This window comes from Sphaeramia orbicularis, chromosome 20 (genome assembly GCF_902148855.1).
Source record: "Sphaeramia orbicularis chromosome 20, fSphaOr1.1, whole genome shotgun sequence".
NCBI classification, from domain to species: Eukaryota; Metazoa; Chordata; class Actinopteri; order Kurtiformes; family Apogonidae; genus Sphaeramia; species Sphaeramia orbicularis.
This window is the reverse complement of record NC_043976.1, coordinates 22,723,248-22,867,426: the sequence shown is the minus strand read 5'-3', so window position 1 is coordinate 22,867,426 and position 144,179 is coordinate 22,723,248. Positions and strand designations below refer to the sequence as shown.

Sequence of the window (144,179 nt, the reverse complement as noted above, 5' to 3'; positions counted from 1 at the left end):
GAACTACCTACCTTCCTGATCCTCCTTCTCCTCTTTCGTACTCTTAACTCTCACTCCTTTCTTCTCTCCTTTCTTTTCTCCTTTACATCTAACCAGATGTCTTGTATCAGGAAGAGGCTACTCTCATTACTGAAGTCACTTCTCAACTCCCTCATCAGCTCATCTACATTTTGTTTGAGGAGTTCCTGAAGACACCTCCTGTCTCCTGGTTCCTCATTCAACAAGTACAACACTTCTTTGCCGTTTCAGAAATTTGTGTATCGGTCCGCGTGTGTGTGAGAAGTGGAGTTATCCTGTTAAACTGGAGCAGAATGGGAGGAGTTGGAAAATATCACGAGTGGTGACCCATGACCTCTCAGTGGGACCAAGGGGGCGTGACCTATCCATCATTTCCCTCTACCTCCTATACACACAGTAACAATTTTCAAAATCACACACACACAGACACACGTTGCCGTACCTGCTGGTGAGGCCTCGGACTGGGCGATGAGTGCAGCCATGGCTGAGTTGGGGTTGAGCCTGTTACCGAACATGTGGGAGGGAGCGAGGTTGAAGACGGACCCTGGCAGCCCACTCACCTGTGGATGGAGACAGATACAACTGAGAACCAGCACAAACACTCAACACAAAACACACAGGACACACTGATTTTTCAATGTGTTACAACCAGGAAAAACCACTTGATGCCTCAGGAGGCCAACAACTGCTAGGGAAACGTAAACAGACAAAAAATCATTCTAGTTACACAATATTCAAGATGACTTTTCATTGTTTATGTCACTTTTATAATACATTTAATTAAGGTTATTAATTGTTTAACGTATCAAACTTAAAATGCCAGTGATGATCTCTGAGAGCACAAAAGTACTGAATTTATCAAAATAGAAAGAGGATAAAAATATGATGATTATGAAGTCATACTTAAGTATTTTCTATTTAATACACAACTTTAATCACACTGAAATGCATATTTTTTTAGTCAAGTCAAACTTGAACTACAAGAAAAAAAAGAAACTTAAAAACTTTTTTTTTTTTTTAAATGTAGTGACTTATTTTGCACATTTCCAGACGCAGTGTCACTGAATTAAAAATTTCAACATAGGTTGGACTTTTAGAATTATATAATTGAAATTCAACAAATTGTGCTGCTCAAAAATATAGGTGAATTTCACTATAATTAACTTTTTTCCTATTTCTAATAACAAAGAAGAAAAATCTGTGAAAAATGGGAATTTTGTCAAATCAAACAGTGGTTGGACTCTAAATCTAGATTTAAATTTCTTTTTAGTCCCACTTTATTGTGCAGTCACTGGCCTTTTACTACATATGAACCTTTGGTCGGTTGCTGTCAATCGGTGTGGGTTCAGTATTTCAGTTTCTGCTGCATTAAATCCCTACATATGATTTCATACCAGTGAGACCTATTGGCTTGGACAAAAACTACATTTCAACGTGAAATCGACACTATTTTTCAGCGCTTTACACAGACAGAAAAAACAACTGTGCATTATTGGGTTACACACACGTACACATGGGGCTCAGAGCGCCTCGGCACCCCAACAGTATGCTGACATGCTGACAAAGTGTTTCTGATACATAGAGTTTAATCCAATTAAGGCATTTCCCAAATAAGGGCCGGGCAGCGAAGGGTGGGGTGGGAGGGAGGAGAACAAGGGTGGAGCATCAGGAGGGGAATCAGGTCTATCTAAAATAACAAAATGGCCGACTGTTTTAGCGTCTAAAGAGCAAAAACGCAAGGAAAAAAACTAAGCTTGTGACTTCAGAAAACAAAGGTGCTCTTGAGTTAAAAAGCTTAGAATAAAAAACATGATGATATTATTTTGCTGGTATTTTGTTTGTTCGTTCACTATGTTTTTGATCAAACATTCCATCCTTCACTTTGACTTATTACCTGTTTTGATCTGGACTCAAACAACATTTTTGAGTATTAAAAAAAACAAGCTTTTGGGAATAATCCATCTTTTTTACATTATTGAGGGTTTTGGGGGGAAAAAATGCACCACCATAATCTCTGATGACACATTTATGAAAACGGTATGGCTGCACCACTAAAATGTGGAAAACATTCCCCAAATTTCCAACTCTGTGAAATGTAGCATTAAAAAAAATGAACCTGCACCGTCCATCCATTTCTCCTTCACACTGAAATGACTTCAGATTTCTTTCTGGACCTCCCCCTTCCTCCCCCCTCCTCCTCCTCCCCTTAGTGCCATAATCCTGCCCCCTTCCCATCAACATTCATTTTTCATTTACATTCATTTTTCATTCAAAGTCTCTCTCACACTCCCATTCTCTGTCCTGGGCTGATAGCCAATAACAGTAGGCCAAGAGTCTGCTCGTGGACTGAAAATAGCAAACGGTCTCTGTCACTCAGGACACACACACACACACACACACACACACACACACTCTGAGGGAAGCCTGTTGTTGGCATCCTGTTGTAGTTGCATAATTTCTGCAGACTCAATTGGAAGTTTGCGTCTCCACTTGCCCAAAGGCATCACACTCCGCAAACAGACAACCTGGAATGATAATACGATGAGGGACAAACTCTCCCCTCGTGCTGCCGTCTTTGTTAATTTTTCTCTCACACATGTCTGCAGCCCAAACTTCCCTATACATCCTCCAAACAGGCGTGATATCCTGTGCTTCCCCGGGCCTCTCATCTGCTATAATATGTGTCGAACAGAGGGGGGGGGGGGGGGATGAAGGCCAGGCCAGCGAATTGAAGGCAAGAGTGCACACACACAAACACTCCTGTCCTCCAACCATCCCTCCATCCCTACTGTGGTGCTTGTCAGATGTCATTACATCACAGGACAACGGACGGAGAAAAGAGAATGGATGGAGACGGAAGAGAGGAGTGAGGTCGAGGGTGAGAGAAAGTGTATGTGTGGGGGAGAGGTGGTAATGGACAATGGAGGAAAAAGGAGATGAGTGAATGAAGACAGAACAGGGTTTTTGAGAGGGTGAGTGAGTCAGTGACTAAACGTACACAACACTTTTGGGTTTTTTTTAGGAGACACAAACACTATGATACTAGATGAAGACTAGATAAATCAACGTCCTCAGCTGTGAGGCTTGGTATCCTAGTGGTGACAAAACCTCAGGTATTAAAATTAGTTGATACCAGCAAAACAGTTTAGCTTGTGCTTTAAAGGTATTAAAGTCTTGTATCCTTTCCTTCTCATGTGTGATTTAATGCCATACTTTATTCTAAAAAAAGGGACATAATTCAGTTAAATGTGAATAAAATCTACACAAAAAAGGATAATGTTAACAATTTTCTAAATTATTACCTTCATAAATGCCAACTCATAAAATAATGTCAAGATTGGAGGGATTTCTATATATGACCATATATTGAGAGTATTTCTCCAGCTTTCCCTTGAAAACAGTTTTTCTTAAATAAGGGACGAAATGGAAATAATCTTTATGTCACAGTGCATCAGATTACTGATCACATCTAAAAACGTTTTTTCAAACATTTGCAGGAATGAAACACCTTGATGCGCCACTAATACAGAACAGCCATAACTGTTATTAAATTAGACTGCAGAATGATAAATACCTCAATGAAATGTTGTGCTCTAAATGAACCACAGAGCCCCTCTACAGGTGCACCATGTCAGTCAGCTACAGAAGCAGTTGCTGAGAAAACGCATTTCACTCAAGGTCAAGACCCACACATTTCACACATAATTAACATGCAGTGGATTAATAATAGTGTTCAGAGATTTGGTAGGGAAGATGTTTAATTAGCGTACTCTAGTTTATTTGTTCCCACACTTTATCTGCCTTTCACCTAAAAGATGCAAGAGATGTGGGTGAATTCACATATAGACAGAATTGCATGTGTGTGTTTTTGTGAGATGGGAAGAGTGAGTGTGTGTGTGTGTGTGTGTTATAAGTGTGTGTTTAATGTAGGCTCAAGTTTGTGTTTTTGGACTCACGTGTGTCGAGGCTGTGCTGGTTAGCGGAGCCGTGGCAGTGAATGGAGAGGGCGGGGCTAAGGAAGGTGTGGGCTGTTGTTGCTGTGACAACTCTGAGCCGGCTCCACCGACGGCAACAGCTCCTGCCCCTGACGATGACCCGTCCGCACCAGAGAAAACACCTGAACAGAATCACAGTTACAGTCGAAATCCATTTCATCATCAGGGCTGAGCCAAAATACTCTTTATTTTTTCTTGAACTCAATTCAAAATAGTTATATATATATATATATAAAAAAAAAAAAACTACACCATGCAGTATCAGTAAACAGCTATAATAATAAAAAGCAGCTCTTGTGGGGGTGTTCACATAAATAATTTCTAAAAAAAAAAAAAAAAAAAAATTAAATGATGGAACACTGATGGGCAATAACTGGAGAAACATTTACTGAATATATCACAAGAAACAAACAAGCTGCAACAAAAGGTCTAATTTATAACTTTCTCACAATTTTCAAACACCATAAACTATATTCATCTAATTATCTTTGCTGTGGTGCTCAGATCTATTGTCCATTACAAAAATTTTAAAGGTATAGATATTTATTCTTCATGATCTACCTGAGTCAGTGTAAATAATAGAATTCTAATTATTTTAAAAGTACAGAAACAGATGCACAAAACACCTTTGGGACCACGAATCAAAGAAATGCAATATAATATAGATTTTCATTTACTTTAACAAACTGGAGGCATAAACTTGGGAAGACAAAACTATCACACCCCCTGACTTCATGTTTGCTCATGGTTCTTTGTAATGAAAATAAATAAATATTATATATATATATATATATATATATATATATAGTTCTGCTTGCCAAAAATCATGAATATTACACATTGTTAATTTTTCACACACATATGCACACTCGACACTCTTATCTTTTCTCTCTCTCAACCCCCCACCCCCCACCCCCCCTCCACACACCCCGGTGCTCGCCCACTAACCAGGGATAAGCCCTGCCCCTGCCCCCCTTTGACCCCAGCCGTGGAGGGGGGAGAGAGGGCCCCTCAGTCCCACAAAAGCCTGAATGGCTCAGGGCAGCACACATCACTGGGGAACAAGAGATCTTTGTTCCAGGAGGGGAGGGGTCGGAGGGAGAGAGAGGGCGAGCAGGAGAGAACGAGAGAGAGAGAGAGAGAGAGAGAGAGGAGAGAGAGAGAGAGAGAGAGAGAGAGAGAGAGAGAGAGAGAGAGAGAGAGGACCGAGCAGGAGAGAACGAGAGAGAGAGAGAGATACAAATGCTACATGGGCCTACATACTATTTATAACGCTTTGTAATATGCACCAGAAAAACTGATACCCAAAGCAGGGCTGCCGTGGCTCAGGGGGCATGTGCTCCTGCAAGAGTTTCAGCAGCTGGATTAGAGGCCAAAAAAACAGTTAGCGCAGTTTAGCTCACACAACTGATGAAATGGGTCACATGAAAAGGGGTGGCACAATAAAAGTCCTAATAACACAGCAAAATGTGAAATATTAAAGAAATAATATGGATTTTAATTTAACAAATCTTAAATGAAATGCCAGTGGTACAGTATGCTGAACAGAAAATACATTTTAAATTTAAACTATAAAAGGTGTGGCTGATTTTAAACACTCAGTTTAGACTTATATTTAGGCTGGTTTTCTGGAATAAAATGGCTAATCTAAACCATAAAATATTATTTGTATGCATGTATTTTTAAGCATTGTGAAAATTAAAAAGGTACAGATAAATTTTGAGAGGTGCAATTTTTTCACAATTGCTACAACTCAAGCAGAGAGAATCGTCAAATTAAATTAATATGTGCCTTTTCTAATTGAAAACTAAAACAACAAACAAAGACAGAGCAGAACCAGTTTCCCTACATGCATCTGTAAAACACACATGCCTACGCTTGTAAAACTTAGAAACTATGTGTATGATCAATAAGTGTATAAGCCCCTCAAGCACAACTTCCTCCATCGGTCGTCTATTTTTTTTTTTTTCTCCTTGTCCCAGTCAGTACGTCTGTAAGCTTCAAAAATATCCACCTTGATTAGTTCAAGATGGTCTTATCTTGAATCGGAAAACTATGATGTCAATTTAAAGGGGGTTAAGTGGACGGTAACAGACTCTGTTATTAAACAGCTGAATCAGTGTTTGGACCTGGAACTTGCTCCAAATTCTGTTTTAAAGGAAATTTCCATGTTAGTAGCAGGTCAATGCTGAATACCAGGACCTTATAGGTTGTTGTTGAAATAGTGTCGACAGTCATTTAATCATGGCTTAAAAAAGGAATGTGGAGACAAACACTGAAGACTGTGTGGACACATTTGTTATTCCAGGAAATTTCTACCAGCAAACATAAATGTATTTAAACATCACGGCAATGTGTAGAGGGAACAGCGCTACAAACACACACCATCAATCTCTGTGTGTGTGTGTGTGTGTGTGTGTAAACACGTCTGAATTATTGCGAAATGTCATAAAATAAAATAAAATAAAATAAAATAAATACAATTCCGAACAGGATGAACCAAAACACACCAAATGCAGGTAAGGCGTCAATTAGGAGGGATCTATTTATTTTAATTAAATATGTTTTATTTCATCAAACATTTTAAAATTGTAAAGAATTTTATAATAAAACACACACACACATAAAAGACAGGTTTTCTTAATTTTAGATATTGTGTGTTCTTTTTGCCAGTGAGTGTGTGTTGTTTTTCCTCAACTTCATTCTTTAATAGTGAGCTTGGAATTGTTTCATCGACTACAAAACACACAAAACACATAGCTCATATCAATTTAATTTTGTATGACGCAAATTTGTGAATTGTAAATGTAAAAAACTATGACATTTCAAAAACCGAAAAAAATCTCATTTAAAAATTCTTAAAAGTGAATAATTATAGAGTGAGAATTGACATGACAAAATACACATTTCTCTATATTCACATCTAATTTACAAGCAGGTTTTTATTCATAAACTATTTATTCAATGAATTTATTAGGACCTTTTGGAGACTTTACCCATGCTGACTTCTTATTTTAACAATGAGCTTCATTTGGTTTTTAAATGATATGCTGCTGAATTAATATTTCCCTGGTTTTCACAACTTCTGCTCTTCGTGTGTGTTTGGTGAAACGAGAAGGCACAGCAGATAATTACGGAGGAAAGGGTGGAGGAAAAAAATCAAATAACATAAAATCATAATTAGACAAAAATTAAATATTTTATGTGCATGTTCTTTCTCATTCTAATTCACACTAATGCACACCTCTTGGAGGCTGAATAAATTCACGTCCACCCAATGTCTCTTCCTCCCCCACACACACACAAACCCACTGTGATCTACTAGCTGGTTCATCCCATCAGTGACCCCCCTGCTGTCAAACATTAACCTAGCCAAAATCTAACCTCCTGCCTTTCCCCACCCACCAACACACATCTATCAGGCTAACTATCCATCAGCACAGTGGAGTCAGCAGACAGGACTGAATAAGGGGGTGTGGTGGGGGGTAAACGCCAAGATCCTCCCCATTACTGCCCTGCATTAACCCTCAACCAATATTTACAGTAGGAACATGAACACATGATTCTCTCTCTCATGCACACACACACACACACACACACACACACACACACACTAAATGCACAGCCATACATAGCAGCCACTGTTTTTCCTATCTTCTTTTACCAGATGTGGTCAGAAATGCCAGCATCACTTTAAGAAAAGGCACAAAAACCAAAAACTGAGATGGCTCGGGAATTGCAAACAAAATTATTCTCAACCACCACTGCTGCAAAAGATTAAATTCAGAAAAGAACTAAAGCCTGTCCTCAAGTCAGTGAGCAACTCATGGTCAAAGCAGCTGAAATAAAGACGATCTGCTAAATACACCTCAGAAAAAAAAACACTTTCACATGTGCCACTGGGAACCAACAATTCTTTTAGGCTATGCTATGATATAATCATTATAATTTAGACACCATCAAATTAAAACAAACAACTGCTGTAAGCCTTTTATAAGATGGGGATATTTTCTGTTCCTACAAATTAACCCAATTAAAATTAGTCAATGAAAGCATTTATCAAAAGGCCCACCATGCAGACAAAGTCTGTATTTTGATTAAGTATATTATTCTGTTACAGCATATCAACAGAGTCAACAAAGTTAAAATCTACGAAACAAAAACTAAATGAAGAAATGTTTTAATCTGTGTCAAGGTTTTGCACCCCTACTAAGCAAACACATCAGTTTTTATACTTCAAGAATTACACAGCTAAAAACACAAAAACAGCTTAATTAGGCCTACTACCTGGTGCTGACATATTGGTCACTAACAATTATATATTTTAATTACAATTAACAAGAAGTTAAATCAGTCATTCATCAAATACATTAAAAATCTTATAGAACGAAACAAGATCTAAAAATAGCCAAAGCATCAGACAAAGAGACACGAGGTAGTCATATACAAAGCTTCATGTAAAATATTTAAAAATGAGAAAATCCAACTCAGCTTTCTGATCAATTGATCACAATTATCAAGAATTAATATCTACCAAATATAACATATCTACTGTTTTCATTTGTGTCTGATTGTATTACAATTCAACAGATATGTGCGCAGTTGGTATCGAACAAGCACATGCAGACCTTCAACTGCAAAATGCATCAACCAGGTTTGGATTTGAGAAATGAGCAGAATGCAGGTAAGAGAGAGCTGTTGAGAGGCGAGAGGGAGAAACAAAAGGGTAATTCTGGAAGAAAGGGGAGATGTGGGATGTGTGGTTGTACCAAGCCATTTCCATCAGCAGAGGGGAACTCCAAAGCATAAAGACAGTTGCCAAGCAACTGAACACCATGAAAAAAAAAAAAAAAAAAAAAAACACATACAGACCACTTCCACGTGTGTGAGTGACTATCACATAGACCTGCACTCTGACACGTGCGCTCACACATACACACACTCATGCACGCACGCCGGCAGCCAGTTAAAAAGGTGTGTCAAATCCTGCCATTTGTGATAGGCAATGTTAATACCTCACTGCAGAAAGGCAGTCCATATCCATTTATGTTTAATTCATCACCAGTTAGTGGCAACACAAGTCCAGGGATGGACTTGAGTCAGACAAAAAAAAAAAGCTTCAATAATGCCGCTTAATGTCATTTCCCCTTTCCTAAAATCCCTTTTGATTAAATACTGGTGAGAAAAAGAGGGCAGAATTTGCCTGGATTGCATGAGTGGCTGATATATCTGGAATCCTACCTCACTGATGGGATGTGAACTTCTTGTATAATTTATTGTTTTATTTGGGGTGCTTGCTACACTGTGTCATCACCACTGTGTTTTCTGTGCAGCAAGTTGCCTGCATCTACAATATCTCACCTGGAATGGTGGTTGTAGAGCTGCTCCCACTCTGGAGACTTCCATTCCTGAGGAGTGACGGGACTTCTGAATCCCACCGCTGACACCCATGACCCCCAGCCCATCTCTCCTCCTCCCCCCACTCCCACTCCCACTCCTAATCCGCTGCTGGACGCTAAGCCTGGCCGGCCTGAGAGCGACGAGGACGAAGAAGACGAAGGGGAGGCGGTGGAGGAGGAGGTGTTGGCTGTGGACGAAGTGGGCAGAGTCAGGGAGGGAGCCGGTTCGGAAGGCTTCACATCTGTGGTGAAGCATGGTCCAAATCTGTTTCGCCAGTTGCCTTTCTTTTTCTTCTTCACCCCATCCTCCCCTCCTCCCGCTGCTGTTCCTCCGATCCCTGGTCCTGAGCTGGAGGGTTGGGGCCGTTTGTAGCCAGTGGAGCCACCCAGGCTTGCTGTCTGCTGGCTGTGTGACTGTGGGAATTCTCATACAGCTTCCCGCCACTGAAATAATCAAAAGCAGAACTGAATAGTATAATGCATGCAGTTTTGTTGGTGTTTGTTGCAAGAGAGACAAAGAAAACTATCAAGTAGCAAAGAACATCCTCTGTCATATGGGTTTTGAATAAATTAGACCAAACAACTGATAAATATTGCAAAAGTGAGTCCTTGCAGACAGTGCTCTCAATTAATTGAAAAATGGTCTTCAAAAGTCATAAAATTCCAAATAAAGTTTCAAGAAGTTGAGTTATTTATTTATTTATTTATATTTATATTTATTTAAAGTAGTTGCAGACCAGCTAGATGTTTTGTTCACTATCATGGCAGGATAAGAAAAAACAACTATTATACGTATACCAGCCCAAACAAAATTACTTCAATCATTTCAAAATCAAATCAAATTCATTGATAAATGTATTTATTTATTCAAACATCATTTTCTTGAGGTCATTATGGTTGAATAATTGTTATTCTGTTTCATTGTTCATTGTGTATCATATGTGTTTTATATACTTTTGACTTTGTATAGCTGTTACCTCTCTCTTGCAAAAGAGATTTCTAATCTCAGTGGGACTTCCTGGTTAAAAAAAACATTAAATAAATAATAAATAACTAAATAAATAAATAATATGGATGGTTAGTTAGTTAGTTATGTCATGACACTTTACAATTAGAGCTGGTCTAAACCAGACTCTTAAGCCAATTTACAGCAACCCAACAGAATCCTCCAGAAGCAAAGACCTGGTGACAGTGGCGAGGAATAACTCCCTCATTTGGTCAATTACTGTTTCCGGTGATTTGCTCCTTCATTATCAATTAATTTCTTTATGAAAACTTTGCTCGCATTAATATTGCAGTATCACTTTAAACAATCGCTTGAAGTCGACTTTCAACAACTCCAGGAACTGAATGTGAGCGAAGCTAAAACTAATGAACATATGGCACCTGCAGAAGCTGTAGTAGCAGACATTAGTGAACCAAGAGTGTTGCTGTTCCCTCTGAGACTCCACCCTCTGAGCTTGGCTTCACGAGGCAGCTGCTGAAAGACGGGGGGAAGAGAAGTTTGTCCCCAGCCCGGGACGCAATGATGAATCAGTGAAACTTAGGAAGCAGAGGAGGGAAGAAGCAGAAGGTGCTTTGCTGGCGCTGGTCAGCAGGAGGCCTGAGAGAGAGGTGGACAGGTGAAAGATGGACAGAGTAAAAGTGAGAATGGCCGATGAGTAAAACAGAATGAAAGACAACACAAAAGACACATAGTGCAGCTGGAACGTATCCATACTCTACTGTCTATCATCATGGGAGCAGCACAAACACGATAACCAAAATAAGCATTTATCTGTCCTTTATCTGCTCTAGAGTCAGGCCTCCCTCATCATGCAGTCCTCCCATGCAACAGAGGAATCGCCTTGAAAAAGCACAAATGGCTGGACACACACACACACACACAAGCACACAATATCTCTGCTAGACCCACACAAATACACATGACAAGGTCTCCAAGGTTCTGATAGGACAAAACACAGGAGTTCACTGTAAGTACTGACTCCTTTCGGGTCCTGACCTCACCGCATGTTGTATCTTTCCATGTGTTTGTGTGTGCATATGTGTGTGTTGGTCTTTTCCCAGACAGCGCCCCAGATTACAGGAGCCAGAGGCCAGTCCAGACGAAACACTGTTATCACTGCCACACACTAACTCTAAGGCTTGGCTGAAATCCAGCAAATGACACAACGCACCACATATGAAACACACATGAGTCACACTCTTAAGTTTTAATAACACCACTATAATTTCATATGTTCTACACTTAATAGTTTTTTTATTTTGGTGGGTGGGCAGAGCAACACAAAATGATTTGTCATTGCTTTCCATTACTACAACAGCAGGGTTAAATCCCAGTTGCGGGAAATTAACATACAGGACCATTTATAGTCATTAATTCACCTTGGTGGAAAGGCCCGGTGGAAACAGCGGCAGATGTGGAGGAAGTTGCCATGGTGACCACGGCAGAGGGGAGAGGTTTCCCTGAGGATGTGAGAGACTTGCGGCCACCCCTCTGTCCACCGCGTGACTTCCGCCGCTGTTCTTCTTGTTTTTCGCCTCAGCCGCCACCTTTCCCACGTCTGCAGCCAAGCTATCCTTGGAACTGCCGACGGAGTGAGTGGAGGACACTTCCTGAAAGTTGGCGTTGGTAAAACGGGCGGTGCCGTCGTCCAATCGCTTTTGTGCGGAGGCGGGCAGAGAGGCAACTCCTGGTCCTGGGCCACTGCTGTTGTAAGTCTGGAGGAGGAAGATGAGAAGGAGGATGATACAAAAGTAACGGTTGAAAGGAAAATGGGAGGACAGGAAGAATGACAAGGGTCGGAATAGGGACTGAGATTATCAGAGCGATGCCAGTCGAGAAAGGAAGCACCAAAAATTCAAGGCCACACACTTCTTTTTCAATATTTAACAGACCTATCACAGACAAAGGAGTGACTACTGTGGTAGTGCCCTCACCTTGTCTGGAACCATGATGTTAGGAAGCACGAGGGAGGGCGACATGTCCATGGAGCTCTTCTTATGTTTCGGTTTGTGTCTATCCCGCTCCTGTGTTTCTGAGCAGGGAAAGTAAAAAGGGAAAAAAAGGAGAAACAGATGGGTGAAGCTGCTCAAGACATGAGTGTAGTGAGGAGAGAAACAAAGAAAAGCAGACCTCCTACAACCTTTATCTTCTAGCCATCTGTGTGTTAGGAAACATCTGAAAACCGGTAATGTAACCGCAGGAAAATAAGACATAGTGGATATACATTCAAGATAACAGCCAAAATAAGAGAGGCTAAGGTGTGTGTTATTAGGATACTGCATAAAAGAAAAGGAAGTGTGTGAGTATGTCTGTTTTAGTGAAAGAGAGAGAGCGAGAGAAAGAGGGAGCGTTGCATTTCAAAGGGACTGTCTGAGATGAAAGCTTGGAGATCCACTAACACAAAGACAGTGACGAAAGAGAGATAAAAACAGGGCAGGAGGCAACAGGAATTCGGCGTGCCGCAGTTTACAGTGGAGTGAGTCTAAGTGCCTTGCGTGAAGCACACAAGGTCTCCTCGTTTCATCCAATCATATCCTCTTTTCTTGGACCATCACAGCTCAATTTACACCCTCGCTAACACACACACCGCACGCTGCCACCCTCCTCTCGCACCCCTGAGGTGGCTACTGGGTGCCAGCGCATTTACACCTCACGCACACCACCCCCCCCGCTCCCTCACACCTCCTGCATGTGTATGTGTGTTGGAGGCGGGGGGGTGTAGGGTGTGTGGGGGGGGGCAGACAGGTGCATGTAGACTCACAGACACTTTTATATGGGACGCTCACACGCACGCTGTAACAGACAGGCGGTGAAAATATGCAGCGATCCTGAGAAACGACATGAGACTCAACATGCTTGTGATGCTCAGTGTCATGACAATTCTGAGACACCAGAACCTGCTCCTCCTCCCCCCTCGTCTCCCCTCGGGGTCTCATTGAGGAATGATTGCATGGAGGCCGGTGACAGTTTAGCCAGACTTCCTCTAAGAGTGGCAGTTAACAGACATCGCCAGTTTATTCTGGGGATGGAAGCTCCACTGTACCCTCTCTGCATGTTGACTTCCTCTCAACTGAACACTTGGAGCTCTGGAGGGGAACAAGTAAACTGCCCCTACAACTAAAATATTTGTCAGTGAATAATAACTGAAAAAAAAAAACCCAAAAAACACATGGATTAAAAATGTGTGTGGAAAAATGTCTGGTAAGCTAATAATGCTGACTGTCCACTTTGGCCATGACGTGCTGACACAATCAGCAGCCACTCCTGTCTTAGAAGTTACCGATAGCTGAAACCGTGTGAAGCTATGCTTTAATTTAGGTGAAAACACAACATGGTTTATATGCCTCTGTCAATTTGTAAAATTTTTTTATATGCATATGCTATATAATGATGATTCTTAAACATCCTATACCATTAACTTGGTTGGGAACACTAGAGAGACTTCTGATATATCAAGCAACTGCTGTTTTAAGTTTGTCATAAATCGTCTGGTATTACACTTTGACAAAACGCTACTTCCTGTTTGTGCTTTCAGTACTTTTTTTACTGATGTAGTACTGATATTAGAGCTGCACAATACAGGGTTATTCCAAAAGAATGAACCGATTTCAGACGCATTGCTTCAGTTCTCAAGCATCGTCATGGAATGAGTCAGTGACTATTTGAAAAGAGGAGTTTTCTAAGTTTTGAATGGCTGCCTCGATGACCTTAAACATCAAATAACAACAGTGATCGACTCAGTGGATCGTGATATGCTGATAAGCATCAGGGAGGAATTCTCTTATCGCATTGATGTTGTCCGTGCTGCAGGTGGTGGCCACATTGAACACTTATAAGACAGGAAATAAAAGTCGATTGTGAGTAGAATACTTGTGACTTGGCTGGAGTTTTCTATTGCTTTTCCTTATTAAAGTATTGCGTAATGAAATCGGTTCATTCTTTTTGTTCTTTCTTTTGGGGCAATATATTGTAAATTATTCAATTATGCCATTTTTGCTTTATAATTGATATTAAAATAACTAAATGGAAAATGGACATTAATGCTTCATCTGGAGACCTGTATTGCTCAACAGAAATTAAAATATGCAACCTATTTACCTGTTATAATACATTTTAAACCTAAGTATAATCATATATTTTAAAATAACTAATGCACATTAACACGACTGTACGAGCTGTTTTGTTTGTTAATACTGCATATATATGGGTTTTAGAATTAATAAAGAAAACCAGTTTTGAGTGCTTTATTTCCAGCTCATGTGGACAGGAGTGAGACAATTTTCTATTTGTTCTAACTGATTTTGTATGAATTATTTAACTTTCAATAAAACCAAAAATGTACATGTTTATTTTGTCTGTTCACGACCTGGCGATAAAATAATTAAGATTTGTATCGCCATGGTGCAGCAGCTGAAATAGTTTCAAAAGTGACTGCTGGTTAATTTTAATATGTATTTGCAGAGATATACTTATTATTTCCTACTAGATGCCCCATCTGACATGACAAAACAGAAACGTATGTAAATGAGAACAGCAGTATTAAAACACTACTGTTTGTTTTGCTTAATCATTACTGTTCATTAAATATTCAAACAAACTTGAGGTTACTGTTATTCTTTTGTCAAGGAGTAATTATATCTGCATTGTAACATTGACTGTTTACTAAAACGTGACTAAACAGTCTGACATTTCTCTGGTAAATAAGCCATTTCCAGAAATTCCACTGGAAAAGAGAAAGTGGAATCCTGACTATGCTATTTAACATACACATACATGGATTTACCTGTAAATATGACATTTACCACTGAAATATGAATGCCAAGGCTCCATAAAGACTTAAATTAAGACTCACCAAAGGCTATTTGCTAATAGCTGTGTTTGTGACGCTGCCCTACTGATGACCCTTTTTAGTGGATTTCAGGGATCCCATGACAAATGAGACAAACTACTGTCTGTACAATTATTCCACATTTGTGCTCAGCTAATCTTTAGAATCACTTTCATCCACGGAGCCCTGGAAACACGAGACCAATGAGAAGACCGCGGCATTCACAGATTTCACAAACTGAGACAGTTTCTTAAAAAGCATCTACTGTGACAAAAAAGTAGAGGTGATACTGGAGAGAGGTCAATTCTTGGGGATTCCATTGTTGTTTTCATTAACATTCCAGAGGAAGGTGTTGATGGACACAGGTCGAGCAGCGAGGGTCGGATAACACACATACACACACCGACCCGACGCACTGGCCGTGGGAAACAAAACACACACACAATGTAACCCTGACCACCCTTATCAATCAGGTCAATTGATTATACAGGGAGAGACAAAGCCTTTTAGCGTGTCCTCTCCCTCTTTCTCTCCTGCTGACCATTAGCTGCCTGATCATTGACATGTCCAAGTGGTCTTTGAGACTGTGTGGGGTAAATTGAGTGAGGCAGAGGATGAGGGCTACGTCTATTTATCAACAAACGCTTGAACAATGAGCAATACAACAGCGGTTTGGAATCCTCTCTGTCTATGTCCAACGCAGACTGTGGGCCTCTGAACCGGGAAACGCACTCATCAGTTACATCCTTGCAACAGCCATCGCAGAATGTGTCCGGTGTTTTTTCTCTTCACTCGACCACTTCTTAAATAAAACACATATCAAATTAGGGCTGTAATATTTTTATAGCAATAATATACTATATGCTATGCTATACTTATTCTACAGTCAAAAGCTTCCATTTTGCAATTATACAGGGCCAAATTCTTCAGCAAAAAAACTAATTAATCATTTAAAACTATTCAACTCAATACAAATAGAGCTGCAACCTGGAATTTTTTTTATAGAAATTATTTCATTCATGACTGCCCATACTGATATGTACTATTTTCTATGAGGTTACTGGTTACTTCAGCAAAAGCTGCACAATTAATCCAATCACACTGTCAACCTGTACATTTATAGAATCACAAAAGGCTTCCGTTTCATGGCCAAATGTGTGTAAGGTGACATTTTACCAACATGTAAATGAAAGCAGCTACATGTATTGTTTTGATAAGCAATCTGTGCATTTTAATTGCTAAAGTGCCAAGATTATACATTAGGAAAATAGTAAATTCACACACAAATGAGTGCCGAGGAAGTGAAGGCGAGGGGAGGAGGGCTGAGGAGAAGTGGAGGAAGATGGGGAGAAACTGAGGAACAGGAAGTAAGGGGGAAAATCATCTCCCCGGCTGGCAGGAATTCCCCTGTGTGGTTTCCTGCAGGATTTCTGACCATCCATTGTGTGTGAGTGGGTACGGGTGTGTGAGTGTGTGCGTGTGTGTGTTTCCTGCAGGCTGTTTCTGAGTGGCCGGGGTGGGGGATCTTTAAGCCCCTGCTGGAGTTTGACTGCAGGGTCTAACATGAGGTGGGTATACATCTGAGCCTCCGATCCACGTAACAAATGCATGTACAGATGTACACACACATCTGTGCTACTGATCTCTGACCCTGGAATGTGGATATGGAGTGTGAGTGTGTGTGTCTGTGTGTGTCTGATTGAGTGAGTGAGACGTGGGGGTTACTCTAACTAATGCAAATCAGGCGGTATTACTAAAGGCCTGGGCAGTCGGGACTGAATAGTATGCAGGGCACATGCACTCAGACACACACGCTCTAAGACTAGCGTTGTGACACACACACACACACACACCACAACAACACACTAAACTCAAATACAACATGCCAAATGCTCAGCTCAGCTTCCACTAATTTATGAATGAACACAATAGCATATCCATCGCTTCCTTCATGCTTCCATATCACTCAGCAGAAAAAAACAACTGAAATAAATAGGAAAATGGGGATCTACAACGCATAAAAAATAAGATCTGTACTGAAAAAAACAAAAACAAAGATAGTCTGTATTTTATCAAGTAGATGAGGACAATTAGTTGTTATGTCTCTCAAGTGACAAACTTAATGGTTAATGGACGAGCAGATTTCACCCAGTTTCAGAGTTGTGGAGGTGACTCTGGGACCCACTAACACCTATAAAAATGCACCATAACAATTATCTCCAGACTCATTCTAACAGTATTTTGGATATAGGTCATCCAAATTAAGTGACTGAAGCATCAGTGTAATCTTTTCAGGTGGTAATTCTGTATATTTTGAATAAAGAGCGAAGATGGTGATCGTGGTTGGCAGCTGACAACAGGTCTGGCCAAGTTTCTACACACGTACTCGCACTGCATCCCTGAGCGTTTTTAAGAACTTGCATGAGCTTGTTTTATCGCTTAACTGCCATTTGTTTGCTGTAATGCACTTTGTGAGGATCCTGTTCATAATGAGTGCTTGATAGTCCCATCTCCATGCACCGACACCAACCCGTGGAGTCAAATCCACATTCTGAAAGGGGACAATGAAGATCTTCTGATCATTAAACTCAAAATGTGAGGGAGGATGGATGCATTTTTGAAACACTGTCCAAACTGGGGAACATTGTTGTAGAGTTTGGCCGATAATGATGACGTGTATTACTGCACTGAACGCTATGACTATCTATGCAGACTCACTAATACGGTTTTAGATTAAGTATCAACCATCAGAACTATTCGTGACTCCTGTTAGCACTGTACTTTTATCAGGCTCCATTTAACTGTGGGGGGGCAAATTCAGTTTGAGCTCCTCTGTTGTGACAAAGCTCGGTACACATGGAAAAAACTAAAGTGGAACCGATGACTTGACACCTCCTGTAAATTTAGATTTTACGCAGCCTGTGATTACATGTTCTGCTAACAGGCGTGACTGATTAACTCCACTAATGTAGCATCCATTAAAGGCTGCGATCACTAGTGGGTGTAGGTGCACTGCAGACATATGAGCAGCTAAAGTAATTCAAATGCATACCGAATCTATAATATTACATTTCAGCGCTGTTTCAAGGCCTTCTCTGTGAATTTTAAGCCTTACACTGTAAAACTGAAGGACACACAGACACTGAATATGTATATCATATGTACATACAGTATAACATCTATAGCAAAGATTTTTCTTCTGAATAAAAATTAATGGGGAGCCAGATTTTAATAAAAATTAATAAATAAAGAAACCTGCTTTAGCTCCATAGGGATCGACTCATTACAACCTTCAAGCTTCATTTTTCTCAAATCAGAGGATGTCAGGGAAGAGGATTTTGTGGTGGCTTTGGTAACTATCACCACGTAATATCACTGTCGTTAAATGCAATATCAAACCCTGGAAACTTAACCCTTTGGAAATAAAACAATCTGCTGAAGTGAAGTGAACTCAAGGCTTTAACATCATGATGACTGTAAAGTAAGATCATTATGTTTCTAGTGGCATCTCAAGGTGTGTTTCCATCCAGCTGTTATCATTCACATTTTTCATTTGCACTTAGAAACATCCCTATAAATAAATAAATAACCTAATAGTTAATAAAGAGTTCATGCTTGGAACAGTTGGTGTATTGATAAACTGTAATTGTAATAAGTGTAATGCGAACAGATTTAGCAAAGATTGTGGGTCCGAGTTCACACATTAGATAGAAACACCAATGAAACACCTTTATTTATGAAGAGTTTCAGAAGCACATCTGAGGCAAAGACTTTGAAACTCCCTTCTATGATCTACAGCACCAGTTTGGTTCGAGAAAAGAGAACGAACCAAGCTTAGTTTTTGTCAACCTTTACATCTTTCAACTCCTCATGGCTGTACTGTTCGAAACATTAGCCCCTTTTACACAGCACTTCAGTTGCGGGAATATTTCACCTTTATTCCGGAACAACGTCTGTGTAAACAAAATGGCGGGATCATTTGGTCTCATCTCTGTCACGGCTCTGTAACGCCTCTGGAGGTAGTAACAGAGCTGTGATAAAGGTGGAATCATGATTCCGGAACACTTTGAAAAAAAGAGTGCCTCTTGTTCCCAACCAAGGTGTCATTTCGATGACGTATTGTGTGTGTGACCCCCTCGCCTGGGGGGTTTAAAAATGAGCGCGGGCCATGTACAGTAAACAAACATATCAACGCAGCCAGAAAGATGTCAAAACTGGGGAGACAGCAAGATCATGGGCTGTTGTCACTTTGGGCGGAGGACTCTATCATGCTAACATTTGTGGAACAATGAAAGAGGGCCAAACTCTAGAGGGGTTAGCAACACCGCTATGCTCGGGGTATTTCCACCACAGAAGTTATACATCACCACTATTACCCTGCGCAAATGCCTCGCTGATTCCGGAACGTCAGGTCTGCTGTGTAAATCCAGCCTGTCTCACCTCTGTTACTCCTTTGGCTTGGCTGTGGAAATCTGTCCAGTAATGGAAAAAAGGTGGGATCACCATCTCACCTTTTTTTTCCGGGATCTCTGTGTAAAATGTGGCTAATATGTACACTGGCAAGTTTTTAACCCATAATGATGGTGATGATGATGATGATAATGGAAAACCCAACTCTTGACATTCTTACAACCATAAAATAAACTGGTGTTTTCTCTTGCTGATTTCCTGAAAATTCTGTGAAACACATTTGGATGGAAACCCATTTTGGTATGGGTGGGAGGCAAACAGAGGGTAAATCTGAGGGCTGTCTACCTTATTGTCCTGTTCTGGGGGGTCTATCATACACTGAGAGGAAGAAGAGTCACCTTAAGCTTGAGACCTACTACCACGGCCCCTGCTCCTTCGCTAAAAGGTAAAGAGGAACTCCAAGTTACTGGACTGAAGTCCATAGAAAAGAGGCTAAATTATAGACCCAAAAAAAAAACTCTTGATTAAAAAACTATCAAACAAACTGAAACTAAAAAAAAAGCTGACTGAACTCAAGAAAAACAAAAATTCAAAAACAGTCAAAAGACATTATCCATGAACATTGGTTACAAAAGTCTAATAAAAATAATCTTATTGGTCTCTATGAGCAACAAAAATGAATGTTTTCATTAACTATTTAACTGAAAGACATAATAGGGCCGTTACTTGTATAAAAATATCAAGGATCAGATAAAACCATTGATGACCTTATTCAAAAATAGAATCAGGATGGAGGGACAGTTAAAAATACTACATTGCAGTCTGCTTAAACTAGCCCTAAACCATCCCAGGATGATACTGAGGGGCTTTGCCCTTTCAATCTCACCCAACACCAGCTTGATCCTGCACATAGTGTGTGTTACCATGGTGATAAACAACTACATCATAAAATACAGGCATATTATCTCCAGCATAGATCGAGGACTGTGCACATCCAGCCTGTTTTCAAAGGGCAGGTCTTCAACAGTTGACTGCTACTTGTCAGACTGGCCTGAATAAGGCACCCACTGAATGTGTGTCTCCATCAGCTCTATGGCATGCAGGGTCACATAACAGTGCCTTCCCTTGAGAGAAGGCTAAATTTTTCAGCCAGCTGTTTAGAAGAGACATTAGGAGTTGAGGAACAAGCAACATTTACTGATCGCGACAAGAATCTGACTCAAGACTGCAGCTGATTGGAAAAGTTAAATACATGGATCAATGTGCTGATTTACCGTGTTTTGAAATGGAGGAAATGATTCATACGTACTATAGGTAAAACCTTGAGCCGATGAGAAACCTTTGCAACAGACTAAACAGCCTAATCTAAGTCTGAAATGTGATTTGGCTACTGACCTCAGGTCAAATACCTATGTTTCTAACATGGCATAAACATCCATCAAGTGGTATTTATGAAACCCCACTTGCTAACAACATCTGCTTTCTTCATCATTGATCCCCCTCTCGTGCATTCCTGTCATCCATACAATCCCGTTAATGGACATTACTGTCCCCACCATCCAAAGCCATTCGTACACGATCAATATGAACAGCATGAGTCCTTCCATCAGCGTTTGTTAACATTGCAAAATGTCATGTGGTGTGTGTTGTGTGTGTATATGTGTGTGTTTGTATGCTGGCATTATACAGCCTGTCCAGTCTTTCCATCCCACCACTGTTCCAGATATTATAACAGTTCTGTCACATTCTTGATTATATATTTGCTCTCCTCCCCCCAACCGATGTAGAGTGTGTTCACACATACATGTGAGATAGGTTGTTAACTTGTTGGAGAGGTGGAACTAAAACTGTGACGAAACAGCAGATTTCTTCAATGACTGACTGTGTGCACTGAAAACACATCTTCTTTCTACACAACAGCTTCTACCAAACCAGTTAAACTGACGAAAAAAGGAACCTACTGATAAGACAGTTCAGAAATAAATCACTCAGGTGCTATTTTATGTAGAATTTAAAGTATATAATCCACAATTTAGCCCTGCTTAGCCCTATTTCAGCTTGCGATGAAAGCCGACATCCACTACCTGTAAACCCGTAAGTCTGTAGCCAGTCTGGGCTTAAAACAATACATGAGGGAGTGTAGAACATGATGGGTCACTGATAGAGAGATTAGAGGAATCACAAAGCAAGGAAGTATAAGAGTAGATGGAAAGGAGTAAATGGAAGGTAAAGAGCAGGTGGGAGAGAGGCACGGAGTGATGGACCAATGAGCTGTGTATAAAAGAAGCAGATGTGCAATGAAGCTGGATTAAGAAATGGGTGAAGGAGGAATGAATGGGATAGAAATGTTGCAGGGAGGAAAAAGAAGTATGCTATTGAGTGCAAAGGCAGAGTTGAGATGAAAAGTATTCCTCGCTGTGTTACTGTAAAGCCAGTATGTACAATATGTGTGTTATGTCTAGAAAGTGATCCCGGCTCACAGTTAGGAGGACACGAAAAAAAAAACACATAAAACATCCTGCGAACAGACCACTTTGAAGACAGCCTCGGACATACAAGTCACATGCTAACCAACTCTGTGGCTGCCAAATGACCTCAACACACACAGCAGTCACAGTGACTTTCTCTAATCAAAACTGAGATCAGGGCTCAGTTCGTGGGAAAGATAGTGTATGCATGGGTCTAATAAAAACTTAGTGTTAGAGATTTGTCATGTGCTGGAGACAAAAGTAATATGGTATGGTTGTAATGTGTTAAAAACAACTGTCTGTTCTGTGATTAGTCAGCCTAACCTGTAGTCCATTAAACTGAGAATGAAACTCAAGGTGAAATTCTTCTCACTTTGCAGAGGTATGTTTACAAAAATGGTTCAACTGTGGTGAATTACATATAAATAACGCTATGTTATTAAGTTATGTGTTAAGTTGTTAAAGCTTTTAAGCATTACAAGCCATGCTTTAGAGTATAACATAACAAATATAACAAATACGAAGCAACACTTACCAATTTGCTGTGGTGGTATTTGCAATATCCACAATACTTGACATTGTCGGCATCTGATCCTTGTTCCTCACATAACAACCCTGCAAACTGGGCACTGCGATGACGAAAAAGACAAAAGAGTTGAAGGAAGCAAAAAAAACATTTTTTCGCACTTTTTGCACAGACAATAATACACCATAAAATATTTCCTCTTGTGTTGTTGAAATTAATATTCAGTGTTATTGTTGTATTTCGGTGGTTCCTAAACATAAGGTCAGGGTCCGGAATGGGTCACTCATTTTATTAATCAAGAGAAGAGTGATCTCTGGAGGTGTTTACGAAATGTTGACCCCAACAAAACAATGTGAAACACAGGAGAAACTTAGATGTGATTTAGAAGTAACTGGAAAGAAAACTACTTAAACAATGTAAAAGATGAAAAAAAAAAAGATTCTGGAAAAAGATGCAATGAGATAAAAACAATGTAAAAGAAGTAATTCACGACATAATTGTCAATGAATTGTAAATTTGGGCCCTGAGGAGATGCAACACTTGTCTTTTGGGTTTAAAGCTGAACAAGTTTATAAACCACTTGCTCTACTCATCAGTTACTTAACAGAAACCAGAATACAACACGTTATTATACTCATGTTCGCGTCTAACCTGAGTTTGCAAGAAGGAAACAAGAAAAAACTAATCATACTTTTGTTCGATGAGGTTAATGTGGTGTGAACGGTCTCACCATGTGACATGGAAGGCCTGTCTGCAGCCATGTTTGTTGCAGGTCATACAGGCACCGGTGGCTGCTTTACTTTCTCTGCCCTGGTCCTCGCAGATGTAACACGTCTACGCACACAAACAGAAACACAGTCAGGAAGGAGGACTTTACTTCTGTAACAAACCTATTATTTATATATTAACATTTATATATTTACAGTAGATGGTTTGAGACATGCTTCTTACCTGTTGTAGCGCTCATGTGGCCCAGACTGAAAGTACAATGGGCTCCATAGTTGAGACGTTTGCAAACTCCACTTCAGGTATGTAAAGGGACACAAACCACATGGGCCCAGCCTGCAGAGACACAAAGACAAGAACATTCAGCCTTCACACAAATCAGAGGAAAAAATCCATATGGTTTTCTGCCTTTATTCCCTTTCTAAATATAGAAGAAGAAGAAGAAAACTGCATCAATAGCTCAGGGACATTTTGTATGAACAGGTGAAAAGTCAGACTGCAATTAGTGTGACTGTTATTGCAACATTTAACTTAAGTCAACTTGGAAATGGAAGTTTCTCATTTAAAAAGCAGAACCATATGAACTTAAATTGCATGAAATTGCAAAAAACTACAGAAAAAAAATACAAAACTTAATAAAGAATGATATAGTAATTTCCATTATGCAAGATTTATACAGTGTTTCGTCTCTGTTCAGTGTCACTACATCCAAAATATTACCAGACAACGCTGGTTGTGATTATTCTTTCACACTTCTGCACTTTTGTCACGTTAAATCCTCCCAGTTCTGAACCTTTAAATTGCAAATTTTTTGTGGATTACATAATTGCACAGGCTGATATTGCAATTCTGAATTGATACATTCTGCAGCCCTGAGTTTATGGCTTATTAAACATACAAGAAAACTTACATTTTCTCAAGTACAGTCAGCCTTTGGTTAATATAAAATGTTTAATTCAAAAGGTTGCAAAAAAGAGTAAATTATTTTGTTATAAAGGCAGTCACTGTCAGTAAGAGAGGTGTGCACAGTTAATCGGTGACTTTTCTCAGTACAATAAGGACAATCATTCTAAAGCACCTCTTGATGCAAATAATATATATAACTTGCTGTTTTGTTGCCAGTATATCAAAAATTACACAGTAGGGAAAATTATAACTGGAATAGAGATTCATGTGGTGCACTGCCCTGCACTATTACACATATAGTTCAACTTTGAAACCTTGAGCCGTAAATGCCTTAATTTGTAGATTGGTAGTTAATCTTCCAAGTAGCCATTTATTGAGCCTTAACACACACACAGCTGCCTGTCAGTGAGACAAACTGGGGGCGGTAGAATGACAGCGGGGCATGGTGGAGTGGCAACAGAATTGACGACGAGCTGAGGAGGAGTTGAAGGAGGTGAACGGGAGGTCAATGGAGTGGGAGTCTCCTGCCATGCTGGAGGTGTCTGTTTTTTCCCCATAGCGGAAACAAAAACAGGCTTAAACTTACAGTTTGAACCCCTGAACCTGCCTTTGACCTGGTGAGCGGGACAGGGGAGGAGGGCAGAGGGCGGACGGAAGGGAGGGAGCGGGTGTGAAATGGGGGCATGTTGTTGTTTGAAGTCCCTCCAAGAATCTGGAAGAGGCCTATAAACAGGACTATAAAAGTGGCAAAGCCTTCCTCTCAAACTAAGCTCTGACACTGTTACCCCCCCAAATAAAAATGAAACATCTGATATGAACATCCCTTGTACTGTAAAGTTTTCGCAGCTTCAACAAACCTGAACTGCACTACAGATGGAAATAGATGCAACTTCACTAATGAAACCGTAAAATAAATAAAAATAAACAAGACTAGCATAGCAGGTAACAAACCCCGTGTACAGTGAAACCGCATCCATATAATCAAAAATAATCAAACAGCATCCAACACTAATTCAAACAATCCAGACCACCGTCAAATATTTGGATGTTCTTGGCACTAACCTCCAGAGCAGTTTTCATTTCCTTTGAATGTTGTCATCTTCAGTCTCTTGCTATAAGAAAACACCAACATCTGACTGATTATCCACACCCTAAGAATGGAAAAAAAGAGAAGACATGCAACCACGGCCCGGAGAGGACATCTGTAAACTTTCTGTGGGTCTCTTAACTGCCCGCTACATGTCGAGATTCTGGATCAAATGCCCATTTCAGAACTAAATCCCGTTGCTCTGCTTTATTACTGTCCCACCTGAAATCAACAGTCACTACCACACAGATCAACAAGTGAAGGAAACTGACAAGAGCGGAGAAACAGAGTGCAGGGGAAAGAGACGGTGAGAGAAAAATGGGAGGAAGAAGAAGAGAGGGAGAGAGGGGTCATGGGAAGGGTAAAATAAAAGAGAAAGTAGTAAAACGGTGTGTGTTAGTGTTGTCCTGATGCCTCCCTGCAGGCCTGGACACAATCCCACAGCTGTGCCTCTCTCTCTGACGGACTCAAACACACACACACACACACACACACACACACACACATATACACACAGAATATTTACAGTCTCCACCAAGCTGACCTCCCAATGAACCCTTAGAGGAGACTCCTCACAGGCCATGCACTATACCCATCCTGGCCCGCCCCCTCATAAACATACACACACACTCACACATACTCATAAAACATGGACTGGCAAGGACGGTACAGAGAGGCAGCGCACACAACAAACAGCAACATAACTCTCCCAGCACGCTCACACCCCCTTAAACTTGCCGGTGACATGCAATTAATGACAAAATACACAAGAGGCGAATGTGGGTGAGTAGGTGAGGAGGGATCCTACCTCCGTTGTCGGTCCTCTTGAGGGCTCCGTCTTTGTGGGGACACAGCTCACATCTCTGTGGGTAAAGAAGAAACACTGTGTGAGGAACAACAGGTCAACCTCAGTGGCTTAGGGTGAGGTTAACACACAAGTATGACAAATATGCCAGGGTTTGAGATAGGATGGCGAGTTACCCTGACTCGGCACAAAGCCAGCAAAGTCTGTGGGAAAAAAAGACCTCACAGTTAGCCACCTGAGGGTACTGGCAGTTATGATGTGATGATCCTCTCTGTTAACTTTATACCATTATTGTATAACGAGTAGAAATGAACTGAATATTACAGCATAGAATAGTAAATTGCAAAATATTAAAACATTTGACTAGCAGAGATTGACTGACGTGGGAAGATGTTGCACCTTGGGAACACTGGACTGTTCACTGTTTCACTGTGTATGGATGTGTGTATTTCATTACTTTGACTGTGCAGCCCTGGTTGGTATATTTGGGAATGGTTCAAGCAGGCATTTTTAACCCAAACTGACTCAGGGCTGCTACAACTAACTGCATTTAATGTATTTAATTATATTTATTGTATTGTATTTTAATCGTATTCTGTACTGTGAAGCACTTTGTGACTCCCTGTCTATGAAAAGCATTCTATAAATAAAATTTACTTACTTAATATAAGTGAAAGGGATCTGAACATTGTGAATCTGTGACTAAAACATCCAATATTTATAGTATGTTTTTCTTCTGTTTAGGTTTAATGTTTGCAGTTGCTCTGTCCAGTACCGAGTTAAGTCTTAATATGTGTCAGACCACAGGGCGAACTGTTGTAGCCTCACCAAAGCTAATGGGGATCTGAAGAAAAGTCTAATTGTAGTTTAAGAATAAACATACACCACAGGAACAAGAGACATCCATTAGCAAAGAATTTTGAAAAAAATAAAACTATTACTTTTATGTTTCATAATAGCTGAACAAATACAACATGATTTTAATATACAAAGCTCGTTATATGAGAAATATTGGTCAGAGAAACAAAATCAAAATAAAGCAACATGGTTTTAGTTCTCGGTAGAAGAACAAGGCCAAACAAGATGATGTCAAGAGAAGTGCACCGGTGTGTGTTTATTCTGATGAATGGACATAATTGTGTAAAAAATAGTTCAATAATGTCAAATATTCCAATATAGGCCAATGTGAGAGTGAATAGCTGTCTGTGTATGTCCCTGCGATGAACTGGCAACATGTCTTGGGTGTACCCCACCGTCGCCCAAGGGTGGCTGAAATAGGCTCCGACATCCCCGCGACCCTCTTGAGGATTCAGCGGTTCAGGAAATGGATAGAGATATTAAGCCTAGCTGTTGAATGTTTCTGCAAATGGATTCTTTGGGCAACTATTTTTGCTTCTCTAAGCCAGGCAGGAGGCTAGTCCTTCCTCCTCAACTCCATGCACATAGTTGCTATTATTCACATTTATGTGACATATGTTATTCTTCCACACATTTATTATCATTTTACAGTAGGTTTAATATTCTCACAATTTAAAAGCAGGGCAATATATTAACTATGGGCCTGGCCAAGCGAAAATGAACATCAGGGTCAATTTCTTTTTTCTCTAAAACAATATGTTTGATCACTCAGCATGAAAGACATTTATCTCTAGTTTCTAAAACTGGGTTTATTTAATTTGTCCCTAAATTACAACTGCATATACAAGAAAATAAATGAGAATACAGTGTAAATTAAGAACAGTAAAGGTTGTAAATTAATATATACAGCCTAAATTCAGAATGTAAATAGCAATGTGTAAATAAATATGTTCAAAATATATGCCTGTGTCTAATCTTATATTTCATAATAATCAAATACTATAATGATTTTGAATGTTATTGATAATAAAAACAGCAAAAAGATGTGTTTTAAATATAATAATAATAAAACACGTCGCCAACCACTGATAATTTGGTAAGTATCTTAATAAAATCTTTGATTTTTATTATGGTGCATCACACTGAACAAACACCTCACTCTGTTACTTTTTGGAGTCTCACTCTGTTACCATGAATTAATGTCTTTTAAAACTAAAATAAAAAATGATAGTTTGATTTTGGATATAATGTACTCTCATATTAAGAAAAGTGTGGTATGCTAAATATTTGCACTTTCCTTGAGGAACAGCACTTTTTGGTATTTTTTCCAAACCTTGAATAACTGCTGTATATTTTTCCTCTCTGTTACTTGGTCAGTGATGATAAATTCATGTTTTTATGAAATATTTGGTTATTATTCCTTAATGGCATGTTAAAGTACTTGCTTAGACCTACAATTTGAGTTATTATGGTTGCTGCTAAATTGATTTTAAAAACAGATATGGAATGATTAGTATTGCTACACAGTGCTTTCTCACTGTTACTCGCTTGGCCAGGCCCCTATGAAGGATACATTATCACATGGGATGTAACGAATGACTATGTCGATTATAAACATTATAACTTACAAGTTGTTCTGTACTTTTTTATTAAGCTGCTGGTGTGAGACTTGCTTTCACTTTGGATTTCACTTTTCTCATTCTCATCCATCACAGATTAAGTTCAAGGACAGAGAAAATACAATATTTTGCAAAGTTCACTACACCATCGGTCATTTGCCAAAATAATGTTACCTGGCTAGTATTTGGACAACCATTTAAATCTGTTCATATTCATTTTCAGTAGGTCAGAGCTAAAAGCGCTCACTTAGTAACTTTAACCTACAGTAGGTTGTGCAACCTGTGCGGCCATTGTGTTTCTGTGACATCTTGCACCACTTTGGCTCCCAACAAAACAGGAGGAAGACTACAGGCTATAGTGATTTAAGGTACTGACCTCAGGTAAGGTGAAAGATGCTTTGCTTGGCAAGCTGAACAAATATTACACGATGTGGGTCATGCTGGGGTCAGAGTTTGCTGATGCTCCCATTGTGAAAACAGAAAAATATTGGCTGCTGACAGGTATTTGCTGTTTTCTTAAGGCAGCTTCATGTTATTCTGATTTAACATGTTTTCTTGTACTTGCACAAGCTTCATTAGGCTCCATTTCCGTCCTAACCTCATTTTGTCAATGCTGATTTTCTGTTACATGGTTACTGAGACAGGAAAAATGCAATTAACCGATTCAATATTTCAGACTTTGCCCTGTGCACATATATTACTGTAACAAATAGGTAGTCTTATACCACACAGTAGAATAAAGTCAGTGCTGTACTGACAAATTCTGGATCTGGCCTCTGCCTTGTTCATATCAACCTGAAGCTCAGTTAAACATGAAGATTTTGCTTCTGGTTCTGTTCATTTGAACATTTTTGCAAAGAGTAAATGGTTTTATTTCCCAAAGCTTCCTGTCTGCAGACTGCATGGCTTACTGTTGCCAAAGCATGGAACACACAACAAACGCTATCTGCAGTTGGTAAATGCTCCACACTCACATGGCGTTAATGATAATCTTTTACAGAGCTTTTCAATCAGGATTAAAAAATGTTGAAATGTGATGGCAACTGGTATGAAATACAGACTGCAAGCTTGGGGCAAAAAGGAGAATAGTATATGGCACATGTGAACGAAAATCCTGCGGGTGTGGGCAGTTGCTCTGTGAAAATTGGCAGTGGTGCGTGTTTGACATGATTCCTCCAGTTACCATTCCTTTGATACTGCAGCTTCTGCCAGGCAGTATAGATATTTAAGATGAGATGACAAACGCGGTGGGATAATCCATATAAGCAACCAAGTGTAAATAATGGGTTAGACAATAACACTGTAACTGATACAGTAGTGTGCTGTAATAATTTCTTATTAGATATGTGTGAACACCATGTTTAGAGACATCAAAGAAAGCCCCATTATGGTCAATTCTGCACGGCTTCAAAGGCATCTGAACTATTAAACTTTGTTGAACCATATACCATACATAAACGACTCTGTTATATAAATGACACAGACAACACAATTCTGAAAACTCTAGTGTGATCATCGACAGGACAACCTGGTATAGCAGCAGTTGTCTTATGTCACCCAGGCTCAAACAAAGTATAGGACTCAGCATGTCTAATATTCTCCCTCCCTGCCCTGTGTCGCTTTGTATCATGACTAAATATTCACAATGAACAACTTAAAATTATGACACAATAGGCCAATAAAAGATATGTATTGCAATGTATTTTGGCAATGTGGTAATTTTGTTCAAGGTGAGTAAAAACCCAACACAAGCTGTCAAAAAACACAAATGTATAAGGTTGAGGTACATTACAATTAGAATACAGTTTAAAATCTTATGCAAATTAGAGAAAAAGGCAAACATAAAAATGCAAAAACAGCCAAAACTGTTGTTAAAATGTATATGAAAGTAGATATATGAAAAAGTCCCTGCCAACACTTATATAAAATGCTATGAAATAATTAAAGAAAACAGGAAAATAATGAGCTGTTTCATTGTCATGGCCTGCACTGACTTGACTAACAAGTTACTACAAAGCTACCTGGACCCATAACAACTAGGGCTGTGCCAATACATCGATTATTAGATTCATCGCGATTCGACACGTGACGATTCAATTACGATTCATTAATGTTCAAAAACGATTATTTTTCATTGTTACTAAATGACAAGAACACAACCACAGTGCATGGCAGGAAAAAAAAAGTGGTGCATGCCGCCCAGATGCCTTAAGGAACGGACCACGGTGAAAACAGTAAAACCAACTGTAACTGTTTGGCTACAGTTACAGAGCATCACATTCACCCAACAGGTTTAAAAGCTAGGGCTGTCGTTCTCTGATGCGGACGCTGGAGCCCAGAGACAAACATCCAAACCGAAAGTATTTTGCCCAGGAAGCAGTTCCTGACCTGTACAATGAGACCAAAACCGAAGTAGTGGAATCACTGAGGTAAGCATGTAGGATAACTCCGACATTTGATGCATGATTTGGTTGTGGATAGTGAAATCTTTAGTTTGTTGTAGGATTTATGCTGCTCATTGAGGATTTTGTTTGGATATCATTTATTATGACTGAATAAGCTAGCTTTTGTGTTCGTTTAGATTGAATTAGCTGTTTTCTACAGAAGCATGTGTGTGGGGAGGGTCTGGGAGTTTGAGTGGGTTCCTGGGGAGCTTTTGAGGGGCCACAAAAACTAAATAAGCAATTATTAGTATTATTATTTTAATTAGACTAGTACAGAAATCTGCAAAACCCACTTTTGATTGAAATAAGTCTTATTTCTAAAGATACTTTGTTATTCGTTTTCCTAAAAAAAAATGTGGACTTCATTCCACCGAAGTTTTTTTGTACTGTTAATAGAGAAATATATATTTTTTTGAAAAGCATTGCTTTTGTTACAGCAAATGTTTTACAGGTAACTGGAAATCTTTATTTGTGAATAAGAACACCTTTTGCTGCATATGCTACTGTTACCTTTTTCCTGTTGGCTCCCTGGTGGAAAATTTGTTGGATCATTCAGTGGATTGACACAAATAAAAGATAGTGGAGGCAAATTTGTTTGATTACTTGAATTTATAGATACTGACAACTATACCTCGTTTAAAAGTATGAAGTAGCCACAGAGGGAGAAAAAAATCCTAAACGGGGAAAAAAGATGCATCGAAATTGTTATAATCGTAATAATCGTTTCAATCCTTATCATATTCGTTGATTAATCAAATCATAGCACCCTGAACTGTAATCGAATCGAATTGTGAAGTGCCTTAGATGGCACACCCCTAATAACAACCCACATTTGTGATGAACTAGACATGTTGTGCTACAAAACACACAAGTGTCTATTACAAATACATTCAGTTTCCTTGACAAAACTGCAGCCAATCATTTCACTTTGAGAATCCTTCCAGTGTTTTGACTTCACCTTTCTTAGGTCATCTGTGATTTGTGTGATTTCTGCAGCGAAAACATTATGGCACAAACTGAGCCCCTCTTGTATCATGACTTCATAGGAGTAAACCCATTATTCAGACACAAGCAGGTTACAGTTGATTGGAACACTTTTCATGTTGACGAACTTTATGGAACAAACTAGCACGGCAACATTAATGCTACATTCCAATGCTGTGTTCAATACACATGTACGTCTGTGAGATAGACAGCACCACCTGAGAATGTGAGAAAGTAAATGATAATAATTTGTATTTAACATTGGGTTAGCGTGTCAATGGGTCAATGTGATCAACTAATATATGCAGGACAAGCCACAATACACTAAATATATTTGAGACATTGCCAAGTCCTGGGTTGTACAAGTATGACAAGCTCAAGTATAAGGTGAAAACTATTTTAAATACGTCTCCCATGTTTTTGAAACACCATACTGTCTCCAACCGAAAAACTGATGGCATCAAAGGTATCACAAAATTTGCAGTGGGGTATTGATTTATCAAATATACTTGATGTTTCATGGCTTGTTCTATGTGGAAAGTAGTACAAGACTCTTAGTACACAAACCAGAAGGTTGGTGTTCAATCATTGGCTCATCTACGTGATGAGGTGTCCTTGGACAAGACATTGAACCCCATGTTGCTGCCATTTGAGCAGCCACTGCAAGTGCATGAATGAGAATACTATATTACCACAGTTCATTTGCTATATTGCAATATCAAGTACCAAATGTCACGCAAATTGTTTAAGATGCTGGTTTAAACAATGGCTCTCTTCCTTTCAGACACACACATTTATTTTAAATGGGCTGACTACCAGTGTAATTTACAGAGAGCATTGCATTATGGGTCAGTGTTTCCCATTAAAGATATAGACTGTGGCGCCCCACAATAGCTTTGCTCTGCCACAGTTTTCGAATGCACTGAAAATACTGTGCAGAGTTGAGTCTTACTTAACCATGTTGTTAACAAAGTAAATTAATTTTCTCATGAATTTGAAGAGTTCATGCTCTTAATGTTATAATGCAAAATCAATAAAAATGAAACTAATCACACAAGCAACTTTTTCCAATATTACAAAGACGTACATGTGCACACCTGTATATGAAATACACCACCGGACCAGACCCTAAACCACCGGCCCCTGTAACCATGAAAGCCTCAGCAGCAATGGAGAAATAATCCCAACTCACTGAGATGAGATTAATATTAACGTTAACAGCAATGTTACTGTCATTGGTTGTGTTTGGCCGACCAATTATCATTAGCAAACCCAGTATCACTAATAATGTTGGTCTTTTGATAAACATATATATTATTTCCCCACAGAAATTTGATATCACAGGGCTCGTGACTGCGACTGAATTACGGTCGCATGCGCCTGAGAATTTCGGTAGTGCGACTGTTTTTTGAGATTACGATCGCACGGTGCGCCAATAAAAAAATGAGCGAAAATTAATACGTGCGCCTAGAATAATGGCTGCAGAAGTAACTCGTCAGCTGAAAATAAACAAGCTCCACGCCCCGCTGACTGAAGCGGAAAATCTAGTCCCCGCCCCTCGCGTGCGCAGACGGCATAAACAAAGGGATCAAATAACTCCACCGATGTTTGAAACAATCTCCTGACTTCAGGCGTGGTGTAGACCACAGTGACTAAGGGGCACCACCAGGTCAAGGAGACTTGACTTCAGGCGTGGTGTAGACCACAGTGACTAGGTTTCCATGTTAACAGAAGGCTAATCCGCGATGAAATCTTCCCGGAGTCGACTGAAGCCGACGCCGTGTAAACGGCCCCTAAGGGCCTTTAGGCCATGAAATAAAAAAGTTGGTTGTTGCAAATAATGGTGTGATTCGTCTTTTTTCTCCAAGAACCAACTAAAGTATATACCACACATTGACAATTGTTTTGCACCTGTGTCAATGTAAGCTTTTTCTTTCATACTCTATTCAAATACTTTATTCTAGGTTGTTAACATTGCTTAAATACATATAGGAATATTACTTGGTATGGCCAAGAGTTTTGCTTGTTCTCCAAATTTTTTATTTAATAGTGGTGCGCCTAGATTTTAGCCTGTGCTCCTAACTTTTTAGGGTTAGGAGCACAGTGCTCCTAGGTCAAAAAGTTAATTTTGAGCCCTGTATCAGATAATTGGCAACTAAGGTATGATGCCAACAGGTCCTCTGTGTGTCACTGTGTGTTTCATGCAGAGACAGAAACTGCTCTGTGACAAAATATCCATATTACCATCTAAACAATCAGACTAAGTGGATTGGCTGCGGTATTGCAGTGAGTTTGCACTTTAGGATTGTGTTAAGGAAAATGTAAATTAGTGCTGGACAATTAATTGAATTGAAATCACGAGTCAGTCTGTAAAATTACATAATTGCAAAAGGCTACAATTTGAAGATCTGTGTGTGTGTGTGTGTGTGTGTGTGTGTGCATGTGTGTATGTGCGTATTTCATTTCAGATTTAGTGACACTAGGCAAAATATACAAATTGGTTAATCTTATAAGGCTTAGAATTTTCTAGATAATTAAGCAAGCTGACTCAAATTCCAATATTGTTAACAATCGCGACAATTTTTTCACCAAATGGTGCAGCTTTGATCTAATGCATGTATTGTAGATGTGCATCTAAAAGTGTAACATCTCACCAAGGCACAGTTTATCAGAAACCTTTGCAAGTAGTTAAAACAGCGTTCAGCTTGTAAGGGGCAGGTACATATTTAACTGTCAGTCATCGATTACACTTTGTATTTAACTTTCAAATACAGGACATTTTGAGAACAATTAGACCTAGATAGATGTTTTTTACGTTATGCATTTTGTTTCATTTCTCAACCTCTGGCACAAGTGCATTTTAAAAGCACTATGGTTAAGATACTGTTGATCTGCAAGTTATTTATGACACTGCACATGTATGTAATTTATTTCAATTCTCCCTCTTTTTCCTAATTAAGTAATCACAGATTTATCACATAGAGCCACTGACTTAATCTCTACTTTGCTGTATGCCAAAGACATGTGGATGTTTACTATACTGTCTGATGAAATGCATTTCACAATGCATGATGGTGGGCAAGTGAAATACAAATTCAGTTCAGGCTTTTTATTGAATTAGCTGTCTAAATGTTTTTTGTCAATAATCATTTCTCGAAGAAAAGACATTTTTCTTCTGATTACACTGCCAGCACAACACCACAGATTAACTGTACTATATTTCTCCCTTACATCCAGTGCAGTTTGATAATGTAACAAAACAAAGTTGTACAGTAGTAAACACTGCATGCATTTCCTTCCTTACTGAATCCCCATCCCAATAAGTCATTGCCCACCCCAATGTTTCACTGAAAACACCATCACATGCCCATTGAGTGGACATTGGGCAGCCTGAGATGACCTTGAACCCCTTTAACAACCTACTGATGACGTAACCTGTAACAGGATACCATTTTCTTGGCACACATATCTGTAAATGATAGCGCTGTTGAAAAGCATGAGGTTCACCATCTTCTGCCCGAGTACTGTTCTTCCAGGAGTTTACTCATAAATGATGGATGGATAGATGAACTGTGTGACTCACCACGCGAGCTGCTCTCTCCTGAGATTCACATTTTCTGCAGAACCATGGACCAGTGGGCACCTGCACAATGCCATAGCAAGCTGCAAAGAAAAAAAAAAACAAGGAGGGAGGATAAGTAGGTTAATGACACAGTCACCCATTACAACCACAACTGAACTTTATTGCCCAGAAGGCAGTAACACAATGATAATGAAACCACAGTGACACGCGGCAACACACGACAAACCTGATGACATCTGATAACAAATACCACACCCTCTTCACTTCACTATTTTACTACCGGCAGAAGGATAAACTAGCTCATGTGGTATGAAGGTAGAGCTGAGCAGTGTTGTGATCTGACAGACTGCTGCTGTTTTAGCAGCAGACACAGTTTGCCTGCACTAGAAAATATTTTAAGCTCCTGAGATGATGGTAGAATCACTGATTATGCATTGTTAATTAATGCTAGCTTGCACAGGAATGAGTAACATGTTTGAGTATGTGTGAATTCTGATTGTCTGTATTGGGTAACAAGCTAGGCAACATTAACTAATATCTACTTACCTTCACCCAGGAATATATGTGGGAAAAAAATTAAAAAACAGCTACATTTCAGGCTGATTTTATTAACACAGCCGCAGTAATCGACAGAATTTGCTTGGTGGCCAAAAGTAGATCAGACAGGACACAATCATCTAAATTTCACCCAAATTCAGTTCTTCATGTGCTGTCATGTTACAACCTGATTTGACTGATGTTAACACATCTCAGACTTAAAGTTGCAGCCCAGTCGGCACTACCCTAAACAGCCTACCTCTACACATTTTCAGATTATCTCTGATCTGACCAGAGCTCATAATCCAATGGAATAAACAGCCATAATCCAGATTCCTGAGAAAACCCAGTCCAAACCCCCCCTAAGGTTATTGAGTTCAAATGAAGAAACGGCAAACACACGTGCAAACACAACATTAAATGCCAGTTAGTTTATATACACTGAAAACATAATACACATTTGAACATAGTAGTTGTCCACAAAATCTCATCTCATTGGTTTCAATGATAACTGCTGCCACAATCACTATGCAATAAAAACACTGTTATTTTAAGTTCTTCACAGTTATTCAAAGAAGAGCTAATGCACACAAGAGACATGTTTTTACTCAGCATTAATTAGTTAACATATGCCAGGGATTGTGCTCAGTAGTTTAATTATATTGCATTCTAAGTCTTAGTGGGCTTTATTTCACTATACATTATTGATTGATCAATTGAAATCTTTATTTTGAACATGCAGACAGTGAAATCAAAACAAAATCAACCCACAAAATATCAGTAATGATACATAAAAGGTTGATAAGACCTTTACATCTAGGCCATTACATCTAAATATGTTGTGAGTATGAACAATACTGTTAATGTTGGAATTTTGTTATTACTGAATGTATATTATTTTTTTTCTGTTATGATCTAATGTTTGTGCTCCATACTATGTATTTGGTGATGAGCAAAATGAAATAAAATGAAAATGAAAAACAAACAACTTATCTTTAAACAAGAGGTTTCACAGTAGAAAATTGCTGTATACTGTTTACACGTCCTCCTCAGCTAAACATGGAAGTAAAAGCTGCACAGCTGGAAAACTGAACTCATGTAGGACATATTGGATAATGAAAAACAATTTAATGATGAAAGTATAGCAAAGCTAAGTGTTCCACTGACAATTTTATTATGTATGTTTTCCAGTGTTATACATATCATGAATATTGGAGACTTGTCCAGCCTTGGTGAGATTTGCAAACCTCCATAAATCCCTTTATAAATTCTGTCACAAAATAATCACAAATACTAACATATATTCAGACTGTAAGCATTATTACAGACTAATGTCTTTTGCTCCCTCAAAAGAAAAATCAATCAGTTGCTGTTTTACAAAGTAAATAAGAGAATTAAAACATCTGATTTATATCATACTTGGTGAAGACACTGTAGTGATGCTTCAAAACATCCATAATATGGTACAGTAATATAATAATACTAATGGCACAGTTATGATACTGTAAGATCCCAAGAAGCTATACTAACTGACTAAATACTTTAAATACATTTAATACTGCACAATACTGCAATGTTAATGGTCCAAAATAAATACTATGTAGACTATATCATGACAAATTTCAACACCAATCTGGCCTTCTTTGAACTTTGCAGTATCAATCAAAACTTGAAGATTTTTAATGTCTGTTATATTTAGCTGCAGAATATACCAGTCTTATTTGATAAAGGAATTCTGCACACATTCTGAGCTATGTAATTACTCTTAAAAAGTAACTATAGATGTAATTACACTGACATGCATTGGCATGGTTTGACATTAGCGTGCTATGTGTTGTGTTGTCTCCACTGTTTGCTTAATATGCACATGGCTGACTGTTTGAATGACACTGTCAGGGGTGAACTTAGGTAACCGAGGAAGTGGTTGACAGGTCTGCATCCTAGCCAGAGTGCTGGAAGCCAACAAAATTATCACCAGAAACACATTTGTCTGCTGATGCCATGCCACATTTCCTATCCCTGCTGTGAAATTACAACTCCTGAATAAGTTGTCATCTCAGTTCAATGATGTTTTGAGCGTTAGTATGTGATCTAGGGGCTACACCTATTATCACAAGCCTACAAGTTGCAGATATTAGATTTACAAGTATCTTAGCACATTTTCACAAGAATCCCTTTCTCTGCATATGGCAACACAGTTTCTGAAGGCGATAGGTTGTAAAACATGGTAAAGTGTGCATAAAGCAGCTCCTTTTCACCACCCCCAGCCTACCAAACAGGCTAGGCGAATACAAAGCATACGTTGTGGCCTGTCCGGCTGCATGACTTGAGTCTGACCTCAGCCTGGCCTTGGTGAGGGCAGGCGGAGGAGGAGGCTCCACACACGGCTCCATAACCTTGCAACAAGACTACGCTAACTAGCCCGTAGGCTAACTGCTAGCTCGCAGCTCTGCTAACAGCTTACCTTGATGCACGGCTACGTTGCAGCCATGTCCGTCGCAGTAGACTAACGGATTTTCTGCCCAGCCTCTCTCGTCTGAGCAAACACAACAACCCCCGATCATCTCCTTCATATTATTCGTCGAGAACTCGTCGTCCGCCGCCAGACAACGCTCGCCGGAGACCATCTACGAAGAAAGCGGACATGCGGAGGAATACGACATAAAGATGAACCGAAAGCTTGGCTGAAGACACCCCTCTTTCCACTGCTACGCCGCTTTATGTCCCACTCTGTCGAAATGTCATGTTTTAAATGTGTTTACGTCCCTTTTCGACACAGTATTTTTTTCACCAAAACATCCACTTCACAGCGCTACGGTGAGGAGAAGAGGGGGGACGTCGTAGAGAACAGGAAGTGCGTAACGACGTAAGGCGCGTATGTGCGCGTGCCCCCTGACAGGAAGTAAAAGACAGATGTGATTGGTCCGCTGGAGTGCAACGTTCCATTTTGGTTCCACATGGCCGAGTTGCTTTGAAACTTTGTAGTTCACTGTCAACACTGGAGTACTATGGAGGCAGACAGAGATGTGGCGTGATCCGATTTATTTAATGAGAGCTGCCAAGTTCTGCTGACTGGCAAAGCGGGCCTCTCACAAAACAGATGTGTTTGAATTGATTTCTCCTTTAGCAACTATTTAATGTTACATAGACATAAAATTATATAGTATTCAGAAAATGTAAGCTGACACATCTTACATAGACGTAACACGAGGATAAAATATAAACACATGCATTTATATTTTCTCTACAGCCTGTTTTGGTATGTCTTGTTTTTGACAAGTAACAATGAGGAGCAATTTCACATTAAAAAAAAAAAAACTAAAAATTAAAAAACAGGTGCTTGGCAGTAAGTCTCCCACGGCTAATCTTTCAACACTAAAAACCATCTAAAGAAATTGGAAACAATGCAGTGATGTGACAGGTTACATACATCATCCTGTTAATGATTTATGGTATGTTTATGGTGCAAGATACAGCAGTTATGACAGAAATGTTTGGCATACTTTTACTCCTCATATTTTAGTCCTGTCTAAGAAACAGAGCATGCATAGTTGGAATTGTACTGGAGACTTAACATAACTATGAAGCTGAAGGTTTTTACCAAAGGACTTTTTTTTTTAAACGTACGTCAGGTGTGTGGATGTTTTATTTTTTGTTATTACTTTCCTTCAAAAGAAATAACAAAAATTCACTTTTTTTGGGCTTTAATATAAACTACACATTTTAGAAAATGGGAAGCATTTGTTTGTAATTCACTTGAAGTTATGTGTATGCACACCCAAGGTCCCCTGAGCAGTGGATTTGTCATTTTCAGTTTTGTTTGTTAACATATTTTTGACTCTACAGGTTTGGATCCTGTGGTTTAGTGTCAATACAAGTGACATAACATTTTTGAAAAGCTTTCCATTGTAAGAAAGAGTTTTTAAACTATTAAATGGACTGAGGATTCTCTATCGAACCTCCATCAGACCTGTCAATATACAGTTTTGTTTTGACAGCATCCTCATGCTGTTGCCAAGGATGCTTCAGAACACACACACACACAACACACAACACACACACACACACACACACACACACACATACACACACACACACACACATACACATGCTATTCCAAGCACTCAGCTGCTGTTTGCATCACCGATTCCTCTGAGCAAGCTCCCGCTCTCGGTTTCCAGAGAAACGTAATGACTTGCCAATAATGTGCAAGAGCACACGAGCGTCCTCCGTGTAATATGGTGAGCGAGAGGTCCCTGGGAGTGCCTGCCCATTGTTTGCTTTAATTTCAAATTGCTCAAATGCTGCAGTCGACACTGGGCACTGCACTAAAAGGGGGGTATAAGGGGGATGGGGAGCTGGGGAAAAGGAAAAAAAGTGAATTGTGTGTGGCAGGGGAAAACCTATTAGAGCTGGAGAGAACAAAGGGAGGCGAAGGAGGGGGCAGTGGTTCTGGAGGGGCCCATATAGCTACTGAATCACTGAAAATGGCAAATGATTTTTACAACTTGCACTTGATTAAGTCAAAGTCTGCACGAATCATGTATGCGGCTCCTCAGGTTGTCAGAGAAGAGCTTTTTCAGAGACAGAAAATTGCAGCAACATTGTCTGACTATTGGTGACCTCAAAGCACATATAGCACTCAGAGCTTTTATATAATTTAAGGCATTCTGTGATTATAGTAGTCCTCTTAGATGCTATATGTTAGACCTTTGTTGCTCACACATCCATCAAGTTGATGGTTTATCTTTAAGTCCAGTACTGCAACATTTCTTCTGCCTGGATTTGTTTGAAACAAAAATCTGTCCTGTTCCTGTTGCAACTATAACTCACAGAATACACCTCACACTCATTTTGTATTTTATATTTATTGCATAAATGTACCCCATAAAGCTGCATTGTGAGCTGCAGAATTTTCACTGTTTTAGAACATTGTATAGTTCAGAATAGCCTGTTTGAGCCAGTCACTTGTGATGTACATTTGCAAAGTTGGTCCTGAGTGTGAGGGAACAGAAGTAAACAAGACTGAGGCCACATCCTTGAATTCTAAGTCTGATTGTGATCTGTCCTTCGTTCATTGATTTTACAGTGTGCACAGATTAATGGAACAACTGTAGAAATGCATAAAAGGGATTTAAGTGTCTTTCAAGCAATAGCTTTGTCACATGTTCCTTAATGTTTCCTGATGTCCTTGTCTGTTCCAAGCTCAATTTAATTGTCATAAATAGTGGCTTCACAGCACTTGTAATTTAAAAAGTCCAAGTACTCTTGTCATTGAGTACTGAGTATGTTTGTATAGGCTGAATGAAGTTTTGTGGTTTCAGTGCAGAATAAGGGATTCGTAAAAGCTCAGAGAGTAGGAAAGATAACCCTGGGAAAGGCATAGGAAAAGACCCACACAGCCACAAACTCTGCATCTGAAATGAAACTGGGTGAAGGCGATGTAAGCACAAATATTGGGTTTACTTAATTACCTGCCAGTTATTTATTTCATCTCACATGTACATTTGTCCAAGGACTGCCTACCTGACTTTCTGAGGCAAACAAATTAAATACCATAAAATTCTATAGGGAAATGCAATTTAAAATGAAAACATCACATATTGAAAACTTGATTTTTTTCTAGAGAGCATTTCATCCCAAATGTACACTGCAGGGAAAATTAAGCAGAAGAAGTATTGGAGGAATGTTTTCATAGACTGACCTCATCAGGTCTTGTAACTTAAAACAAGCTTTTTAATTTTCAAAGCAATTTTGTTCAGAAATAGATTCTGTATAAGCTTGTTTTCAGAATCAATCTGTCAATGAATAATGTATATATCGGCTTTCAGATACTGTTTAAAAATTCAGACTGTATATGGCTTGTAAACCTCAGTGAGCAAATGAGCTACTAATTAATAAATAGCCTTGAATTGTCCAAGAAAATCAGTGATGTGTGTCGTATCTGATCTATGTATTAGCATTTTTTTATTGGCCTATAATTTAAAACAATGAAATCAGTATTTTTCATGGGACACAGTGGAATCCACACACATAGCTGTAGGAATCACCCCTTTTGTGTGTGTGTGTGTGTGTGTGTGTGTGTGTGTGTGTGTGTGTGTGTGTGTGTGTGTGTGTGTGTGTGTGTGTGTGTGTACATGAAATAAAGCCTGTAAAAGCTATACACCTGCAACAAAATGGATCCACTTAGCTGTGATTGATTAAATTGGTAATTAACAATACCAGAAGATCTTACAGTGATAAAGGGTATTTCTGTCTCTGGTTGAGACTTAAAGTGTTTTTGCATGTGTGTATTTTATGGTTTATTGCAGTTTATGGTCAATTTAATATCTAAAGGCTGTAATGGTTGTGACAGACCATGTGCATTCCCATCTGTATCATATGATTTTTTTTCTCTCTCTAAAGACCACGTTTTTCTGGGTGTAAGGGAAAGAAAAGATCACTATACATGAATTATTTAACTGAACACACACCATTGGTTTGATCACTTCTTATGTGCTTATTTCCAACAAGGCTGAACAACTGAAATTACACCTAAACAGCTAAACGAACACGACGCACCCTGGTTTTAATCTGTCTTTCATGGTCCCATCACGCTCAGACTCATCAGTATTTACCAATGGTCTCCACTTTGGTTAGCGACTACAGAGGCCCAGTAAAAAATACAAACAGTCCCAACACGGAGGGGTGAAAGGTGAAGAGAGCCCTCCCCCCACCACTGTCCGCACACACTTCAGGCTCGGATTGCATGTAAAAAAAAAAATCACACCCGGGGTGGTGGGGGGTGGAGAGGAATTCATTGTTTTGGCATGGGGCAGTGGGTTTGTGTCATAAAAACTCTATGCTCTTACAAGTGCTTGCGCCTCCTTGACCAAGTGTCTCCATAAAACTCAATGCAAAACAAATGAGGTGCAGCAGCAGCAGCAGCAGTACGTTTGGTGGAAATGTATCAGAAACATCCAAGAGTTTGTTAATGTGCCTATATCACACCAAAAAAACATGTTTTATGGTTGTTAAACTTACAGACCTAAAATGGAGTTTATCATTACGCACAAGACGTTTCCACGCCCATGTAATGAAGAGTGTGTGGACTTAAAATGTCTCGAGCCTGTTAAAGTCAAATCCCAAGTTTGTATTTATATCTTCGATTCTATAGATGGCCTTGCAGAATACATTTCAGCTGCATGTCTGAACTGATCTTTAAAATTTCTCATGTCCAAATGTTGGCTCAGTGCGCTGTAGCACCGTGTTTGCGCACTGGTAGTGTGTGCGTGTATGTATGTGTGTGTGTGAGTGAGTGTGTTTTGTTTGTGTCCTCACCGTAATCCGTGTATCTCCAGCATTTAAGCCTCAATTTTCAGCAGTGATGTAGTGGAAAACAAAAAAGTATAATCCAGCAGTCATTGAGTTTTTACATGTACTCATTTATGTTTAACTTTGGTTCTCATGTTTCTTAATTTGTTGGCACTGCTTCTCAGGAGTCTAAACATAACCACACTGACTTGAAAGATGCAGGTTTAACCATCTAAACACGGGCTGCAACATGATTAAGATGAGCTCCTGTACCCTATGTACCCTCAGGCATGCTATAGAAAATGTATGAATAATATAGATGGTTCTACCTGAGGTCTACCGCTGGGACTGAAGTGTGTGGATTTGGCTGTGAGGGTTTCCCCCTTTGTGTTTCCAGTACAGAACGGTCTGTTGCAAAGAACTTCTACCGTGCCTGAGGTCTCTCTCTCGGCCACTTGGTCTCATCTCCTCTCTCCTGCTCCCGGCCCACATCCACGCACAGTAAAGGGGTTAATCAGACGGCTCTGTGGCATCTGGCGCATCGCAAATCTGCATAACAATGAGTTCCACTTCTTAATAGGAAATAATCGTGTATATACCCATAGGGTTCTTATGGGTCTATTCATTTATTAGACAGTGTAATAGTAGACTATTGTTTTAGGAAGTTTTAAGAGCTCCGCAATTCAGACACTAGTGATGGTGAGAGCTGTGATTCAACACAAGGATCCTGAAGTTAGCCCGAGCCAAGTATCGATCTATCAATTTATTTATTTATTCACGTAATTATTTATTTTATTAATACCGTCGACCATATAATTTACTATCATTTTCCGTTTAACTATACTAATAATACAAATACTACTACTACTACTAATAATAATAACAGGGTTTTTACAGCTCTATTTAATTAAGAATCGAGTGACAACAGTGCGCAAAATAAATTTTATTTTAATGCATTTAATTGTGTTACACTAGTTTCACAGACAAAACTCGCTGACACATCATTTTATCAATAGTATGCATATATTTGTATTTTAGAACATTCACATTCAAAGCCAACGTAAAAATAGTCCTTAAAAATGCTGAATAATCACTGGGCTTCAGGAAAAAGTAATTAACAACTTATGCGTAAACTAAGACGCCTTGGCAGTAACAAAAGAAAGGCAGAAAAAATAAATGAGGGGCACTAACAGAAAAGCCAGTCAGGTATCTGCAGGGTGATGCATGCAGTGTCAGGTCGTGGGATGACACAAGCCTTGGCTGAGAGTTTCTCCCTGGTTCTCCCAGGCCGGGGCTCGGTGCACCGTGGCACTGGGATCAAGTTATTCCCCCAGGGATCCGGACCTCAACAAGCTGCCCCTCCTCTCACTTCCCTCTGCTACATCTACGAAAGTCTGCAAGCTCCACGTATCAATGCTCCTACACAGAACCAGCACGTGAAACGCGAGTTCTGCTCCAACCAGGACGGCAGCTCAACGTGCAGATCCTTGTGGGTTTGAGGGTTTTTCCCCTTTGTGTGTAGGTCCTACCCGTAGAGCTGCACGGGAGTTACAAAGAAGTTGAGTTTTTTTTAGTGGGGAGTGATGGATTAGGCTATAAGACAAAGGGATATACTGATAGAGGTGCAACACAACACAAACATGAGCCTATAACCCTCAGTGTATAGAAGTCTTGTGCTGCGTAACAGTCTGGATTAACGGGAGGCGAATACCAGAGCCTCCTATAACACTACACAACTTCATGGATTTCTTGGAACATCTTACATTAGAAGCAAACCCGTCTACGATTAAAAGGGGCCAGTTACATTTACAACATACAAAGTGCACATGGCTGACAAATAAGCGTAACACTGTAAAACCTGACAACTCCAAAATATGCTTGAGGAAGCGAGTGTATACAGAGTATATATCTACAGATATGTGACCATGTAGCTTAATAATAATAAAGAATGTTATTTTTATTTGATCTTATGTTGAGTTACTGTGTAACGATGCTGTCTATAAGGATTTGGCCAATAATAGACCCTATATAAACAAATATTGCGTGGCCATCGTGAAGATTATCCAATTATGTTCTTTTAACAGAAATCTATAATAGTAACGCCTACATAGGAAACATGCAGTTTGACGTAACACCGAGGAAACACAGATGCCATTCAACATACAGTGAAGAGCATGTAAATTAATAAACAGGCTTAAAATCCTGGAGATGAGCATGGACAGTCTGGAGTTTGGCCCCATTGCGCACAGCGCTGCCGTTGACGAACGGGCCACAAGGGATTCACGTGTTTTATAGATAACAAGGACAGAAACTAACGCATGAAAAAATATGGCTCAGTGGCAAAACACAATAGAGTCAAAGTGTCTTTGTAGGTCCACGGCAATTCAGACAATTAGCATATAATACTATACAGTCACATTATTAGGACAGCGTTGTGGGTGGTGGCTTCAGACTACATTTCCGCTTCTTTCTGGATTATATGCGCATCTGTTAGTGCGTGAATGTGTGAGCGCATCTGTCTGTGTATGTGTGTGTGTCGATAAGATTGGAGCGAGCGTCAAGATCGTGTCTTCTTTGTGTGTGTGTGCGTGCACATGCATGCTATGGTAAAAATCACGAGTCGTGTGCAGAATGTGCACATGCGCACAGAAAAAGGTTGTAGGCTAAAAAAATATATTGGCTATGCATGACATCAGCCATATACACAACAAATGTCTAAAATAAATCTATAACACGTTCAGTAATAATTCTGTTCCCTTATTGTGGTCGGGACTTGTTGATATATATCATACAAATACAAATCAGTTCATCAATGTATTGTAAAATCATTATATTTAAAATATATATATATTTTAAACTCTCTCCAAAATACCCCATTAAGATTCATATAAAACAGGAGATTCATATATTTTTTCCAAATATATTCACACTGAATAAAGGTTTAATCTAAAGCGAAACCCTAAATGAAATGGTGTGGGAAAAGCAGCCCTGACTCTGCATTTTTTGCCTGTCCAATCACTGTTCCTATTGTTTTACCGGGGTGAAAAGAAGGCTAAATTTCAACAGGGATTTTCCAAATGAGCATGACGTTACACATGAATACGAGTTCTAGTATGAGGGTAGAAGGTATTTTAATATTTTAATAAACTCTAGCAATCGCGTGCGTAAGTACATATTAATAGTGGTACAGCCCGCATACCTCAGTTTACACACACACACACACACACACACACACACACACACACACACACACACACACACACACACACACAGCAAATGAAAATCAAAGAAAAGAAAAAATATAAAAATGCCAATGGATGTATCATGGTTTATCCAGACAACTGTGTACAGAGCAACATGCAGTGTGACCAAATATTGTACGATAAGTAGGTCAGGTCTATAGGCTACCAGCGAGGAAAAAATCATATGGAGGAAAAGCTAGAGCCAACAAAAGCAGATGAGTTGAGCCTTGGTCAGGGCAGGAGCCTAAACGTGGAAAAGCAGCTCCCCAAGTGTAAAAGAAAAAAAAACCCAAATGTTTTTGTTTAAGCTGCAGCGCCATCACAAAAAAATGAAACCGTCTAAAAAGCCGGAATGTGGAATCATTTTACCAGCATCCAATCGATTGCAAAGAAACCGCATGCATTTTGATGTGGACTGAAAGGGAATAGCACAATACATTCCAGTCTTATCATGACACTTTGCAGATTTCAGCAACCTACGATGATAATACACGTACTGTGGGCTGAGTGGCTTTATTTGGCTTCTGAAATATGAACTTGTCATAAATGCGTTATTTACTCAAACAGCGGAGATGTGGGCACAATTGTTAACTATTGAAATGGTAGGGTGGGGAGGGGGTGGGGATGGAATATCCATTTTTATTGCATCACCTGTCAGCGGCGTCCAATGGGCGTCGTCTCTCAGGGCATTAATTGATGAAGGTGTCTCCAGACTGGCGCACCTCCCCCTCTCTGTCATTTTATTTGTGGCTCAACCAGCAGCCAGAATAGCAGCTGCATTTTAGCTCTTATTCTGTTTCTCTCTCTCTCTCCCTCTCTCTCTCTCTCCCTCCCCTCCACCCTCACAACTCCCTCTCCTTCTCTCTCTCTTCTCGTTATTTTATCCCTCTGGCTGAAGCAGTGGTGTACACCTACCCCTCGTCCTGCTGCCGTCCAGAGGGGAGTGGAGCCGGCAGAGGCAGGTAGCAGCAGCCCCGGCTTGGTGGACGCATCCGTCGCATTCCTCCACCATGCCGGACCGGGGCAAGAGGCGACGAGTGGATGCTGTCGGCTCATTCAACCTAATAGACACCGGCAGCTCCATTTAACTCTGCATGTCAAAGTTTGCAGTTTCATGACGCAGCAGCAGCAGCGTGGATGGCTTAAAGGTACGAGCAGGATGTCTTAAGCTGCAACCCCATGCCAGTAAATGGTATATCCACAATATACTGAGTGGCTTCATGGATTAATACATTATTAAATATATAAACCATGGGAGACCTGGAGTGTGGCTTTGAGGAAATGCAAGGAGTGAGACTGGGATACCTGCTCATCAAAGGCAAGCAAATGTTTGCTTTGTCTCAGGTCTTCACCGACCTTCTGAAGAACATTCCTCGGACCACCGTGCATAAGCGCATGGACCACCTGAAGGTGAAAAAGCACCACTGCGACCTGGAGGAGCTGAGGAAGCTCAAAGCAATAAACTCTATAGCTTTCCACGCAGCTAAATGCACACTCATATCGAGGGAGGACGTGGAGGCTCTGTATATCTCCTGCAAAACCGAGCGGGTGTTGAAGTCCAACAAAAGGAAAGCGAAAGCGGTGTGTTCCACCGAGGGTGAGGATGCGTCCTCGGGGCTCCTCCATGCCGACACCGAGCTGTGGAAGGAAAAAGTTTGGTTTAGTTTGCACGGTGTCCCGGAAACGCTCACACTTCACAACAAACCGGGCAGGAGGAAAGAGCTGACTCCTTGCCTTACCGACTCCAAACTACCTCAATTTTACCACAAATCCAACGGGCGGGATTACCGTTCAGCGGCTAAGTCCAGTCACAAACACTTCAAAAACTATGAAACAGCTAAAATAACAGGGAACCGTGTTACTTTGAGCCAAAGGCACTCGTTTTTCCGGAGCGCGGTGAGCCGGCAAGCCGGTGGTGCTCCCAGTCCGCCATAGCTGCTCAGTCCAGGCTCTCGCGCTCAGCCGGCGACCTACTTCACAAAAGGAAGAGGAGGCGCTGAGGGGGGCGGCGGCAGAGACAGCGCGAGGCACTCCTGGAGCAGAAGCAGACACGCGCACCACCACTTACCACCGGTGCTGCTCGTGCAAACCCAAATCATCCGGTACTCACGGAACTTCTTTCGGTGCTTTTCATCTCAGTCCGGATTTCTACCTTGACCCGAGACCCTCACCATCATCACCAGCATCACCCATCATCATCATCACACCACCCACCACGAGCCCACTTTCCCGGAGAGCTACAGCAGCGACACCGAGTCCAGCACCTACTCGGACCGAGCGTACCCGGACTCGGACTTCGGCTCGGGGTCTATCCACTACCAGCAACTCTGGGAGCTCCGAGGAGGAAGAGGAGGGAGAGGATGAAGATGACACTCAGTCGGAGAGTTCAGAGGTCAGCTCGGATGAGGAGGAGAGTTCGACTCAGTCCGACTCCAGCTCGGTTTCGAGCCGCGTGTCCGTCAGAGCATCCGGTTCAGACGGGCCCGGGTCGGTTCTCTGGCCAAACTCTGAGCAGCACTTCGAAGCACCTTTAGTCCTGCAGCCCACCTTCCACTACAACAACCCACAGCAGCAAGACCAACCACCCAGGACTCTGTGCCATGTTGTCGCCCGCACAGGACAGGAGACAGCCGGCAGGACAAACGTCCGAAATGTGAATTTACATGCAGTGGATCTAGAAGGGACTTGGGGCCCTTACAGCCCCCCAAATTCAACCCGAGTGTCGTGGGGGAGAGTTTTTTCACTGAGTCAAAAGGGGAGAAGGTGTCTGAGGCTGATCCAACACTGCTGACCCCGTGGATGATCCGGGCCCTTATTCAAACCACACTAAGGCCTTCCACTCTCCAAGCAGGGCCCCGGGACATCCCACTAAGTACCCCCAGGACTGAGTGTGCAGTGCGATCCAGGACAAGACGCAAAGATCCCCAAAAACAACGACAAAAAGGGAGGTGAAAGTCACTAGTGTACAAGTGCCCAGTCCGCTGAAAAAATCAAGGACTGAAGCTGAGGAGCCCTGTGCTGTGACCGCTGGCCCCCACCCGGACATCATCAGCAGCAGGACAACCAAGACCCCCCCATTCAACCTCCACAATGTGAAAATTAAAGTGGAGGAAAGCTGTGATGAATATGAATACCAGAGCCAGGCCAGTGGGGTCAGATGTAAAGGCGATAAGGCCGAGAAGCATCAGTGAGCAGTATCCCAGCGGATGCATCAAACAGGGGGACTTTTTAACAGCGGGATTAAAGTCACAGAGAAGAGCCCAGATGTGGCTCCTAAGTCCCCCTCCTCTGGTCCTCAGGAATGCACCTGGACCTCCCGTGCATTGAGGAGGGGGATCAGAGGAATAAAACCTGCAAGGTTCCTGTATTGGGGAAGAAACCCAGAATTTCAAGGACGAAAACAAAACAAAACTTGGTCAGGGCCAACAAGGCTGCCTCCTCCTCCTCTTCCTCCTCCCACTCCTATTCCACCTCCTCCCCCTCCACCTCTTCTTCTTCTTCTCGTTCTGCAGGTTGTGAGGATGCATGCACGGAGGATTTACCGAGCAGACGCAAACGCACCAACGCGAGCACTGTAGCGGTCTCCTGCAAAAATGCCTTTCCGTTTGATGGCAAATTTCCCATCCCCGCCATCGCTGGTTGTTGGTAGCGACGGGGATTTGTGTCCTGCTTACTCCCTGAACTCACTGAGGGGCCGCGGGCCTCCCCCTCCGTCCCCCCCCGTGTGGAGGTGGCAGCCCGGCGGCCAGATCCTCCCTCCCCCACATGCTCAGAGAACTAGGAAATACTGGAAGTAAAACAAAGCCTCCACCGTGTCCATCTCCACCCTAATCGTCGCCTGAGTCTTAACATGCGCGCACCAAAAAGGCTCGCAACTCTGTCGGTTTTTATTATGATTTTCCCTTTTTTTCTGTGAATGGATTTACATTCCGCTTTGTTTAGAAGTTTGATCGAGGAAAACCACACAACATCCCCCTTTGGAGCCTCAGAAAACGCCCACAGGACTGTGAGGACACTGCTCCTGGATTTTCTTTCTTTTTTTTAAAAAAAAAATCAGCTATCAATCCTAAGCAATATTTTAGGTTTTTGGTTATTATTTTATTGTGTTTTACTTGACTTTTCCTCTGAACTCGATTGTTTCTACTTCGGTTTTTTAATGCTCGACCTGTTGGATTGTATGGTGTCAGGGTTTCAGTGGTGTGTGCTTTGTCTGAAAGAGGAAGAAAGAGGTTAAAACAAAAAAAAGGAAAAAAAAAAAGAAGAAAAAAAAGAAATCACAGCATTCCTTGGGATGAGGCTACTCTTGATCTTTTTGTCTTTTTTGAGGCTGATCACAAGTTTGACTTGGTAAATCAAAAAAAAAAAGAAGAAAAAAGAAAATCAGGGTGTCCCATTTTGTGCCACTTGGTATATTTTCTATATCAAAGCTGTGTTTTCTTTATGACTGTCATGCTGAAGTTGGTCAGTATGGCCAATGTGTCCCAGTGTTCCGTTCAGACAATAATTAAAATTGGGTTATTATATGTTGTCTATAAATGTCACAGTCAAGCCTTTATTAGATTTAACGGGATTTGATTCCTGGTGATTGTGGGATTTTATTTTATTTTATTTTTTTTTTTTTGAGTGCTTCTGATCTGGTTTTCAGTCTGTTTTTATTCCTGCGGAGTATTTCCTGGTTTGCATAGTGTGACTGCACAGACGCAGGCCCAGACACAACACAGGCCTTATGTACAGACAATCAAAAAGAATAAGGCTCAGATCTTTATAGCACGTTGGGTCTCACTTCAGACTCCATTCATGTCCTCCGGTTCCACTTGGCCACTGTTTTTCTCAGTATCATTCGTGCCAGGATGAATCTGCGTTTATGCTGAATGTTATTGCAGAAAATGTACAAAACAATAAGATATTAATGACAATGTCCAAGAGGGGCGAACTGTGGGATCTGACTCTAGAGTCACAGTGGGGGAAAAGCAGCACCAACACAGCGTGAAACACCTTGGAGCCGGTGGCTACTTAGAAACAATGCAACAAAGCACAAGAGTAGGCTTAAATGCATTGCACTTGATACTGGTAGGGGTCTTGTTTCAGCTTTAGGGTTTTCTGACTAGCCTGTGAAATGCTGTCTGAAAGACTATTATTTAAAGAAAAAAAAACACCACACCACACCAAACTAAAGATAAGATGCAGAGCCCAATCTGGATTAATCTGACTGTTAGGAATCACTCACAGTTAGCCTTAAACTATACCATGACCAAAAGGTGATTCCTGACTTCCAGCTCCAATTTTCCTGAAGCCACTGTTTGTTTGTTTTATTTGTTTATTATTCTGTTTTAAATCTGAAGCCAAGTGTCTCCATGTGGGCTTACATTTTTCCCCACACCGGAAATACAATCATTTTTCTGTTTTATGTTTTTTTATCAGATAATCCCAACCTCCCCACTCTAAACCAAGCCTTTAAATATGGCCGCTCAGTGAATGTAGTCATCCCAGACCTGTTTTGTTTTGCATCCAAACTTCAATTTTACGCATATTTTCAACCAGGGTAAATCAGCTGGTCGGTGTTAGGTGTCGTGCGTAAAAGTGTACATGTTTTAATGGCAGTCCAGGACGCCTTCTGCTAATTGGCAGCTTTTCTATCTGTGACAAAGAGAGGCCCAGCTTATGGCGAGCCAGATCACAACAAACCCAAAGCCCGTGAATGATGTCAGCCTCCTCATAAGCACAGCAAAGGGTGCATTCACTGAAAGGATTGTAGAAACTATTTAATGGGTGATTGTAAAAAAAAAAAAAAAAATGTACAAAATCTGCTGGCTATATAAAAGTGGGTACATATGGTAGAAGTTTACCCATGTGATGAACGCCCCATCGTGTTTTCTGAGGCTGAGCAACAACTCAAACTTGAACTTTTATTCTCGCCTGTAAACTGGTTATTTCTGACGCTATGACACGATCTGGTGTGTGCGTAAAAACGGAGGGGGTTGCGCAGGGTTGAGGTGTTGAGGAGATTGTGTTGGTGGTGGTGGTGATGGTGGTGGGGGGGTGTTGCTGTGTAGCAAGAGAGAAGCTTTCAACCTTTAATCCGCATGTCAAAAGCATAGGCTGCTCGGCATAGGAAGAAGAGGAATAGCCTGCGCCCAGAGCTGCGGGTTTTGCCCCCCTGACGCACCAGCCTTCTCACGCAGGACTCACAATACACGGCCGAGGGACAGACATGGTGGTAATGGCCTGTTGGGGCCTTTCCACCGTTAAGACAAATAGCTCTCTGACAGTGACGCTATCAATGTAAACAATTGCATCTTGCAGCAGCAAGAGTCTTCACCCCCCCCCCCCACACACACACACACACATATACACACACCTCCTCATCCACTCATCCACTTCGCTTTTTGACAATACTTGAGGTCAGGTTTTTGACATGGAATTTGAAGTCACTGGTTGTTTATATGAAACTGAATATTTATTTTTGTGAATTTTTCTGGGGTTTCTTGTATATTGAATTTTGTTGTGAACATATATATAGGACAACTGCACTCGTAATGGAAACTTGAACGGTGGATTTCTGAAGCACTTTCCCTTTCTTTTTTTTTTTTTTTTTTTTTAATTATGAAGCATTCATTAAACGCGACTGAGTGTATTTATCAGAGTGTGTGTCGTTGTTGTTTGGATCATAATGACTGAAAGTGGCATCGACTTAACTATAGGAAACAGAATGAAAGCAGTGGAATAGGTTAGAGATTTTACGAGGGTTTCCTCTCTCTCTCTCTCTCTCTCTCTCTCTCTCCTCTCTCTCTGTTTTTTTTTTTTTTTTTTTTTTTATTCAGCTGGTTTTCATCGCTCCTTAGTATATCTTGCCTTCATTTGTCATAAACTATCTCAACCTTACAATTCAGTAAATTCATAAACGTTTCAAAGAAAAGCAGGACACATTCATTGCTCAATAATAATAATAATTTTTTAAAAAATCGTGGTTGTCCTGGGGCTAAAAGGTTTCAGACTTACAATGGAGGAAACCACAGTAGAGATCCACAACGCTGACAGTTTAAAGTAGCATTACAATAGAGCTAAATATCCCTCAAAGATGGCAACATATCTCCTGTTTGGTTTCAAGTCATGATAAGGAGGAGGCAGGGGGGGTGTCCTGATGTGTTTTGATGGGTTGTGGGCGGAAGTAATGGTAGGCCTGCAATAATATGAGGCGAACCGCAGACAATTTACGCATACAGTATTTCCACTGCGCATGAGGTCTTGGAAGCCTACTTGGTTAATACATGAGGTGGGGAGAAACCTCAAGGAGCCGCTCCTGCAGGGACTAGGAACCTTTGAGCAACTTAGAAAACAAACAGGCGCGTATTTGCAGGAATCACGTGCGTAAAGATGGCCAGCGTGTCTAAACAATTATTGCGTCTATGAGTTCTGGTCCCACAGCACTTATACAAATATGTACTAGATTGGGTTATGATAGAAAATTGAGAGTTTAGAGCAGAATTGCAGAGAAAAAACACGCAGTAGGAGCTCAGAGGAACACCATGCCGCAGGTAAATGCTGTATGGATAAGGAGTAGGAGGCTCAGTGCAGGACCGTACAACTTTCTGACAAGTGTGACCAGACCTGCCCTTTTACTCAGGCTGGACATGTTAGCGGGATGTTTCCCTGATTAATGGGACTCCACATTACAGTCCAGGCCAGAGCCACCGCGGATGATAAGGGGAGCCGGGGCTGGCAGGCTTGTCTGGCCCCGGCATGACTGCTGGAGCCTGGAGGGCCGTACTGGGAGCAGAGACGAGCCATATGCTGCTGCTGGCGTTTCAGGGTTAAATTCCAGTGCGGATTGGGAAACCAACAGACTGTAACTTCTATAGAATAGCGATAGAAAGGATATGTGGAACAAAGATGATCGAATTAGCTGCGTAAGAGTTTGGTTTTCATGACAATGAAATTTGGCAAATTGTGTTTATCTCACAGGGACGGTTTGGGAAGTTGTGGGTAAATGCTGACGGACACATGGAGCTTTATTGTCAGCACTTGCATTGATCTTTGAGACAATTAAAACATGGAGGCCGATATAAAGCTGTCAGGACGTTTTATGTTGAATCCCTCAACTGTAAAAGTATTTTCCTGTCACTCGCCCATTCACATAAGGTCACTCACAAATTCATAATATTTTGGTTTCATATATTAATAATGAAAACAAATACACTACTTGACTGTTAAAACCCCACTTGGGGCTAATTTGTTCTGGATGTATGACTGTGTGTGTTCTGTGCAGGTTTGCATGCAACGATTTCATTTGTTTAGGTGCTCCCTCTATTTCATTCTTCCACGGTGGTGTGTGTGTGTGTGTGTGTGGTGTGTATGTGTGAGTGTGTGTTTGTGTTTGTGTGTGTGTATACATTTGTGACCTGTGCTTTTGTGAAAACAAGAGTGTATTGAAGAGCAGAAAAGCCCCCCTGAACGGCTGTGAAAGATGAAAACCTCCTGTCGGTGCCTCAAATGTAACACTGAGACTCACCTTCAAAAACCACCAGTTTTTGTAACAAGGCACTTTATGGGTTAAGTCATCTTCTGACTTTTAGACCAGGTCTGTTTTTCGGATCTTCAGAAGAAAACCAGTAAAATTAATAAGTGAAATATAATTCTGCAGCACAAACAGCAATAACTCCCATGCGTTTATTTTAAAACTCCACGTTATTTAATTAGAAACACATTGAAACAATGTATGTTTTGAAAGGACTTATAAATAATATAATATTAAGTTTACGCCCAAGATCTAGGCCAGCTGAGCAGCATGGGATCATAAGAAAAGGATAGGAAACGTTGGACTTGTTTGTTGTGCGCGCAATGCGTAATGCGCAATCTCAGAAGATGCATTTAATGTATTTAAAGTCATGTGGCTGATTGGTTCAGAACCCTACAAATGGAATAGTTTGACTTAGTGTAAAATGTGCAGGACCAGATTCTTTGTGTGTGTGTGTTTGACTTGAAAGTGCGCAGAGGTTTTCATGAAGGTGAACCAAAACTTTACTCCGATCGCTGAACCAAGGGACCCCCCCCCCCCCCCCACACACACCAACACACACAAAGCATAGCTGTAGCCTCTAACATGACCTTATAAGAGTACGTATGAGTTAAAAGAGTGGATTTAAATGGACAATTAAATCCACTTCTTTCTCTCACCACTCTTACAGGACTGGTCTCTTTCATTGACTTTGGCATCAACAGTTGTAAGACAAAGACTTTTTAATAAATTACGGCTGTTTTGTTTAGTCTGTCTGCTTTAGAGATACTGACAGAAAAAAATAGATTATTAGTTTAATTTTGTATGTTTTTTCATTTGCGTAAAATACGTTGTGCATGCTATGTTTTTTTTTTTAATTCCCTCGGTTTATTTCAATTTCTAACAAGTCTCTTAATTAAAAATGAAGAGTTCAAAGGTTCAGTGCTCCATTACATTAAAAATATTCATGCAATCACTCAGCCATTACATAGCCGGAATGATGCGAGAGCAGAAAAGGAGGGGTGTTATCTGTTTTCTTTTCTTTTCTTTTTTCTTTCTTTTTTTGTGCTGGAGTTCAGAAAGTGCGCCTACATTACCATAAATTCATTAAAATTCCCAGTGAAGCCGTTGTAAGACATTGTATTTACCTTTCATAACGCGATCGTGGAGGGGAACAGTGGAAAGAACACAGCGCTGCCTCTGTGGGATTAGCCGGGATGGTCCCCGCACAGACCCGGGGTCAGAGGGAGGGATGGCCGCTGGTCTGGAAAGACAATGGGAAGTATAGCACCGGTGAAGCTCTTACTGTTGAAATAGAGCTTTAATGCAGTTGTGGGGTTTTAAAGTGATGAAGAGCTATTAGGTAAAAATAAAAATAAGTAATTTAAAAGGGCAGGGGAAGAAGCTTGGATTTACAAAAAAAATAGTGGTAAAAATATTGCACTATTATTATCATTATTATTAGTAGTAATAGTAGTAGAAGTTTTACACTGTTCATATTTCCTAAACCTGCAATGTACCAGTCAGTGTAAATGCTCTCGCCCCTAATATCTTTGCTGAAAAACACTCTTTGGGAACCCAGAGAGCTCCAGTGTGGTGGGTGGTTTTCCTGGTCATAGAGGGTCTGGATGGGGGAGGAAGGGGGAAACCCAGCACCAGAGGGCTTCTGCTCAGTCATGGAGCCTCAACTCCATTTGTCAAGGGCTTTTCTGCAGACAGGCGAGAGCCTAGATGCCCAGGCCCAGTGTGAATGGAGCATGGAGGCTGCATAACTCATACAATTCCAACCCCTTTATCAGCACCAAGCTAGATATGAGTTCAATAAGGAGAACAGTCGGAGTGATTAGAGTGATTAGATCCAACAATGATCCACCAGGTCTCAGATGTAAACCACACACTGGCTCCTGTACAATTCAATACATTTAGCCTGTTTAATTTACTCAAACCGTAAAAGAATTATTTTCCTTTGGCCTCTGCTGGCTTTATTGCTGTTTGTAGCCTAAGGCTCCAATTAAGCGTTATTTAGTCCCATGAATTATTCATCGGACTTATTAATTTTAAATCATTTGTTACCAAAACCAGATTAAACTGTATATGTAATTTTTTATAGAAATGTATGATTTAAAGACTTTTTGGTTCTGTAGATATAGGTGTACTAATATTATCGTAATATCATTTTATTTATAATTGAATTTAGTGAACCTTTCAGATCATACACAGCCTAAATGTAATGTCCTCTGTGACCACATTTTTAAACACCAAACACATGAAGGCTGAAATTCCTGTTGTCATCTTGAAAACTGCTTAATCCTATTATGTGGTTGAACATGTTAGAGCCTGTCTGTCATCCTGAATAATAATAATAATAATAATAATAAAATAATAATAATAATAATAATAATCAATAATAATAATAATGGGGGCTTTTAATATTTTTGCAGTGAACATGACAAATTGTACGCAAACTACACACTTTGCTCTTTGCAGAATGTTCTTTAAATATTCCATTGCATTTATTTTTTAAATAATCATGCAAAAATAACCACAGTTACAAGTACATTTCTTGCAGTAATATTATAATTTGATTTATCTAATTGGATTTAAAGGCAACACAAGTTGTTTTTTCTGTAATTACACTGTATTTCAGTTTAGGAAACACTATTCTGCTGTTTCTGTTTGTTTAAAGACTGAAGCTATAGTCAGAAAGTTCACACTTTTGAATCTAAATATGGAGTGAATATTTACATAATATTTGCATGGTCTGAGTGACAGTGTCTGTCTGTGAACATCAGATGAACATTATTGACATTTTCCGACGTTTTCTGTCACGCCAACTGATTAAAATGTTCCAAGGCTTGAAGACACACATCCAGACAAGTTCCCGTTTTAAAATGACAGGTCAGTTGAGAACATTACACACTATAGGGGGATTTGAACACAGCCACAAGCAGCTGTGACCTGTGACCCTCATACCAGGGAGTTAGGACAAGCAGCCAAGGCTGAAGTGGGGATAAAAGCCACCACCAACACAACAACAGAGAAGATCCTCTGATGTTAGAAACGCTGACGAAGTGTATTTATAATTTATATTAATCTAAAATGGGATGGAATGCGTTAGAACTAAACGGAACCTTTGTGCGTATTGGGAACATTCTGCACAATAGGAGCAAAACCACTGACACATAATTGACTGAATGTGTTTTTCAGGCCACAGCTTGTTGATTATTGATTAGTGTGTCAGTGCTTCAGCCTGTAAGCCGACAGATTCTTACCTACAGCCCCTTTTCCTTCAGTTAGTGCCATACGTCAAAGTCAGACTAATGAAAAAACGCAGCCTATTGCCTTGCTGCAGGGCACGCAGGCAGGAGATACGATGCGTCAAAAGCACATTTAAGTGGATGAGCGTCCTTTCTTTTCCTCTTCAAGTGAAGTTTCTTAAATTGGGAGGGTGAGAAATATAATAGGGCACTTTTTTGGGGGGCTTTCTGGGCCTTTGCCAGATAAGGTTACAGCGCGCTTTGCTTTTTTTTCACTCGCGTCTTTATATCGAGTATTCAGGATGTGGGACAAAGGGGAAAGCTGAGGACTCAACCCTCTTTGTAACCAGCTCATTTAAGCCTAATTTCTTTTGGGCAGCCAGATTTAGTATTTTAGGGTTAAAAAATAAACACATCTTTCCATGGTTCCTTTCCTTATGGCCAATTTGTGCGTAAAATTCTCATTAAGTCTTATTATTTTGCTCTCAATGGCAGCTACATTGCATTTAAAAAGAAGAACTCGCTATCATTCCTGTATGAATGTGTTTTAATCTTCCTTGTTTTCATGCCCAATGCTGATTCAGTCAAACACGTTTTCTTATATGTGTGTTTCCTCGTCAAACACCACATACACACATGCCTGCTGACAGTGATCCAGCCCTGATAAGATCACTTTGTTACAGTGGATCCTGGTTATTAATTTGGCCTGATTGAGGTTTGTTTGGAGAGAAACCGGAGCCAGAGCTGCCTCCTCTCCCCGAGGGGAAACAGCGACTGAACGATCTTTAAATGATGTTTAACTTAAATGATGAGCCACAGTTATCACTCCAATAAAAGAGAGAGGCCCTGATGCCTTTATTTAAGCGCACAGATACTTAACAAAAACCCCATAAATGAAAGATAAACCTGTTTATCCAAAGTGGTGCGTTTATCAAACCATCAGTGAACTGCCTTCTGTGCAGCTCTCATTTCTTTCAGCTCTGTGCCATTGCAAAATAACTAATTATTTTATATATAATCTCAGCCATTCTTTGAGGTTCTCATGTTTCTGTCCTTCTCTTTCAGCTTCAGTTAAAATAACTTACAGGTAATCAAGTGAGTATCTACTAAAACGAGGCAATGTTTGACGTTTCACATTTAGTTGGGTCACGTTTACACATCATATTTAAGGGTCAGAAAATATATTTTAGAGGTGTAGAAGTTAGAACATCATAGAAAAAGTTGTATCCTGTGTCATATTGCCAAAACATGAAGACAACAGAAAGAAAGAAAGAGAGAAGAAGAAAGAAAGAAAGAAAAGAAAGAACGCAATGAAAGAAAGAAAGAAGAAAGAAAGAAAGAAGAAGAAAGAAAGAAAGAAAGCTACACTAGGGGTGAATACATTTATGTGAAAATATTACCTAAAGTGGCTGAAATTACCAGCCTGTAAATATAAAATAAGACATACTCAGAAAACTAAACAAGCAATTAAATCATGTTCTAGTGAAACAAAAAGACACAAAACTATCCATATTTTTTTGTTAAAGAAATCAGAAACGTTTCCTTTTTTCTTTTCTTTTAATTTAATTTAATTTCATTTCTTTTCTTTATTCATTGATAAGTTTTTTGTACTGAAACCAGTTTGATCCTCTCTTTCTGACTTCTCCCTCTTCTGAATATCATTAATATAACCTACTATAATTATTAGTTAGAGAGTTTACATTGTCTCAAAAGTGTCCAATAATCTTAAGAAACACTCAAGATGTGAAACACTTGCGTCTTGTTTAGTAACATTCCAACACTTCCAAATTAATTATTACAACAGACTTGTTTCCATTTCTCCATCAGAGAAAGTTTGATTTGGGATTTGCTTGGTTTCATTTATATCATGATTTTTTTTTTTTTTTTTTAATAAAAGAACAGAAATTCATTCAGGAAAAGACAGAATGTTTGGCAAATCACTGTCCTGAAAAGTCTACTGGAAAATAAATAAACTGGATCAAAAAGATACAGAGTTGGTTTGTTCGTGTTTCTCAGTGTCGAGGTTTGATGAGATTAAGTCAAATTGTCAAGAAGATGAATGTGTTTTGACGTGTTATTTAATTGAATAAAGTCTGTCTTATTTTAGACAATTCAAATACAGGAGTATGGGGAGTAAATATTCCTCCCGAAAAGAAAAAAAAATAATTTCTTTAGAACTGGAGGAGTTACAGTTGTCATGATCATAACCACCGTGCGTAAAGGAGAGGGTCTATTTTTGGATAGGTATTGTCATTCAAATGTCTCAGCAGTATTTTATTCAGATACAGAGGTGTGAGCTCTGCTTGGTAAGTGGTGGCCAATAAAAAGATGAGTTCTTTTCTCGGCGATTATCATCTAATATATATATAAAATTTACCTCCTCCACCGAAGAAACAGAACCATATTCATATTGCATTCAACTGCTGAGCTTAATTCCAGGTAAAGTTTTCACACTTAACGAGGTTTACTGAGTGGTTTATCCTCAGACTATAACATTATCCTTACACAATATCCATTTTCAGTTTTGCTCCACCTCAGCTACCGGAGTCAGCTGGAGTGTTTTCTCTGGCGGACTCTGGATCCTCGGTAGGGGCGCAGACTGCAGGCGCTTACATAACGCTTCGCCTGTTTATTACGACTCTCCGTTACGCAGCCCCGTGCTGATCCAGCAACTTCTTTTTTAAGATTTCGTGACTTGATCATTTGTTTATTGTATCTCCGCGTGGAATAATTTAAAACAAAGCCGACACTTATCGAATTAAACAGGTTATTGAGCTCATAATAGGCCTGCGGTGGTTTTACGCACCGTCACGACTCCACGGGTAAATATTAATGTTGGTGTTTGGTCACAGAAATGTTCTATAAAGTGTGATTCCCAATCTCCAGGGGTCCCTGAAGTGGCTCCGGGGGGTCCCGCAGCAAAATAATTGAATTTAATCTGGTTTCAGGATAAATAAATTCGTTTGGACTGATCCAGTTATACATGTAGCCTCTGTCTGTGTGCGTCTGACAGCCCATTTGTTGAACATGTGCATCTTATTTAACATGAAATAAACATTCTATCGAACCATTCAGATTCGAGAAAATGATGTAGGTTTGTTTGAGTGTTTGTGAGTAAATATGTGTTTACTTTGTATTTTTCTCATCTGAAAGGATCTGGATGCACCTGAGCAGACACACGGAACGAAATCGCCCAAAATATGAGGGTATTCGAATAAAAATGGACAGAGAAAATGTGTTTGATTCCCCCCGCTGTGCCTCTCTCTCTGGTACAGGCAGTAAAGAGGGGATAGTGCGGTCTGCCAGCGCACCCTGCCGGTGGATAAGAGCAGCGGGGAGTCCTCTTAAAGGGATGTCAACAAAACCGGAAGAGGCTTTTAAGGTGGACCGGGAGAGTTAGCTGCATAACGAAGAAGCTTTTTCACCAAAGGGCTCACAGGGCAAGTAGGACTCACATGAATAACTCACCTTTTCCGCTGCGTTTTTCTCCACTTTCCCTCCATCAACTCGTCAATGATCTGCAAAAATACGTGTTTTTTGGGGATGTGTAGTCTCGTGTCGGGGCTCATTTGGGTGTCTTTAGCTGTAAACAACATACCAATGCAGCTGGAGAGATTATTCGTCTCATTTTGGATTTCTATCTAAGGTTTTAAACATTTATGGGAATTAAGCGAATACGCACCGAGCTCTGCGCAAACAGTTGATATTACGCACGCTTTAAGTTCACCTGAAGAGCGTTTCACCCCGCTTGCATTTAATGTTTGAAAAAAAAAATATTATATTAATAATTAAAAAATGAAAAATCTTTCCATGTAACTCTATATATGCACATTAACCTTCACTTTAACCCCACCTTTGCAGAACCCCTCATATCCGCATCTTCTGTTGTGTTTTGTTGTGATGAAAGGCTTCTTCACATGTAAGTGCGCATGATCCGGACTGGTGATGTTTTGATATGAAGATATTCTTCTCAAATGCAGCAAAATGTATTTGTAAATACCATTCCATCCTTGAAGTCACACACTAACTCTTGTTTAATACAAGAACTGCGATGAAAAAAATGAAGATCTCACTCTGGCCCTTAATGGCTCCAACGGACTCATGTAATTTTTCTCAATTTTTTGTAAAATGCAGGCATTAAATCTATATTTTTAAATTGGTATTACCAACTGTACTGTAGCAAAGCAAATAAATAATTAATCGACTACTTGTGAAATCGACGCATGGGGGAACATAGAGAGGGCACGATGCCAGGTCACTTCAGTTCAGCTTAATGAAAGAGGTTAACAAACAAATGAATGACCACTTATGTAGATCTTTAATTAAAAGAATATAAGGGGTGAAAAGTTACATTAATGCCAGCTTTGTTGAATTTGGTCGTTTTTTTTTTTTTTTTTTTTTTTTTTTTTTAAATTCTGCTCATGTCCTCATGTCGTTTTCTAAGGCTAGTGCCTAAATTCCCAGGAGTTTGGAGACAAAACACGATGCCTTGAAAACTAATATGAAAAAAATATATTCCTGGTAATACTGTTAAATATTACTGTGTATGTCTTCTATGAAATCTCCCACCCTGGTGACCTTTGCTAAAATACACAACCTTGTAATTAAAAAGACGTGTTCAAGGGATAAAATAGGTGAGTTTAGTGAACAGGTTTAGGTTGTAAAAGCCTGACACATGTGCACTCACACTGGAGGAAAAACCACCATCAGAGGTGAACTGTCAGCCTCCTTCTGAAATCTCCGGCCTCGAATTGAACGCATATTTCCCACTAACAGTCCATGAAGGCTCTCCTTTATATTTAATGCTTTACTTGTGTTTGGGTGTTTATTGCCTCAGTATCCTGTCAGTGTATTTTTAGGTCCTATTCTCGTTTGATCTCCGTTCCTTCCTCTTTCACACCCCTCATCTGCATACAATCCCCCTCTGTGCGTCAACGCCGCACACCTTCTATACGCACACACCACCTTCCTCTCATCTCCTTTCACTCTTTTCACTTTGAGGCTCAACATCGACACGTTTGGTCTTGTTTTCCAGCGGATTCCTGGATCTTCGACACCGTTGCGGCCTTTGCTCCCCCCCAAAAAACCTCAGGGATCAGCCAATGTTCTGTGCTTTTGTTTGGACCTTTATTATTGCGTGGTGCTCCTTAACCCTCCGCTTCTCCCTCAGTGCATCTTCTTCACCAGGACACGTGGATCCGCCGTGGTTCATGGGATGCGTCAACGCCAGCAGCGAACTTTACGCACGCAGTGGCTCCGGTGACCTTGACCCGGTAACCTGCTCTGTGAGCTGCCTGGATGCACGGTAAGATCCCCACCAGCAGAGCTCCAGCTAAAGCTATTATAGTTTAAAACATACTAAAAAATCCATAAAACACCACGTTGTGACCAATATTTTATAACCGTCTGCAGATTGTGTAACCTTTATCACTTTTGTTTTTACAGCAGTGTGCCTGCAGAAGGACATTTTTACATGGTTATTGCAGAATTTTTCAGTAATTATTATCTCCCACTCTGAAGCAATTTGCTATTATATAATTCATGTAAATCCTAAGTGACTGTGAGGGAGTTTATAGTCTCCTACATTTTAGGATTCAAGAGGCCATGGTCTATCTCTCTCTCTCTCTTTTTTTTTTTTTAACAAGAAATGCTCTAAGTTCATTAAATCAGATTAAAAAATATGTGTTTGACAAAAGTCTTTTTATTAGTCACAGCTAAAATAGCAGGACTTCCTTTTAACATCAGGAACATCTTAAAATATTCATCAATACAAATATTTTGAAATTAGAACATCTGTTTAACCTCAACACTGCTGTATTCATCTATAAGACACCCCGCAGCCTACTCCCACCCCACATACAGGAGCTGTTCTCAGTCAGAGAGTCCCAGTACAACCATAGGACCTGTATGTTCAAGAAACAAAGGCAAGGACCAACACACAAGGCAATACATATCTGTAATTGGAGTAAAATTATGGAATAACCTTAATAAAGAATTAAAAACATGCACATCAATCACTACATTTAAAGGATGTTAAAACTAAGGTATTCAATAATATAAATATTAGGATAATCTAAGATTTTGCTCAGATTATATTATTTGTTTTATTTATATTATTGTTTAAAACTGAGCCGTCTTGTTATTTTGTTTTGTTTCTGCAACTTTCCTTCTTATAAATAGGGTAGGCAGAAATAAGCTGTTGCTCCACCTTATGCCTTTTCACCCATTTTTAATATAGAAATCCAAACTGTATGCATGTATATATCATGCTCTGTTAAATGGATGAATAAATTACTACTACTAAAATATGTAAAATATGCCAATACATTACAGTTCTATGTAAAGTAAGATATACATTGAACATCACATATTCTGTATTGTATAGAAGTATGGGATAACGCATATAAAGCATTATATATCCCATTATGAAGCAGAAAAACTCAGTCAGTTCATCTAGACAACAGACAATGTACAGAAAATAATTCACCTCTTGATAATATTCAATGTTCTCAGAAATAAAAGGGATTAGAGGAAAATTTTATTCTAAAAACATTTTAAAAAAGCATGTTTATTTAAGTTTGTGAAGTAACTCATGTTTAACTGCGTTGCCCATGATTTTGGAATATATAATGTATTGTGTTTGAATTTTCCTCTTCTCATGCAATGATGTGAATATGTGATTCATTCTTCGTGGATAAAGTGTAACCGGGACTCAGTATATAATCATTGAACCTAATTGAGGAGATTACTGATGTGTAGAAATAGGAATAAAAGAGGAACATAATGATTATAACTTTATGGCCAACAGTGTATAAAGTATTTTAATAAGATGCGTAAAGTGTAAAGATGTATAACATTTTATTTATTTATTATTTTATTTTATGAGGAGAATGACATTGTGATGTGATGCTGACTGTCACTTATGTCAGTTATATTGTTTTCATTCAGATTTTTTTCTGCTGCTACATTGAGAATTTAAGATAAAAAGAAGTATGTTTAAAAAATTCATGGGAAGGAATGCTTCTCGGACCAAAAAACGAGTTTGTTCAAGGTGCTCTTTGGAAAAAGGGATTCAAAAGTGGATATCAAACTGGGAGAAAAATCCAAGGCACTCTCTTTAAACATTAAAATGTCTCTATTACCATGGCATGGTCATTTCTAGACTGGGTCTATCTAAAGAAATATGTTGTTGAAATTATTTAAGAATAGAAAAAAACAGTAGGATTTTATAAGTTTATGCTTCTTCCTCCTCCTTTTCAGAGTTAAAGACATGGATATTTATCTACACTGTTGCCCATAAAGTTGTAATAATTTTGTTTTTATACACATTCCTCTTTTTATTCCTGTTTTTCCACATCACAATAGTCACCTTTGGCCAGGTACAATGAGTACATACTGAATCCCAGTTCCACTTCATCTATCAAAAATAAATCCCATTAACACAATAATTTCATGAGAAAAGGTGAAAAATGTTTTATTCCAATTTTATGGCCAACAGTGTAGATTTTAAGAATTTGTCATATTTGTTCTATTCTTGTTTTTTTGGTTTTAATTATGTGTTTGATGATCGTCATGCAATCAAATGTATTAACATTTTAAATGCATTCACTGAAAAAGTATTTGACACAACAGTATTTCCGTTCACCTTCACTGTTTTCCAGGTACCAGGTTGCTGCGTTGACAGTAGAGAGTTGTTACTGTGGAAACCAGGAGCTCCAGGGTTTCTATTCAGCGAGTGCTTCAACCATCAGCAACAAAAGACGTTGTAAGACAAAGGTGAGGCGTTCTACTCCTCAGCAGGGTGTAATTACAGTTCAATTTCATCTGTAAGAAGAACCACATACACATGTTACCAGATCCTGCCACGTTATCCATTTGAGTAAGACATTAAAAAATATATGTTTATACCAAGGAAAGAACAATGCTATTAAAATGTTTTTTTTATTGAGCTATGAAGGAATAGAATTTACTCCCAAGACATAAAACAGAGGAAAATAACACATTTTTGAAGATAATATTAAAATATCTCTTGGATAATGTTAAGTAAAACGAATTAGATTGTGTTGATGTGTTTTGTTTTTATGAATTATACATATTTGGGCTTGGAGTCTATGGAACTAAAATGTCAAAATGATCAAGGTGTTGAGAACTTTCAGTCTATAAAATGTGTTTAAACCCTTTCATGCATGAATTGTGAGAACCATAATTGTGTGAGTGTTGAGTGTTTTATTCCTCTTTAGGCATGAAAAAAATAATACAATTGAAATAGTTTTTTATGAACCTATTTTTCATGGAGTTGCAAAAATGTCTACTCAGCTGGACACCATGTGTTTAATTTTTGAAGCAAAGAAACATGTATTTACTGATACGCTGTGTGAAAACTATGAAATAATTTTTAAAATGATGTTAATCTGATGTTTGACACATTTTAACAAACTCTAATACTAGTTATTACCCACTTTAAGGAGATTATTTGCAAAAAAAAAAAATAATGTTAATGACAGTCTAACAACAATAACAAGCAAACAAATAAATCAAACAACCTGATTTACAGTCAAACATGTTAGTGCAGATCAGGTTTATCAAGAACAGCAAAGTTTCAGTAATCGTATGAATTACAGTGTATGAGATGATGCATAAACGTCCAGTGTGTTGGCTGATACAGAAATAAAACAATAAAATCCTTGAAAATACGATAAGAGAACAGCTGTAGAATAGCTGTCCTCTGTAGTGACCACTATGCATGAAAGGGTTAAGATACTATTATATGGTATGCTATATATACAATAAAAAAGAAATAACATCTTGGTAGAATATAGAATAGAATATTAAACTGATATAAGATGAAATGATGGTCAAATCAATCAAATTTGCTTTGATTCTCTCTCTCTCTCTCTCTCTCTCTCTCTCTCTCTCTCTCTCTCTCTCTCTCTCTCTCTATATATATATATATATATATATATATATATATATATATATATATATATATATATATATATATATATATAAAACACATAATGTTCATTATTATGTTGTTGGGAGCTTGTCATTATTGGTGATTTGTTTTCATCATTGGTTGTTTGGGTTTATAATGTCATTTAATTGTAGATTTTATAACACTAATGTATGAATAGCTGCTGCAAATGCTGCTTCTGTTGATGCTAAGAAACAAACCAACATTTATAATTCTTTTCTTTTCTTCACAGGGGCCTGTACCTTCCTGTTGGAGGTGGATGTGATAATCTGGCGATCTATAGAACTTCAGGACCATTTCTGCACAGAATTAGGCTTCATATGTCTCCAAACCGAATACATGCCGGAGAGCCTTTTGTTGTGCAGGTTTCAGGAAACCTGGCTGGACACCTCAACCAGCCCACAGGTCTGTTTTAACTCCCAAAGACATAAACAGCCAATGGTGACAAAAACATCTACTGATATTAAATGTTTAGTGTTGAACCATGTAATCCTATCAATACATGGAAATAATTCATATGACTCATCTGGACGTTCAGAGGCTTTGTAGAGAATGTTGAAACACTGTCATCTTCTGCAGACAGTAGCTGTAAATTACATTTTTTGCAGAAAAAAATAACTTTTTCTTCAGTTTTCTCTGTTTTTATGTAACATTTGAATTTGCTTTGAGCTTTTATGAACATCTACATGATTAGTAAATTAAATACAGGAAAAGGTCAGATTTTCATAGAATAATGCAAAATGTAGAGAATAACATTATAATAAATGGTGATAAATCTTTAAAATATAAAAATAAATATGTAGACAAATTTACTCCTCACATTCACAGAAGATTCATTCTCATAAGAGTTTCTGATTTGGCTGAGGCATGTGTTTCTGCAAAGACTTTTACATTTATATTATTACATTTGATGCCATTTTTTTTATTGTTTCGGACTTAAATATTCTCCATGTTGCTGCATGTTGTTGATTAGTATTTAGTTTTATTATTTACCATTTTATTTTACCAAGCCTGTCAGTGGCTGCTTTTACTGTTAATTTTATAGAGTTGTTATTTTTTATTAATATTATTTGTATCATGCAATTTAGCAATTAGTGAGGATGATAAAAAAAATAAGTACTTGTAAAATAGTCAAAACATAATATAGATTAATTACCTCACATTTTAAAAATCAAATAATTCAGACTAATTTATGTGTAAAATGAATACTGGTGCCATACAACATAATAGAATAGAACTTTCTAGATAGAACTAAATATTTATTGCATATTGAGAGGAATGTATGATACTCAGTACTCATTTATTTAATCACCAATAAAGATTTATAATAAAATTTACTAGGTATATGTAAAAATCATAAAATATGTTTCTGATTCTGAAGGCTTTTTGGGGATTTTTAGGGATTTCGGGGCTTAAGGAGCAGGATTTCTCTGATGTCACTGTGGAGTTCCATGGAATGACCCCCAGAGGTCAAAGTTCACACCGTGTCAGCGTGCAGGATGACGGCTCCTTTGCTGTTTCATCTGAGTTTAGTTTAGAAGCGCCAGGAGAATATGACATCAGTAAGTCAACCCAGATACGTCATATTTAAATAATCGATTAATAAGGAATAAATAAAGGAAATTTTTGTGATGTGACATGTTTTCTTTTTTGTTTTTTCAGATGTCAGTGTCTCCAACCTCCTCTCCTCACTCTCCTCCTCTCTTCACGTCGTCATCTCGCCGCCCTCTATAGACAGTTTTGGTGATCTCTGTATTTCCTGGCCCCCTCGGCGTCCCCTCCTTGCAGTCGGACTCCATGGTGGGCCCTGAACGCAGCCTACCTGGGGGATCCTGTCACGCTGCAGGCAAACATCAGCGGTGGATCTGCAGCAGGGTTCCACTGGTGGATTAGACTCAGAGAAAGAGAGGAAAAGGAAGAAAACAGCAGGAATATCAACAGTGGATCTGAATCTGAACACATGAGCAGCACTGTGGTACGGAGCAGAGCAAACACATGCATTCAAGGTTAAATCTGTCACTATCATGTTCTTATTCTAACCAGTTATTTTTTAATGTGTCTAGAACTGGATCTTTGACATGGAGGGAGTTTATGAGGTGTCAGTAAACGCCTCCAATGCCCATGAATGGACACAAGAGACAATATCTGTTGTAAGTACTCAGCTGTGAATGGGACTTTGGACTGATTTGATTGATGAAGTAATACATATATAATATTACATTTTTTCTTCTAATTCTTATTTAATACATATTTATATAAACACCAAATGTATTATTTTTCTCTGCACTTGCTTGTTGTATGTTGCTGCTGTTAACTGTGAAAATTCCCCATTTTATCTTATCTTATGTGATTTCATATTGTATTCTAAAAACCCTCAAAGACCTACACAGCCACTGGAGACCAAACTGATCTAAAGCGTTTAATAACTTTTGATCCACTAATCCCATCAATTTATGTAAATAATTTAGGTAAAATGCAATTTCTCAGCTTTTCATCAATAATCATTAGATATTAAACTATTTGGATGTTCAGAGGCTCCGTAGTGAACATGGTAAACACTGTCAATTTCTGCAAAATTGATTCATCAATATAACCCTTGTAGTTTTGACAGTGGTTGTAGTAGATGGTGGTTTTCAGCTTTACTCTGAGCTGTTATCAACATTTATATGATCAGTAAATGGAAACTGAAACTAAAAAATGCAAAGGGTAAAATCATTGATGCTGGTAAATAATGTAGAAATGTTATGTAATGTAAGAAAAAAAACATTTGTTAGTCATCACAAAAATAGTTTCTAGGTCTTTAAGGGTTAATGTTAAGACTGAGAAGAAAATCAACAATGCCCTTTAACAGTGACACATGTGATTAATTTTTAACCCTTTAACTCTGAACACCATGGGTCAAAATTTACCCAACTGAGTTTTTATTTTATTTACCTTTACAGTAAATTCATTTCTTCATTCAGTATTCTATGCATTCCTTATTTGTGTTGTATTTGGGCATCACAATTTTTTATTTTCAGTTTTCATTCCATCTTTTTCTCTTTTTGGTTCATATTGTTATTCTCAAATGTAATCATATATCAAAGTAAACCATTTTATTTTCCATATGTTATTTCATGTATAGTCCATGTCTTTGACTAAGTCTACTTCATAAGTTAGTAGTCTGGGTATTCAGCGATTATCTATTACTATCAATTAAAATGACATATTTTTTTTCTTTATGAAAAACATGTAATCTACTTCTCCATCATGTTAAAATCAGTCAAAAAAAAAATCACTGCTAAAATATTACACTAACAAAATGATGATGATTCTGGTTATTATCATTATTATTATCATCACTGTTATTGTTATTATTATTATTATTATTATTATTATTATTATTAGTAGTAGTAGTAGTAGTAGTAGTAGCAGTAGTAGTAGTAATACAAAAACCATGCTTATCCATGTTGTGGGATATAAACCACCAATAAATAATAATTTTTTGTAATTTAAATATTATCTTATAAATCGAGTTATTTAGAGAAGGCAAAGAAACCCTAAGCTATGCATGAAATAACGTAGGAAGTGCATATAAATTGTTAATAAAAGTTTCTAAAACAGATAGGGATTGTAATATTAAGAAAACCTTACTTCGGCAGTAGTAATGTGTGTTTTTGTGAGTATTTTCAGCTGCTGAGTGATGCTCTTTTACTGTGTTTACATGTATTTGTGGCTGCTGGCTGTTTAATATGTGATTGTATGTGTTTGTCCATTTGCAGGTTATCGTCCGTGCTGCTGTTTCGGATCTTAAATTAAGTGTTTCTGGGAATCAGCTGAGTACAGGACAGATTGTCTCTGTGGATGTGGAGCTGCTCAACAATACGACTGATTTGCTTTTCCTCAGTTTCACGCTGAATGCTTTGTACGGCCTCAAAGAAAAGGCTGTTGGAAGCAGTGGCATGACGGATTATTTAATGAACACTGACTGTAAGAACATCACTTATAGTAATGATGTCATTCACACAAGCAAAATCCCCCAGGAGAAAAGCAATGACTGTGATTGCAACTTCAGCCATCACAGCAATATCAGTCAGCACCAGTGTGAAAGTGGCGCCAACTCCCACCCGTTCACCCCTCTCCACCTCCACCACACGTCCAGCTGCCGTCTATGCCTTCCCTCTGCTGCAGGACGCTATCAGCTTACAGCATCAGCCCTCTCCACAGCCGAGCCTTCGTCAGTGCTGCTTTCTGCCATCCTGCCTCAACCCCTTATTGTGTACGAGCCCATACGTGCACTAAGGCCTTCTGGGAAATGGAAGTCAGTTTTCAACACACGCCGAGTTCAGCCTGGAGGTTACAGTCATGCCAGCCGCTTTGGGTCGAACTGGTTTGGACTTTATATTTCAATGATGCTATTGTGATAAACAGAAAACTGAAGAATGGACCATAAATGGTCGGTTAAAGCAGCAGGGGGTTATAATGTGACGTTACGGCCTTTAATCCAATCAGCAGCGCCTCTTTTCACACACATAATCCTGGCTCAAGATCCAGTTGGAGAGCTGGTGTTAAAAATCCCCAAATTAATCACAGCAAATCAAAAGTTTTTCTGCTTCATTTAGCGTCAAAGGAGGGTCAAACATCACTGTGACTCTGCTGATAAATGCCACGTTGTTGTACAGTAACAGTCAGCTACGCTACAGGAAAAGAGACGAAGTGGTTTTGACTTTTTCACCACATAGGAACGGTTTGTGGTGGAGCTCACAGCTGAGAATCAAGTGTCTTCTCGGAGAAAGAGTGTGAGAGTGGTGTGTAGAGAGGAAGAGGAACCATCACCACAAGGTTGCATTAGTCCAACATGGAAACCACCTACCAGTCAAAGTCCTGATCACAGCCGGGTTTATGAAGGTAACAGCAATGTAAAGCCTTCAGACAGACACATGTTATAGTAAATATGCTGAAAAAGTGTGTTTTTTACCCTCAAAGACCTGAACTGCAAAAATCTAAATTTTACCAAGTTATTTTTCTCATTTTCAGTCAAAATATCTTATAATATCTTGAATTAAGCAAAAAAATCTGCCAATGGAACAAGGGAAAAATTATCTTGGTAAGATTTCTTGAAATAAGATTTTCAAGATCTGTTGCCTAAAAATAAGTTCTTATATCTTACTGAAAAGTTACTCTTTAGGTGATTATGTCTTATTTAAAGTGTGGTGAGATATTTTGACTAGAAATGAGAAAAATACATTTGGTAAGATTTGGATTTTTGCAGTGTAGAACTAAATTCATTTTCTTCTCTACATCAAACCTTTTCTCATCACTTATCACCATTTATTATAATATTCTCTTATGAATTGTCATTATTCTAAGAAATCAAGTATTTTTTTATATGTAATTTACTGAGCATGTAGGGCATTTGTAAAATCCTAGTGTAAATTCAAAGGTTATTACATCACAACAGAAAAAAACTGAAACAAAAGTATCTTTTGTCAGTGCAATATTGTCTTAATTGAATGTAAAAACAATCTATAATCACTGCCATTTGTCAACTACATGGGGTTTACTGATGAATCAATGTTGCAGAAGAAGGGGAGGGGAGTGCAACACAATCTGTAAATTCACCACTAGAAGTCACTAAAAAATTACACTATGACCCTTTAAGAACTCCTGTTCAGAGGTGCCAACGTAATTTCCAAAACTGACAATTACAGTTTATTTTGCAGTTGCAAAGCATCCTATTTAGTACATCTTTAACCCATAAAGACCCAGTGCTACTTTTATGACCGTTCCCAAATACATTTTTTCTCTCTATTCTTTAAGTGAGTCATCACCATTTATCCAAATATTATCCTCTCCATTTTGGATTTTTTTTTTTTTTGGTGAAAATCAGGTATTTTTCAGTATTTATTTTATTGGTCATGTACTTCAGATTACAATTGAGATTTATCATACCAAAAACAGAGGAAACTTAAGAAAAGGGACATTTCAGTAAAATCTATCATTAACCGAACATAAACCAAAGCATCTCCATCCACTGTCATTGATCCAACTCATGGGTTTACTGGTGAATCAATGTTGTAGAAGATGACGGTGTTTCCACGTTCACTACGGAGCCTCTGAACGTCCAAGTGGGTCATATCTGATGACCATGAAAAGATGAAAAACTGCATTTTACCTGAATTATTTACATATATTGATAGGATTACTGGTTCAGTAGTTAATAAACATTTTCGATCAGTAGATATGTTAGATCACTTGATGCTGTTTAGGTCTTTAAGAGTTAAAAAAACAAAGCTACAATAATGAAAAGCTACAAACAAAACTGTCATATATATAATATCACCATGCCTAAATTATCTTCTTTTATTTTTGAGATTTTATAAAACATTACTTATAACAGTTTTTTTTTTTTTACAGCATTATTATTATTATTATTATTATTATTATTATGGTGTGTTATAAGGATTACATTGACATCGTATTTGTTTTGTCGTCAGTGGTGAGGATTCATGCAGCAAAGCAAGCTCATCCAACAAACACAGATATAACCCTCCTGGCTCTGACTGATGTATCAGACCTGTGGAGTTCTTCTGGTACTTGGAGACTCCAGCTCTGTCAGAACCACCTCCAGGAGCATCACGAAAAGATACAGAACACCCAGCAGGTCTGAGAAAAACAACTGAATAAACACACTTTTACATGTTATTTCCAGTAATAAAACCCACTGGTCAAATGTCTTCTTGTAGGTATAATGTCACCGTGGTCATGTCTAGTGGTGGGATGTCCTTCACCTCTGAGGTTTTCCCGCTGAATGTCCAGAGAGTGGTGAAGCTGAACCGGCTGGTCCACCGGGCCTCTGTCCTGCAGAACCACACGTGACGATGAGCTGCCGGGTCAATGTGGGGGACAGATGTTGAGTTTCTGTGGAGCTTTGGAGATGGATCATCCAAGTCTGGACTGAGCACAGAGCAACACGTCTTTCACAGGTGATTATTAATCTGGATGCAACACATTCATTTATACAGTCGTAGAAAACATTATTAGACCACCCTTGTTTTCTTCAGTTTCTTGTTCATTTTAATGCCTGGTACAACTAAAGGTACATTTGTTGGACAAATATAATGATAACAACAAAAATAGCTCATAATAGTTTAATTTCAGAGCTGATATCTAGCCATTTTTCCATGGTTTTCTTGATAATAACCAAAATCACTTCAGTTTTTACATCACTGTACTGACAAAACAGTGCTTTTAGGCATTCCATGTTTTCTTTTCTGTTTTAGTCACATGATACACACATGAGTTAGTACTTGATTGCATAACCATTGTTTTTGATGATTTTTGATGGTCTGATAATTTTTTCCGTGACTGTAGATGATCAGGGATAATCCCATTTACAGCAGTAGCAACTACTCCTCTTGGGGTCTGCACCAAAACAAACAAGACATGCAAACATCTCATTGTTCACAACAAACAATAAAAACTGAATTAACAGTATGTTTTCTGTTTTTTGTCTTATTTTTGTATTTTGCTGCTGTCACCTGTGCAGTTTCCCCATGATGGGATCAGTAAAGTCTTATAATAATAAACTTTACTGCAGACACAAGTCCATAAACCACAAGCACACAACATACAGAATAAATAGAATAAAAAGGATAAAAAGAATAAAAAAGAATAAAAAGGAGATGCAAAAATTAAGCACATTATAAACTATACAAACTATTGCACCAATGTTGTCTCAGTTTAGAGGTGAAATGATAGCAGCTTTTCAGGGATCTAACTAGAGCTTCTATAATGATAATTATCTTATCTTTTACTAAATTTGTATCACAAAAGAGGACATGCACATTTTTAATAAATGACAATAATCAATAATAAATAAAATGACTATATGAGTTCATACACAATTTAGTCAATCAAAACAACCAACAACATCATCAAACTCAACAGCTGACTCTGGTTATAGTGATACTAATTTGGAGATCTTATACATTAAACTCGCTGTCTAATCACCATCATATGTCGCTGAAACAAATTTATTTCAGAATAATGTCTATTTTAAATTTCTTTTTATAGCAAATTATACTCTTGCTCTGAGCCATCCCAAAATTAATGAATTTTTAATAAAATATTGGGGCCAAAAATAGGACCAAAATTGGGACGTGAAAAGCTACCTAGGTGTCAGTGCATTTGATCTTTAAACATTGTTTGAAATGGTCTTATATACCACTAGAAATAAAAACACTGTTAAATGTGGCGATCCTAGTGGTTTTTGTAATCCAGACATGCAGGTTATTAATGAATCCTTAGTCTCATTCCAGGTTTTGTATGTAACCCATCGTGTCCGCTGGTGTTAAACACGGAACTTGCCCATTTAAACACAAATAATCCGCAAGTGATTTTGCAACAGTGGTCATTTTTGTGACACCCTCTGCTTTACATAATTAGCTCCATTCCCAAAATGTACCTTTGAGAGAATAAAAAGATATTCGAAAAAATAGTAGTGCGTATTTTCCATGTCCTTTTTACCGTGTTGCATGCAGATTTTTGTATAAAAAATAATATAAAAATGTGTTTTACCTGAAAAGTAGTTTTTCTTTTATCTCAGTAAATATTTATTTTAAAATAGACCCAAAGTGCTTCCAAACTTCCTTCATAACATTAGTCTATTTCTGGTTTGAATTTTTAGCCCTCATGTCCTGTTTTTAGGGACCAGTTTCATAGAAGCACCCAACTGAGAATACAAGAATGTTGGTTGTCTTTAAAATGAACCGCTCTACATGCTAGTTTCATTTCTTTTCTCGTCCATAAGGTATTTTATTTACATTATTGTAAATATATTAAAAAGCCTTTTCATGTTTAATAAAAGATTGTTTCTCTGTAGAACAGGGGAGTTCATCATGGAGGTGAAGGTGTCTAACCTGGTCAGCTCTGCCTCTCTGACCAGTCATATCTTTGTCGTGGACCGACCATGCCAGCCTCCACCGGTGAAAAACATGGGGCCTTTCAAAATACAGGTACATTTTGCAGCTGGACTTGACAGATATCATCTCCTCTATAGTAAAGTATAAGAATAAAAACTCTCTTCTCTAGGTGCGAAGGTACGAGGTTATCCGTCTCGGGGTGACCTATGAGACTGAGGTGGACTGTGACGCACCCGGAGGCCTTTATTATTCCTGGACCTTGTATGATTCTGTAGGCCGGGTCTTCCCTTTACTTCTCATCGACACACACAGACAGAGCCTCATACTGCCAAGCCATCATCTGCACTATGACACATACACTGCAACAGCCAGGGTAAGTGACTGATGAACACCAGCACACATGGAGAAGACATGAGGAAACATCCCTGAAACAGCCTAAAGACCCAAACATCCACTACAGACCAAAAGCATCTACTGATCGAAAATGTTTAGTACCTGTTGATCCACTAATCCTATCAATCCATGTGAATAATTGGTGTAAAATGCAGTTTGTCATCTTTTCATGGTCATCAGATATGACCCATTTGGATGTTCAGAGGCTCCGTAGTTACCATGGAAACACTGTCATTGTCTACAACATTGATTCACCATGAAACCCATGGAGTTTGACAAATGATAGTGGATGGAGACATTTGGTTTAGGTTCAGTTATTGATATCTTTGCTGAAGAAGTCAGTTTTTCTTCAGTTTTCCCATTTTGATAGATTGACCTTTTGAATTTACTGTGAGTTTACAATTAAATACAGTAAATTAAATACAGGAAAATACATATTTTACAGTGAAAAAGGCAAAATACAGAGGATAATATTATAATAAATGGTGATATCTTACTTAACCCTTTATCGGGCAAGTGATTATTTTTGGTCATTTCCACATACATTACAAGACAGTGACAGCAATAATTACAGTGAGGAGAGTGAGTCAATTTTCTATTTATACTTTATTTTTATATATACTTCTTGGATTATAATTTTTTTGCCACTTACAGACAAGGAACCAAATATGGTAACTTCAGTGCCTTGATTTTCTACATGACAATAAAAAATTTAGATGTTTCTTTCACATTATGTGTGTTTTTCTTGTATTTTTTAAAACATACTTCTTGGACTTTTTTGCCACTTACGGGAAAGGAACCAAATATGATGACTTCATTGACCTTGATTTTCTACATGACAATAAAAAATTTAGAAAAATTTCGCAAAAGTAATAAAGTCTTGTTAGGTCCTCCTGTAACACACTAAGGTTGAAATGTTGAATTTCACAGTATTTCTATGAGTGCCCTGTAAAGGGTAAAGAAAGGTTTAATATGGAGAAAAATTCATTTGGGAACGGCCAGAAAAGTAACACTGGGTCTTTATGAGTTAAATGGGGTGAAAAATAGTGTTCCCCTTAAAACAGTGGGTCAGTGAGAGTTGCAGTCATAATAATAGTATTTAGAAGATGTTATCCACTCGTTTTACTACATCTATCAGTGCTGAAACTTTCCTGCATTCAGATCAGTGCAGATCTATAATTTACAGCAGGGGCGTCAAACTCATTTTCTTCCCGGGGCCACATGCAGCCCAATTTAATCTGAAGTGGGCCAGACCAGTAAAATAATAGCATGATAATCAATAAATAATGACAACTCCAAATTGTTTTAGTGCAAAAAATAACATTTAGTTATGCCAATATTTACATTTACAAACTATCCAAACAAAACAGATGTGAATAACCTGAAAAAAACAGAATTAGTTAAGAAATAAAAGTACAATTTTATCAATATTATGCCTCGACTTCTCATTTATACATTTGCACAAAAACATTTAGTAACAGGCAGAAAATTGTTAAAATTGCACTTAATTTTCTTCATTTCTTCATTTTGTTCAAATTATTCACATTTTTGTTAAAGGATAGTTTGTTAATGTAAACAGTTTCATAATTTAATGTCTTTTGCACTAAATCAAAGAGAAAAAACTGGTTTTGTCATTATTTATGGTTATTATGATATTATTTTTGAGTTTGATGCCCTAACTTGCACTTTGCAAATTCATCCCATGGGCCGGATTGGACCCTTTGGCGGGCCGGTTTTGGCCCCCGGGCCACATGTTTGACACCTGTGACTTACAGTGTGGATACGACAGGTAAGACACCAATTAAAAATGCAGTAGGTTTCTCTAAATTCACTATATTACCTTGGATTGTCTTACTTGTACATTCTTTGCGATGCATTTTTGTCCTCTGTAGGGACAAGAGTTTCACAGCTTTACATAATTAATAAAAACTATTCATGTCCATATGAGAAAAAAGAGAAGTGGAAGGTTTTTGTCCTTTACATACATACATAACTCCTACCTGAGAAGGTCTAAGGGTGCACATAGTCCTGGAACTGTCTGAATTGGCGTCAGTAGCTGATGTTGTCCTGCAGGTCCAGGTCGTTGGCAGTATAGTGTACAGCAACTACAGTGTACGAGTTCAGGTGATGCCGAGTCCTCCGATCGCCATCATTGACGGTGGGACCAACATCTTCATCAACAACAGGAACACCACAATAGTAACCCTGGATGGGAGAAGGTCCTATGACCCTGACTTCCCTTTGAACCCAGTCAGGTACAGAAACATGTCGGGTATTCACCTTTAGTATCCTCTAAAAATAAGAGTTTTTGGATGTTGCATTAACACTGATTTTGATTTTCTCTGCCGCATAGTTTGACGTGGACATGCAAACCGGTCAGCTCCATCATCAGCTCCTGTTTTGACCAGCTTGTTCCTGCTTCATCCCCTGTTCTCACTTTTCCTGCTAGTTTCCTAAAACACAACTTTGACCAGTTCCGGTTCACGCTCACCATCCACAGTGGAGAACGTTCAGCTTCATCAGAGACCTTCCTCACAATAAAATCCAACCTGAAGGGGTGAGTCAGTAAAATAATGTTATGTATCTGTGTGTTTGATTTAATAGAGTTTATGGAGAACAAACAGGAGAAAAAACTAAAATCGATCCAATTTCAGCTGAGGGACAGATTGCTTACTGAACAGTTGCATCTGGATGTGGCTTTTAACCCATTTCTTAATGATTCTGATCCAGAAAAGTGTCCGTTTACTGCCCTCTGTGCCGGGGAGACCAGGTGAACTGGGATCAGTCTTTCTCCATCAGCGCCTCTTGTGAAGACTGTGACATTTCCCCCAAACTCATCCAGTTTTCCTGGAGCCTATTTCTGGTCAACGCCTCATCCAAGCCTGTCATAGAAAGTAAAACACAAATTTATTTATTTATGCTTGAATGAGTGAATATTGATTTTCTGTACCAGTTTTTGTCTACTTTATATTTGTGATTTTAACCCATAAAGACCCAGCTCTACTTTTGTGTCAGTTCCCAAAGGAATTCTTCTATCTAACCCAGGGGTGTCAAACTCATTTTAGTTCAGCCAAATTTGATCTGAAGGAGGCCGAACCAGTAAAATAATAACATAATAACAAATAAATAATGTCAACTCCAAACTTTTTCTGTTTTAGAGCAAAAAAAAAGTAAATTTACATTATGAAAAGGTTTACATCTACAAGCTATCCTTTCAAAAGATGTGAATAACATCATCAAACTGAAAAAATAAGTGTAATTTTAACCATATTATGCCTCAGTTTATCATTTACACATGTACTTTATAACTTACAGATCTCAGTGGATCTACAAATACACAAAATATTTAACAACAGGCAGAATCTTGTTAAAATTGTACTTACTTCTCTTGAGACATTTCAGGTTGTTCATATTTACTCAGGTTATTCACATTTTCATGAAATTATACTATGTTTTAGTGTAAATACATAAAAATATTTACATTTACAAAGAGAAAAAACTGAAGTTGTCATTATTTATATGTTATTATGATAGTATTTTACTGGTCCTGCCCACTTGAGATTGAATTGGTCTGAATGTGGAACCTGAACTAAAAGGATTGTTAATATCTTAGTGTAATTTTTGCATTTCACAAATTCATCCTAAGGGCCAGACTGGACCCTATGCGGGCTGGATTTGGCCCCCAGGCCGCATGTTGACACCTGTGATCTAACCTTTCTTAAGTGATTTATCAACATTTATTATAGTAATGTCGTATTTATTTTGTGTTTTTTTGTGAAAATCAGGTATTTTCCTATATTTAACTTACTGATCATGTAGATGTTTATAAAACCTCAGATTAAAGTTGAGGGTAATTAAATAAAACATAGAGAAAACTGAAGAAAAACTGACCTTTTTCAGTAAAATACATCATTAAATGAACACAAACCAAGTGTCTCCATCCACTATCATTTATCAAATGCCATGGGTTTTACTGGTGAATCAATTTTGTAGAACATGACGGTGTTTCCATTGTAACTACAGAGCCTCTGAACATCCAAATGGGTCATATCTGATGACTATGAAAAGACGACTAACTGTATTTTACACTAATTATTTACATGTATTAATAGGGTTAGTAGATCAACAGGTATTAAACACTTTACATCAATAGATGATTTGGTCACTGGTTGATGTTTGGGTCTTTATGGGTTAAACATACTTTCATTTATATTCCTTGTTTTTCTGTTTTTAGTCCCATTTTGCTACACTGTGGATCTCAATGCTCCATCTGCCATTATGGATAATCTCGCAACATCCCCTCCGATTCCTGAGACGTCCACCTTGAATCCACCAAATACAGATGCTACACAATACTCCTCTCCTCCTTCTTCTCCAAAGATGACCCAGAATCTACTGAAAAAGGGTAACGAACAGGAGGAAAACATCAAACGTAGACCAGTGACTTCTGTAAAAGGACAATGTCACTAAACTTGACTTCATTTCCACAGCTTTCCTGAACCTGGAACCGGTATCAATCTCTTCTCCAGTTGACAAAAGAGCAGCAATGTCAGGTCAGACTGAGATGTTGTGGAACATTTTACTAATAAATCTCTCAGAAATGACAGATATATAACTAAATTTCAGTGTCAGTTATATTTTAGAACTTTTTACTGTGTGGGTAATACTTGCCCCGAAACATGTCTCAGAGCAGCATTAATACCGTTTTTTTTTTCTTTTCTATTAATAGATAGGAGGTTATTAGATGTTGCCATTGGTGTCCATAGTTTTTCCCCCATCATCCATATATATTTAGGCAATATAAGCACTTTGGTTAAGCATGAATAAACACATTATGACTCATTTTATCACATCTTTGCAGACTTTTCATGCAATAAATTTTTCTAACCCTAACCAAGTGTTGTCGGTGACATTATCAGAGATATTGTAAATCAAACTGGCAGAGGAAAGACACTGTTTCTGAGCAATTACATTCAGGATTAACATTTTTGCCACCTCAATGTTATGTTAATCATCACTGAATTATTTTCTTTAGATAAAATATAATTAAAAAATACATAAAATATAATATAAAAATGATTAGACCACCGTTGTTTTCTTCAATTTCTTGTTCATTTTAATGCCTGGTACAACTAAAGGTACATTTGTTTGGACAAATATAATGATAACAACAAAATAGCTCATAAGAGTTTAATTTCAGAGCTGATATCTAGACATTTTCCATGGTTTTCTTGATAATAACCAAAATCACTTAAGTCCTTAAATCAAGAGCTATGGCATTGTACTGACAAAACAGTACTTTTAGGCATTCCATGTTTTCTTTTCTGTCTGTTTTAGTCACATGATTCACACAGGAGTTAGTACTTTACTACATAACCTTGGTTTTTGATTACTTTTGATAGTCTAATAATTTTTCCACGACTGTATCCCAATTTGTAAATATTACTTTTGATTCCCTGAAAACAGAAGAACTAGCCTTAAAATGGTTGTAATTCCTAAATGGTTAATGCAATATTTTTGTTAAACAGCTTTAAATCCACACGTCAGTCACATCTTGATTGTGTCATTTCAGATTCATTGTGGTGATGAACAGAGGCAACATTACCAGATTTGTGTCTCTATCCAAATATTTGACTGTATGATATGCACTCATCGTTAAATTGTAAAGTGATAGTTCCAGTAAAATGAACGATGTATGATTTATTTGACATGTCCAGGAGAGGAACCCTTCCATGACCCTCCTGAGCTTCCATACCTGTATTCTGGATACAGCGATAGCAGCCTTTTTTCTGATGCATCCGGGTACGATGACATTGTCAGTGAACCGTCTGTGGAGTCCGATTCTTCTGCTGGTTGGGAGTTTCCTGTTTTGGAGAGTGGGGACTTTGGTGAGAGTTTAGGTCTGGAGGTCACACCTGTGGATGATAAAAATACATACAAACATCTGTGGTTCAATTTAGAGGGAACCAAATGCAAATTCCTACTGTGCAGAAGTTGAAAATGAATCTAAAGTTTCTTGCACTAGCGTTATCTTAATCTGTGATGTTATTGTGCTCTTTTAGAATCACATTATGATGATGTTCCCTTCCTGACTGCAGAGGAGGGGGAGTCTGGGGTATCAGCAGGAAGACCCACAGGTAAATACAGGCTTATGTGCAAGAGGATGTAGACTATAGAAGCACACTCACACACCTGTTTTTATTGCTCTTCTTCTTCTTCTTCTTCTTCCTCCTTTTATTTAACCAGGAAAAAAGCTCATTGAGATTAAAAATCTTTTTTAAGAGTGTCCTGGCCTAGACAACAGCAGAAGTTACACAAAATAGAAATCACGGCCATATGCACACTAAAAATATACATAAAATACAATAAAAGTCAGTTCTAAAATCATAGATAAAACTTTAAAACAGGGGTGTTAAACTCATTTTAGTTCAGGGGCCACATTCAGCTAAATTTGATCTGCAGTGGGCCAAACCAGTAAAATAATAACATAATAATATATAAATAACGTCAACTCCAGACTTTTCTCTATGTTTTAGAGTGAAAAAAGTAAATTTACATTTGAAAAGGTTTACATCTACAAACTATCCTTTCATGTAAATAACATGAACAAACTGAAAAAATAAGTGTAATTTTAACAATATTCTGCCTCAGTTTATCATTTACACATGTATATTATAACTTATAGATCACAGTGGATCTACAAATACACAAAACATTTGGTAACAGACAGAATATTGTTAAAATTGTACTTTCTTCTCTTAAGACATTTCAGGTTGTTCATATTTGTTCAGGTTATTCACATTTTTTGCGAAATTATACTTTGTTTTAGTGTAAATACATGAAAATATTTACATTTACAAAGAGAGACATTTGGAGTTGTCATTATTTCTATGTTATCATAATAGTATTTTACTGGTCCTGCCCACTTTAGATTGAATTAGTCTGAATGTGGAACCTGAAATAAAAGGATCGTTAATATCTTAGTGTAATATTTGCATTTTTGGACAAATTCATCCCAAGGGCCAGATTGGACCCTTTGGCGGGCTGGATTTGTCCCCCGGGCTGCATGTTTGACACCTGTGCACTAAAATAAGAACAAACATATATAACACCACCATTATTTTAAAAGGTACTAGAAGTATAACAATGTTTCTTAAAAGCATCTCAAAGCAGATATATTGTGTATTGATACTTTTATACAAAGAACACATGACCTTGTAACTCCAACTTAATGCTGAAATGTATTAAAGGGGTTCTATGAAGTATTTATTTTCCAAACTCTAAACAGCAGGAGGAGAATTTGGCTTTTCCATGCAAATTCTCTCCACTTGTATGATTGGGTTGTGGTCTGATGGCATTTCCACATCTCAGTTGGAATCTCTTTCCCCAATTCTATCTCCCATTTAGTCTTTACATATAATGTGGAATATTGTCTACATTCCTGTAAACATGGATAGAGGTTTGAAATTGCTCTGGGAATTTCTCTATTATAGGATCCTGCAAGGACTTAAGCAAGAGGATGCATGTCATCTTTTTTAAATCTTTTTTTTTTAACAATACTTCCAGCTTTTATCACTTAATAATAATAATAATAATAATAATAATAATAATAATACAGATAATTTTAGGTAATTTTTCCATGTCTAAAATGCTTACAGGGTGGGGAAGCAAAATTTACAATATTTTGAGGCAGGGGTTGAAAGACAGTGTATGACCAATTAATTTATTGAAAGTCATGAGAATTTATTTGCCACAAGAAAATTTACATAATAGAAAATGTTTTTATTCTATGTGTCCTCCTTCTTTCTCAATAACTGCCTTCACACGCTTCCTGAAACTTGCGCAAGTGTTCCTCAAATATTCGGGTGACAACTTCCCCCATTCTTCTTTAATAGTATCTTCCAGACTTTCTCGTAATAGTTTTGCTCATAGTCATTCTCTTCTTTACATTATAAACAGTCTTTATGGACACTCCAACTATTTTTGAAATCTCCTTTGGTGTGACGAGTGCATTCAGTAAATCACACACTCTTTGACGTTTGCTTTCCTGATTACTCATATGGGCAAAAGTTTCTGAAAAGGTATGGATAATAGTGTTAGGTATGATTATGACATCAATATATGTTTGGTTTCAAAACAGTTGACGTAGTGCCTGCTGAGAAAAAACAACTAAATGTTCATTGTAAATTTTGCTTCCCCACCCTGTAAGTAGTGATCAATACTTAGAAGATAAGGTGTATATGTTTTTCTTTTGCAAATACAGTGTTCATCTTACTCCATTAACTGTGTATTTCCAGGTGTGGACGGTGAGACCTTCATTCCAATAGATGGTTCAGAGTTTGATCCATTATTACACCGAGATGAAGGAAGTAATCTGGTGGATTCACAGCCTCCTGTAATGATCCAGGAGCCAACTTTACTAGATTTACCCCGTGACTCAGTAGACAGAGGGATTTTTGAGTCTTACACCTCCTCAGGTACATTATTCCAGAAAATCCACAGTCTTGTTTCGTTATCTCTGTGTCAGTGTTTCCTTTGATTTTTTCTGTCTTTCTCCAGGTATCTCCTCTGCTCTGCTCAGCTTCAGACCCTTCAGTCTAAAACCTGGGAGCAGATACATGTTAGAGGTCACTGCTAGTAAGTCTCAAAAGTGTTTTAGCCAAAATATAAAAAGTATGGATAATCTGCACATTTAGATTTCTTGATTTTTCCACACGTTTTTCTAAATGCGCTTTAAGATTCAGAATATATTTAATTTGGAATTCTTGCCTAGACTCATTTTTATAATGACAGTAAAAATGACCGATCTAAATTTTGATCTGATTGTTAATATTGTCTTTGAATTTAGAGTCACAAAATAGTTTTCTGGGTCGGACTCAGCTCTTCTTAAAAACAGAACCTGTTCCGAGGGGGATGACCTGCCAGGTTCAGCCGATGAATGGGTTGGAGTTACACACACACTTCAGCATCTTCTGCACCTCAGGGAGAGAGGTTTGTCCTGGCTTATATAATACACACACACTCATGTTAAGATCCTGTTAAAAAATGTTTGCAACAAAAACATGATTCTACATTAGAAAATACATCTATGCAACATTTATTTCACTAATTGGTTGCTCCTATGTGATTAGGTTCAACATGTTAAAATAGTGTATGTAGATGCTTGGATGAAGAATTAACCCTGAATGCAAATACTAAGGTTTAAGAAAAAAATGAAGGTTGATTGGAGACATATGAATCCATAAAACTGCTACACTGTTTTTTTCAGTCAGGGCCGAATGGAGTTAAAACTATGACTTGAAACACATTTATGTCGGGCACCCATATGGAGGAAGAAAAATGTAAAAATTTCCAGGCCTCCTCCCAAAAATTCTAACAGTGATTTAAGTATAACTTTTATTAAAATATTATAACCAATATTTTTGCTTTTTTCCAACTTAAATTTGCCCTTGAACAATACAAATAAACTCTACAAAATTGCTTCCTGAGACAATACTTTTCCAAATGAAATATTGAGTTAAAGGGGTCATATTTTACTAAACCCACTTTTAGTAGTCTTTGGTTCATTTATTTGTGTAGTTGGGGACTCTAATTGTTAAAAAAGTTTGAATTTGAACCCTCCAGGTGCTGCAAAGCTGTCTTTATATTCATTTTAGCAAAAATTGAGTGGACTTCAACAATCCGTTTTAATTCCTGTTTTATTTGTTACGTCTATAACTAGTTACGTCATGACATTTGCATATATAAGGTCAAGATTTCCGCCGAACATTTCTCTGCGTACGCTATAATTGTTTGTCAGCAGCAGTGGTTGTAGTCCATACTGAAAATATGTCCAAACTTTGAACTGATTACCTAGAATGTTCAGATGTTGGTTGAATGGGACACAGCAGCACAGCCAACAACCTGGAGGGGGAGGGGCGTGAAGTGGCTCATTTGCATTTAAAGGGCCAGCGCTCAAAACGACCGTTCTGGTGTCATTACTCAGAAATAGGGTTGAAGATGGACCTGTGGAGTTGAATTAATGAAGAATTCAGACCCAAGCATAGCATTTACAGTTTATGTAGACCACGGGGAAATGTTTTAAAATGCATAATTCCATTTTTTTTTTAATATAAAAAGCAAAATATCACTCCTTTAAATGCACGTGAAACACAGAAGTAAAGTCAAGAATTGGTATCAATGCTGTATAACATTCAGACTTTTAAACACATAAATACTACCTGTATTAATGTATTTTGTAAATTATCTCCATGATATAACTCAACTACATGAATCAATGAATTATCTTGACCTTTGAACCTTAGTTTATTTAGGCAAGGCAAGGCAGATTTATTTGTACAGCACAATTCATGCACAGGGCAATTCACAGTGCTTTACAAAAATGGAAAAGAGACAGGTTAAAAACACACCATTACAATTAAAACATAATCAATAAAACATAAATAATAATCAATTAAAACAAAGTAAAAGGTCAGAGTGCAGATAGAACCCTTTCAGTTGTTCTATGCACAGCTGAACAGAGCTGTTTTCAGCCTGGACTTAAACATTGTCACAGTAGAGGTCTGTCTCACGTCATCAGGAAGACTGTTCCAGAGTTTAGCTGCATAGAACTGAAACACAGCTTCTCCCTGTTTAGTCCTGACTCTGGGCACCAGCAAAAGCCCAGTCCAAGAGGTTCTCAGGGTCCAAGATGGTTCATATGGGACCAACACGTCACAGATGTACTTTGGTGCTATTGACTCTATATAAAGGGAACTAGAAAAGCCTCTGAACTCCAACTACAGCACTGACATGTCTGTTCTGTTCTCTGCATGTAAACACCCATTATTTATGTTTTTGGACATTGGAGGACTTACTGTACAAGTACAGCTTCAGTGTAGGAGACAGACCCCCGAGGACGCTCTACGAGGGTAGAGACTTCCAGTATTACTTTAACCTTCCTTCAGGGGATCCCAGTGATGACTACAAAGGTAAACACACACAGATTACTTTGATTTACGACTGTCACGACACAAATACACCTTTCTCTAAATGTAATTGCGTGACTGTGTCTGTAGTAACAGTGTTCACAGAAATCAGAAGCAACACAGACGGAGGTGTCACTAAACCATGTCCTGTCACAGTCCGAGTCCGACCACGTTTCCACAGAGAAGCTTCTTCTTCTCATAATGATCCTGATCTGGAGCTGTAAGAAACAAACATTTTATTGCACATGAATTATACAGTTTCAATCCTCTGCATCATGTCATTCCCACTAATACACCTGACCAACAAATGTGTGTGTAAGGTCAATTAGGTCCAATTATATCAATTAGGTCTTAAATATGTCCAAATATATGTATTGGTGTTAAAATGGGTTTCTTCTTGTCTTCATTTTCTCCAGTTCAGAGTTTAGTCTGAAGAACCTGTCAGCTCTGGTTGGACTTGGAAACACCATGGAGACTGTGAACTACATTAGCCTCCTATCGAGCATCCTGAACAGACTCAGCCTGGACTCACATGAACACAAACACATACGCAACGTACTCATCTGCACAGTGTGTGAACTCCAACACACTGAACAGGTATATACGAACATTATATCAAACCACAAGATCAACCAGAACCACTTTTTACAGCATTTTCATAACATGTAATTTAATCCTAGGTGTCTGTAGCAGATGTCGCCTGTATTTTGAAAGAGCTTTTACAAGTAACAGATCAGGTATGTGGATGTTCATCACCGTTTTCTTTTTTTTTTTTTTTCTTTTTTTTTTTTTTATGAAGCTAGACAAAACAAGGCAAGTGAGAGACAAAAAGACAGTACAGTAGAAGAGCATTAATGGAGTGTTAAAATCAACACTATGACAGTTAACATTTAACTCTTTAATGGTGTAAATTGTACACAGAGAAGTCTATCTCAGGCCATCAGTGTTACTACCGTCACAGAAAAAATTATTAGACCATCAAAAGTCATCAGAAACATTGGTTATGCAATCAAGTACTAACTCCTGTGTGTATCATGTGACTAAAACTGACAGAATGCCATAACTATTGATGTAAGAATTAAAATGATTTTGGTTATTATCAAAAAAACATGGAAAATGGACAGATATCAGCTCTTAAATTAAACTCTTTTGAGATATTTTTGTTGCTATCATTATATTTGTCCAAACAAATGTACCTTTAGTTGTACCAGGCATTAAAATGAACAAGAAATTGAAGAAAACAAGGGTGGTCTAATAATTGAAAATTTTTTAAAATGTGTTTCTAGTGATTTTTTAAGTTTCAAGAGTCTTTAACCCATAAGGATCCAGTGTGACTTTTGTGGCAGTTCCCAAATTAATTTTTCTCTGTATTTTCCCTTTCCTAATCTATTTTATCACCATTTATTATAGTATTATTCTCTGAATTTTGTAATTTTTTCTGTAAAAATAATCTATTTTTCTATATTTAGTTCACTGATCATGTAGATGTTCATAAAAGCTCAAGACTAAATTCAAAGGTTATTCAATAAAATAAAAAAAAAAACTAAGAAAAAGTGACTTTTCCATAAAATATATCATTAACTGAACGTGAAAGAAGCATCTCCATCCACTGTTATTGATCAAACTTCATGGGTTTTACTGGTGAATCAATGTTATAGAAGATGGCGGTGTTTCTATGTTCACTACGGAGTCTCTGAAAGTCCAAATGGGTCGTATCTGATGACCATGAAAAGATGAAAAGCTGATTTTTGTTAGTTATTTACATGGATTGATAGGATTAGTGGATCAATAGTTTAGATCGGTAAATGCTTTTGGTCGACGGTGGAGGTTTGGGTTTTTATGGGTTAATTTTTACTTTGCTTTAAACTGTTTCGATGGCACTGTAATCATGTTGTTAGACCTAAAACAAATTATATCTAACCATGTCCTGAGTGGGTGTGGCCTAGATGCGAAACCATGACACCATGAGATGATCCCTGTGTCAGTAGAGACAGGTTGGGAATAAAGTGTTGGTCAGGTTTTGAGTGCTGTTTGTCAACTTAAAACACCAAATCTTCCCTTCCTGTAACATATATGGAAATCTGCTCTTCCACCACCGAGGCCCCAAAATGATATTCAGTATAACATGAGAGACTTCCTACATCATGACAGGTGCTGTTGCTCATACAGTGAATTATCTCTCTATCAAAGAAGAGCTTAGTTTATTAACTCTACATGAAAGGAGAGCTGAGTTACTGTGGGTCTTTATTTAGCGACAACCCACATATGGATGTATACATGAGCATACTCATATGGCAACACAACTCTGCAACTCTACTTTACTCATGGTGTCACAATGTCACTGATCTAACAGTTTGCTGCAACTTGATATCCCCCATGAAACACTGCTTTAACACCCTCCCCCCCGCCATGACTTCAAACAATGAGACTGTATGAAAAGCCAGTGTGGAATTAGCTCTTGATCACTGCAGGAGTATAAAAACAACATGAACACTCATCAGTTCACCCCCTCAGTAAACCCCCCACATATCACACCATGTGCACATACAACCACAATGCACAATGTAGATATGTAAATAGTATTTAATTTTAATTCTATATCTATATAAAAATTTATACAAATGCTAAATTTCTTATTTTTCTCTTTATATTTCATTTTGGGTTTTTTTTATATTTTGTTTTTTTTTTCCTCTGCACTTGCTTGTTGTATGTTGCTGCTGTTAACTGTGAAATTTCCCCATCTTTTCTTATCTTATCTTATCTTATCTTATCTTATCTTATCTTATCTTATCTTATCTTATCTTATCTTATCTTATCTTATCTTATCTTATCTTATCTTATCTTATCTTATCTTATCTTATCTTATCTTATCTTATCTTTCCCTTCTTTTCTTTTCCCCCATTACAGTGGTAGGCTTATGTCTAAACATGTGATGCATTAAAAAAAAAGGTGCTCGAATACAGGCCTTAAACAAGAAAAGCACTTGGAGAGTGCAGACCTCTGCCAAGACAGATCTGCCCCCCCCGATCACCACCAAAATTTAATCATTTCCTCCTTGTGCCAGTATCAAGATTTCCTGAAAATTTCCTGAAAATTCGTCCATAACTTTTTGAGTTATCTAGCTAACAAACAAACATGCATGCAAACACACAGACACACAAAACAAAGTGATCACAATAGCTCCTGGCAGAGGTAACAAAGGGGATGTTCATCTCCCTCTATTGCAGGGCTGTCAAACATACGGCCCATGGGCCAAAACCAGCCTACCAAAGGGTCCAACCAGGCCCCTGGGATGAATTTGTGAAATACAAAAATTACACCGAAGATACTGACAGTCAAATATGTTAAAATCATTGTAGTTCAGGGGTACATACAGAGAAATTTGATCTAAAGTGGATCAGACCAGTAAAATACTATCAAAATAACCTGTAAATAATGACAACTACAAACTTTTCTCTTGTTTTGGAGTAAAAAAGTAAAATTACATGAAAATGTTTACATTTACAAACTATCGTTTTCATAAAGAATGCGAATAACCTGAGCAAATATGTATAACCTCAAATGTCTTATGGTGAAGTAAGTGGAAATGATCAACTCAAAATTACACTTTTTAAAAAGACATTTCAGGTTGTTAAGGAAACTTTGCAGATGTAAACATTTTCATAATGTAATTTGACTTTTTTCACTGTTATTATGCTGGTCTGGCTCATATGAGATCATATTGGGCTGAATGTGACCCCTGAACTAAAATGAGTTTGATACCCCTGCTTCATTGGAATTAACCCATAAAGACCCAAACAGCCACTGGCAACCAAAACCATCTACCGATATAAACTGTTTAATAACTGTTCATCCACTAATCCTATCAATACATGTAAATAATTGGTGTAAAATGCAGTTATTTGTTTATTCATGGTCATCAGATATGACCCATTTGGATGTTCAGAGGCTCTGCAGTTACCATGGAAACTCTATCATCTTTTACAACATTGATTAACCAGTAAAACCCATAAAGTTGGATCAACGACAGAGGTTGGAGACACTTGTTTTTATGTTCAGTTAATGATAGATTTTACTGAACAAGTCACTTTTTCTTCACTTTTTCTGTTTTGATATAATAACATTTAAATGTCCTCTGAGCTGTGATGAACATCTACATGATCAGTCAATTAAATATAGGAAAATAGATGATTTCCACTAAAAAAAAAAAGCAAAATGCAGAGGATAATATTATAATAAATGGTGACAAATCATTTAGGAAAGGTTAGATAGAGAGAAACAGCCACAAAAGTAACACTGGGTCTTTATGGGTTAATGTACTTGCAGATGTAAGCTGAAACATGATGATTATTTCTCATACTTGTTTTATTTATCTTTAGGTGACATTAGCGAGTGCCAGATGTGTGATCCTTTACATTCAGTCCATGTCAGAGCAGTTTGCAGACTCCAGTGCTCCAGTGCGGTTCCATCTGGACCAGAAGACACTCAACACCCTGGTCGACCTGCTCTCATACAGCTTACAGACCTTCACTAGTGTACAAATATGCAACAATACTGACATTAAAGAAGCATTGGAAATTGATGGCTGCCTGGCAGACGTCTCCAGAGGTTCACACATCAAACAGGGAGGATTTATTTCGTCAAAGCAGCTGGTGCAGCTTGTAGCCGACATCCTGCACACGGCCTCAAACTTAATGCTGGTGAGAGAAAACACACTTGTAAACACAGTCTTATATTTATACCTCATTGCATCTGTTACTCACCATCAACTATGTTTTTTTTTCTTTTCTCAGAAGTTTATTTTGTTCCACAAATCAGAGGAGCTCAGACTGGACACTGGTTTAATATGTCTGTATGTCACGTACCTAAACCAAACCTCCACAGTCAGCAGCGGCTCAGCCAACGTCTTCATACCCGCCTCCCTTATCCAGCGTCCGTTTGTTCATCACGTTGACAGTCAATCAGTCAGAAACCATGAGAAACCGTGTGTGCTCATCCTTCTGACTGAACTCACCCACAGCCCTTATACCTGGGCCAGTCCTGGGAAGGTGAGACTGGAACCATTATGACATTTCCATATTAACCCATAAAGATCCAAACATCCACCGGTGACCAAAAGCATCTGCTCATCTAAACTGTTCAGCTTTTTTTTTGTTGATCCACTAATTCTATCAATTCATGTAAATAATTGGTGTAAAATGCAGTTTGTCATCGTTTCATGGCCATCAGATATGACCCATTTGGACGTTTAGAGACTCTGTAGTGAACATGGAAACACCGTAGTCTTCTACAACATTGATTCACCAGTAAAACTCATGGATTTTGATAAATGAGAGTGGATGGACACACTTGATTTATGATCAACTAATGATATATTTTACTTAAAAAAAAGTCCCTTTACCTTCAGATTTCTCTGTTTTGATATAATAACCTTTGAATTTACTTTGAGTTTTCGTGAACATCCAAGTCAGGGGTGTCAAACATGCGGCCTGGGGGCCAAAACCAGCCCGCCAAAGGGTCCAATCCGGCCCACGGCATGAATTAGTGAAATACAAAAATTACACTGAGGATATTAACAGTCGAGGATGTCAAAATAAATTTAGTTCAATTCAATCTAAAGTGGGTCAGACCAGTAAAATAGTATCATAATAAACTATAAATAATGAAAGCCACAAATTTTCCCTTTTTTTAGTGTAAAAAAAAAAGTAAAATTACACAAAAATGTTAATATTTACAGAATAGCCTTTTACAAAAAATGTGAAAAACCTGAACAAATATGAACAACTTGAAATATCTTAAGAGATTTAAGAGTAATTGTACCAATATTCTGTCTGTTATTGAATGTTTTGTGTGTTTGTAGATCCACTGTGATCTGTAAGTTATAATGTATATGTGGAAATGATAAACTGAGGCATAATATGGTTAAAGTTACACTTATTTTTTCAGTTTGTGTTATTTGCATCTTTTGAAAGGATAGTTTGTAGATGTAAACCTTTTTCATATTGTAAATTTACTTTTTTCATTCTAAAACAGGGAAAAGTTTGGAGTTGACATTATTTATATATTATTATGTTATTATTTTACTGGTTCGGCCCACTTCAGATCAAATTTAGCTGAATGTGGCCCCTGAACTAAAATGAGTTTGACACCCCTGATCTAAATTAAATATAGGAAACTGAATATAAGAAAATACATGATTTACAGTGAAACATTCAAAATACAGAGAATAATATTATAATAAATGGTGATAAATCATTTAGGAAAGGTTAAATATAGAGGAAAATTCATTTGGGAACTGACACAAAAGTGGCTTTATGGGTTAAAAGGCAGGGGAAAATATTGTTTTTGCTTTGTGATTTACAGTTGACTGGGCCAGTGGTTGAACTGAGTTTTTACAAATGCAGCACGAGGAGAAAAATCCCAATTCGATCCATCCATCAACCAATAAATATTGACCTACAACAAGCACCAAAAAACGTATGTCAGTGTGTCTTCTTTCCTGGAGCCTTCTCAGATAATACTGTCACCAGATCTCATGAATGAACTAATTTTTGCAGATGAGTTCTGTTTATGACTCCATCCTCCAGCGCAGCCAGATCAACTATCACAGCTTCAACATTACCCAGGAGCACTTGCAGCAGGTCATTCAGCTGAGAGTGCAGTTCAAGCCGTCATTCAAGAAAATGTTTCCCATCATGCTGCTCTTCAGGTAGACCACCCACTTATTTTATTTCTCAAATCTTTTGCTTTTAAAATCACAACACTTGAGTTCATTTTGGGTGAAATATCTCCACAACAAACCTAAATAATCGTGTTTTTATGTGGCAGGATGTTTGAAAGGCCGACTCCCAGCATGCACCATCTGCGAAGAATTCACAACTGGGAGAGCAACATTACACACATCACTTTGCCGTCATCCTACCTCAGCAGTAAGACATTTCTTCCTTTATCAGTGTTGTAACTCACCACCTCCATCAATAAACTTTCTCATGACCTTTTAATAGCCAATGTAAAAGCAAATTGACATTACTGTTAAAACACAAAATTATCAACACTTATATAAGGGTGCTTCTATGACACTGGTCCCTAAAAACAGGACATGGGGGCTAGAAATTCAAACCAGATGTAGACTAATGTTATGAAGCAAGTTTGGAAGCACTTTGGGTCTGTTTTAAAGATAAATATTTACTTAGATAAAAAAGAAACTAATTTTCAGACAAAACACATTTTTATATTATTTTGATACAAAAATCTGCATGTAACACGGTAAAAAGGACACGAAAATTATGTGCTACTATTTTATTGAATATCTTTTTATTCTCTCACAGGTACATTTTGGGAATCGAACTAATTATGCAAGGCAGAGTGTTTCACAAAAATGACCACTGTTGCAACGTCACTCACAATTTATTTATTTAAATGGGCAGGTTCCACATGTAACGCAAGTGGACACGATAGGTTACACACAAAACCTGGAATGAGACTGAAAATTCATGAAAAACCCACATATCTGGATTAGAAAGACCACTAGGATCATCAAGTTTAACACAGTGTCTTTATTTATAGTGGTATATAAGACCATTTACAGACATGTTCTCCAGATCAAATGCACTGACACCTAGGTAGTTTTTCATATCCCAATTTTGTCCTTGTTTTTGGCTTCAATATTTTATTAAAATTAATTTATTTTGAGATGGCTCAGAGCAAGAGTATAATTTTTTTTTGCATTTATCTGAGGTCATCATTAGGTACATCCTGGGGGAAATATGTCTAAATTTGTCTTTTATTATTGGGTCTAAAAAAGCTGGTAAAGTGCCAGGTACCAAAATGAACCCAGTTTCATAGAAGCAACCAAATCTGGTGATCATAATAACACTAAAATCAATACATTTGTTTCATGGGAGTTGTATTTTGTTAAGGATCGTTGTGGTTTTTATAACAGATAGCACTGGTCTACATTTTTATTCATGTATTTATTTCTGTATTTATTTTTAATTATCTGCCTCAGAGGTTAAATATGCTAAATCTTACATACTTTAATAAGATAAATTGGAAAACAAAAGTGCTGGTTAGCTCATGTTTTCAATATATATGATAAAGTATGTAATATATACAAGTATATTGGTTTCTATACATTGATACAATACATTTAGAAATGTTCTACTAGAAATAGCCTGTAAGGTGAATGTACCATCATGTGCAGACAGTGTTTTGAAGTAAATGTAGTCGCTCTGAGACAAACACTCCTTTTGAGTAAAACCCATTCTCCTATTAAATCTCAGAATTTAACATTTTGATCAAAGATTGTATCTTAGAAACTATAGCCAACCAGCAATTTTCACTTAATTTTTCTTTATTAGTGACTCAGACTTGGTAAAGCTTCACTGCTTTTACTCTACAGGCATTTTAGTAGATCAGTATAGATGTTATCATCATTTACTCAATTAGTCATTTACTACACAAAGTATACAGTATCCAAATGGGCCTTATACCATTTGACTAAGGTTATTCAGTCTGGTTTATTTAGATATTTCACATGTACTTTTGAGGTGAACAGGTGAAACTACTGGAATTATACTGTCTGTCAAAAGTCTGGAAACACCTTCTGGTTTCTTCTAGTGTTTTTTAAGGAGACACATGCACATTCCTTCATTTATATGCAAACTCTAAGGTAATTTAACAGTATGAAGCTTTATTTTGACTGAATAAATCTGCTTAATATTCATCCAAGTGTCTCCTTGGGCAGTAGCTGTAGATAGTGGATGGAATACATGTAAGCTGTGACATGTTCCACTTCATGTGCATGTATGTTAAATACCCTGTGGACCATGACTGAGGGCACTGATGCATGAAAAACAATGAAAAACAGTTTGATGGTTCAGTATATAAAGAAAGGCTACCATTCCATAATCCAACACCAACTTCACCTGCAACAACACAATGACTTAGAACAAGCTGTGTGAGAGTTATTTATAGAGAAAACACTTGGCTAGATTGCTGTCTATCTAATGGTCTGTTTAGTCGCATGACCCCAATTTAGTTGATTATAATGATTAGAATAGTATATGAGATATGTGTAAAACCCCTCAAAGAAAATAGAGTTTTTGTACCAATACCCACACATTTGTATATTTATGTAGTGAATGAATGAATTATGAATGTTAGTGAATGTAAATGAATGTTAAATTTTCTAAACCAGGGACCATATATAGCCCAAATTGAGCTCAAGCAGGCCAGACCAGTAAAACAATAGAATAATAACCTGTAAACAAATGGTGCCAGACACAACAAACCCCACCCCTCACATGTATTGTAGCTTATTTTGGCATCGATCCAGCTGATGTCATAATGTCTATGCATGTGGTGATGTCAGTATATCAGTTGCTTCTATGTATGTGCCAAAGTTGAAGTAAAGTTAAACAAAATGGATGTTTTTATAGATGTGAAATTTCGCCCATTATAAGTAAATGGGAGAAGAAAAAAGATTTTAAAAATTCAGAAAAAATGTAACTTTGACCTACTCTTCCCAAAATGTAATGACATCTATTCTGGATCACAGGCAATCTATAAACAAAATTTGGTATGAATTCAATCAATAGTTTTGCTGCTAGAGTGTTAACAAACTAAGAAACAAACAAACAGAACCAAAAACAATACCTGTTGCCTCCCCTTTGGGAGGCAGGGGTGACAATGACAATAATTTGTCTCTTTGTTTCAGTGCAAAAAAAGTAAAATTATATTATGAAAATGTTTGCATTTAGCACCCACAAGCTATCATTTCACAAAAAATGTGAATAACCTGAACAACCATGAGCAACCTGAAATTTCTTGAGAAAAATGTGTGTATTTTTAACAATATTTTATTTAGCATTATTTAGCATATCATTGACACATGCGCATCACAGATTCCAGTGGAGCTACAAAGGCACAAAACAATTACTTGCAGGCCTCTGGAACTGAAAAATATTCCAAATAACTTTATGTTCAAAATAACTTACTGAGCCTCAGTGACACCTTTGACTGTTAATGTCTTCTGTGTAGTATTTGTGATATGAGGCACTGTAAGTAGGCAACCATCCCATCAGAGGACCAGTGGATATCCAGAATTGAAGAAATATTTCTAATGGGAAGATTAACAAACAGACTGAGGCTGCAAGAACCTGAACTGGATAAAAAGTGGAATAAATGGATTATATTTACACAAAATGAATAGACTGACTGTTACTACCTGGGCACAGTGCATTCATGTGTACTTATTTGTGCCCTCGTTTGTCTGTTCTTTTTATTATTATTTTTTTTTTACTTTATTTTATTTATTTATTTATTTATTTATTTTCATTTTTTATTTTTTTCTCTTGTTTAGTGGGGTCTCTTTTGTTTGTCTTTGTCTTTTTCTTCTGGGATACTGTTACAGTTCTATATAAACCTCAAAGATTTAAGTTACAAAAAGATAATAGAAACAAATTAATCATGTATAAAAATTCTAGCTTCAGGGGTCGGCCACCTCGCTGTGTTGAACGCTGATTTTGCAAAGCGCCGCAGGTGGAAGCACCTGAGTGACCCGGTCATGTACAGGGTCAGAGTGGACAGCAGTTTGTGTGTGTCCTGGGATGACCACCAGGGGGCGTGGACTCCACACGGCTGCAGAACCCAGCAGGCAGATACACCTACTGCAGCCAAGTGCAGGTGAGGCAAACTTAGCCTGTGCACATACACACCCATGTGCACATGTTTTTCCTATTGGAACATTCACTTGTACATTTTTCTCCCCAAACTCTGTTACTTATTTTTTATTTTGCCTGGTGTCATTTCCTTTTTTACTTCCCTAATTTCAGATCATCCTTCACTTTATGTAACTGCTGTTTGTCACAGCATGTGAAGTATTTCTAATTATTCATTCATTTGCTGTAGCTGATTGTAAAGCAGTATGTGTCCCCGTGTTTTTCCTCCAATAAAAATAGACTTCTAACATGAGAACATCTTCATTTTTGATGCTGTTTTGATGTAGTTGTGTCCAGCTGAGGCCGCTGACAGTGGTGAAGCAGCAGATCCAGTGCAGCCGTGACACAACAGACGTGAACCCCTTCATAAGGTGAGTAGAACTAACTCCACTGGTCACCTTCACTGACCTTTACTGTTGGGGTTTATTGTGTTAGTGGTTAGTGTTGACACTAGTGACAGGTTCAACAGGACAGGGAGCAAATGAAGGGAAAATACTGAGGTGAAAAAAGTGGCTCTACCACTACTATTATCAATATTACTACTACTACTACTACTACTACTACTACTACTACCAATACTACTACTACTATTATCAATATTACTACTACTACTACTACTATTACTACTACTACTAATAATAATATTATCAATACTACTACTACTACTATTATCAATACTACTACTACCACTACTACTATTACTACTACTACTACTAATAATATTATCAATACTACTACTACTACTATTATTATTATTATCAATACTACTACTACTGCTACTACTAGTACTGCTACTACTGTTATCAATACTATTACTATTGCTACTACTACTATTACCAATACTACTACTACTACTACTACTACTATTATTATCAATACGACTACTACTATGACTACTACTACTACTCCTACTACTACCACTACAACCATACTGCAACTATGACTACTATTACCACTACTACAACACTACTATGACTACTATGTTACCACTATCCTCACTACTACTACTACTACTACTACTACTACTACTACTACTACTACTATTATTATGACTACGACATTACTACCACAACTACTATATTACTACTACTACATACTGCAACTACTATAGCTATTATTACTATTACTACCACTACTGCTATTACTACTACTACGACTACTATATTACCTCTATCCTCACTACTACTACTACTACTACTATTATTATGAGTACTACATTTCTACCACAACTACTATACTACTACTACTGCTACTACTACTGCTACTGCTACAACTACTACCACTATCACCACTACAACTACTATACAATTACTATTATTACCACTACTTTTAGTATTTTCTACTACTACTACTATTGTATTACCAATCATGTTACCACTGTCACTGCTGCTCTTATCACTACTATTACTATGGCCTTTTAGGATTAATAATGTAAATGTGTGTGAGTATGACACCATGCTGTCTACTACTTTACAACTATGACTACTACTAATCCTCATCCTCCTCTGTTTCCTCAGTGTGTCCAGTAATCTGACAGTACCCATTGTGCTGGTACTGTGTGTGTCCCTGTACATCCTGGGGTTGGTACTGATCCGGACCACTGGTGTCGAGTCTGGTGAGAGGAGGGTCCACTACCTATCAGATAATTTACCATGTGACCCCCACCTTTATGCTGTCACCGTTCACACTGGCCTCTGCTCTGCAGCTAAAATGAGTGCAAAGGTAAGTCGTTTGTTCCCTTATGTCAGCTGATTTATGAACATTTCTTCAAAAAACTCACTCTGCTCACATGTTTTATAACTTCACATATCAACTTTTAACAATATTCGTCAACATTTTGGAAACGTAACCCATGACATATTCCCTTACATTGAGAATGTCATATTAGTTATGATTTGGACATGATTTACAGACATTTAATGTACATAAATCATTTATTACTTTATTACTTTCTACTTTTACTACAACTACTATCACTACTACTACTACTACTACTACTACTACAACTACTACTACAATACTACTACTGATACTATCACTGCTGCTACTACTACATTTTAAAAAGCACATGTTCCAGACGATTCACGTTGAGACATTCTTAATTTAATATTTACTGTAACTCAGAAGAACATCGGTACTGTAATAGGTGCAAAAATGTTTCAGATTTTTGTTCAGGTTCTGCATATTTTAGTACAATTTGTTGTACGAATAAAATAGTAGATACTTTTTCTTCATACTCAAGTTGTGTAAAACATAGCTAACACACTCCCTCTACATTCTGAATCATTATAGAATGATCACCCATTTATTAAGTTCTGAGATTCTTTGGTCAAATTTAGAGTGGACCATACATTAGAGACAGGAATATTAGGTAAGGATTAAACAAAGCTGAATATAATTCAGTTAAATCCATTGTTTTCTGTGTATTTATCAGGTTTACATAGTGCTATATGGAGAAGATGGCTTCTCGCAGACAAAGGAACTACAAGTGCCAGGATGCACTCTATTTAGAAGGAACTCTCAAGACACCTTTATTATCAGGTAAATACAAATTTCACATTTATTTTTTAGTGTTTGTTTGTATAGGGCCAAAACTGACCCACCAAAGGGTCCAGTCTGCCCTGTGGGATGAATTTGTGAAATGCAAAAATTACACTGAGATATTAACAGTGAAGGGTTGGTGAATATAAACATTGTCATAATGTAGTTATAGATTTTTCACTGTAAAACATCGAGAAAATTTTGGAGTTTACATTATTTATAGGTTGTTATGATGGTCTAGCCCTCTTGAGATCATATTGGGCTGTATGTGGCCCCTGAAATAAAATGAGTTTGACACCCCTGATGTAGGTTGTTGTAACAGAACAAAGCATAAGAGACTCCTACTCTGGTCATTTCAGTGCAGCAGAAAACCTGGGCTCAGTTTACAGGGTTCACATCTGGCACGACAACTCTGGACCCTCCCCGGTCTGGTACATAAAACAAGTGGAGGTACATGAGGTGAGGTCCCGATGTTTTGGGTTTATAATTGGAATTTTGTCAGTGCTGAAGACTGTGGTTTTCAGTCCAGATGGTTGGTTCATGAACTTTGCGTACAGGTGAACAGAGGGCGTGTGGAGGGACGGCCTTGGCTCTTTATTGGTCAGTGCTGGCTCGCTGTAAACAAGAGTGATGGTCGAGTGGACAGAATGCTGAGAGTCTGCACTCAGGGAACAGGCTTTTCCAAGGTACAACATTTAGCTATTAAAACTTAGATACTAAAAAATTTATCATTTAACCAAACTCATGTTGCACCAGGTGAATTTTTCCACTTGTCTGTTTACAGATGTTATATCTCAAACTATCAGAGTACATGGCAGACTTCCACCCCTGGATATCTGTCTGCAGCTGTCCCCACCCTCACTCGTTCACACACACTCACAGACTAACCATGTGCCTGCTGCTGCTGTTGGGATATTCATGTGTCAACACAGTCATCATATCACAAACGGATGAGCAGGTGTGTTTGAGAAAGCCTCAAAAGGTTCAGAACACAGTGCATAAAACTTCTTAAAATCGTATTAATACAGCTGTGGTTATCCATCCTTTGTTTACAGTTGCCTTTGGAGCTGGGCATTGCGGATTTATCAGCTGTTTCCGTGACGACAGGAATATTAAGTGTGATAGCGGTGTTGCCCGCAGCAACGGTGATATCTTTACTTTTCCGATTGCATAAAGTAAAGCTGGTGGGGTCAGAGGTCAAAGATGCAGGCAACAGAAAGACTGACAATGTGGAAGGTGTGTTTAAGTGAAAGACTCATACTGTTTACATTTATTTTTGTTAGAGTGTATTGTTATTATTTCACAGACTGTTTTGTACAGTTAAGCAGGGAGCCCAGATATTTGATTTTTCATTATTTTCCTTCTGTTCACTATAAACCAAAGTTCCATACCTCGTTTTACAAAAACTTTACAAAGAAGAGAACATTTATTGTTCTGATTTTTCTGAATGCACTGTGAACACCACATGTGGGTCTTTGAGAGTAGAGGCAGTGTGATTAGCCATGGAAGGACGGCTGTTTTACAGTTTGGAAGGAGGAAATAAAACTTGTTTGCCTAATGGTACATCTCAGCGTCCGTTTATGTCTCTGGCTGTAACACATACAGTAAATCAAACAGTTAGAGTATTTTACTTCATAATATAAAAGTACTTTACCTGAGTATTTGCATTATATGAAACTCAAAAAATATTATACTTTATATTATACATGGTTTAGCTTTAGCTGCTTTTCAGATTGATAGCCAGGTTTCTCCCAATATTCTGACCTTGAATGTTTGTGATGAATTGACTGAAATGAAAATTGGTATCATCTTAAGGATCTGAATACTTCTTCCACACTGATCACTTGTCTACAAGTGAAGGGCCTCCAGAATAAAAGTAGTGAAACTTTACCAAGTTTGAGGCACTAATAAATAAATTCTGGCTTACTTTATTTTCCAAGCTTTCTAGTGGAAAATTCACAAAGCTATTGTATAAAAGTGCTTAAACCAATATACGTATGTGTATGTGCTTCTATGGAACTGGGTTCATTTTGGTACCTGGCACTTTGCCAGCTTTTTAGACCCAATAATAAAAGACAAATGTAGACATATTTCCCTCCAGGATGTACCTAAAGATCACCTCAGATAAATGCAAAAAAATATATACTCTTGCTCTGAGCCATCCTGAAATTAATGAATTTATAATAAAATATTGGGGCCAATAATAGGCCCAAAACTGGGACAGTAATAGCTACCTAGGTGTCAGTGCATTTCATCTGGAAAACATGGCTTGAAATGGTCGTATATGCCACTATAAATATAGACAGTGTTAAATGTGAGTATCCTAGTGTTTTTTTTTATCCAAACGTGGGTTTTTCATGAATCTCAGTCTCATTCCAGGTTTCATGTGTAACCCATCGTGTCCACTTGTGTTACACACAGAACCTGCCCATTTAAACACATATAAATTTGCAGTCATTTTTGTGAATCCCTCTGCCGTGCATAATTAGTTCAATTCCTAAAATGTACCTGTGAGAGAATAAAGAGATTTTCAAAAAAATAGTAGCGCATAATTTTTGTGTCCCTTTGACCATGTTACATGTGGATTTTTATATTAAAATTAATGCAGAAACAATATAAATATGTGTTTTATCTGAAAAACAGTTTGTCTTTTATCTCAGTAAGTATTCATTTTTAAAATAGACCCAACATGCTGCCAAACTTGCGTCATAACATTAGTCTACATCTGGTTTGTGAATTTTTAGCCCCTGTTTTTAGGGACCAGTTTCATAGAAGCACCTGTATTTGTAATTACATTTTTTAATCATATACGTACATTGAAAACATGAGCTAACCAGCACTTTTATCATTTGTTTTCGAATTCATCTAATTAAAGTATGCGAGATTTAGCTTATTTAATAAAAAAAAAAAAAAATGCAAACCTGGGATCGAGCAGTATAACATTTGTCTGTGTAGTCGTTTTATATTTTCTTTTCTTTCCTCCTCACCTCACTTTCTCTTCTTCCTTGATGTTGATCTTTGTCATCTCACCACAGATGCTGTTTCCGTGAACAGCCTTCAACAGTGGACACAGGAAGGCCTGAGGAAGACAAATCAGGTGATGCATCAGGTTTTCCACTTTCTGTCCATCACTCCATACATTTCCTGTCCTCGCATCATGTCAATGTGACACTTTCCTTTTTGCTGTAGGACACAGAGCTCACCTCAGTATCCACTTGGCAACTGGATAAGAAAGATGATGAGAAACCTGTAATCCAAACAGATGTGACCATAAGTAATGTGGATTCTGTAGTAGCTGACAGCAGTAAAGGAGCAGCGTTTAACAGCGGGCTGACATCCCAGTGGTGTCACTGTGTGGCCTGGGTGTTGTGTCTGCTGTTGTGTCTGTCCTCCCTGGTTCTCTCTACAGTGCTGGGAATAAGGTAGTGACCATTTATGTATTTATTTATTTGACAGGAACAATGCAATCACATATATTTACAGACTTGCAGCTGATGTCATGCATATAGAGTTTAGAGCTAGTTCTAATTTTCAACTCCTATCCCTGGTTGGGCTTTTCTGCAGCACTACAGTACATTACAATACATTACACTGCAACAAGGGTCTCAAACATGTGGCCCGAGGGCCAAAAAAGGCCCGCCAAAAGGTCTAATCTGACCCCCTGGGATGAATTTGCAAAGTGCAAAAATGACACTGAAGATATTAATAATCAAGGGTGTCAAACTCATTTTAGTTCAGGCTCCACATACAGACCAATATAATCTAAAGTAAACTAATAGCATAATAACCCATAAATAGTGACTCCATTTTTCTAGGTTCAACTGGACTAGTGTTGCTCTGTTGAAGCAAAACTAGTCCAGTTGAACCTCAAAGAACTGCAAAGAAGAGCAATGACCTGGGCAAATGAGAAACTGTTCTTATTTTAGTTCCAAACTCTACATTTTTAACAATATTATGTTTGTTATCAAATAATACTAGAAGCACTCGGAGAGCGCAGACCTCCACCAAGGCAGATCAGCCCCCCCAACCCCCTGATCACCACCAAAATTGTATCATTTGTTCCTTGTGCCAGTATCGACATTTCCTGAAAATTTCATCCAAATTTGTCCATAACTTTTTGAGTTTTCTTGCTAACAGACAAACAAACAAAAAAATCCACCCGCTCCCACCCCCCCATAGCCACCAACATTTAATCATTTGTTCCTTGTGCCAGTGTCGACATTTTCTTGAAAATTTCATCCAAATTCATTCATAACATTTTGAATTATCTTGCTAACAAGTAAACAGACAGACAGACAAACCCCAATGAAAACATAATCTCTGCCGTTCCTTAGCAGAGGTAATAATAATATAATCATATAATAAGTATTTTAATGTTTGTTATTACATGAAAAAACAAAGAGAAAAAGTTGTCATACTTTTCTTTTTTCTTTTGTTCAGACAAGTTATAGTTTTTAGATGTTACCTGCTTGACAGTTTTGATGTGACTCCAGTCTTCCCCAGAAGCGTCATCCGATGTGCTGCTGACGTGTCATTTATCAGCCTCCCCTGCCTTGGGTGGTCTCTGGAGGAGGGAATCCCAGGTGTGCAACAGGGTGTATGCCCCCTCATCCCGGTTGATCATGCCACTCACCCTCTTCCTAATGTCTATTGCCTCCTTAATCCAACGTTTGAGTTTGTTTGGTAACATCTAAAAACTATACCTTGTCTGAACAAAAGAAAAAAGAAAAGTATAATTACATTAACAGAAGACAAAATGAACGTCATTAGCCTTGGAAAAAGTTGTCATTATTTATAGGTTATGATGCTATTATTTTACGAGTCCGGCCCACTTGAGATCCAATTGGGCTGAATGTGGCCCCTGGGAGAAATGAGTTTGACATCCCTGCATTACAATATATAGTAAAAAAAAACAAACAAAAAAACAAAAACAAAAACACTGTACTATATATTACTGCAGTGCATTTACATAGTATAAAACATCCATTCACTCACTCACTTACACATAATATACACTATTTACAAATGGGTACAGTTTTGTTTTTTCTTTAGCCAAGATTTAGTTCTGGTTGAGAACATTTTAAACTCAGAAGTGGATTTTATTTCAAGTGGCAGTGAGTTCCAGAGTTTAAAGCTCTTACAGGAGAAAGCTGACAGTCCGAATGTTGTTCTGCAGAATGGGATTTTGCAGTTTTGGTTTGATGAGTTTCTGGTAACTCTCTTGCTGCTTTGTCTCAAAAAATCTAAATCTATTTGAGGAACAGTGTGATTTTTATTATTCATACATCCTGTATATTTGCAGCCATTGAAACATAAGGTGACAGTTCGTGTGAAGGTGTTCTGCTCTTTATTTGCACATAATATTGCACGCAAATTCCATTCAAACTGCATGTGCTGTTTTCCTATACTGTACATACTGTGTTTTTACAATTCTTTCTTATATATAATGTACATAGCCTTACAATGGGTTTCATAGATGTACATATTCTTTTGTGTTTTTATGTTTTTATCCAGCTGAGAACCACCTGTAAGCAAAACTTCGTCATGTGCACATAATGACAATAAAAATTCTTTTTTTTTTTTTTTTTTAATTTTGTTTTAGAATATAGGGTACAAAACAAACAGAGAAATGGCCACAGGTATATTCAGTCATTTACATATTGTTTACTGTCCCATTTTTCCCAATATTTTACACCCTTGTGTTGTTGAAGGTGAAGACTGTAGATCATCATTTCTATTAGACAATAAACATTCTTGAATCTTGAATATGACACTGCAGATGTCTTTTCTTTTTTCAGATTCAGCAGCAGCGAGGTTCTGCTTTGGATACATTCTGTTTTCTTCTCCCTTTTATCTTGTATATTCCTGATTCATCCAGCTTTGGTAAATACATACTAGCCTCTCATGATATTCATTTCAGCTGAATGAAAATACAAAAGAACCTCATCCTAAATGGAAATATTTTTGTGTTTTTTACAGATATTTACAGTAGCAGTGAGCGTCTCCTTTTGGTACCGAAAAACACCAGACATTCATCATTTTTTCAGCTTTACGCAGTTTGAGACAGATATTTCAAAACTGTGGGTTCGCACTCGACCTCAGGAACCACAGGGAAAAGGCTCCAACCTCAACAAGGTGAAAATAATGTTGAATTCTAATTACATGAATCTGTTTTATTCTCTATTCTGTCATTATCATGTCTATTATTTCCCGCTTCGAAGCTGCTTGCTGCCCGTCAGAGAGCCCGCTATCTGCGTCTGGTGCGACCGCCAACCTCAAGAGAGCTTAGAAAAACCCTCTGCAAGAAAAGAAGAGAGAGTATTATTCAGCAGACACTGTGGTATGTGTGTATGATATGAAGTTATGTGAACGCATGTGTTGAAATTGCATGTAAAACGCTCTCTCTTTGTTTTTTTCCAACCTTTGTTTATTTGGAGTTTTGCAGAAATTGGGCAATACAAACACTATCATATGTAACAAAAGGATTAAAAATGAATTGCTGCACAATTTTCATTTTTTTTTACATGTATAAAAAACCCCGAAACAAAACATCTTGGAAGGTTCACATTTAGAATAGTGATGCATTTTGTGCTACACAAGGTAAATTGCCAGACAAGAAAAAAAGAGAAGAGAACCAGGTGGAAAAATTAACATAAAGGTCAATCTGGAGCTAAGGGGAAATTATTTTTTTCACTTGTTGAAACAGAGGATTCCAGATTTGTGAGACTTTATCAGCAGAGGCATGAAGTGTCATTCAAATTTTATTCCAATTTGAGGAAATACAGGACATCTCTGAGCCAGTGCGTAAAGGAAGGGGGGTGTGGTGACTTCTATTTCAGGACAATTAACCTTCTGGCAAGAATGGTCATAAACGCAAGAGAATTCCTTTGGGAAGTGGAAAGGGAAGGTGTCCCGACAAAAATCCCAAATTTTAAATTAAATTTTCCTGCCAATTACATTAGAGATGAGATGATCTTGAACTGAATTGAATTGAATTGCTCTTTCTTGTCATTTGACAGTACAGAGTACATAGAGCACAGAGTACAGCAAACGAGATTATGTTCAATGATTAGGGACATCGGGCCGCTGCAACTGGTGCGCTGCCACAGAACCCTTTTCTTTGAAATTTGCAGTGAAGAACACAGGATAATGCAAAGCACAAATATAAGACATCATACAGATCTCACACGGTACACGTGGACACATGCTGGTACTTTTTCATGGGTTTGATAGGATTTCGGGGGATAGTGTGAAAAAAACAGGGTTTGAGAGCAAAACAAGATTTGGAGTTGGGAACAGAGAGAATGTGTGTGTGTGTTGTGCCTTTGTCTTTTGGAATGTGTGCAAGATAAGAGACACCAGTGGGTCAATCAATCTTTGTGTTTTTTGTACAGGAATTTATCTTTCTATGCCTCAATGCTTCTCCTGATGCTGTGTATAACTTTCGGCAGCTCATTCAGTGACCATTACCACCTCAATAATGCAATCAGAAATCAATTCACAAGGTAATACATACACACAACTCAACACGACCATCTGTTTCTCCTGCATTTATTTTTAACCCGTAAAGACCCAAACAGCCGCCATCAACCAAAACCACTAACATTTTTAATAACTATTGATCCACTAATTCTATCAATACATGTAAATAATTGGTGTAAAATGGAGTATTTCATCTTTTTTATGGTCATCAGATATGACCCATTTGGACGTTCAGAGCCTCTGTAGTGAACATGGAAACACTGTCATCTTCTACAACGTTCTTTCAGTAGTAAAACCCATGGAGTTGGATCAATGACAGTGGATGGAGATGCTTGTTTTTATGTTTAGTTAATGATACATTTTACTGAAAAATGATACTTTTCTGCAGTTTTCTCTGTTTTGATATAAATAACCTTTGAATTTACTCTGAATTTTCATGAGCATCTAAATTAACCTTATAATGCCAAGCGTATCATTTTTGATACATGAGTTTTGAAGCCCTCTACATGATCAGTGTGATATTTTTTTTCTTGAAAAACCTGATGTATACAATTAGATACATGCAATACACGGATAATCCACCAGGGGGGAGGAATTCATTCACCAGAGGCCTTTCCAGTGACACTACAAGATTGTCATTAATGAGGAAGGAGGCAGAACTTTGCCAATTTTGAAAAGGAATTATCAATTTCTTAGACATGTTTGTGTTATATTATGTTTTTGTTTGTTCAGAAATAATAATATTTTAGCATTGAGACCCAATGTATCAAATATGATACAAAATTGAAACTCATACATGGAAATTGATATTTGAAAAAAAAACAAAACAAAACATTTTTTGTTGTTCAGAAGGACCAATAAAGGCCCCAGTTTCAAAGAACTGGAATTTTCTGGCAATGATTTAATGGTTTAGGCTTTACAGGGTTAAGTATAGGAAATTAAATATAAGAAAATACATGATTTACAGTGAAAAGTGAAAAATACAGAGGATAATGTTATAATAAATGGTGATAAATCACTTAAGAAATGTTAAATAGAGAGAAAAATTCATTTGAGAACTGCCACAAAAGCACTGGGTCTTTATGGGTTAATGCAAACACCCAGTATTTAAGCACTGTCTTTTGACTTTTCACAGGCGACATGATAATGACTTCATGTCCATTAAAAAGTATAATGACTGGTGGACGTGGGCACAGAATAATCTGCTGGATTTACTGTACAAGAATGAATCAGCCACAACTGAGGTAAGTGTTAACTAAAAGCTTTGAAATGAAAATGAATGAAATTTATCTCCAGACTTTTACTTTGTTGAACTGTTGTCCTGTGAGAATAAGAGAATTAAAATTAAGACTGTAAACTAATCTGTCTGACTGAAATGAAATATGCTTAAGGTCCATGGAATTAACTGTAGGAAATGAAAAGACTTTGGTGGGACCTTTCTATGTGGAGTTTACATGTTCTTCCCGTGTCTGTGTGGGTTCTCTCTGGCTTCCTCCCACCATCCAAACACATGCACAGATAGGTTCATGGGTCAATCTAAATTGTCCATGGGTGTGAATGTGAGAGTGATTGTTTGCCTCTGTATGTCAGCCTTGCGATGAACTGGTGACATGTCCAGGGTGTACCCCACCTTTGCCCGTAAGTAGCTGGGACTGGCTCCAGTGACCCCCGTTACCCTAGTGAGGATAAAGCGGGTTCAGAAAATGAATGAATGAATGAAAACACTTTATTTGAATTACTATTTCATTGCTTGATATCATCCTGCAGTCATACATTTTAATAGGAGAGCCAATCCTGTTGAAGACAGACACACCCAACTTGTTTCATGGCCAGGTAACAAACACACAGTTTTACTACTGTATCAACATTTTGCAGTACATTACATTTATATTTTGTGAAAAAAAAAAAAAATAGTATGGTTCTTTGTGGGGGTTTTTTCTGTGTCTTATATATATAAATTATTTCTATATAATATCTCTTTACCCTTTAGACATTCAATACTAACCCCTTGTAGACCAATGACACAAATCTGAAAACTGGTAAATGTATTTCATTACTATTATGCAAATTACACCTTTTGTCACTAATTTGCTCCATAGATATAGTATAAGCTATTTTTAAATAAAAAAATTTCCACTTAATTTAGCATTTGCACGACAGCAACAACACAAATAACGGATTTTTTTATTTATTTATTTATTTTTTAATAATATGTGTATAGTTGTACATAAATTTAGGTTGTAATGTTAAGGTAAAATTCCTCTTTTGCACTAAACCACCCATAGAGGGTAGTGTTTGACAAGTTTGGGTCATGTTTGTATTTTGTGTCATAATAAATAAATAAATATTTTCAATGCCAAGAACTCAAAGCATTACCAAAAAGAATAAAAACTACAAGTGATGATAATTAGCAGTTTTGTCATTATAGTTTACTTACATTATAACAGAGGCAATGTGTTTCATAACATATGAGACCCTTTCATGTTGCAAATTTGTCTGAACATTTCTGTTGTATTTGTATTTTTGTGTATGATGTACACGTGTAAATAACCTGCCTTATGGACATTTACTTTTTTTTTCTCCATGTGTTGGTTATAGTGTCTAGGTCTGACACCTGTGAGTATCTATTGGCTGAAATTTCTGTTCTTGTTATACCCTGATCTGATTCTTGTTAAAAAAAAAAAAAGACAGAAAGAAAAAAAAGGGGTGTGTGTGTTACATTGTTTTGATAATGTTTTGTGATGGTATGGTCCTTGTTCTGCATATGAATACCCAGGTTTTCAGCCCAGCTCCTGCTCCAAACTGTCTTCATTTATTCCGTCATCACCGAAGTTGCTCAGGATCATGTTCTGCGGTCGGCTTAGGCCACACAAAGTGAGAAATAACAGAGTTTTGGAGTAAAATTTCTTTTCTATGACAAGATTTCCAGTAATCTTCAGCTTTCCTGTGCTTATCTGCAGGACCAGCGCTGCATCCAACCTGAAGCTCCTGCTCTCATGTGGCTGGTTGACGACACAGACAGTGGAGCTGAAGGTCCATTTCACTTTGTACAGCCCTGCCCCCAGCTTGTTCACCAGCGTGACCCTGATCACTGAGCAGAGTCCCACTGGTGTCCTGCTACCCACCGCCAACGTCCACTCAGTTAGAATCTACCACATTCCTGCTGTGTGGGATTACATTGTCATGATTTGCCAGGTAAAATGCTCCATCTGCAGAAAGGAAGTGTCACAACAAAAGCTGAAGATAAAAATTAACCCTTTAAACCCCAAGCCTAAAGGGTTCGCCTGGACTTTTTTTTTTTTTTTTTTTACTTATTTTGACCAGAAAACATTAGAAAATATGCTGTAAGTCCTTCAACCCATTTTTCCAGAACTCTTAGAGCTTTCAATATCTAGCACTCATTTACAATTTACTGCATGTTATAATGCTCCTACTATGGCTTCTTCTCTGGCTTGTAGTACAGAAGTTAGTGAAATTACCATAATGATGTAATAAAGCCTATAAAGAGCAACGTCTCAGGTTTCAGAAAACATTGGAATTTTTCCGATTGCACAAAAACAGTGACCAAGGTTAAAATAGTTTTGGATTTTTCATAATAGTTTAGTTTTATTTAGTTTTGACTTTTTTTCTCTAATTCAGTTAATTTTATTAGTTTTTAGAGTAGGTATGCTCATTTTTATTAGTTATATGTTTTTTTCTAAATGCATAGTTTTAGCTTATTTTTCTTCTAAATGCTTAGTTTTAGTTTAGTTTTAGTTTGAATTTTTCATATCTTTTATCTTCCTCACCGTTGTATTCAAATAAATCCCACACAGGACTCTGCTGCTTTCTTCCAACTTTAGTCTCCATGTTGTCAGGTAGAGTGGGGACGAGAAGACGACTCTGAACGACAAGTGACAAGAAGTGACGGACCATGAAGTGCCGTATGGTGCCACCAGCTAAAATTGCTCAAGCAAAATAAATCGATTCATATCAATCCAACTCTGACAAAGACAAAAACTAAGGGAATTTTATCCATAATTTTTATACGTTTTAGTTAGTTTTGTAAATACACACAGTTTCAGTTAGTTATTGTTTTTTCTTTCAATTATAGTTTTTTATTTATTTCAGTTAAAGAAAATTTTATTTCAATTCTAGTTTTCGTCATTTCGTTTGTTTTCGTCAAAGATAACAACCTTGACATTGACCGAGTTACAGTCATCCAAATTGCACATGCACAGGGTGTCGGCGATGACACATTTGGTTTTAAAGACTTAAACTTCATAGGTTTCTCTTCCTCCTTTCTAGCTCCTGTTTCTCCTCCTCTCTCTGTTGCAACTCAGTCGTCAAGTGATCACTGTAGGACAGCAAGGCATGATGGGATACTGTAGAACACCCTGCAACTGGCTGGAAGTGAGTCCAAATCATATGCACAAACACAAACCTAAAATTCATAATTTTAACCCTTTATGGGGCACTCATAGACATAGTCTGAAATTCAAAATTCCATCCTTAGTGTGTTTTTGCAGGACATAACAAGACTTTATTGCTTTTGTGAAATTTTTCAAATTTTTTATTGTTATGTAGAAAATCAAGATGAATGAAGTTACCATATTTGGTTCCTCACCCATAAGTGGAAAACAAATAAACAAAAAAAATCTAAATAGTAAATCCTACTATATAATGCACGTTGTCCGTCCGATCGATGTTGCAGCACGGGAGCGTTTATACGGATTTTCCTCAGCCTTCACAGGCCCGATCGCTGCAAAACTCACCAAATGAATAGAAACATTACCTGACTATCTACTAGGCACAATTTTATGTCCGTATTCAAATGTTGTGAGGTATTCTGGGCGATTTTAGCCTCTCATGCTATCGTACAATGGCACCACGGGTACACTGCCGCTAGTGTAAACAATACAAGAAAACACATGATCAGTGACAGGAACATATTTTAGAACATCACTTTTAGAACGTTTCAACAACATAAGTGCTGATCCTTACACCTGTCCACATCCACATTATCCCTTTGAACATCATTCCTTACATTAGTACCATTACTTCATGGTACCTAACAAAGCAGGTACACTCACTGTTTATGCAGAGGTGGACCTTACAGACCCTGTAGACCACATTGGACCTGAGATTGTTGCCTCACTGTCCTCACTGTAACTGGTGCTGTCACTCTCTTGTAATATATGTGGAAATTACCAAAAATAGTCACTTGCCTGTTAAAGGGTCGAGCAAATAACAACAATTAACAGTGTTTGGGCTGGAATACGTGTCCATGGAGTGGACACACCCACACTCGGCCATTTCCACACAACAGTGTAAACAGGATCACTGTGTCCTGGCTGATACAACACATTACAGCTGTTAAACTAACACACATGTCAAATAAAATAAACAGTAAAAGTCTGTGAAGGTCAGAGTACACGGAGTAGTTTGTGGTTACACTTTCCTGCTCTTCTTCTGTATTTCTCTCTGTAGGTCAGTCTGCTCACTGCGGCCTCTGTGTACTTCAAACACTGCCTCTATTACTCCACTATGGTCACTGAAGCTGTGGAGCTGCTACAGAGACGCAACTACAAAGAGCATGTAGACGTCAGCCTCCTGGCGATGCAGCAACAAGTACGGAAGAAGAGATAAGGAGAGGCAGGGCAAGGACAGGGAGGAAGAGGGCGGGGAAACAAATATTTAACATCAACTCATACTTCAGTACATGTCCTGCTTTGTGTATTTCGTTTCATTCCCTGAAATCTGGAAAAGACAGTGTTGCTTTTGGAGTTTAATTGCTTTTAAAACTTTATTGTCTTTAATGCATTTCGTTAAAAAGTACTGTACATATTAAAAACTTTGAGGATGAGATAGCTTTATAGAAATCAGTGTTAATTATGATGTTAATGATTTACACTGATGTGCATGTGCTTTGTGTCTGCAGTATATACGGACTCTACGTGGCATTATTGTTTTCCTTCTTATCTTGAAGTGTGTGAGTGTGTTGAAGGTGAATAAGACATTGACTACATCTACGACACTCCTAACTCCAACACTCTCCACCCTCCTCTGGACAACGGTAAACTCATACAGTAACACCAAACACTACTGTTCTATTGTGTTCTTTTATTGTTTGCAGTGCATTATGCAGTACTCTTACTATTGTTATTACTGACATATGTTTATTCTGTTGTAGAATTTGTATTAATAAAATGACTTTGAATATTATGAAAAGTGGGTTATCTAAGTAAAATAACGGCATAATAACCTATCAATAATGTAATACAAAAGATAAAAGTTAAATTTTAAGAATATTAGGCCTCAGCTAATCATTTACACATGTACATTATGACTTTCAGATCACAGCGGATCTTACATAGGCCCAAAACATTTAGTAACAGGCAGAATACTGTTAAAATTGTACTTATTTTTCATAAGAAATTTCAGGTTGTACATGGTTATTTAGATTAGCCACATTTTTTGTGAAAGGACAGTCTATAAATGTAAATTTCATCATGTAATTTTACTTTTTCACACTAAAACAAAAAAGACAAATTTGTTCAATTTGAGTTGTCATTATTTCTAGGTTATGATAAGGTAAGATAAGATAAGATAAGATAAGATAAGATAAGATAAGATAAGATAAGATAAGATAAGATAAGATAAGATAAAATAAGACTTTATTAATCCCACCATGGGGAAATTTCACAGTTGACAGCAGCAACATGCAACACACAAGTGCAAGAGAAAGGCAATGAAAAATTAAACATTCTTAGAAATGTTAAATTTAAATTTTATTTACATATTTACATTTTGGTTGCACATATACATGGTGTGATATAGGGATGGGGGAGGATTACTGTGAACTATGAACTATGAACTTAGACATATGATATCTTCTAAACTTACTATGTTTAGAAAGTCAATAACACTTTGTTCTGTCTTAGATTTCAGGTCTGGTCTTGCTTTGGGCACTGTTTTGTGTAGGAAATCTGCTGTTTGTACAGAGCTCGTGGACCTTCAGCTCGTTTCCCCATACTCTGCTTTGTCCTCATCGACATCTGAAAACTGCCAGGAGCCTCCTCCTCTCAGGATGGGGTTTCCTTTACCATGGAGCTCTGTATCTGTTCTCCAGAGTAGTGTTTACAGCCGCTGTACGTATTCTGTCAATGAACTTGTTTCATCATCAGGTCTTAAGCAACTTAATTTTTGTGCTGGAGACAATCAGACAGAATGAAGATAACCAGGATTTTACTCCCCTTAGGTGGTCAGTGTGGTTTCCTCACTGGCCAGAAGGTCTTGGAGAAGAAGGAAAGACATCTTCACCACATCTGAAGTGGTCCGCTACATTAGGAAACAGCTTTCTGCTTTTACAGACCGGCGCAGACCAACTCATACTGATAATCCAATGGACGAGAGGGTGAGAAAGATGTTACTTAGCCCTTAATGAAACAGCAAAATGCCATTTTACACTCACCCTCAAAGACCTAACCAGCTGACCAATAGGATCTACTGATCTAAAACAATCAATAACTTTTAAACCAATCAATGCTTTTAAATAATTAAAGGAAAATGCAGTTTGTCAAATTTTCAGCTGCATCAGATATGTGTTTTCTGGACATTCAGAGACACTGTAGTGAATATAGAAACAGCATCATCTTCTACAAGACTGAGTCACCAGCAAATGTAGTTTGACAAATGATAGTAGTTGTAGATACTCATTTTTTATATTCGGTTAATTATATACAGCTCTGGAAAAAAAATAAGAGACCACTGCCAAATTATAACTTTCTCTGATTTTACCATTTATAGGCATGTGTTTGAGTAAAATGAACATTTTTGTTTTATTCTCTAAACTCCCGACAACATTTCTCCCAAATTCCAAATAAAAATATTGTTATTTAGAGCATGTATTTGCAGAACACGACACATGGTCAAAATAACAAAAAGATGCAGGTGTTTTCAGACCTCAAATAATGCAAAGAAAACAAGTTCATATTCATTTCTAAACAACACAGTACTAATGTTGTAACTTTGGAAAAGTTCAGGCATCAGTATTTGGTGGAATAACCCTGATTTTCAGTGACAGCTTTCACGTGTTTAGCCTCTGGATGACTTTATGCAGCTCCTGGTATAGAAATTCAAGAAGCTCAGCAATTTTCGATGGCTTGTGTCCGTCCGTCCATCTTCCTCTAGAAGTTTTCAAAGTGGGTTCAAGTCTGCAGATTGGTCTGGCCATGACAGGGTCTTCATCTGGTGGTCTGTCATCCACACCTTTATTGACCTAACTAAGTCCAGGAGCATTGTCCTGATAGAAAAACCAGTCCTCAGAGTTTGGGAACATTGTCAGAGCAGAAGTCGAGTAGTTTTCAATAGTTATTTTTGATTCCAATTACTTTTGCTGTACTAAAAGCACTGTTTTTGTCTATTGTAAGAAGACAGTGATGGTCACAGTAGTGGTTTTTATATTTCTCCTTCTTAAATAAGACATGGATCAGGTGTTTATTCAGCAGAATAAGGTGTGCTTGTGTTGGAATTCATCAGACACAGGAATGGAACAGCTGTCATACATGCTGATTTCACAGGAAATTGCAGTGGTCTCTTAATTTTTTCCAGAACTGTATTTTTCTCATGCGATGAATGTGCGACACATCCAGGGTGTACCTCGCCTTCGCTCATAGGTAGCTGGGATAGCCTCTAGCACCCCCATGACCCTCTCGAGAATAAATTGTTACTGAAGATGAATTATTGAATGAATATATTTTGCTAATTTCTTTAGTTTTTTTCTATTTTGACATAAGATCCTTTGAATTTACTCTGAGCTTTAATGAACATGGACAAGATTGGTTAATTAGATACAGGAAAATACCTGATTTTTTACAGAAATATAAAATAATATTATAATAAATAGTGATAAAACACTTAGGGAAGGTTAAATGTAGGGAAAGGTTCATTTGGATGTAGCTACAAAAACAGTTCTGTGTCTTTAAAGGTTAACCTGAGCTACTGATAGAGATCTCATGTGTTACTGGTTAAAAAACTGTTGTTTATTTTTCAGACTTATCACATGGAAGAGTTTGAAAGCTTGGTAGATGAACTGTTGTGCAGACTTAACACCCTCTCAGACAGTCTGCATCACACACTGCCCTCTAAATCCCACCGCTACAGGGAGGACCATCCTGCCATCTCATCTGTACAGGAGTCCTCCAAAATGGACACACAGGTACACCAGCATCATGTCAAATATGTACAAAAGACACTTAGACGTAAGTAAGTATGTCAGAGTGTCTGTTATAGGTAATAATATCCATCATAAGTGATACTGGGATACATATAGATTTGGAATAGATGGAGGAATATGCATTCTTTGAACTTTATTAGCCTACATATATGAATTCTAATGTAAAGCGGAATGTGACACTGAAAAAATATTTTTATGTTGTTAATGAAAGTTAGTGAGTTCAGTCTACAACTATTTTTCCATTCAGTTTCCAACTACAGAATAGGCTGCATGTGAAACCTCTGTCAATGTGCTACTTGTTGGCACTAAAATAAATAAGAATTCCTGTGTTGATGCTTATGTAACTATGCTTTTGAAGTTTTTCAGGGCTGCTAGGATATAGGGGAATAAATATACTCTGGCCCGTGAAGTTAGAATAAAATATTTGTACATTTTCTCATGAAATGACTGTAACAATGTGATTTATTCTTGATAGATAAAGTGTAACTGGGACTGGAGTATGTAATCATTGCACCAGGTCAGCAGTGATTACTGATGTATATAAACAGGAAGAAAAAGAGGAATGTGAAAACCAAATTATTTCAACTTTATGGACAACAGTGTATTTGAACGGATACAGAATATCTGAAAACACTACATATCCCATTACCTTGTGTTAGAGCCATAATGCAAATTAGTGTAAAATAGTTTAAATTTGTAAGGTACAATGTTTAAGTTGAAAGTTCAAAGAAATAACTGTTACCTAATTTGTAGCATTAATCTTTAATATGCTTGGTTATGAATATCTGCATTGTCTTACTTGTTAAAGCAGTAAGCTGCATCAGCCAGTAGGGGGGTCAGAGCGCAACATTCTTTGACCGTGACTACAAGGCTTTACTGATCTCCTGTAATGGATGAAAGATTCTTTATTTTTTGTAATATTTTTGTTGTAATGTGAACCATTTTCTTCAGTAAATAGTTCAAACTTTCAAAGAAGTCTCGCATCAATGACTCTAGCTCAAGAACTGGACACAAAACGGAGTTTTAAGAAACTGCACCTACACCTTGTGTTTGAAGACTTCTCTGCTATCAAATTGTTGCATAAATGTGTTAACTAAAATCACCGGAATGTAGGAAATGACATGTTTAATTCCCCACCACATGTGTCTCCATCAGTGTTTTAACAGAACGTACATTCTAACTGTCCATGTTTGTTTTAGGACTTCATGAAGACACACACGACAGAAAAAAGATCAACTACAACATCTCACCTACTCAGGTAATGATATACACATATATGCACATACACCTACACCTACACATACACACACATGTACACATACACTTACATTTACACATACATAAACATATACACATACACTTACATTTACACGTACATATACATTTACATATACATATACACATATATACACTTACATATACACATACACTTCCATATACACAGACATACACATGCATATACATATAAAAATGCATATACACAAACATATATGTATACATGTACATGTACATATACATATATGGGAACACCTCGTGGGTCCCCCCAGAAAAGCTGTAGGAGGTGTCTGGGGAGAGGGAAGTCTGGGCATCCCTGCTTAGACTGTTACCCCCGCGACCCGGCCCCAGATAAAGCAGAAGAAAATGGATGGATGGATGGATGGATGGATAGATATACATATACATATTCGAAGTTTCTTTCAAAGATGAGTATGAGACTTTATTTTCATTTCTACCAGGTCTGAGGTTGAAGATAAGATGTTGCAGGTACTACATCAAACAGACCATCAATGTGAAAAGTTCTTGTCTGACATCAGCTTCTCATCATTCGTTCATCAGCATGAAATAAAAACGGAAAAAACTACAAAAGACAGAAAACTGCAGACTTCTTTACAGGGACCAAGCCTGTTACCTGGTCCAGAATCAGCGTCCTATGTGCGGTTGTGGAAGTCTGCTCAAGCCATTCATTCAGAGGTAGTGGTGGAAGTGCTGGTCCATGAGGAACGAGGGACTGTAGACTCAGATAAGACCAATATGTAATCAGGAATTCTTAAGTAAATGTATAGCAGATAATTGTTTGAAATGTAAAGTGTCTCACAAAGTGTTGGAATCTAATACAAAGAAGAAATTTAAACATGTTTCTCCCTATATATGTTCACACAAATGCTTTTTTTTTTGGTTTGATTTCCTTTTTCCTCTTTTCTCTCTTTGACTCCATTTTGAATTAATTGGGCTGTTTAAATATTTTTAGTGTTTTTTTTTTTACCCCAGTAGAAAAAGAATTAATCTTGGCTGTTTGACCCCTTCCCACAAACAAAAGCTCTGTTCTCAGTAGAAATACACAGTATGAGTATAGTATATGAGTATGAGTATAATCTGTGCCTCTAATCTGACTTTTCCATTGTTACCATCCTCTTTGTTATCTTTAATCCCAACCACAAAAAAAATGCAAATGCACATTGATTTAGATTTTATTAGCACTCATATTTTTATAGTGTACATACAGTCAGATCCATATATATTTATGACAGAACAGTTATTAAGTAATTCAGGTGGTCTTTCAGCTTTAATTCAGGGATTTGACAAAAATATTACATTAACTATGTAGGAATTAAAATCATTTTAATCAAAGTCCCTCCATTTTCAGAGGCTCAAAAGTAATTGGACAAACTCAAATCATTCTAAATATGAGGATTGTCTTTAATACTTGGATGAAAATGATGCCTGAAGCTTAGAACCCGTGGACATCACCAAACACTTTCCTGTTTCTCTATAAATCTACTCTAAGTGGTATAGTTAGGAGTCATTATAAACAATGACTATGTTTACATGCACACTAATATTCCATTTTGAACTATTTCCATAAAGATAATGTCAGAATAAACTGTTTATATGACCAATAAAAATGATTATTTCTCTTATACTCCTGTTCATGTGTGCACACTTCATTAAAAATAGTACTTTTACACTAATGACAGAGGTTCCACTGTATGATCTCAGCCTCCTTACTTTGTTCTATCAAACATTTTCTGGGAAAAAAAGGGTGGCTTGTCAATATTTACTGGTATCCATGAATCTGCTGATACTCTGCTAATTCTGTATTTAACAGCAGGTGTGTTTCTCCCACTGAGCAGAAATGTGGACTTTTCTTTGGAGCGTCCATCTGTACTAGAGAGGATCTGTGTGTTTTCCTCAGGTGACCATAAACAGGTACCATGTGTCACAAACTGTGGTAGATGAACAGTAGGTTATCATGTCCAAAGAATCATCCTAAAACCTGAAGAATACATCCCACATGTCTGAATGGAAAAATACAAGTGGAATATGCTGTTTACATGACAGCTAAAATTTAGAATAAAAATGTCATATTAGTGCATCCAAGCGTACTCAGTGTATTCTATGTGAAGAATCATTTAGACCACATGTCCAGGTTCTAACTGAAGTTATCTCACAGCAATAAAACCAATATCATAACCCATGACTTGTTTATAAATTGTACAAATGTGTGTTGACATTAACTAGGGCAACCAACAGGATAATACAGTTATTAAGAAAACTGATGATGAAATTAAACTTTATTTCAACATGGAAATGCATGATGGTAGTTGTTTACAATACAGCAGTGTGAAGAAAAATGGCTTCACTGAATTCATTGTGGGTGTGAACAGCTTTCCAATCACACAGGAAAAAGCAGAAATCCACTGAATGTAGTATGATTATTATAATCATCAAATATAGCATGACCTGTACGTAGGACCAAGTAGACCACATCCCCTTTTTCCAGCTGAAGAACATATGCATTTGTAACCCTGATATTCCCAACACTTTTGATATCATCATTCAAAGCTATTTTCTTGTCATTGAGATAGAGTTTAACACCTAACCATGCATTCCTGTTGTTATTCATTGCAGAAAATCTGAAGTAGTAAACTCCTCGGGTTGGAGCAATGAAAATACCTGCATCGAAGGAGAAAATCAGTGAAAATCATCTCACACCTAAACTAAATAAATAATAAACACATTGCACATGAAGTAAAACAAATGAAACCTCAAGATATTAGATTATTCCAATATGAGTAAATATAGAAAATATGGAGAGATGATGAACAGATGGTGGTAATAATCAAATGGAAATAGAAAATCTAACAAACTGTTTCTGAGCTCAGGATCAGTAGAAACGTACCTGTGTTTGGGTTGTAGGCCTGGCCAAAGTTGGTGAAGACTTTAGTGAACTTCAGAGTGATGTCGGTATTAAATGGACCGATCCGTCCTGCATCAGTCAGAGCAAATGAGAACGCCACCTTTGGACGTTCTGAAAAAATATGGACAGACAGACGGACACAGAGTTGTTGTATGTAAACATTTAATTGAAAGGGATTGTGGCTCTTTCATAAAACTATTCATCGGTTTGCTGAAACTTTTTTCACATTTTGTCAGGTCCTCTGAAGTCTTCCTTTCTTTTTTTTTTTGTTTTTATGTTAAACAGTTTACCTGCATTCTCTCTCTTCAGTTCTTCCACCTCTGTTTCACTGGAGCTTAATCTGGACTCCAATACTGTGAGAACATTTTGTATCATTAATATAATGTAGATTTATTATTTATTTGAGTGATTACACGAGAAACTTACCTGTGCTCTTATTTTCACTGGCTGTTATCCTATCCCTCAGATCTGTAGAAAAGGACACATTTACCATGTAAAGCCATACACATGTATTTGATATATCAATAAGTCTAGGTGACTGTCGGAACAAATATTTTAATGACCTCAGTTCATACTTGTGCTTGAGCAGATATTTACCTGCATTCTCTCTCTTGAGTTCTTCCACCTCTGTTTGACTGCAGCTTAATCTGGTCTCCAAAACTGTAAGAACATCCATATGATAAAAGCCAAGTGGCATCTGTGTGTGTGTGTGTGTGTGTGTGTGTGTGTGTGTGTGTGTGTGTGTGTGTGTCAGGAATCACACAAAATCCAGAAAGAGCTGACTGCTGCAGTTTGGCATACTTATATATGTTTGGTCAAAGAAGACAGTAGTAAAGGCAACAAGTTAATAGGACCAACATTCTGGGAGATATTAATAATTTTGGAATACAGTAGCCTTACAATCATGTTGCTATGGCCAGAACACTTTGGCAGTGACTGCTGGATAAATGCGGTACAGCTTCGGTGACCAGGTGTCCTGCTTTGTGCGGGGCTGCACAGCATTATGACCATTGCTTCCATGACCCGCAAATCGAGACAACGTCCCGCATTTGATTGGCTCTTCCTCCAAATATGACTTTCATGTTATAGCGGAGACAGCACTATCACCATTGGCTGTGTCCGCTGTCAATCAACCAACATACAGGTGGGGTCAGGAGTCCACCAACCTGTCACCGGCTTCCTCCTGAGCTCCGCCCACTGACACACACAAAAACAAAGAAAAAAGCCCTAGACACCGACATGCAAATATGGAGGGAATGCACATACGTCACTTCCCCACTGGGCCACGCCCCTCTAAATCAGACTGAGCGGCAAAAACAAACCGGCTCAACATGGCGGAGCATAGCGGTGACTACAGCGACACTGGGAAAAATGTGGAATATAACATGAAATTAAAGACAATTGGACTCGACATGGACCCTTACAACTACCAAACAACAAGTGGTCCACGAACAGTGATATGTGGACAGAAATCACGCATCCTGACATTTATATGAACCTGATTTCAACACCAGGAAAATACCCAATGCAAAGGCTGAAAGCATACAAAAGACAAAGAGGTGTTGACGTCATCGTTACTTAGAGGATTACAGCTGGTGAGTGCTTTCAATTTAACATTCTATTGTTTTGGAAGTTTTCTGTCAGTGCAGACGTATTTTCTTGGCGGTGATTTCCAAGGTAAAGGCCCAGCAGTAGTGCTCACAGTTCACTACTGATTTACTGGAGTTGAACCCTTAGTATTGACCCAAGTGAGTGGATGATCCACTGGTACTGTGGAGATTTAAGTAGAGTTTACATCAAATACATGATACAACACAGCTACAACAGCTTTGTGCTAGAGTACCCCCTTATTTGGAAAACTAGGTTAGCCTCAGTTTAAGCTAGTTTACAAATTATGCAGAGCACAAGGTTCATAATCACACAACTGAAGACAAAAACGTTTCAGTTATGAAATATAGAACTAAATGACAGATGCTAACATTAAGAGCTTCACTAAGAAGTAACGTTAGCCAAAACGATATGTAATTTAAGGTATGATTTTACACAAGAATACAGCATAAATTAACGTTACCTGACACGAATCCAAGTTTCGTTGTCTGGATTCCAGTTATTTCTACGAATTGCAGCGATCCATCTGCTTCTGCTGTCTTTGGCTTTTGGTAGCCGCTAAAACGATAGCTCCGAGTGCTTTTTAAATCTATTTGTGCAATCAATGGCACAACAGCTCTTCCCATTTTCCAGATTGTTCTAAAGTTTTCGCAGTATTCTAGCCAAAGCCGCTACTCATCTCCCTCTTTCTGCCACTCAGTGGGCGGAACTGCGGTGACTTCCGCAAGCGGTGACGTCACGTGCATACCCTCTATTGGCGGAAATCATGGATACTCTGTGCAAAAACAGAAAATGCAACTACAGAAAAGACATCGGTGAAAGCGGTGGGGGATGATTCACAGAGGGTGTTCTGAGGAACTATGTCAAACTTATTTCTCCATCGCGCATGGAGGCGGGTATGACTTGAAGCCTCACACTCTATATATGTGATGTTTGGGTAGATTTGATCCATATTCCCTTTAACTATTTTTTTGGAGTTTTTCCCCACATGTGACATATCTACGCGTTCATGGGACTCAGCACAACTCTCACATCCAAAACTTTTTGAGATAGGATGTACGGTTATTGAATTATAACAATTTGTTTATTTTCATAATTTTTCCACTTTAGACTGCCATTTGACCCCCTTAACATGCTCCAAAACTCACCAAATTTGCCATGTATGTCATGGCTGGTGAACACTTTCATACAATATCAAAATTAACCCCTTGTGTGCCAAAATGGACTCTGTAGCGCCACCTATGTACTAAAAAACACACAAAATCTGCCCTAGCGGCCAGTAGGAATGTCACAAAAACATGAAACAAATGCCAAAATGTTGGTCTGATTGAGCCCGACAAATCATACACTGACACTCATGAGCTAACTCCAACAGGAAGTTGGCAATCTGCCTTTGAAAGTTACTCTACGTTTCTGCAATTACTGCTTAGTCATTTCAGACCTTTGAATAAAAAGTTATACCTCATTTAATTCCCACAAGTCTGCAGAATCCAAAAGTGAAAGAATTTTTCAGATACAACCTATGGTTATGGAATAATGGCGATTTTTTGAAGACTATGTTTACTTTTACTTTTAACAATGACAAAGTCCCTATAAAACTCTTCCTGGTGCACAGATGTACATGTCTGACCTTAGTGCAGTGGTTCATGTAGCTGCCTATGAAATATGAGGACCCAGGTTCAAATCCCAGACAATCCAATTTTTTTTAATTTTTTTTTTTCTTCTTTCTCCATTTTAAAACAGGTTTTACTGGATTGTATTTTGGATATTGGAAATTTTGCACACATTCAAAAGTACACTGAGTACATTTTTTCTAAATAAAACCCTAATTACCAATAATACAAAATTTCTATTACATAACTTCTTTTCATTTTTATGACCAAACACTCAACTGTTTGTACAATGTTTCTTCATTCAAAAGTACTCTTTCTCACAGACACACATGCTCACACAATAGGGTTTTTTCAAAATAAAAGCCTTAAATGTGAGAAATCATCACTTTAATGCTCAATTATTTATACAATTTCAATTCATTTTTCAAACTGATTCTTTCTCTCACATACAAAACAAATGCACATACACACAGTAGGGTTTCCAAAATAAAAGTCTCATTTTAAAGGTGATGGTGGTTTCAGCAGAGGGTCGCTGGTGTTCTGTACAGATGTAAGGAGGACAGACACTAAAGGATGGGAACTCCTATGGGGACGGAGAGGTGTGAGTGGAGCTGAGGTGTGGACATTCCCGGGACGCAGATCGCGGGGGAGGCGGAACGCCCGGTGCGAGGTCCCGCCCAATGCTGCTTGCAGCTTTAATTAAGTTTGGATTTTGAACTGAGAGACATGAGGTGACAAAATATGCTTTTGTTATGTTTGTGGGTATTTATTTTTTGACAAAATTCCTAATTCTGTTTTTATTACTCTTTTAAAATGCTAAATGTTTGACTGTTCTGTGTTTGGATGCACAAAGGTTTTAGGTCCAAGTAATTTCAGGTTGGCTGGAAGTGGAAACAGCTGTTAAAATGTTGTCAGTTATGCCTTTTTGTTTTATTGCACATAGATTAGTTTACCTTTGAGGGTTGAGAACATGTACTCAAAAAAAATAAGGTGATTCTCTAAAAGTGTTTAATTACAATATTTGAAACTTGAGTGTTCTTTTTCACTTTTTACAAGTAGATTTTTTGTTTTGTTTTTACAAGCAAAAAAAGTTGTTGAAACCTGTGCAAAAAAAAGCAAAGAAATAAATGCCCAGTGCAAAAATATGCATACTGTGTGCAATTAAATCAAATGGTTGTTATTCATATTTATAAGCTGGACAATAAGATGCACATTGTTTAAAAATGTAGACTTGGTTTCAGTGTTACGGTTATGTGTCCCACACAACCACACTCCTTGTCCCACATGTGACTCGTAAGCACCTGGTCACCCTAGGTACAGCATGCATGAATACACAACAGCATAAAAACTACCACATCTAGAACCTGTGGATCTCCACTGGTCAACACACTAGTTTTGTATCATTAATACAATGTAGATTTATTGCTGTTTTTATTTATTTGAGTGATTTCAGTCAAAACTTACCTGTGCTCTTATTTTCACTGGCTGTTATTCTAGACAGCAGATCTGTAGAAAAAGACACATTTACCATGTAAAGCCATTTATAGAATACATATATACATGTATTTGATAAATCATGCTCTCTGCTGAGTTCTTCCACCTCTGTTTCACTGGAGCTTAATCTGCTCTCCAATACTGTAAGAATATTTTAAATTAAAACACATTAGTTTCATAGTCTAACAAATATGGATTTACTTCATATCTATGCAGGGAGATATTTTCCTGTATTATCACTGTCATTTGGGCCTACGTCTCCAACAGTTCATCTGTGTGAGCTGCGTAAATTTTATAATTACTGTATTTATGATTTTGTTAATAGAATTTGTGAAGATGAGGATAACAAACATTTCTGAGTGTATAATATATGCCTCACCTGTTGTCTCTCGTTCCAGGTTCTCTATCTTGGTCTTGCTGTAACTCAGATCCACCTCTTGTTTTATCACCATGTCTCTCAGCTCCTTCAGCTCAGTCCAGATGTCAGGACTGATGTTTTTCTGTCTGTTGTCATTAATCTCAGACCGTTCGTCAGTTTCCTCTGCGAACTTGGATTCATCATATCCTCCATTCTTTTCTTGAGCCCATGTCCAGTTTAGACAGAGCAGAAAAACCAGGAAAACAACATTAACTCTGTGGAATCTCATCTCTGCACAAAACAACACACAGCTTGACATGAGTTGCTGAGTTTCCCTCTTTATATACATGTGAGGCAGGTCACTGAAATACAGCCTGAGAATTCAACAGATGTGTTCCATACCAAAATTAAAAAAAATGTTGGAGCTCAGAGCTGAATGTCCTGCTTTGTGTGTTTCATTTAACAGAGTAACTTCCCTGAAAACTGGAAAAGACAGTGTTACTTTTGGAGTTTAATCACTTTAAAAACTTTACTGTCTTTGCTGCATTTAAAAAAAAAAAACATGTTAATAACTTGAAAATGAGATAGCTTTTATAGATCAGTGTGGGGTTTAAATCTGACATTAATGATTTACACTGATGTGCATGTGCTTTGTGTCTGCAGTATATACGGACTCTTTGTGGCATTAATGTTTTCCTTCTTTTTTTGAAGTGTATGAGTGTGTTGAAGGTGAATAAGACACTGACTACGTCTACGACACTCCTAACTCCAACACTCTCCACTCTCCTCTGGACAACGGTAAACTCATACAGTAACACAAAACACTACTGTTCTATTGTGTTCTTTTATTGTTTGCAGTGTATTGTGCAGTACTCTTACTATTATTATTACTGACGTTTGTTTATTCTGTCGTAGAATTTGTATTAATAAAGTGACTTTGGATACTGTGAAAAGTGCTATACCAGGGATGTCAAACTCATTTTAGGTCAGGGGCCACATACAGCCCAGTTTGATCTCAGGAAGTAAAATAACAGCATAATAAACTATCAATAATAATCAATATATATGTTCACACAAATGCTATTTTTCTTTTTTTCTGCTTCTTTCATTTGTTTAATTTCCTTTTTCTCTTCTCTCTCCTTCTGACTTCATTATGAGTTAACTGGCTTGTATAAATATCATCCATTACCGTATATAATACTTTTCCTCCCGTAGAAAAAGAATTAATCTTGGCTGTTTGACCCCTTTCCACAAACAAAAGCTCTGCTCTCAGTAGAAATACACAGTATCAGTGTAGTATATGAGTATGAGTATAATCTGTGCCTCTAATCTGACTTTTCCATTGTTTCCATCCTCTTTGTTATCTTAAATCCCAACCCCAAAATACACATACACATTGATTTAGATTTAATTAGCACTCATATTTTTACAGTGTACATACAGTTAGATCCATATATATTTATGACAGAACAGTTATTAAGTAATTCAGATGGTCTTTCAGCTTTAATACAAGGAATTTTACAAAAATATTACATTACCCGTGTAGGAATTAAAATCATTTTAATCAAAGTCCCTCCATTTTCAGTGGCTCAAAAGTAATTGGACAAACTCAAATCATTCTAAATATGAGGACTGTCTTTAATACTTGGATGAAAATGATGCCTGAAGCTTAGAACCAGTGGACATCACCAAACACTTTCCTTTTTCTCTATAAATCTATTATAAGCGGTATAGTTAGGAGTCATTATAAAAAATGACTATGTTTACATGCACAGTAATATTCCAGTTTGAACTATTTCCATAAAGATAATGTCAGAATAAACTGTTTATATGACCAATAAAAATGATTATTTCTCTTATACTCCTGTTCATGTGTGCACACTTCATTAAAATTAGTACTTTTACACTAATGACAGAGGTTCCACTGTATGATCTCAGCCTCCTTACTTTGTTCTATCAAACATTTCCTGAAAAAAGGAGTGGCTTGTCAGTATTTGCTGGTATCCATGAATCTGCTGATACTCTGCTAATTCTGTATTTAACAGCAGGTGTGTTTCTCCCACTGAGCAGAAACATGGACTTTTCTTTGGAGCGTCCATCTGTACTAGAGAGGATCTGTGTGGTTTCCTCAGGTGACCATAAACAGGTACCATGTGTCACAAACTGTGGTAGATGAACAGTAGGTTATCATGTCCAAAGAATCATCCTAAAACCTGAAGAATACATCCCACATGTCTGAATGGAAAAATACAAGTGGAATATGCTGTTTACATGACAGCTAAAATTTAGAATAAAAATGTCATATTAGTGCATCCAAGCGTACTCAGTGTATTCTATGTGAAGAATCATTTAGACCACATGTCCAGGTTCTAACTGAAGTTATCTCACAGCAATAAAACCAATATCATAACCCATGACTTGTTTATAAATTGCACAAATGTGTGTTGACATTAACTAGAGCAACTAACAAGATAATACAGTTATGAAGAAAAATGATGATGAAATTAAACTTTATTTGAACATGGAAGTGCATGATGGTAGTTGTTTACAATACAGCAGTGTGAAGAAAAATGGCTTCACTGAATTCATTGTGGGTGTGAACAGCTTTCCAATCACACAGGAAAAAGCAGAAATCCACTGAAAGTAGTGACATTATAATTATGATCAAATATATCATAACCTACAGGTAGGACCAAGTAGACCACATCCCCCTTTTCCAGCTGAAAAATGAATGCATTTGTAGCCCTACCATACCAATTACTGTCTCTTCCATAGTTCCAAGATACTCTCTTGCCATTGAGATAGACTTGAACACCTAATGGTCCATTCACATTGGAATTCATTGCAGAGAATCTGAAGTAGTAAACTCCTCGGACTGGAGCAGTGAAAATACCTGCATCAAAGGAGAAAATCCATGAAAATCATCTCACACCTAAACTAAATAAATACTGAACACACTGCACATGAAGTAAAACAGATGAAATATGAAGACATTAGATTATTCCAATATGGATAAATATGGAGAGATGATGAGATGATGGTAGTAATAATCAAATGGAAATAGAAAATCTAACATTAAACTGTTTCTAAGCTCAGCATCAGTAGAAACGTACCTGTGTTTGGGTTGTAGGCCTGGCCAAAGTTGGTGAAGACTTTAGTGAACTTCAGAGTGATGTCGGTATTAAATGGACCGATCCGTCCTGCATCACTCAGACCAAATGAGAACGCCACCTTTGGACGTTCTGAAATAATATGGACAGACAGACGGACACAGAGTTATTGTATGTAAACATTTAAATAAAAGGGATTGTGGATCTTTCAAAAAACTATTCATCGGTTTGTTAAAACATTTTTCACATTTTGTCAGGTCCTCTGAGGTGTTTCTTTTATTTTTCTTTTAATGTTAAACAGTTTACCTGCATTCTCTCTCTTCAGTTCTTCCACCTCTGTTTCACTGGAGCTTAATCTGGCCTCCAATACTGTAAGAACATTTTGTATCATTAATATAATGTAGATTTATTACAGTTTTTATTTATTTGAGTGATTTCACTAAAAACTTACCTGTGCTCTTATTTTCACTGGCTGTTATTCTATCCCTCAGATCTGTAGAAAAGGACATATTTGCCATGTAAAGCAATTTATGTAATACATATATATGTATTTGATAAATCCTTAAGTCTGAGCGATTGTCAGAACAAATATTTTAGTGACCTCAGTTCATACTCATACTTGAGCAGATACTTGTGTTCTCTCTTTGGAGTTTTATGTTTGTACAGACAAATATTTACCTGTGTTCTCACTTTCAACATTATTCAATCTGGTCTGTAATAACTTACAGACTATAATATTACTGTTTAAAAAAAAAAAGAAACATATTAAGTCCTGTGTAAGATTTGTGTAGTTTACCTGCATTCTCTCTGCTGAGTTCTTCCACCTTTTTTTCACTGGAGCTTAAACTGGCCTCCAATGCTGTAAGAACATTTTATATTAAAACAAATTAGTTTTATCGTCTAATGAATATGGCTTTACTTCAGGGAGATATTTTCCTGTATTATCACGTTCATTTGGGCCTATGTCTCCAACAGTTCATCTGTGTGAGCTGCATAGATTTTACAATTACTTTATTTACAATTTTATTAATAGAATTTGTGAAGAAGAGGATAACCAAAATTTCTGAGTGTATAATATATGCATCACCTGTTGTCTCTCGTTCCAGGTTCTCTATCTTGGTCTTGCTGTAACTCAGATCCACCTCTTGTTTTATCACCATGTCTCTCAGCTCCTTCAGCTCAGTCCAGATGTCAGGACTGATGTTTTTCTGTCTGTTGTCATTAATCTCAGACTGTTCATCAGTTTCCTCTGCGAACTTGGATTCATCATATCCTCCATTCTTTTCTTGAGCCCATGTCCAGTTTAGACAGAGCAGAAAAACCAGGAAAACAACATTAACTCTGTGGAATCTCATCTCTGCACAAAACAACACACAGCTTGACATGAGTTGCTGAGTTTCCCTCTTTATATACATGTGAGGCAGGTCACTGAAATACAGCCTGAGAATTCAACAGATGTGTTCCATACCAAAATAAAAAAAAATGTTGGAGCTCAGAGCTGAATGTCCTGCTTTGTGTGTTTCATTTAACAGAGTAACTTCCCTGAAAACTGGAAAAGACAGTGTTGCTTTTGTAGTTTAATCACTTTAAAAACTTTGCTCTCTTTGCTGCATTTTGTTAAAATAAACCAACATGTTAATAACTTTGAAAATGAGATAGCTTTTATAGATCAGTGTGGGGTTTAAATCTGACATTAATGATTTACACTGATGTGCATGTGCTTTGTGTCTGCAGTATATACGGACTCTACGTGGCATTAGTGTTTTCCTTCTTTTCTTGAAGTTGTATGAGTGTGTTGAAGGTGAATAAGACACTGACTACGTCTACGACACTCCTAACTCCAACACTCTCCACCCTCCTCTGGACAACGGTAAACTCATACAGTAACACAAAACACTACTGTTCTATTGTGTTCTTTTATTGTTTGCAGTGTATTGTGCAGTACTCTTACTATTATTATTACTGACATTTGTTTATTCTGTCGTAGAATTTATATAAATAAAGTGACTTTGGATACTGTGAAAAGTGCTATACCAGGGATGTCAAACTCATTTTAGGTCAGGGGTCACATACAGCCCAGTTTGATCTCAGGAAGTAAAATAACAGCATAATGAACTATCAATAATAATCAATATATATGTTCACACAAATGCTATTTTTCTTTTTTTCTGCTTCTTTCATTTGTTTAATTTCCTTTTTCTCTTCTCTCTCCTTCTGACTTCATTATGAGTTAACTGGCTTGTGTAAATATTATCTATTACTGTATACAATACTTTTCCTCCCGTAGAAAAAGAATTAATCTTGGCTTTTTGACCCCTTTCCACAAACAAAAGCTCTGTTCTCAGTAGAAATACACAGTATCAGTGTAGTATATGAGTATGAGTATAATCTGTGCCTCTAATCTGACTTTTCCATTGTTTCCATCCTCTTTGTTATCTTAAATCCCAACCCCAAAATACACACACACATTGATTTAGATTTTATTAGCACTCATATTTTTATAGTGTACATACAGTCAGATCCATATATATTTATGACAGAACAGTTATTAGGTAATTCAGATGGTCTTTCAGGTTTAATGCAAGGAATTTTATAAAAATATTACATTACCCATGTAGGAATTAAAATCATTTTAATCAAAGTCCCTCCATTTTCAGAGGCTCAAAAGTAATTGGACAAACTCAAATCATTCTAAATATGAGGACTGTCTTTAATACTTGGATGAAAATGATGCCTGAAGCTTAGAACCAGTGGACATCACCAAACACTTTCCTTTTTCTCTATAAATCTACTCTAAGTGGTATAGTTAGGAGTCATTATAAACAATGACTATGTTTACATGCACAGTAATATTCCAGTTTGAACTATTTCCATAAAGATAATGTCAGAATAAGCTGTTTATATGACCAATAAAAATGATTATTTCTCTTATACTCCTGTTCATGTGTGCACACTTCATTAAAATTAGTACTTTTACACTAATGACAGAGGTTCCACTGTATGATCTCAGCCTCCTTACTTTTTTCTATCAAACATTTTATGGAACAAAAAGGAGTGGCTTGTCAATATTTACTGGTATCCATGAATCTGCTGATACTCTGCTAATTCTGTATTTAACAGCAGGTGTGTTTCTCCCACTGAGCAGAAATGTGGGCTTTTCTTTGGAGCGTCCATCTGTACTAGAGAGGATCTGTGTGTTTTCCTCAGGTGACCATAAACAGGTACCATGTGTCACAAACTGTGGTAGATGAACAGTAGGTTATCATGTCCAAAGAATCATCCTAAAACCTGAAGAATACATCCCACATGTCTGAATGGAAAAATACAAGTGGAATATGCTGTTTACATGACAGCTAAAATTTAGAATAAAAATGTCATATTAGTGCATCCAAGCGTACTCAGTGTATTCTATGTGAAGAATCATTTAGACCACATGTCCAGGTTCTAACTGAAGTTATCTCACAGCAATAAAACCAATATCATAACCCATGACTTGTTTATAAATTGCACAAATGTGTGTTGACATTAACTAGAGCAACTAACAAGATAATACAGTTATTAAGAAAACTGATGATGAAATCAAACTTTATTTGAACATGGAAATGCATGATGGCAGTTGTTTACAATACAGCAGTGTGAAGAAAAATGGCTTCACTGAATTCATTGTGGGTGTGAACAGCTTTCCAATCACACAGGAAAAAGCAGAAATCCACTGAAAGTATTACGATTATGAACATCATCATATATTTCATGACCTCCAGGTAGGACCAAGTAGACCACATCCCCCTTTTCCAGCTGAAAAACGAATGCATTTGTAATCCTGCCACTTGAAGTACTGTCTCTATCATAGTTCCAAGATACTCTCTTGCCATTGAGATAGACTTGAACACCTAATGCTGCATTCACGTTGTTATTAATTGCAGAGAATCTGAAGTAGTAAACTCCTCGGATTGGGGCAGTGAAAATACCTGCGTCAAAGGAGAAAATCAGTGAAAATCATCTCACACCTAAACTAAATAAATACTGAACACACTGCACATGAAGTAAAACAGGTGAAATATCAAGACATTAGATTATTCTAATATGGATAAATATGGAGAGGTGATGAACAGATGGTGGTAATAATCAAATGGAAATAGAAAATCTAGCATTAAAATATTTCTAAGTTCAGGATCAGTAGAAACGCACCTGTGTTTGGGTTGTAGGCCTGGCCAAAGTTGGTGAAGACTTTAGTGAACTTCAGAGTGATGTCGGTATTCAATGGACCAGTGGTTCCTGCATCAGTCAGACCAAATGAGAACGCCACCTTTGGACGTTCTGAAAAATATGGACAGACAGACAGACAGACACTTAGTTGTTTGTAAACATTTAAATGAAAGGGATTGTGGATCTTTCATAAAACTATTCATCTTTTTCCTTAAACATTTTTCACATTTTGTCAGGTCCTCTGAAGTCTTTGGGTTTTTTTTTCTTTTAATGTTAAACAGTTTACCTGCATTCTCTCTCTTCAGTTCTTCCACCTCTGTTTCACTGGAGCTTAATCTGGCCTCCAATACTGTAAGAACATTTTGTATCATTAATACAATGTAGATTTATTGCTGTTTATATTTATTTGAGTGATTTCACTAAAAACTAACGTGTGCTCTTATTTTCACTGGCTTTTATTCTATCCCTCAGATCTGTAGAAAAGGACATATTTACCATGTAAAGTCATTTATAGAATACATATATACTGTTCATGTATTTCATAAATCATTAAGTTTGGCTGATATTAGTGTGATATTTTAATGACCTCAGTTCATACTCATGCTTGAACAGAGACTTACCTGCATTCTCTCTCTTCAGTTCTTTCACCTCTGTTTCACTGGAGCTTAATCTGCTCTCCAATACTGTAAGAATATTTTGCATTAAAACACATTAGTTTCATAGTCTAACAAATATGGATTTACTTCATATTTATTCAGGGAGATATTTTCCTGTATTATCACTTTCATTTGGGCCTATGTCTCCAACAGTTCATTTGTGTGAGCTGCATAAATTTTATAATTACTGTATTTATGATTTTATTAATAGAATTTGTGAAGAAGAGAATAACAAACATTTCTGAGTGTATAATATATGCATCACCTGTTGTCTCTCGTTCCAGGTTCTCTATCTTGGTCTTGCTGTAACTCAGATCCACCTCTTGTTTTATCACCATGTCTCTCAGCTCCTTCAGCTCAGTCCAGATGTCAGGACTGGTGTTTTTCTGTCTGTTCTCATTAATCTCAGACTGTTCATCAGTTTCCTCTGTGAACTTGGATTCATCATATCCTCCATTCTTTTCTTGAGCCCATGTCCAGTTTAGACAGAGCAGAAAAACCAGGAAAACATCAACTCTGTGGAATCTCATCTCTGCACAAAACAACACACAGCTTGACATGAGTTGCTGAGTTTCCCTCTTTATATACATGTGAGGCAGGTCACTGAAATACAGCCTGAGAATTCAACAGATGTGTTCCATACCAAAATAAAAAAAAATGTTGGAGCTCAGAGTTGAATGTCCTGCTTTGTGTATTTCATTTAACAGAGTAACTTCCCTGAAAACTGGAAAAGACAGTGTTGCTTTTGTAGTTTAATCACTTTAAAAACTTTGCTCTCTTTGCTGCATTTTGTTAAAATAAACCAACATGTTAATAACTTGAAAATGAGATAGCTTTTATAGATCAGTGTGGGGTTTAAATCTGACATTAATGATTTACACTGATGTGCATGTGCTTTGTGTCTGCAGTATATACAGACTCTACGTGGCATTAGTGTTTTCCTTTTCTTGAAGTGTGTGAGTGTGTTGAAGGTGAATAAGACACTGACTACGTCTACGACACTCCTAACTCCAACACTCTCCACCCTCCTCTGGACAACGGTAAACTCATACAGTAACACAACACACTACTGTTCTATTGTGTTCTTTTATTGTTTGCAGTGTATTGTGCAGTACTCTTACTATTGTTATTACTGACATTTGTTTATTCTGTCGTAGAATTTGTATTAATAAAGTGACTTTGGATTAAGGTTATTATCATTGATGAAAACTAACGAAATGACAAAAACTAGAATTGTAAAAACATTGTCGTTAACTGAAATAAATAAGAAATATAATTAAAAGAAAAAAAAAACGATAACTAACTGAAACTGTATTGTGTGCTTACAAAACTAACTAAAACGTATAAAAATTACGGATAAAATTCCCTTCATTTTCGTTTTTGTCAATGTCGGATTGATATGAAATCCATTTATTTCCCTCAAGCAATTTTAGCTGCTGGCACCATATGATATTTAACGGTCCGTCACTTCTCGTCACTTGTCGTTTAGAGTCGACTTTTCGTCCCCACTCTACCTGGAAACATGGAGACTAGAGTTGGGAGAAAGCAGCAGAGTCCTGTATGAGATTTATTTGAATTTGACGGTGAAGAACATAACACATATAAAGACACTAAAACTAAACTAAAACGAAGCATTTAGAAAATAACAAAAACTAATAAAAACTAGCAAACCTGCTCTAAAAACGAATTAAAACTAACTGAATTAGGGAAAAAAAGTCAAAACTAAACTATAATGAAAAATCCAAAATTATTATAACCTTGCTTTGGATACTGTGAAAAGTGCTATACCAGGGATGTCAAACTCATTTTAGGTCAGGGGTCACATACAGCCCAGTTTGATCTCAAGAAGTAAAATAACAGCATAATGAACTATCAATAATAATCAATATATATGTTCACACAAATGCTATTTTTTTCTTTTTTTTCTGCATCTTTAATTTGTTTGATTTTCTTTTCCTCTTCTCTCTTTCTGACTTCATTTTGAGTTAACTGGCTTGTATAAATATTATCTTCTCTGTTCTCAGTAGAAATACACAGTATGAGTATAGTATATGAGTATGAGTATAATCTGTGCCTCTAATCTGACTTTTCCATTGTTACCATCTGCTTCGTTATATTTAATCCCAACCACAAAAATGCACATACACATTGATTTAGATTTTATTAGCACTCATATTTTTATAGTGTACATACAGTCAGATCCAAATATATTTATGACAAAACAGTTATTAAGTAATTCAGTAATTCATATTAGTGCATCCAAGCATACTCAGTGTATTCTATGTGAAGAATCATTTAGACCACATGTCCAGGTTCTAACTGAAGTTATCTCACAGCAATAAAACCAATATCATAACCCATGACTTGTTTATAAATTGCACAAATGTGTGTTGACATTAACTAGGGCAACTAACAGTTATTAAGAAAACTGATGATGAAATCAAACTTTATTTGAACATGGAAATGCATGATGGTAGTTGTTTACAATACAGCAGTGTGAAGAAAAATGGCTTCACTGAATTCATTGTGGGTGTGAACAGCTTTCCAATCACACAGGAAAAAGCAGAAATCCACTGAAAGTAGTGTGATTATTAGTATCACCCCATACAGCATGTTTTATGGGTAAGACCAAGTAGACCGCATCCCCCTTTTCCAGCAGAAGAACCAACACATTTGTAACCCTGACGTACTGAGTTCTGCTGCCTTCAGAGTCCCAAGATACTCTTTGGCCATTGAGATAAAGAGTAGCACCGTCCCACATACTGAGGCCGTTATTCATTGCAGAGAATCTGAAGTAGCAAACTCCTCGGACTGGAGCAGTGAAAATACCTGCATTGAAGAAGAACATCAGTGAAAATCATCTCACACCTAAACTAAATAAATACTGAACACACTGTACATGAAGTAAAACAATTGAAATATCAAGAAATTAGATTATTCCAATATTGATAAATATGGACAGATGATGAACAGATGGTGGTAATAATCAAATGGAAATAGAAAATCTAACATTCAAATGTTTCTAAGTTCAGGATCAGTAGAAACGTACCTGTGTTTGGGTTGTAGGCCTGGCCAAAGTTGGTGAAGACTTTAGTGAACTTCAGAGTGATGTCGGTATTAAATGGACCGATGTCTCCTGCATCAGTCAGAGCAAATGAGAACGCCACCTTTGGACATTCTGAAATAATATGGACAGACAGACGGACACAGAGTTGTTGTATGTAAACATTTAAATTAAAGGGATTGCAGCTCATTCATAAAACACATTTTGTCAGGTCCTCTGAAGTGTTTGTTTTTTTGTTTCAATGTTAAACAGTTTACCTGCATTCTCTCTCTTCAGTTCTTCCACCTCTGTTTCACTGGAAGTTAATCTGGCCTCCAATACTGTAAGAACATTTTGTATCATTAATACAGTGTAGATTTATTGCTGTTTATATTTATTTGAGTGATTACACTAAAAACTTACCTGTGCTCTGATTTTCACTTGCTGTCATTCTATCCCTCAGATCTGTAGAAAAGGACATATTTACCCTGTAAAGCCATGACCTCAGTTCATACTCATACTTGAGCAGATACTTGTGTTCTCTCTTTATAGTTTTATGTTTGTACAGACAAACATTTATCTGTGTTCTCACTTTCAACATTCTTCAGTCTGGTCTGTAAGGTCAACAGTTCTGCTGCCTGAGCTGTAAGTTTAATACTGGTTCTTTACATTAATTTATCAGAAGAATATTAATGATTGATTAAAATAAAAATGAAAACATATGAATTACTGTGTAAGATTTGTGTAATTTACCTGCATTCTCTCTCTTCAGTTCTTCCACCTCTGTTTCACTGGAGCTTAATCTGGCCTCCAATATTGCAAGAACATTTTGTATCATTAATATAATGTAGATTTATTGATTGATCACACTAGAAACTTACCTGTGCTCTTATTTTCACTGGCTGTTATTCTATCCCTCAGATCTGTAGAAAAGGACATATTTACCATGTAAAGCCATTTATAGAATACATATATACTGTTCATGTATTTCATTAATCATTAAGTTTGGCTGATATTAGTGTGATATTTTAATGACCTCAGTTCATACTCATGCTTGAGCAGATACTTACCTGCATTCTCTCTCTTCAGTTCTTTCACCTCTGTTTCACTGGAGCTTTATCTGGTCTCCAATACTGTAAGAACTTTTTACATTAAAACAAATTATTTTCATAGTCTACCGAATATGGATTTACTTCATATCTATGCAGGGAGATATTTTCCTGTATTATCACTTTCATTTTGCCTACAGGGTGGGGAAGCAAAATTTACAATATTTTGAGGCAGGGATTGAAAGACAGTGTATGACCAATTAGTTTATTGAAAGTCATGAGAATTTATTTGCCACAAGAAATTTACATAATAGAAAATGTTTTTATTCTATGTGTCCTCCTTCTTTCTCAATAACTGCCTTCACACGCTTCCTGAAACTTGCGCAAGTGTTCCACAAATATTCGGGTGACAACTTCTCCCATTCTTCTTTAAAAGTATCTTCCAGACTTTCTCGTAATAGTTTTGGTCATAGTCATTCTCTTCTTTCCATTATAAACAGTCTTTATGGACACTCCAACTATTTTTGAAATCTCCTTTGGTGTGACGAGTGCATTCAGCAAATCACACACTCTTTGACGTTTGCTTTCCTGATTACTCATATGGGCAAAAGTTTCTGAAAAGGTATGGATAATAGTGTTAGGTATGATTATGACATCAATATATGTTTGGTTTCAAAACAATTGACGTAGTGCCTGCTGAGAAAAAACAACTAAATGTTCATTGTAAATTTTGCTTCCCCACCCTGTATGTCTCAAACGGTTCATCTGTGTGAGCTGCATAAATTTCATAATTACCTTATTTATTCATTTATCAATACAGTTTTTGAAGAAGAGGATAACAAACATTTCTGAGTGTATAATATATGCATCACCTGTTGTCTCTCGTTCCAGGTTCTCTATCTTGGTCTTGCTGTAACTCAGATCCACCTCTTGTTTTATCACCATGTCTCTCAGCTCCTTCAGCTCAGTCCAGATGTCAGGACTGATGTTTTTCTGTTTGTTCTCATTAATCTCAGACCGTTCATCAGTTTCCTCTGCTAACATGGATTCATCATTCCCTCTACTTTCTTCTTGAGCCCATGTCCAGTTTAGACAGAGCAGAAAAAACAGAAATTTCTGAAACCTCATCTCTTCAGAAAATGCGATGCAGCTTGATATGAGATGTGCATTTCCTGTCTTTATATACACGTGAGGCAGGTCAATGAAGTACAACCTGAGGGTTCAACAAATGTGTTCAATGCCAAAAAAAGTAAACTAAGTTGAATTTTTTGTACATAGTTACTAATTTGAAATCTATCCAGACTCTTAGCTGTTGATTTTTGTTGATTTGTTGATTTTAGGAATTTCAGCTGATGATTTGTGTCTCAGTCTATCTCTGTCTTTAGTCATGATCATGGACACAGTGGACAATATTACACCTCATACATTTGTCATAGAAGTTATTTCACTGCAGGCTAATAGTTTGTTACAATAGTTCATTCTTTGTGGTTGGTGAGAGGTTTTTCAGTGGGGGATTGAAGATGAAGGCTGTTAAAGCTGGATCCAGCTCAGACCAGACCCTGGGCTGTTATGTGTTATATAATATTTGTGTTTGTACATGAAGGAGGGGGGGTGATAGTTGTTCTGTGAAGGGACGACCTTGGCTCTTTATTGGTCAGTGCTGGCTCGCTGTAAACAAGAGTGATGGTCGAGTGGACAGAATGCTGAGAGTCTGCACTCAAGGAACAGGCTTTTCCAAGGTACAACATTTACTTATTAACACTTAGATACTAAAAAATTAATAATTTAACCAAACTCATGCTGGGGGAATTTTTCCACTGATGTGTTTACGCATGTTTAATCTCAAACTATCTGAGTACATGGCAGACTTCCACCTCTGGATATCTGTCTGCAGCTGCCCCTACCCTCACTCATTCACACACACTCACAGACTAAGCATTTGCTAACGCCGCCACTGTTGGGATATTCATGTGTCAACACAGTCATCATATCACAAACGGATGAGCAAGTGGGTTAAAGAAAGCATCAGAGTTCATAAAATGTTGCATTTCACATTGAGTTTCAGTTTATTGTCATTACACATGTACAATTAAAAGGCAATGAAATGCAATTTAGCATCTAGCCAAAAGTGCAATAAGCAGCAAATGCAGCAGGTACAGAATATAACATATTAACAATATCTACACTATGCATAATGGTCATAATATGTGCAGATGTGAGTGCAATGGACACATATACAGAATGAGTATAAAGGACATAAGGCACAGGTCTCAAACATACGGCCTGGAGGCCAAAACTGGCCTGCCAGGGGGTCCAGTCTGGCCTGGGGGATGAATTTGTGAAATGCAAAAACTACACTGAAGATATTAACATTCAAGAATGTTAAAATCCCTTTAGGTCAATTCAATCTAAAGTGGATCAGATCATAATGACTTATAAATAATGAAATTCACATTTTTTCTCTTTGTTTTAATGTAAGAAAAGTAAAATTCCTTCATTGATTCATTTTCTGAACCCACTAGGGTCACGGGGGTCGCTTGGAGCCTTTTCCAGCTACTTAGGGGCGAAAGTGGGGTACGCCCAGTTCATCGCAGGGCTTACATGTAGAGACAAACAGTCACTCTCACATTCACACCTATGGGCAATTTAGATAAACCAATTAACCTATCAGTGCATGTCTTTGGATGGTGGGAGGAAGCCGTAGTACCTGGAGAGAACCCATACAGACACGGGGGGGAACATGCAAACTCCACACAGAAAGGTCCCACTGAAAAGTAAAATTACACAAAAAATATTTGCATTTACAGACTAGCTTTTCACAAAAAATTTGAATAACCTGAACAAATATGAACAATCCGAAATATCTTAAGTGAAGTATGTGGAATTTTAATAATATTCTGCCTGTTACTAAATGTTTTGTGTATTTGTAGATCCACTGTGATCTGTACATTATGATACACATGTGTAAATAAATAAAGTGTAATACTGATAAAACTGCACTTATTTTTCTTAAGAATTTTCAAGTTGTTCATATTTGTTCATGTTATGTTCAAGTACAGTTCGCACATGTAAACATTTTCATCATGGAATTTTACTTTTTTCACTCAAAAATACAGAGAAAACTTTGGAGTTGACATTATTCATAAGTTCTTAACCTATTATTTATATTATTTTACTGGTCCAGCCCACTTTATATCATATTAGGTTGTATTTGGCCCCTGAACTCAAATGAGTTTGACACCCCTGACCTAAAGTGTATAAGAGTAGGTTTACTTAGACATTATCATTCACCACTTGTTTATAGATACCTTTGGAACTGAGTTTGAGAGAATTATCATGTTTTCAAGAAATCAGTGAAGTTTAGACTTTCTCTGATAACCAAAAGAATGTCTGTCTTATAGAAATGATATTTATGTTCATATCTGTTCACACAGAAGTTTTTACATTTTGACAAATATCATCCAGTGGTACATAATTAATATTTGCTTAATTTACCTGCATTCTCTCTCTTCAGCTCTTCCACTTAAATTTCACTGGAGGTTAATCTGGTTTCCAGTGTTGTCGCGGAAAAAATTATTAGACCATCAAAAGTCATCAGAAACAATGGTTATGCAATCAAGTACTAACTCCTGTGTGTATCATGTGACTAAAACGGACAGAAAAGAAAACATGGAATGCCCAAAAGCACTGTTTTATCAGTACAATGCCATAGATGTTGTTGTAAGAACTGAAGTGATTTTGGTTATTATCAAGAAAACCATGGAAAATGGCTAGATATCAGCTCTGAAATTAAACTCTTTTGAACTATTTTTGTTGTTATCATTATATTTGTCCAAACAAACGTACCTTTAGTTGTACCAGGCATTAAAATGAACAAGAAATTGAAGAAAACAAGGGTGGTCTAATAATTTTTTCCCTGACTTTAAGTGCACATTTGAGGTACTTCTGTTCCATTTTATTTGACTTCATACTCATGATCTGCCACATGTCAGGGGCAAATATTATTCTTTTTTTTATTGCATTACATTTGTCTGATAGCTTTAGTTTAGTGTTATTCAGATAATAATTTTGATCTCCATCCATGTATCGCTAAATATGTTGATGTATATAATGTTTGTGATCAGCCTTATGCACTGACAAAAATCCCCTCAATCCCAAGACATAAAAACCTTAAAAACCCAGAAAAAAAAAAACTTTAAATAGAGCTGATGTTTACCTCAGCCAAGGAGGTTATGTTTTTGCCAGGGTTTGTTTGTTTGTTTGTTTGTTTGTTTGTTTGTTTGTTTGTTTGTTTGTCTGTCTGTTTGTCTGTCCGTTAGTGTGCAACATAACTCAAAAAGTTATGGACAGATTTTGATGAAATTTTCAGGGTTTGTTGGAAATGGGATAAGGAAGAAATGATTAAATTTTGGTGGTGATCGGGGGTGGGGGGGCCCACGGGGACTGATCAGCCTTGGCAGAGGTCTGCGCTCTCCGAGTGCTTCTAGTTATTGTGTTTTATTCTCCACATACACAGACTGTCCTCCGTTATACTGTTGCTTTGCTTGATGGATGGCACTGAATAATCCACTATAGTGGAAGCATATTAGTTAATGTTTGTCTAATTTCTAGCTGCAGATAATTGGAATTTAAGTTGTTGTTATGTATTATCTAGTCATGGTGTCATGGTCATACCTCATTAGTTTGTCCCTCCATTCATAATTTCTTATATTAACCCATAAAGACCCAAACACACACCATCGACCAAAAGCATCTAACGTTTAATATCTGTTGATCCACTAATGCTATTAATACATGTAAATAATTGGTGTAAAATATAGTTTGTCATCTTGTCATGGTCATCAGATATGACTTATTTGGATGTTCAGAGGCTCTGTAGTTACCGTAGAAACACAGTCATCTTCCACAACATTGATTCACCAGTAAAACCCATCGAGTTGGATCAATGACAGTGGATGGAGACACTTGGTTTTATATTTAGTCAGTGATATTTTTGCTGAAAAAGTAACTTTTCCCTAATTTCTGTTCTGATTTGATATAATAACCTTTGAATTTGCTCTGAGCTTTAATGAACACCTACATGATCAGTGAATTAAATATAGGAAAATACATGATTGACACTGAAAAAACTTCAAATAAAGCGGATAATATTACAATAAAT

The 144,179-nt window shown here is 37.6% G+C and overlaps 7 protein-coding genes across 7 annotated transcripts in view; 3 read left to right on the top strand and 4 right to left on the bottom strand.

Annotated features, from left to right (window-relative positions):
* Positions 1-39,068, bottom strand: part of mllt10 (MLLT10 histone lysine methyltransferase DOT1L cofactor) — a 49,873-nt gene extending 10,805 nt beyond the window's left edge. Inside the window, 22 exon segments of the mRNA XM_030123050.1 lie at positions 461-578; positions 3,975-4,135; positions 9,375-9,437; positions 9,440-9,494; positions 9,497-9,816; positions 9,819-9,859; positions 10,801-10,834; positions 10,837-10,908; positions 10,911-11,015; positions 11,798-11,917; positions 11,920-12,133; positions 12,353-12,444; positions 18,738-18,744; positions 20,002-20,094; positions 22,660-22,753; positions 23,381-23,486; positions 23,603-23,630; positions 23,632-23,691; positions 23,693-23,712; positions 26,178-26,232; positions 35,663-35,742; positions 38,664-39,068. Coding sequence (XP_029978910.1) covers positions 461-578; positions 3,975-4,135; positions 9,375-9,437; positions 9,440-9,494; positions 9,497-9,816; positions 9,819-9,859; positions 10,801-10,834; positions 10,837-10,908; positions 10,911-11,015; positions 11,798-11,917; positions 11,920-12,133; positions 12,353-12,444; positions 18,738-18,744; positions 20,002-20,094; positions 22,660-22,753; positions 23,381-23,486; positions 23,603-23,630; positions 23,632-23,691; positions 23,693-23,712; positions 26,178-26,232; positions 35,663-35,742; positions 38,664-38,826 — 2,101 coding nt within the window. The 5' untranslated portion in view covers positions 38,827-39,068.
* Positions 39,069-47,985: 8,917 nt separating this feature from the next.
* skida1 (SKI/DACH domain containing 1) lies at positions 47,986-52,528 on the top strand. Its single transcript, XM_030123957.1, is given in 13 exon segments — positions 47,986-48,645; positions 48,648-48,731; positions 48,733-48,822; positions 48,824-48,900; positions 48,902-48,922; positions 48,924-49,038; positions 49,040-49,190; positions 49,193-49,239; positions 49,241-49,345; positions 49,348-49,516; positions 49,519-50,037; positions 50,040-50,314; positions 50,316-52,528. Coding segments are annotated over 13 exon segments (2,529 nt in total). The 3' UTR covers positions 50,532-52,528.
* A 9,346-nt stretch (positions 52,529-61,874) lies between these two features.
* On the top strand, positions 61,875-69,313 carry LOC115411107 (polycystic kidney disease 1 like 1-like). The gene is made up of 6 exons (XM_030123049.1): positions 61,875-61,929; positions 63,673-63,790; positions 66,147-66,261; positions 67,692-67,864; positions 68,860-69,021; positions 69,122-69,313. The coding sequence occupies exons 4-6, from the start codon at positions 67,780-67,782 to the stop codon at positions 69,268-69,270; spliced, it is 396 nt and encodes a 131-aa protein (XP_029978909.1). The 5' UTR covers positions 61,875-61,929; positions 63,673-63,790; positions 66,147-66,261; positions 67,692-67,779; the 3' UTR covers positions 69,271-69,313.
* A 102-nt stretch (positions 69,314-69,415) lies between these two features.
* On the top strand, positions 69,416-119,848 carry pkd1l1 (polycystin 1 like 1, transient receptor potential channel interacting). Its single transcript, XM_030123044.1, has 52 exons — positions 69,416-69,434; positions 69,523-69,609; positions 71,221-72,346; positions 73,936-74,102; positions 74,185-74,424; positions 76,323-76,455; positions 76,532-76,735; positions 78,829-79,010; positions 79,109-79,312; positions 79,486-79,649; positions 80,990-81,160; positions 81,246-81,308; positions 82,473-82,643; positions 82,818-82,892; positions 85,053-85,232; positions 85,315-85,392; positions 85,604-85,746; positions 87,605-87,725; positions 87,813-87,942; positions 88,139-88,319; positions 88,403-88,459; positions 92,102-92,422; positions 92,516-92,770; positions 94,086-94,199; positions 94,280-94,431; positions 94,551-94,651; positions 98,210-98,408; positions 98,731-98,814; positions 99,961-100,165; positions 100,878-100,984; positions 101,344-101,443; positions 101,542-101,670; positions 101,769-101,942; positions 102,040-102,220; positions 104,020-104,081; positions 104,174-104,406; positions 106,783-106,867; positions 106,964-107,119; positions 107,206-107,324; positions 108,379-108,489; positions 109,602-109,710; positions 110,234-110,299; positions 111,243-111,340; positions 111,427-111,661; positions 112,754-112,858; positions 113,936-114,076; positions 114,387-114,521; positions 115,390-115,596; positions 115,707-115,862; positions 117,501-117,665; positions 118,883-118,941; positions 119,420-119,848. Exons 5-52 carry the CDS (start codon positions 74,336-74,338, stop codon positions 119,718-119,720), a joined length of 7,011 nt encoding a protein of 2,336 aa, XP_029978904.1. The 5' UTR covers positions 69,416-69,434; positions 69,523-69,609; positions 71,221-72,346; positions 73,936-74,102; positions 74,185-74,335; the 3' UTR covers positions 119,721-119,848.
* A 1,402-nt stretch (positions 119,849-121,250) lies between these two features.
* Positions 121,251-131,236, bottom strand: LOC115411106 (complement C1q-like protein 2). Its single transcript, XM_030123048.1, has 6 exons — positions 131,152-131,236; positions 130,371-130,433; positions 126,567-126,608; positions 122,172-122,234; positions 121,864-121,992; positions 121,251-121,637 (listed from the first exon to the last, which is right to left on the bottom strand). The coding sequence occupies exons 1-6, from the start codon at positions 131,222-131,224 to the stop codon at positions 121,357-121,359; spliced, it is 651 nt and encodes a 216-aa protein (XP_029978908.1). The 5' UTR covers positions 131,225-131,236; the 3' UTR covers positions 121,251-121,356.
* Positions 131,237-133,751: 2,515 nt separating this feature from the next.
* Positions 133,752-135,456, bottom strand: LOC115411722 (complement C1q-like protein 2). Its single transcript, XM_030123938.1, has 4 exons — positions 135,192-135,456; positions 134,557-134,619; positions 134,253-134,381; positions 133,752-134,032 (listed from the first exon to the last, which is right to left on the bottom strand). Exons 1-4 carry the CDS (start codon positions 135,454-135,456, stop codon positions 133,752-133,754), a joined length of 738 nt encoding a protein of 245 aa, XP_029979798.1.
* Positions 135,457-137,365: 1,909 nt separating this feature from the next.
* Positions 137,366-140,062, bottom strand: LOC115411721 (complement C1q-like protein 2). Its single transcript, XM_030123937.1, has 4 exons — positions 139,891-140,062; positions 138,248-138,310; positions 137,976-138,104; positions 137,366-137,755 (listed from the first exon to the last, which is right to left on the bottom strand). The coding sequence occupies exons 1-4, from the start codon at positions 140,060-140,062 to the stop codon at positions 137,475-137,477; spliced, it is 645 nt and encodes a 214-aa protein (XP_029979797.1). The 3' UTR covers positions 137,366-137,474.
* Positions 140,063-144,179: the final 4,117 nt, after the last annotated feature.

Excerpts from the sequence above, each read along its gene's own strand:
- LOC115411107 (XM_030123049.1), top strand. The coding sequence starts at position 67,780 with ATGTCTCCAAACCGAATACATGCCGGAGAGCCTTTTGTTGTGCAGGTT. Across the intron at positions 67,865-68,859 it reads ACACCTCAACCAGCCCACAG|GGATTTCGGGGCTTAAGGAG; the intron begins GTCTGTTTTAAC and ends GGGGATTTTTAG. Across the intron at positions 69,022-69,121 it reads GCCAGGAGAATATGACATCA|ATGTCAGTGTCTCCAACCTC; the intron begins GTAAGTCAACCC and ends TTGTTTTTTCAG.
- pkd1l1 (XM_030123044.1), top strand. The coding sequence starts at position 74,336 with ATGTGGGGGACAGATGTTGAGTTTCTGTGGAGCTTTGGAGATGGATCA. Across the intron at positions 81,309-82,472 it reads CAAAAGAGCAGCAATGTCAG|GAGAGGAACCCTTCCATGAC; the intron begins GTCAGACTGAGA and ends TGACATGTCCAG. Across the intron at positions 94,432-94,550 it reads CCCATCATGCTGCTCTTCAG|GATGTTTGAAAGGCCGACTC; the intron begins GTAGACCACCCA and ends TTTATGTGGCAG.
- LOC115411106 (XM_030123048.1), bottom strand. The coding sequence starts at position 131,224 with ATGGTGATAAAACAAGAGGTGGATCTGAGTTACAGCAAGACCAAGATA. Across the intron at positions 122,235-126,566 it reads CAGTGAAAATAAGAGCACAG|TATTGGAGTCCAGATTAAGC; the intron begins GTAAGTTTTGAC and ends ATGTTCTCACAG. Across the intron at positions 121,638-121,863 it reads GGCCTACAACCCAAACACAG|GTATTTTCATTGCTCCAACC; the intron begins GTACGTTTCTAC and ends CCTTCGATGCAG.
- LOC115411722 (XM_030123938.1), bottom strand. The coding sequence starts at position 135,456 with ATGAGATTCCACAGAGTTGATGTTTTCCTGGTTTTTCTGCTCTGTCTA. Across the intron at positions 134,620-135,191 it reads CCTGGAACGAGAGACAACAG|TATTGGAGGCCAGATTAAGC; the intron begins GTGATGCATATA and ends ATGTTCTTACAG. Across the intron at positions 134,033-134,252 it reads GGCCTACAACCCAAACACAG|GTATTTTCACTGCCCCAATC; the intron begins GTGCGTTTCTAC and ends CCTTTGACGCAG.
- LOC115411721 (XM_030123937.1), bottom strand. The coding sequence starts at position 140,062 with ATGTTAGCAGAGGAAACTGATGAACGGTCTGAGATTAATGAGAACAAA. Across the intron at positions 138,105-138,247 it reads ACTGAAGAGAGAGAATGCAG|AATGTCCAAAGGTGGCGTTC; the intron begins GTAAACTGTTTA and ends ATATTATTTCAG. Across the intron at positions 137,756-137,975 it reads GGCCTACAACCCAAACACAG|GTATTTTCACTGCTCCAGTC; the intron begins GTACGTTTCTAC and ends TCTTCAATGCAG.